The following is a 123,688-nucleotide window of genomic DNA, read 5'->3' as shown; positions in this document are numbered from 1 at the left end:
AAAACTCACAAGCATTATTTTGGCCAGTACTGTGTAAGCTTCGCAGAATACTGCTGACATTATTATAAAATCAAGGTCACGTTAAGTCATTTTAATATTCATTAAAAATTATTTGCAACAAAGTTAACACAAACTTATCTTTTTTCCATTATGAAATGTATGAAATTATCCTCTGTTAGGAGTTACAGGAAGGGATTCAACTCAGGGTTCAAGAATGTTATGATCACATGAGGTATTTGATATTTAAAGCCTCGGCAATCAATTACAATGATAATATTTTTAAATAAAGTAAAAAGTTTGGGAATAATCCTTGAAACCAGTGTCCATAAAATGTGAGGGCAATCTCCCTTCTGGATACAGAAGTCACAGCAGGAACCCATTGGCAATATATTAAATAATCTGACCACAAATGTCAGCCAGGATCAGAAGCAGACATGTTGGACAGCACTGCTATTCCCTCCTGATTAATTATGGATTAAAGTTCAAGCAGAAATATCAGCTGTGAAACATGATATGAGACACAATTTGAATCATTGGAGTAAAAAATGAAAGCATACTTGCAAATTAAGCAGGACTACAGCTGGGTCCTGATTGGAAATTAAGTATATTAGTTGGAGAAAGTGGGCTGAATTTCACATTTTTTTTGGTCAAGTGCCAGTTGTGTTGAGGTTTTTTGGAAAGTTTCTTGCCGCAAGGACTAGAGAGAATACATGCTGTATCTTACCGAACTCCCCTTGTTAATTACCTACCCCTCCCAATGGCATCTCATTCTCCTGATTCTTTCCCTAACTTACCACATGCCGTTCCAGGAACAATCTCCACTCAGCAAAGTTCCACCAAAGACTGGCATCCCTTGTGGCTGCGTCATATTTAAAAGGCCACACTACTCAAGGCACATGACTGACAGTCCCTCAAACATACAGTCCTCTTTTCTCAATTTAGTTACTGTTTAACCACCATAGCAGATAGCTTGCCTGCCCTTAGTTACATCCATTTAACGCCCTCTCTACATGGGCACTAACTACCCTGTTTTCAACCTGCCATCTCGTCATTGTCTAGTGGGGGAGCATCACATGTAGGCAAGCAATCAGGCAATTCTAAACAGGTGTTTTATTCCCAAAAACTAAAAGCAAACACAGGCAAAAATCAATAAAAGCTGCTGTTCACCTCATAATGTAAAACATATGCTGGCATCATGACCAATGACTGTTCCACAGTTTATGATGTTCTGCTGAATCCTGTTGTCATCTGCTAAGCGATGTCATGCATAAGTGCAAAAGGAGTGCCCCTTTTTTCCCTCATCCTCCTCCCTGAAAGACTGCTCTTATTCCCCCAGATCCTCAGCATCTATCATGTCGCCTCCAATTATGCAATGTACAGCATGTGAGGATGTGACTCCCCTCTAGATTGGTCTAAGTGGCAGAACTGCATCTTCAGGAACCTTACGTTCAGTTTCAACACTGCCCTGGTCACAGCATGCGCTCAATTTTGGCTGATAACCAATACATTACACCAAAAGCGAGAGCCTGTTCCACTTTGGCCCCTTTCCCATCTTGGATCAATATCATTATTCAACTTTTCAATGCAACCCTTATTGTAATACATAGAAGATGAACAATGTTTCTCTTGTGCCATTAGCACCCTGGGGAGGTTCATAAGCAATGGGATGCTTTAGCCAGCACACACCTTTTCTTAAGTCATTTTAACTAATTTCTGCATCACAATGCTAGATTTGCAAACACCAATGGGATAATGCAATTTATCTTTGGCCAGCATTTGATCACTAAGCATGCTCATTCCATGTCTGTTGTATATAGATAAAGAAATGAATGGAAATTAAATGCAACTGGAGTTTGCAAATGCATGCTTCATGTTTTCATGGCTCTATGTTGTTCTAGTATCTAGCAGATATGGATTACTTGCTTTCAACCATCAAACTGACACTGAGTCCAACCACCCTAGATATTGATCCACTGATTTTCCAGTTACGGTTAGCCAAGTGATGGTAGGGAATGCAGCTCATAGTGGACACAACCAGCATCGGGCTTCACTCCATCAACTGCTATACCTTCAGAACCTCCATGTCTCTTCCACCTTGCTTGATCCCAACAGCCCATGCTTCCCATGTGGAGACTCAATGCACTGAACTTTGACTCTAACTGTCCTTCTGCTTCCTGAACATTAACATAACATCCTAATGATGCCCACCATATGAATGTATTCATCATGTACTCATGCTTCTACAATGTCCTAGTGTTCAGCAGACATGGATCACATGCTTCCACCCATCCAACTGATCCTGACTATATCCACCATATTATTGACTCACAATCATGCTCACTGCCAATAAATCCATTTCTTCAGTCTAACATGCCCTCCAATACTGTTCCACCACTCTCCACACACCTTGAGTTTCCCTTTCACTATCCCTGTTCTCACCTTTAAACATATCTCAACTTACCCCTCAGTCTTGACTTCCTCACCACTTTTTGTGGCCCTGATCTACTTTCCGACATGTCTATTTGGTTGAATAAATGTTCTGTCTGTTTGACACACTGGCAGCTGGCACGTGCTGTGTAATTGATATCTCAGTGTGCTGTATATCAAAAAGCTCCTCTGTAAGACAGATCACTATTGACAAGCATGGAAAGCAGCCTGACTGTGTGTCTGTGTTAAACAGCACCTCAGTGCAGCAGTACTGATTGCCTCTGGCTTTAGCTGAAGAACCAGCATGTATGGTAAGGCATGGATGCTGTGAGCATGCAGATGGACACTAAATGAACGAGTGCTAAAAGGAAAAGCAATCAAGGACCGCAACTTCCCTTCCACAGTGGTCGAAAACGCCTTCGGCCGCATCTCTTGCATTTCTCGCAACTCATCCCTCACACCCCTTCCCCGCAATGACAACAAAAACAGAATCTCTCTCATCCTCACATACCACCCCACCACCCTCCGGATCCAATGCATCATCCTCTAACACTTCCACCACCTGCAATCTGACCCCACTACCTAGGAAAATTTTCCCTCCCCCCCCCTTACCTGCCTTCTGGAGGGACCATTCTCTCTGTGACTCCCTTGTCCTTGGGGACTGCTCTGCGGAACACCAATGCTCGATTCATGACAAATGACTGCACCTCCCAGTCACGGACCGCTTCAACGCCCCCTCCCACTTCTTGGATGACATGTCCATCCTGGACCTCGTCCAGTGCCACAATGATGCCACCCGAAGGCTGGAGGAACAGCACCTCATATTTCGCTTGGGTACCCTGTAGCGCAATGGTATCAATGTGGACTTCATGAGCTTCAAAGTCTCCCTGCCCCCAACCGTATACCAAAACCAGCCCAGATTTTTCCCCCCTCTCCCTAACCGGTCTGTCCTTTCTCCCACCGATCCACTCCTCCCACCTCAGCCACCACCTCCACCTACTACCTACCAGCCTCATCTCTGCCTCCTTGACCTGTCTGTCTTCCCTTGACTGATCAAACCCCACCCAACTCTCCACCTACACTCACCTTTAGTGGCTCCATTCTCACCTCTTTGACCTGTCTGTCTCCTCCCCACCTATCTGCTCCTTTATCCATCTTCAATCCGCCTCCGCCCCTCTCTATTTATTTCAGAATCCCCTTCCCCTCCCCCATTTCTGAAGAAGGGTCCAGACCCGAAACGTCAGCCTTCCTGCTCCTCTGATGCTGCTTGGCCTGCTGTGTCCATCCAGCTCTACACCTTGTTATCTCAGGTTCTCCAGTATCAGCAGTTCCTATTATCTCTCAGCCCTAAAGATGTAGCCTGGTTCAGTCTGTGAATTGGATCCCTATCCCTACTTGCAAAATGTTTCTGCTGCAGCCTTTCAGATTGTGTTGCTGGTGTACTTTGCAATGCAGGTGGGTGCTTCCTAAGCATTGCGTAAGTGGATTGAAAAGGTGCCATGAGGATCATGAGCAGCTGCTGCTTTGAAGTTGCCAGGTACCCACTCTGACTTCCATATTGAAAATTCTTGACGTCTAGCTTGTTAAAGTTGCATATGAATGAGCTGAGTTGCAATTCATCGCCGCTCAGTAAGAAACATGCTTCACTGCTCTGCAGATGCATAAAAGTGCAGCAGGTTTTGCCTGACTTTGGATAATTCTGCCACAAACCTTGCCACAGTCAACATTGCTCATGCTCTCTAATTAGGGGCGAAAACCTACAACAACACCAAAACCATCCAAAAAATGGGACAAAAGTTACAGAAATCTGAAGTAAACTGGAAACCTTCTGCAAATCTAGCAGAATCTGTGAAACTGTGAAAGCACAGTTAACATTTCAAGTCAAATAAGCCTCTCCTTCACGACATGTCGTAAAAGATATTCTCTGTAATTATCATCATGGAGGATCAGTCTCATCATTTCCTTTGATCACCTAACCTCAGAACAGACAGAACTTTGACACTCATCAAATCATCCATCCTTGGCTCCACACTCCACCCTCTTAATTAAATACAATCTATTGACAGTCAATTCTTACTCCATCCCACAAAATTTGATATTTCCACTGCCTTTGCCTGCCACATTCTGTAGTCATGGATAAGCTGTTAATTTCCTTTCCACCCATTCCGTCCTACAGCCTGGTCACTGTCACCAGATGTTCATAACATCTGAGCATATGAATTAGGAAGAGAAATAGGCCATTCTGCCCCTCAAACTACCACTATTCAATAAGATTATGGTGGATCTGTCAGTGCTTTGAATTCACGAATTCTCAGCTTCTCCCATAACCTTTAATTTCCTTGCCAAACAAGAATCTATCTACCTCTGCCTTAACAATGTTCAGCTCCAGCTTTTTGTTCGATTCTACACTGCATTTCTAACCAGTGCTGTTGCTGTCATTAAGGGTTACCTTGTGCTTCTGTAATTTAGCTCCCCTCCATCCTTCACTTAGCTCATCTGCATCTGGAACCTACATTTCATCATTTGTCATTTTCAAGTTGTGAGTGGAATTTGATGCCCTTGTCATGACGTGAAGTGTTGGTATGGGAACCATTTAATCAGGAGAAAGGGTGATGGGAATGGATTCCAAAATCTTCCCACCACTGCCCTGATTGCCTATAGCTGGAAGCCTTGTGGTTGGCTTTCCTCCCCCACCAACTGAAACTCTCAGTGGGCAAATACCACCACTATTGGTATTTGTGCCAAGGTGGTTGGATTGTAATATTGTCACTGAGCTAATGATCTGGGCCCATGTTTCAAATCCCACCATGACAGCTGGTGGAATTTAAATTCAATTCACAAATAAGTCTGAAATAAAAGCTACCCTCAGTAACAGTAACCATGAAATTATTGCCAGTTATCATTAAAAACGAACATCTGGTTCACTGAGATCTGCCAACTTTATCCCACGTGACCCCAGACCTAAATCAATGTAATTGATTCGTAACTGCCCTCTGAAGTAGCTGGTGGGTAATTAATGATGGGAAATGAACGATGACTTTGTCAGTGATGCCTAAGACCCATGAAAAAAAAATTAAGCTCAATCTAGTAGCTCGTGGGATTCAACTTGCAGAAAACCTGAAAGCAAACTGTGTCATGTTCTCTTGTGGGCTTCTCGGGGCAAGGTAGACTCTCTTCATCTAAAAGCACTCCATGAATGATGAAGGGAGCTGACATTGGGAAGGGGAGGTGAGGGATTGGGAGATGTTGACAATTCTCTGTCCTGTTGTCAACCTCCCTCCCCCTCTTGCTGTCAATCACCTGTTGCTGGATCCATGGCAATACTGCCAACCTTGGGTGAATGTAGTAACTGGCAGCAGCCACACCTTTCCTGGTGATACTATCGATCAATGACAAGCAGGACACCTCTAGTGGCTATCTCTTGGCTGGCAAGGCTTTGAACTCCATTTCTTGATCCCAGGGAAGGCCCATTGCAGACCTTCCCAAAAACAGGTGACACAGGATTCTTACTGGCTCTCAGTCATGGGTGAGATCTGTTGCCTCCATTAAATACTGCCTATTGACTCCAATGCTCCCTGATCTACTGACACCTGTAAACAGCTTATACAAAGCTCTGCTGCCCAAACAACATTTCCTATTGCTATTATCCCTGGCCTCACATGTCTTATATTTTAAATCTAATTGTCAACTCCATGACCCCAAACCCCCTGTACTACTCACATCTCTACAGCCTGACCTAAGTGCCCCATTCCCAGAATAGCTTCTTCTACATCGACCAACCAACCCACTCTTTGCTCTATGATTGTGACCTTTGATTTCTGTCATGTAAATTCCAATCTTCGGAAATCCCTTCCTATAACCCATTGCCTCTCTGCTTCTTCTAATACCTTTTTATAACAGAACAACTTTTTGACTAAGCTTTTGATCACTCCTCTTTTCCTCCTCAGTTTGGTTCTTTTAATCATTCTTGGGGTGTTTCACAAGGGCCCAACATTTATTACCATTCCTAATTGCCCTTGAAAAGATAGCAGTGAGCTGCCGCCTTGTATGTAGCCTAAAGGCTTGCAAGGCTGTTTTAAGGACATTCTTTCTTATGTTTCTGTAAAGTCTCTAGGATATTTGCTTTGCAACTCAACTGTTGAATAAGATAAATTACCTGCATTATCTAAGTCCTGTTATGAATAATGAATTAACTTCTATTAATACTAAGCATATCCAAATATTAACGGTAATCACTCCAAACATTAACAGGACGCACTAAGCGCACATATTAGTTTGAGAATTGTTTAACTTTTCAGACATTTATTGGCATGGAATAATAATTTTAGGGAAGTACATAATGACAAAATAAGACCATTTGCAGGACTTTTAACAGATTCTAAAGTAATTGAGAAATTTCCTATAATCTTGGAATGTAACAATAGGCACCAGATGCAGGTAAATTGAAAAGTCATTTTATATGTAAATGCACTTTATATAGTGTCATGGCAAAGAGAGTATAGGTGTTTCTGCCCCCAGTGTGACATCCTAGCTCCCAGCTCGGCCATACCCCACCCACCTGATCTCCCTATTCCTTGTTGGACCTTCCTGCTTCAATTGGCAGTGCTCCATGGGCACCACAACTGAATGGGCAGTGAGAGTAGCCCCTGCAGTTGAGTCAGCAATAAACACAGCTGAACATAAAACAGATACCAATAAATCCAATGAGGAATTCAAGGCAAGTGTATATACATGTTCAGACTGTGGAACTTGTAACAACAAGGAATGTGGTGTGACTTCACGCATCTAAAAGGAAGCCAGACAAATACATAGCCTTTGCATTTCTTTTACCTTTAACTTATTCTAGTATTTACTTTTGTATCTGCTTTTACAATATCTTTTCTAGTAATGTGAATTTTTTTTATATTTAATCACTGCAACAAAAAATTTCATGTGAATAGTCTTGCATTCAGATTTTCAAAATTTGCTCTGAAATGCTTGAGCATTATTAAGGACAGCATCCAACCAACTAGAATCAGTGCTTTCTGCAACTTTTCTCCAGTAGATCAGAGCATGGAGGGAGACTAGACATGTGAACTATCTATTGTACATCTCCCAACTTTGAATGGCAGTGCCCTCTGCTGAAAATCTGATACATAGAATGAATCTTTTCTTCCAGAGATGTATGGAAGCACCATTGGTCAATAGTAAAAATAGAGATTTTTGAAAAACTGAGATCTTGTGGAGAGAAACAGAATTAACAGGTTGATGACATTTCACCTTTTGAACTTACATCATTAAACTCAAAAGCTAAGAATGATATGGTGATGTAACAGAGAGGATTGTAGGTAGTGAACTAGTTTTATATATAATATAACAGACTTGCAAAATATATTTGACAAAGCACCTCATTACAAACATATATCAAAGTGATATTGATAACTTTGATACAAAATTGCCTGAAAGACAGGAGGCAGATATGGGTGATGAACACAGCTTCTTAGATGTTCCCCAGGGGGTGTTCTTCAGAGTTTTTCGTTTGATATACAATGGACATGTAGGGATTATAATTTGCAGTTTGTGGATGCCACAAGATTTGGCAACATTGTAAATAGTGGCATGACAGTAACAGACTTCAGGATGACAGAATGATGGCTGACAGATGGAAAATACAATTCAATGTTGACAGGTGTGAAGTGATACATTTTGAGAGAAGCACCATAGAAAGACTGTGATCTAAATGGTATAAATTTGCAGGAGTGTAAGAACAGACAAACCTGGAAGTGCATTTTATAATTCTTTGAAGGTTGCAGCTTGAGTTCATAAGGTGTTTAAATGTGAAAATGGACACTTGGCTTTATATATAGGGACAAAGAGCTGTTTAGCTCAGAATGATACCATTCACCAATGTCTGAATGATGTTTTCATGGAGCAATTCAGCCAGTGCCACTTCCCTGCTCTTTTCCCATCTTCCTACCTTTTATTCTCCTTCAAATATTTATCCATTTCCTGGTCAATGGCTACTATTGAATCTGTATCCACTTAGTGCATTCCACATCCTAAATTTCATTGCACTAAAAAGCAATTGTCACCTATAAGTCTTTTCCAATCCTGGAGATCTGTGCCTCCTTGGTTTTCAAACTGCAGCCATCAGAAACAAAAACAAAGTCGCTGGAATAGACCAGGTCTGGCAGCATCTGTGAAGAAAAAATAAGAGTTAATGTTTCGGATCTGGTGACCCTTTCTCAGAGTTGATGGTGGCTGGGAAAACATCTGTTTACATGCAGAAAGTAGGGAGGGAGGTTTGGGCCCTTGGATACTGGGGAGGGAGGAGGTAAAGGGGTAGGCGTTGTACCTTTGTCGGTTACAGGGTAAGGTGCTGTAGGGCTGAGGGGGATGTTGGGGGCGAAGGAGGTATGGACCAGGTTGTCCATACCTGAAGGTGGACAAGGGAGGGGAGGGGAGGGGAGAGGAATATGTGCCATCAGAAACAATTTTACTTCATTTACTCTATTTAAAACCTTCATGATTTTAACATCATTATCGAATGTCTTAAACCTTCCTTACTGTTGTACACCAACATCTTCGTAATTAAAGTCACACATTATTTGCCGTCCTAAGTACCTGTAGCGTCCTGCGTGATTTTAGATTTGGGCAGCACAAATCCTAAAGTTGAATATTTTAAGATAGTTTATTTAAGGTTATTAACAGGTAACAGTATAAATATATGATATATCAGCTAAATAGGCCGGAGAAATATTCAACCAATGACAACTAGGTTTCAGTTTACTTATATCAGAGGATGATTGGATGGTTGGCATGGCATGTATTAATCTCAGGAGCTTGTGATGACAGCATTCTGCTCTCTACTTAAAAGTGCTTAAAAATTCTTCCCTTGGCTCTTCCTCCGTATTTTCTTATTCATGGTCTATCTGAAGAAATCTGCTGGGCACTGCCACCTGAAAAGGACAGCTCTGACCCAAGTACTTGTTGGTAATAATTTACTTTTAGAGGCTGGTAGTTTATTTTGTATCAATTGCCTGTTTGAACCCTTCTATCAAATAACAGATACCCAAGATGTCAGGACAGTCGCCTCCCTCTCTGTGCATTTCTCAGCTTGAAGTCATTCTTAGCTCTTTGTAAACACTTGCTGAAATAAGCATAGGATGCCAGGTGGTTTCCTGCCTTCAGTTCAGGAACATAGTTATAGGGGTCATAGAGTCATAAAGATACAATGCACGGAAACAGACCGTTCAGTCCAACTCATCCATGCAGACCAGATATATATAATCTCGTCCCATTTTCCAGCATTTGGTCCATACCCCTCTAAATCCTTCCTATTCATACACCTATCCAGATGCCTTTTAAATGCTGTAATTGTACCAGGCTCCACCACTTCCTCTGGCAGCTCGTTCCATACACACACCACTCTCCGCATGAGAAAGGTACTCTTTAGTTTCCTTTTAAATCTTTCACCTCTCAGTTTAAACCTATGCCCTCTAGTTTTGGACTCCGCCACCCCATGAAAAGGGCCTTGTGTATGTACCCATGCCACTCATAATTTTATAAGCCACAATAAGGTCATTGCTCAGCTTCCGTAGTTCCAGGAAAAATAGCCCCTGCCTATTTAGTCCCCGCCCGATAGCTCAAACACTCCAACACTGGCAACATCCTTGTTAATGTTTTCTGAACCCTTTCAAATTTCACAACATCTTTTCTATAGCAGACAGATCAGAATTGCACACAGTATTCCAATAGTGGCCTAACCAGTGCTCACTGCATTCCAAGTGAACTAGCTATGCTAACCAATCTACCATGAGGAACCTTGTCGAATACCTTATTGAAGTCTATGTAGATCACATCCATCGCTCTGCCGTCATCAATCTTCTTTGTTACTTCTTCAAAAAAATCAACCAAGTTAGTAAGATATGATTTCCCATACACAAAACCATGTTGTCTACCCCTAATCAGTCCTTGCCTCTTCAAATATACATAAATCCTGTCCCTCAGGATTCCCTCCCTGGCTTTTCTTTACTACCTTTCTTAAACAGCGGCATAACATTAGCAAATCTCCAGTCTTCCAGCACCTCACCCGTAGCTATCCAATATACAATATCTCAGCAAGGGGCCTAGCAATTGCTTCCCTAGTTCTAGGTTACGTATAACGGGGTCCTGGGGATTTACTCACCTTTTATGCATTTTAACACCTAAACCAGTGCTGAGTGTGCAAGCATTGTGACATTTTTATTTTATGCTCTCTTGGCAGCTGCCTAGTTAAAATTGTTTTTGCCTTTTCAGATGAAGAAAATCAATGCTGTAGCAACTACTTTCTTTGTTCTACAGTATTATACAGAAAATACCAGTTTGTTAGGGTTCTAATTTCTTATAGATGAGATATTAACTTTCTAATTGTCTTCCTTCCTTTATTCATGGCATATGGGCATCATCAGCAAGAACAGTATTTTTTGTCCGTCCTTAAATACCTGTTGCAGCTGCTCAAAACTAAATTTGACAAAAATGGCCACCCCAGGCTTTTTAGCTGCATAAATGGGTGAAAAGATCTTTGGTTTGCTTTCAAGGAACTAGAGTCTTAACTCATCCATCTGATTTCCAGACTAGATTAAGTAAAGAGGCCTGAGCTCCACCAGCTATTCTTTCAAATGTTCATAATTAGTGTACACTTTTTTATTGGAGAAACATTCCAATCTCTTTAATCAGTTTATACTAATGATGCCAGGCCTCATGATATTTACTTAATAGCTTAGAAAACCTATAGATATCTAAATCTGTGACTGAATATATTTAATTTACATGAATTTCAAAAGGCATTCGATAATGTTCTGCCTGAATAGTATGTTATAAAATGATCCAAACTCATGCATTTAATGACAAATTAGCTAATTAACAGGGCGCAATGAAATGCATGGAATAATAATTAAACATTTTCTTTTAATCTGGGGCAATGGCTAAAGGGATAATGGGAACTGGAGAATCTGAGATAACGAAGTGTGGAGCTGGATGAACACAACAGGCCAAGCAGCATCTTAGGAGCACAAAAGCTGATGTTTCGGGCCTAGACCCTTCATCAGAAAAGGGAGAGGGTTCTGAAATAAATAGGGAGAGAGGGGACAGCGGATCAAAAGGTGGACAGAGGAGAAGATAGGTGCAGAGGAGCAGTTTCAAGGCCGAAGAGATTACAAGAGAGTAGCAGTGGGAGAGAGATCCCCTGAGGTTTGTCCAGAGGAAGGAGGGTAACTTCTTCAGGTTAGGCATCCCTGGAAGAGGCTTCACAGTGAGGTTAAAATTGTAATCAGCAAAAATGGGAACTGGAGGATTCTCACTATTAGCATTTCTAACATTACAAATGTAAACTATGCTGCTAAAACATTGCTTTGTCACGTTAACTAACATAAGCCAGAAATTTTTAAAGAATTCTAACAAACTTGGGGCAAAGGCATGTAAGTTGTATTTTAAAGTCACTAAACATTGGAACCAGAAATAAAAGACATTTGTAAATGATGCCTTTTAACTGAAGTTGAAAAGAGACAGATTTCATTGTGAATCCCTTCCCTTCATTGAAAATATCCTGCTGGTTTAAAGCTGCTCATTTGAGGGCACCAACCTTTTCACCATCAACCAAGACATTTCACTTTGACAGATTCTTCGAGGGGATTTTTTAAAATTCATTCATGGCATGTGGATGTCACAGGCTTTATTTGACCATCCCTGTCGTCCCCTAAAATGGTGGCATTGAACTTCCACTTTGAATTGCTGGGTTTTAAACTCTGGGGTCTGTTGCAATGGATTGCCTCACTTCTGGGTTTCCTCCATAGTGGAATGTATATGTGGTCGAGTTCAATGAATTTATTAATAGCCAGCTTCGTGGAGTGCTGTGCTTCCAGGAATTCTCATGCTTGTCTCTGCCTAGCCTGTCCCAGGATCTTGATGTTGTCCCAGTTGAAATCATGGTTCTCCTGGTCCATGTGGATTGAGATGAGTGAGTATTGGTTGTGTCTTTTTGTAGCCTGTTGTTGTTCATGTTCTCTTGTAGTTAGTTTCCTTCCTGTTTGTCCGATGTGGTGCTTCTCGCAGTCTCTGCAGGGGATCTTGTAGATGACATTGGTCCTGTCCATGGCATGGAGTGGGTCTTTAGTTCAGGTGAGCACTTGTCATAGGGTTGATGTGGGGTTGTGTGCCATTTTGATGCCCAGCAGTTGTAGAAGTCTTGTGGTGAGTCCTGATGTGTTCCTGATGTAGGAGGGTGTGATGAGTGTGTCGGGGCGTGTAGAATCTTTCTGACGTGGTGCCTGTAGGCATCTCCTGACTCAGTTCTTTGGATATCCATTATCCTTGAACACTTGGAAGAGGTATTCTTCCTCCTCTTGGCGTGGTTCCATGTTGCTGCAGTGTGCTGTTGCCCTTTTAAACAGTAATCACTATTTAACACTATTTAAACGGGCAACAACACACTGCGCAACATAGAACTACACCAAGAGGATGAAGAATACCTCTTCCAAGTATTCAAGGATAATGGATATCCAAAGAACTAGGTCAGGACATGCATACAGGCACCGCATCAGAAAGATTCTACACGCCCTGACACTCTCATCACACTCCCCTACATCAGGAACACGCCAGAACTCACCACAAGACTTCTATGGCCGCTGGGCATCAAAGTGGCACAAAAGCCCACATCAACCCTATGACAAGTGCTCATTCGAACTAAAGACCCACTCCCTGCCATGGACAAGGCCAATGTCATCTGCAAGATCCCCTGCAGAGACTGCGAGAAGCACTACAAACAGGTAAGAAACTAACAACAAGAGCACATGAACTCCAACAGGCTACAAAAAGACACAACCAATACTCATTCAGCTCAATCCACATGGGCAAGGAGAACCATGACTTCGACTGGGACAACACCAAGATCCTGGGACAGGCTAGGCAGAGACAAGCATGAGAATTCCTGGAAGCATGGCACTCCGCGAAGCAGGCTATTCATAAACACATTGAACTCGACCACATATACATTCCACTACGGGGAAACCCGCAAGTGAGGTAATCCATTGCAATGGACACCAGAGTTTAAAAGTCAGGTGGGAAAACACACCGATGCTTCATCAGAGGCTGCACTGAGGACGTTACCAAGCACAGTAATGAAACGTCTGTGGAACAACAAATTAGCTCAGCGAACCAACCAACCTCAATACTCAACCTGAGCTATGGATTTACTCCAAAACCTTGTTTATGAAGCCTCTTTCAGTGAGTTGTTTAGTTGACCACCACAATTTATGTCTGGATATAACAGGGCTTAACACTACCACTTGCTGCTTGCCATTTTGTAGTCCTCAACTGTAACTTTGCCAGGCTGACATCTCATTTTTAGGTACAGCCTGGTGCTGCTTCTGCACTCTTTATTGAACCAGGTCTGATCCCCTGGCTTGATGTTAATGATAGAGTTGAGGATATATCAGGCCCTGAGCTTTCAGGTTGTATTTGAATACAATTCTGCTGCTCGTGATAGCACAAACTATCTCATAGATTCCCAGTCTTGAGTTGCTAGTTCTGTTTGAAGTGTGTTCCATTTAGCATGGCTGTTGTAGAGATAAAGAAGAGTGTCCTCAATGTGAAGTTGAGTCTGTGCGTCTGTGCATTCTTATTGATACCATCGTAATACCCAGTTTACCGCTTCCATCATCTTTATGAGAAAATTATTCCATAGTTAGATGTATTCTGACTGATAATACCACAACATTGCTTTTGGGCTCCATTATCAAAAACTGATTGGGATCAAGATTAAAATCCCCATTGTTGCTTGGTTACCCCATAAATCTCATGACAAAATATGAAAGTCAGGAGTGCTGATTTTACTGAACTGGGTTATCTTACTTTTATCCTTTAACAGTGATGATCAATAAAGTTCTCCAAAATAAATAGGTGCAAATTTTAAAAACAAGACTGAGCACTTGACAGAGACTCCATTTTTGTAGAATGTAATCTCAACCATAGACAAACTCCCCAAACAGTTTCAATTATTGAGCAGGTAGATAAATAGTCCTGCTCCTCTTCCACAGGCATAGAGATGCCTAATTTAGAAAATGTGTATTTCAAGAGAAAACACCGAGGTAAATTGTTTGGTGATCATATCCCTGTACAGTGTAGATTAGATTGAGCATTTGATTGTACAGTGTTTCAAAATTTATTGGAGCTCATCCTGTGCTGTCACAATAAATTGTTACAGCCCTTGCTCCATAAACTTATAAGGGAAAGTGGAGTATTAATAGTCTCAATTAAACAGATTTAAGTTTTCCCAATTAAGAATCTCTGTCAGGAGGCTTGTGCAAGACTTTTTAATTCTTAGGTGGCGATAAAGTCCCCAGATTAAAGCCCAGTTCATTCTTGAACTAATCCTTGGAGCCACAGCTTTCTGCCCTTACTTTGGCATGCACATCCAGAGGAGGGGGGGGGCTCTGGGCTGTCACAGAATTATAATGCAATAAGGATGAAGTTCCAGCCAAGTTATCTTATTTAGATGGCATATGTTCAGTTTACAAGAGGTCGTGAATTTGATAATATTGATTGTATTCCTGATGTCTATTAAAAAACTTATTTAAACATGTGGGGTGTCACAGTGGCTAGCACTGCTGCCTCACAGCACCAGGATTGATTCCACACTTGGGTGACTGGCTGTGTGGAGTTTGCACATTCTCTCCGTGTGTGCGTGGGTTTCTGTCAGGTCCTCTGGTTTTCTCCAACAGTCCAAAGGATGTGCAGGCTAGGTGGATTGACCATGCTAAAATGCACATAGTGTACAGCGAGGTGTGGATTGGGTGGGTCATGAGGGGGAAGGGTCGGCGTGGGATGCTCTGAGGGTCAGTGTGGACTTGTTAGGTCAAAGGACCTGTTTTCACATTGTGAGGGATTCTACGATTCTAGGTGACAGTTAAATGGACTTAATCCAAACCTATACTCATTTTGAAAATTCACACTCTAGTTCGTCATTACTGGATCAGCTCAATGAAAGTTCATCTCATATTTTAAATTCTTTATGATTATAATGAAAATGTATCAAGCTCGCATAAATATATTCAGCCCCAACCTCCAAAACTACACACATGAAGTAGCATTTGATTCTTCATACGTATTTAAAATACCTTGTGACCAAATTAAAGTTTACTTTCAGGCCAGCAAATCAAATTATAAACAAAAGTACCATTCATAAGCCTGACTCTTCCTATGACTATCAGGTAATCCTAGTTTACTAACAGTTCAGAAGACTGGACGACAAAATGCTTTGCAGAAATTCAACAAATATCTTGAGACACCATCTTCTAAACCCACAACCACTTCCATCTGGAAGGACAAAAGCAGCATGGAAACACCTCCACCTGCAAGTTCCTCTCTAAACCACTCACCATTCTGACAGAAATATATCACCGTTCCTTCACTGGTGCTAGGTCTAACTCATGGAATTCCTTCTCTAAAGGTCATTGTGTCTCTATCAACAGCACATGGACCACAGCAGTTCGATAAGGCAGCTCACCACTGCCTTTCCAAAGCTAGCCAATACCACCCACAGTCTATAAGTGAATTAAAAAAAACACACAGGAGTCTTATCAATCCATTGAGTCTGTTTCAGTTTTTTTCAAAGAGAGAACCTGTCAGTCCTATGTCCTCCCACCTTAACCATCTTTCCCATTTTGTTTCTCTAAGTATTTATCCAATTTCCTTTTGCAGACTAATTCAAACATGTATCCTCCACACTCTCTAGAAGGAAGCATCTTCCAAATCCTAATCTCGCCATGTAATGGTTTCTCATGTCTGGTTCTTTTGTCAATTAATTTTATGGAGTTAAGTTAGACACATCTAATAATCACCACTTCAGCTGTTGGAGAAGGTTTCTATTCATTTTATCTAAACCATCAAATCCCTTCGGGCCCTAAGGAGAACAACTTCAATTTCTCTGTGGTCCTTCATCCCTGGAGCCAATACAGTAAACTTCTTCAGAACCTTATATACTGCCTTCTGATCCTCTGGTACCCAAATTAGAAACCATTATCACAGTTGGGTCAAAATGTTTATATAGGATCACTGTAACAGCACTTTCCAAAACATATGTACGACATCACCAAGAAGGCATCCTTGTCAACCGCATGGCCTGCTCCAAATCTCTGACTGTCCTGATTTGGAGACATATCATCATTTCATTATTTCTTGGTCATAGTCTTGAAGCTCCCTCTGTAACCAAAATGTACCTATATCAAATGGACTAAAAAGGTTAAAAAGGAGATGACCCAATATCTTCTCAAAAGCATTTAGGAACAGACAACAAATATTGGCCGTTGACAACATTCACATTCCTTAAAAAAAAGAAACACTCTCATTCCTACTTATTTAACATATAATTTCACTGCAGTTCATCATTGCCTAATATTCACTGCTGATCAGCATTTTTAGATGTTACTTTCAAGTCAAAAACCACAGTACTTTCAGGATTCCAGTCACATCTGGTAAAATCTTGATTTTGTGGCTCAGTACTGTTGTACAGTTATAGTTCAATGAGAGTTGATACAATTATTTTATTGTTGGTTCTTCTTTTTGTCTTTTTATTTAAATATGTTCCATTGGGTGGGTCAGGTTTCTAACATCTGTTGGTGGGGGGGGGGGGTGTGAAGGTATTTTTCATAATGAGAGACGAGGGCTAGTCTCTCATTAAGAAAATTAGAGGGTTGCAATGATGTAGTTTGTGAATATGAATAATCAGAAAATGATTTTAAGTCCTTAAACTATTTTGCAGTCAATTTTTTTTGCCATAAATTGGTCTCATTATTTCCTGGTAATTGTTTGTTGTCCCCTAATAATCTTAAAGTTGCATGATGTTATTTATCTTTTAGATATGTGCCATTCCTTGGCTACATGGTTTACAGATGACAAACTGTTGATGCTTGATACATTTTTCAGCTGCCTATTTCACAAGGAAATCTTACAAGCTCTAAGCATCTATGCAGTTAGAAACAAAATTAACATTTTTCAGATTCAAATCATTACTTTAATTGTCTTGCTTCATTCCTGCAGTTTGAATTGTTATTTGCATCCAGCACAAGTTAACTGCTTTGTTAATCCATTATTTGGCATACCTTGAATTTCTTCACAAGCAGTGACAACTAAGTTTCCATAGAGGCTACATTGTCATATTGCAGAATTCTTTCCTGTGAATGTCAGTGTATGCTGTTGTAGTCATGGCACAAATAACTATAAAAACAGACTTGATAATCCACTTGGAAAAGGGAAATTTCAATTACTATAATAGAACATAGAACATAGAACAGTACAGCACAGAACAGGCCCTTCAGCCCACAATGTTGTGCCGACCATTGATCCTCATGGATGCACCCTCAAATTTCTGTGACCATATGCATGTCCAGCAGTCTCTTAAATGACCCCAATGACCTTGCTTCCACAACTGCTGCTGGCAACGCATTCCATGCTCTCACAACTCTCTGCGTAAAGAACCCGCCTCTGACATCCCCTCTATACTTTCCACCAACCAGCTTAAAACTATGACCCCTCGTGCTAGCCATTTCTGCCCTGGGAAATAGTCTCTGGCTATCGACTCTATCTATGCCTCTCATTATCTTGTATACCTCAATTAGGTCCCCTCTCCTCCTCCTTTTCTCCAATGAAAAGAGACCGAGCTCAGTCAACCTCTCTTCATAAGATAAGCCCTCCAGTCCAGGCAGCATCCTGGTAAACCTCCTCTGAACCCTCTCCAAAGCATCCACATCTTTCCTATAATAGGGCGCCCAGAACTGGACGCAGTATTCCAAGTGCGGTCTAACCAAAGTTTTATAGAGCTGCAACAAGATCTCACGACTCTTAAACTCAATCCCCCTGTTAATGAAAGCCAAAACACCATATGCTTTCTTAACAACCCTGTCCACTTGGGTGGCCATTTTAAGGGATCTATGTATCTGCACACCAAGATCCCTCTGTTCCTCCACGCTGCCAAGAATCCTATCCTTAATCCTGTACTCAGCTTTCAAATTCGACCTTCCAAAATGCATCACCTCGCATTTATCCAGGTTGAACTCCATCTGCCACCTCTCAGCCCATCTCTGCATCCTGTCAATGTCCCGCTGCAGCCTACAACAGCCCTCTACACTGTCAACGACACCTCCGACCTTTGTGTCGTCTGCAAACTTGCTGACCCATCCTTCAATTCCCTCGTCCAAGTCATTAATAAAAATTACAAACAGTAGAGGCCCAAGGACAGAGCCCTGTGGAACCCCACTCACCACTGACTTCCAGGCAGAATATTTTCCTTCTACTACCACTCGCTGTCTTCTGTTGGCCAGCCAATTGTGTATAATGTATCAGAAATGATTGTACAGCTGGCATTTCATCATGTCAGATGATTATAAGCTTTAAGCAACTATGAGGTGTTTAAATACTCTCATTAAAAATTAAGAAGGAAAACACTGCAATGCTATTTCTCTCTTCACAGATACAGGAGTAATACTTCAGGATCAATGATCAATCATGACATATGAAAGGAAAAGTTGCTTTTTTTCAAAAAAATTATTCCATATGGAGATAGCACAGTGTGGAGCTGGAGGAACAAAGTAGGCCAGGCAGCATCAGAGGAGCAGGAAAGTTGACATTACTTTCCTGCTCCTCTGATTCTGCCCGGCCTGCTGCGTTCCTCCAGCTCCACACTGCGTTATCTCTGACTCCAGCATCTGCAGTTCTTACTATCTCTTATTCCATACAGAGCAGGTGTTTTAGTATTTTACAGGCTTCACCTGATTTTGCAAATTTACAGGACTTATATAAAAATACCAAACACATGCCTATGAACGCTGATAGATTGAATTTTAGAGCAATTTTGTTATTACTATCTTAAAATGATTTTGATTATGGCTTCGCATCTGATATGAAGTGGTTGTGTGCAGACAGACTCCTATTTGTGTCAAGTGTGTCTTTTTTAATAAAAAAACAGGAGGAAACTGGCCAAGATTTTGCTGGACCTGTGAGGGTTCAACTACTGATCTTTAAACAAAGTCCAATGAAAGAAATTTTCCCACCTGAACTGTTGGTCTGACTTCATGGGCCAAATTTTCTGCAGTTTCATTCCTCTGAATTCAACCTTGTTTTAATGTACTACCATTCAACTATCATCCTTTTGATTTCTAGATTCGATTTAACATTAAAAAGGACCAAATTTATGATTACGAAAGATGAAATGGTTTAAAGCTTTGAGAGCTTCTGGCACCACGTTGAGTAATTACTTCTCAAGATAGTGGGTTTTTGAACATGGGACAAGGTAGCCTGATTTTCTGATTTAACAAATATTCAAAAGGTAGTTTGAAAAGTGTAAACATGGCAACGAGTCACTGACTGGGTGAAAAGAAATAGAATAGGATCAGAGATAAGTGTTAGAAGCATTTCATGTGATTAAATATTATTTATTCAGACTAGGGAGGCAATGAGTGATATACAACTAACTGGCTACGGCTATAAACCATGGCACCGCATAGAGTAATGGGAGTAGTGGAAACCTTATTGAAACTGAACAGTGCAGTGAAACAGCAGTAAGAAAGTTAACCAAATCTTGACATGAAATGTTGGATTACTATTAGAACACTCTGGAGGAATTGTAACAAAATTTCACTAGACTGGTTCCTAATATGTCCCAAAGGATAGATTGAGCAAATTAGGGTTAGGTCTTTATTTCTTGGATTTTAGAACAATCAAAAGGTGAAGCAATTTAAATTGTTGCATGCTAGTACAAATAGAGCATGAGGAAATATTGCTACTATTTAGAGAATCTATAACTTGGAGTCTGCCTTTGGATAAATGGTTGGCTGTTTAAGACTGCTACAAAAAAATTTTGCATGCAGAGTTGTGAATCTTTAGAATTCACTACTTGAAAGAACCTTAGTTGCTCAGTTGTTGAGAATATTCAGAACAGGTGAAAGATATTGGAACATGAAAAGATGTGGGATAGTGTGGGCTGGTGGCATTTAGATAAGTTAGACATTGTCTTGTTGAGTCATAGATCTAGCTATTTCCTATAATGTTACAAGTTGAGCAAGAATATCAAAACAAAGAAAAAATGCCGGAAAACCCAATTGACCTAGTAGTCAGCTCAAGGCATCTGAATAATTAAGAGATGGCAAGGCCCATGTAATTCTTAACATTGAAGATGCAGAGAAAATTTTCAAGGTCTTCTATGGAATAAATAGAACAAGGCATCCAACGATAAATAACATTTCTATTGTCACCAGCCCATAAACGAGAGGAAATGGACTGAAAATTGGAAGAGGAACATTGCACACTCTAAATCTAGATTCTAGATTCATTCCTGGCATGAGCTGCTAATTGTACAAAGAAAGGTCGAATAGCTTAGGTGCATACCCATTGAAGTTTAGAAGACTGAAAAGTAATCTTTCCACTAGGCCCATTACTGTGTTCTGGACACCAACATTATATCTCAAATTGATGAATCTTTAAAGAAGGAAATCTGCTAACTTTAACTTCATGCAACTCCAGGCCCACAGTGTTGTGGTTAATTATTAACTACCTTTGGCCAACTGGGGATGGGCAATAAATATTGGGCTAGCCAGCAACACCCACATCGCATGAGCCAAAAATAAGAAATGTAAACGCTGCGCTTATTTGTGCCGTTTTCCTCTTCTTTCTCTTATTCCCTTGCATTTCAGATGGCAGGTATTCAGTATCCATGCATATATATGAAAGCAAACTACTGCAGATGCCGGAAATCTGAAACAATCAATTGATGAAAGATCACAACCTGCAATGTCAACAATTCTGTTGTTTCTGTCTTCACAAACGCTGTCACCTGCTGAATATTTCCTGCGTTTTGTTTATCCCTCTAGTCTCTATTTCTTTACTTGCCCTGTTACCCTGGCCTTGACAATACCTCAAAACATCATGTGTTTCTAAACTTGATCATTTAAGTATTAGTACAGACCTGCAATGTACTATTCCATCACACTGATTTGGAACTCTAATGCTCCAATTTATTATTTCCTACTTTTGATATACACTCATTCATTGTGCAGTCAGATAGACCATGGAGATGGCAAAAGCATGAATAAAGATTTTACTGGTTATAGTTAAGTCAAGAACAGAGTTGGTGGTACTCCAGGAAATGAAGGTATGTCGTTAAATCTGCTAACAAATTTGATGTAGGCTTGAAGTGAATGCATTGAATCAGATGCCCAACTTTTTACTACCTTACATACTCACAAGGACAACAGTGGCGTAAGCTGCAGCTGGGTATGACCGGCTCAAGGATACCAGGAGTAGTTAGTCAAAGTAGCCAATATCCAACAATCTAATAAAATAACTTTTGCTGACAGACAGAGTCAGGTCAACTCTAGTTTTCATCTTTATTTTTTCAGGAGACTCCATGTACAAAACCTGATGTGGAAATAACATTTTGCAGTTTGTTACAAAAATGTAAAATTTAGAGAATGATTCCAAAAAGAAATAAATTACTAAGGCTACATACACACACGCAATTGTTAGTGTCTATCATGCACCTATTCAATTGAAGTAGATTTAGAAACTCAGTAACTCCAAATAATGACCCTAAAATTCACAAATTCTTTTCAGTACAAGGTGCAGAAGCTGGTGGTTAGTCCTTGGCTCTGTTACAAGGATAATCATTAGAAATCATTTATAAATCAGTTCCTGTATAAAATTAGGTGTGTACAGTAGTTACATAGTGACACTACAATAACACTTTCACAAGACTAGAAATCTCACATGAGTTTACCAATCAATCTTACAGCAATGAATTTGGCTGTCAAAATCCTACAGGATCTTGTTTCGAATTTTTTTTTGCCTTACAATGATGATAATGTGTATATGTTGCATTTTATATTCAGAGACCCCAAATGTTGCAATAACACAAATAAACATATTGTGGTGAAATTTCTGCTAATCCAGGAGGCCAGCTTCTTAGTGCACAAACATTCTAATCCATTCAGATAAACAGAGTACAGAACTGTATATATAGCAGATTCTAGTTGTTTTGATGTTACAGACTGTAACACTTAAATAATTTACATCCGTAATCTGTCATCCTCTTCTGCCGGTAAATATCCACTGAAAATAAGAGCATTATTCTCAAGGAAATAGCAAGAAAGATTGAGATTATGGTTTAACAAATTAAAGCTGGTGTTTTCCATTAAAAATCCTGTTTATTTCCTTTCACGGGAAAGTTAGAAAGATTTAATAATGACCTCTTTCCCCATTGATTCACAAGGTGGAATGTCATAGGACTATCTTTGGCTATGGTACAGTGGTTTGAGTAGGTAGCACTCTTGAATTCTAAGAGGCTGAAAGACTATTGGGGACACGTAGGAATGGGAAATCAGATCAAGTATAATCTTACTGAATGGCAACAGGAAATCATTCGAAGAACAATGACAGGTATCAGAGACCGTCCAATGCATACGGTGTTTCTTCAGAGTGAAATACTCCTTTGGATTTCCAGCGCTCTAAGACATCCTGTGAATCTGAAGATAATTAATCATATGCAGTTCTTGCAAATTTTTAGCAGAACGAGGCATTTTTATCTCATGTCACATATGTCTCACTCTGTAGAACTTTATTTACTTGAAATGCACACAATAAATACCTATTAAATTAAGCTTTTGGACCGCAGTGTTTTCCCAGGAATTGTTCATCCAGCGTGCATTTGTTTTTTGTGGTTACATTTCAAGTGATAAGTAGAAGATTGATTTAATCAACGTGTTCAGAGGAATGCTACATGAAATTTGAGGTAGTTAACCCTATCACAGAGATGATGCACAAGGAAATGCATTTACCACCTGTTTTATAACAGAACAGACTCTCTTGGCTTACGTATTTAAAACTGATGAGCCTGTGTGTGCAAATGTTGTTCCAGTCATATTGTATTCCACTAGGTGGAAACAGAAGATGATTCAAAAATCCTTTAAGGCCATACCTGGGAGGCAATTTTTTTTTTCTACTCTTAAATTCAATCTGTACCTGTTTCAAATGACACTGTGCCCAGCTCCTACAGAGATCGCCTGGTCCCATGCACATTCAATGCATTCTAGTCAAATTGCGTAAAAAAAACGTAATGTTAACTTTGTAGGCCAGTTAACCAATTCACTTCTACTCCTTTGTCCACAGCATCTCCCTCCCCCCGCTTAGTTTGCCCTACATTTTCACTCCTTATGTGCAAGATAGGATTCTAAAACGTACTTAAGCTGCCATGTTCACTGCAATACTACTTTGCAACTGGCTAGATAGGAGAAGCATGAATTAATCAATATCAAACTAATTTCCATCACAAAAGACAGTATTTAGCTTTTATGTGTTGCATAATCAGTGGCCCAATTCAATCAAATTTTCAAGGAGTCACCTTTATACCTCAAGCTACTAGGTTGCCAGTCTTGTATGCTTGGCATTGCACTCTTGTGCAAATGATTCAGTAATTAAAAATTATTAAAGAAAACTGAACAAGGAGACAGAGAAAGATGTCCTGAAATGACACATCAATCGATACAGAAAAACCGTTTCTTGCACCAATCAACTTGTATGTAAATTAAAAGACACTGAAGTTAAACAATAGAAAACAAATGATGCTGTAAGATCAATTAGTAAATTCACTGCCATACAGAATTTAGCTTTGGGTAAAAATAAGCCAAACACATTTGTGATGCAACCAAATTTGTGTTTAGAAGGTTGCTCAGCACGGTCTGATATGTACATTGGACAAATACTGTACTCTGCTCCTGATTGGATAAAACATTCTTTACAAGACATCAATTAAAAAAATTGCTTAAAACAAGTTCTGTTAAAAAATAAAATAGAAGATTCAAAGGCCACAACTGTTAAAAAAAGTTTAAAAAAAGTAAATTATTTTTCAGAGTTCTGACAGCAAATATTTTTGTATAAAAATTCCTTAAGTGGGAGCGCAGTGCATCGCGGGCAATAGATGAGCCAGCAAGGCACATTTTGCATTGCACTACAAGAGGTAAAAATGTGAAGGAAACGGATACAGAGTCCTCAGTTAAAGAATGCAGTTTCTACTGGGCAGATCCCAGGATATTATACAAGATGAAAATATGGAGTATTGTACACGCCTGAACCTTTCAGAAATACATGCTACTGATTTAGTGTGCATGAGTGTTTAAAAGAAAATCACAATAAAATCAACCTAATGGTCATTCTTTGCTGTACAAATGTGCTCTAATGTCCCAAACACATCCTAAGTGTTACTTTATTCAAGCACTTCCCAAGCCCTCAAAGTGATGTAATTGAGATTATTTCCAATTTAGTGTTAGTTTTGGGGAAGGGGGTCAGTGGGTTGAAAGGGAATTTCTTCCCTATCTTTACATTACCTGCCTAAGGTAATACATCTACATAAACTCCACATATTGGATAAACACTATCTATTGTAACAATGCTTACACTGTGCAAGTCTATATTGGTGAGCCAAATCTTCCAAGCATATCATCTGGGAAAAGCTGGTTTTCTGGAACACTAAGACTGAAAAGATGGGACTTATCTACATCTTCATTTGCAGAACCGTTTGTTAGAAATGACCATCAACAGCCAGTGTCACCAGTCTCTTCAAATAAAGGCCCAAATCTCTAGAAACACACACACACAGAGCTTCCAAAGAACTTTCTCCAGAGGGCAAGATGGTCTACATACAAAGAACTGAGTCTCTAGAAACAAGTAGAAAGACAGTGCATTTCTCTCAATACAGAAAATGTTCAGTTTCTAGAGGTCCATTGCTATAATGCTGGTATCTGGGAGTAGGCTGATACAGTTCCCATCAATTAGGGTAAAAGAGGCAAGCACATGATAGGTGGAGTACCTTTTCTTGAAGATTTACGCCAGAAAATTTAGGTGTCCAGCATTTAGGAAAAGAAATCTAAACATGGTCAAAATATAAAACCCTTCCCCATCCAAAGTGCAGTTGGATTATCTGACTGATCTGCCATGTTTGTCCTTGCCATGAATCGTTTACACTGATGTCTCAGACTGAAGACGCAGCACAAACTTGTGAGATTTTGGATCAATGAACTCCTCAGAGAGTTTGATGAAAGGGATTTTTTTCACTACGACTATCAGGCTGAAGTCAAGACATTTCAGAGTGAAAACCAAGCCATCCTTCAGGCCATTAGTCACAGCCTCTTCGCTACTCAATGTCCACTGACTGGCCAACCACCTGTTCTTATCATACTGGAGGGTAGGTCCTGGGTTCAGATAACGCTCCAAAAAAGCCTATAAAAGAATAACATCACATGGGAGGGAAGGAGACAGTTTTAAAATAGATAAAGTAAAGCTTCATTACCCAATAAGCAATTACAGAAAATGTGAAATGATCAACAAGATGTGGAACATCTGAAAGATTTTTGACATAGTTCACAAAGTAAATTCCAATTAATTCCTTAGCTTTAGTAACTTTCCAGCTTTTAAAACTCGCATTCATACATAAATGTAGAAGTTCAAAAACAAACTTAAGAATTGAAAACTTATGGTTAGGAATTTAGTTTATTCCAGAATGTTAATTCTGGTAATATTTTAATGTAACCTGTTCCATACACAAAAATACATTGCTGAGTGCTGCTACCCTCAATGAGGACAAAAATTCTCCTATGTACAGCTATTTCAGTAAAGTGGATTATTTAAGTTGATGTAAATGTATAACTGGTAGCATTGCTGGTTAATCAGTAAATACCGCAAAGCAAAGAAGGATATTAGCTCCAGTAAAGTGAAATCTGTCTGGGTGGAAATAATGGGGGACACACGCACACAGCTCAAACCAGTGGTAATGTTAGAGAATACACCAAACAAGAAATTACAGGAGCAAGTAGTCACGATACAGCTGTAATTACAGGTGACTTTAATCTGCACATAGATCAGGCAAATCAAAATTAGTAATAAAATAGAGGAAGAATTCTTGGCATGTGTACAAGATGGTTTTCTGGATCTATATGCTGAGGGAGCAACTAGTGAAGAGGCTGTCCTAGACTTGCAGGCATTGTGGAATCAGAAAGGAATTGTCAGCAATTTGACCACAAGAGGGCCCTTGGGGAAAAATGGCTATTATGTAACAAAATTCTTCATTTAAACGGGGATGACACTTTTGATTCTGAAACTGGGGACGCTAATCTAAATAAAGAAAACTACAAAGGTATGGGGGCAGGCTTGCTATGCTAAGCTGTGTAACATTACTTTAAAGGGACAACAGTGCGTAGGTAATGCAAACATTTAAAGAACGCATGGAGGAATTACAACAATTGTTTATTTCTGCCTGGCACAAAAATAAAACAGGAAAGGTGGCCTAACCAATGCTAAGCAGAGAAATCAGGGATAATATCAGATCGAAGGAAGTAGCATACAAATTGGCTGAAGAAAACCAGAGCTGAGGATTGGAGCAGTTTAGGGGTCAGCAAAGGAGGACGAAGGGATTGATTAACAGGGGGGAAATAGGGTATGGTAATAAGCTTGCAAGGAAAGTTATGATGGAAACAAAAGTGGAAACTCAATTAAATACATTTTTTGGTTCTGTCTTTGCTTTGAGGACTCAAATAACCTAATGTTGGGAAAATGGTCTAAATGAAAGGAAGGAACTGAAGGGAATCAGTGTAAGTAGGGAAATTGATGGGATCAAAGGCTGCTAAATCCCTAGGGTCCGAAATGCTAACATCCCAGAACTTTTAAAGAAGTGGCCCCACAAATACCAGATGCATTGGTGTTCATCTTGCAAGTTGCAACAGACCTTGGAACAGTTCCCATGGAATGGAGTGCAGCAGCTAATGTAAACCCACTATTTTAAAAGGAGGAGGTAGAAAAAAAACAGGGAATTACAGAATAGCCAGCATGACATTGGTAGTAGAAAAAATGCTATAGTCAATTGTAAAAGATTTGATAACAGAGTACTTGGGAAAACAATGGCAGGATTGGACAGAGTCAGCATGGGTTTACAAAAGGGAAATCAAGCTTCACAAATCTATTGGATGAGGATGCAACTATTGGAGTTGATATGGAGGAGCCATGGATGCGGTTTACTTGGACTCTCAAGAGGTTCCATCTAAGAGTACTAACACAGAATGTGACCAACCAAGTTTGCACCGAATCTGCTCTAGTCTATTCCTTTAACTCTATTTACCATGGCTAATTCACCTAAACTACACATCCTTGGACACTACTGGCCAATTTAGTACTGTCAACTGCCCAACTTGTACATTTTTGGTCTGTGGGAGGAAGCTGGATCATCTGGAAAAAAACCCATGCAGAAACAGGGAGAATGCACAAATCTCCAAACAGTCTACCAAGGTTGGAATTGAATCCAGTCCCTGGTGCTGTCAGGCAGCAGTGTAATCACTTGAGCCACCGTACTACCCTTTGGTGGCAAAAACAGGAAGGCAGATTATTATCTGAATGGTAATATACTGAGAAGGGAGGAGTTGGAATGTGATCTGGGTGTCTCTGCACACCAATTGCTGAAAGTAAGCATACAGGTGCAACAGGCAGTGAAGATGCCAAATAGTTAGCCTTCACAGCAAGACAATACAAGTCCAAGTCCAGGAGCAGGGAAATCTTGCTGCAATTATATAAGGCTTTGGTGAGACTAAACCTGGAGCACTGTTCTCCATTTAAAATAACAGCTTTAGCAATTTACATTCTGGCAAAATTATTAATTCTGATGAGGATCTGCATTTAAAGCACATTTTTCTGGTGTGCAGACTTTTTTGGATCAGCTATTATTTACACTGGTACCTAGATTACAGATTATGAAGTACCTTTGGGGTCATGTTGTTGGTGACACAGAATGCCAGATGTTGCAGGATGCTTTCCATGGTATGGTAGTGCTGCTGTCTGGTGGTACGGAGATACTTTTGTAATGCTCTCGCCATTGAAGGGAAGATAGACTGTGCTGCATTCAGAGGATCCATCACCTCTCCAGGAGCTTTCTGCTGCTCATCATCCTGAAGCCGCCGAATGTGAGTAAAAGCCTCTTCAACTGCTACTACTAACCTGAAGAAACACAAGACAAAGAGAAAGCAGAAATGTTCAATTTTCTGAACTTTTCTGCTAAAATAGCTGTGCGTCCATGCTTTATTCCTTTGAGTGAAACGTTAACAGAATGAAAACTGTCACATGAGAAATTATGATATTAATATTACGTTCAGTCACCAGGCGGTTAAAATAGCTGCTATCAACTATGTAGTAGTCAGTATGATAATAATTAGGTTATGTACAAAGTAGTTTTTAGCTAAACGCACTGCATTGCAAGTAGAATGCTTTTGAACATTTTAGGCCATTTAATTAGGTTAATTTGAACATCAATCTGCTCTAAATCCTTCCACAACTGGCAATTATTTTTGAAAAATGTAGGTCATCTTGGTTACAATGTAACCAGAAGTAATGGATAAAAATGACCAAAATGATCCATTTGCCCTGAGGTGAATGGTACAAAATGTGTGGAGGGTAAAATTCCTTTTTCAGGAGGCTCAAAAAGCACTTGACTGAAAGGGTCACCAGACCAGAAACGTTAACTCTAATTTTTCTGCACAGATGCTGCCAGACCTGCTGAGCTTTTTCAGCAACTTCTGTTTTCGCTCTTGATGAAAAGCACCATCATTATCCCTTCCACCCAATACAGAAATCAGGTAAGTTTAATGGAGGCAGGGTGAAATCTACTACCTTTAGTTTCAACAGCCAGTGAAGTTTTCTCTAAAATGTCCCTTGAACAAAAATTGCATTGAGCGTGGTCAGAAGCTTCTTTCTGTTGAATGTTAAGAAACATGATTCCAAAGGCTGCTAGGTTTGTAAAACTGCATGAAACATACCAGCAAAGTTCAGCTGAGATGAGTTGCCAAGTTAGTTCTCTCTTTCCTTTGACAAACATAGTCTAATATGGTACCTGCATTCAAAACTAAAGGGCACCTTTGCCTACAATTTCACTTGAGCCAGAGAGTTGCAAAAGGGCATCATCACCCTGTTTGGATCTTTACACTATAAAGATATTATGCCTGCATCTTTGCATCAGACCAGGGCCAGAATTTTCTGTCGAGAAACTTGTGTAACTTGAAGGTAATAGATGCATGAAGAATTTCGCCACAAGTTGTGTGTTTCTACTATGGTCTATGCACAGGTGTACTCTTGTCCAATCTTACCTTTGAGATCCCCCCCAGACTGCTGAGTACAAGTTGTCATGCGCTTCTCATTTTAATTTCATCAACATTCAGCTAATTACATACTTTAGGCCACTGGGCGTGCCTTTTGGAAAACAAGAGATACTGATGAGTACCTGGTCAAGTATGTGCTCATGCACATTTCCTATTCTGTCCACCTGAGATCTGATGCAAATTTGTCTGCGTTGGGTCAGAAGGTCTTACTGTCCACACCATTACCACAATACCATTCATTCACATCAAATTAAAATTAACATTCCCTTTAAACTAAATCAAAATTCACTCTGTTCAATCCTCTGCTTCTCAAACAGGATAGCTCTACTCTTTTTAGTTACACAAAACAGAAATTTTTTAAAAAAAGTGTTCCTTACAGTATATTTCCAGATCTTTCCATGTGGAACAAGTCTACTTGTGACATATTTAGAAACTACCATTACCTTGCACGCCGCTTCCTCACCCTCCGATCATGTTCTGCTTCCTCATAGTACAACTCATTGTGACTTGAATCACGCCTTCTTGCTGCTGCGGCAATCATTGCACGAGACTGTCCAGCTGCATTGTTTCCAGGACCTAGAAGTAATTACATGGCAAGGGATAAAATAAATACTGTTTGTGAAGACCATCAACAAGTGATCAACTGATGGATATTGAGGCAACCTGTGTACCATATCTTTACCCAAGAAGTTTGAAGCGGTTGACAGAATGTCAGAACAACTGAATAAGTTGCAAGCTTCAATAAATTGCACAAGTATTGATAATTCATGATACATAACTCATCATTTTTAACATCATATTTTAGAAATCAGTTAAGGGTGGTAACATTGCGGTTGTAAACAAGTACGTGGGTTCTTTTGCTATTGGTTTCAATTTTAAAAGCAAAATGATTTGTCATGCCTGGCTTCAGCGGTATTATGGATGCACAATTTGGAGAATCTCATGAGCTGTTGTCCAAAGACATTTGGTGAAGAGTAATGGTGTATGAAAAATTAAACAGGTTAGCATATCAATGGGAGAGGAGTACAGCATCATTTCCCTGAAACAGACTGTGCTGGTAAACAGGTACACAAAGTTTGTGAATGCCACACATTCATTTTAAAGTCAGAAGCCACACAACACCAGGTTATAGTCCAATAGGTTTATTTGAAATCGCAAGCTTTCAGAGTATAGCTCCTGCATCAGGTGAAGTGAGAGAGAAGCACACAGACACAGAATTTATGGGCAGAGAGATCAAAAGATCATACAAATGGTGTGAGTGGAGTGTTGAAAACTAGGTCTACACAGATGATCCGAAGTGTTAATGAGTAAAGTGTCAAAAGCTGAATAACAAACAAAAGGATGGCCTTTAATCTGATTAAACGAGGCAGAGAGATAATTACAAAAATATTAAAATAAAGTGGTGCTAGAGACAAACCAAATGACTAGAATAACATGATAGGTATAAGAGTCGCATGCCAAGGGTCTAACAAAGTCATAATAATCCAAAACTATACAAACTAATTAAGTTTATCTATTTTGTATGGTTACAAAATAGGTCAGTAAAGACACAAAACAGTGAGGCTGGGGTCACATGTAGCACGACACGAACCCAAGATCACGGTTGAGGCAGCCTTCTTGTGTACGGAACTTGGCTATCAGTTTCTGCTTTATGATTCAGCGTTGTTGTGTATCTCGAAAGCAGCCACAGAGGATGCTTACCCGAAGATCGGAAGCTGAATGTCCTTGACCGCTGAAGTGTTCCCTGACTGGGAGGAAATATTCCCATCTGGTGATTGTCGCACGGTATCCATTCATCCATTGTCATGGTGTCTGCACGGTCTCGCCAATATACAATGCTGCAGGGTGTCCTTACCTGCCACATATGAGACAGGCAACACTGGCTGAATCACATGCTTCTCTGCCACATATGCAGTGGGTGGTATTCCTGCATATGATGGCAGTTACCATGTCAATGATCTGACATGGCTTGCAAAGGTTGCTGTGCAGGGTTGTGTGGTGTTGTGGACGATGTTCTCCTGAAGGCTGGGTAGCTCACTACGAACAATGGTCTCTTTAAGGTTTGGAAGTTGTTTGAAGGCGAGAAATGGAGGCACAGGGATGATCTTAGCAAGTTGCTAGTTGTCACTGATGACATGTTGAAGACTGAAGAACATGATGTAAATTCTCTGCTCTGTGGAAGTACTGGACAATGAAGGGTACTCTTATCAGTCGTATCCTGTATCCATCTTCAGAGGAGGTCATTATGGTTTTTTGCTGTGGCACATCAGAACTGGTGATCGATGAGTTGAGCATCGTATCCTGTTCTTATGAAGGTGTCTTGCAGCATCTTTGGTGTTTGTTGTGCTAGTCCTCACTCAAGCAGATCCTGTGTATTTGCAGGGCTTTTCCATAGGGGATGGCTTCTTTAATATATTTATGAAGTGCAACATCATGAGGTTATCCACGGGCTTATGGTAGAGTGAGTTACTGAGGTATCTGTCCTTGATGGAGATGTGTATGTCTGAGAATGAGACAGATTTTGAAGCGTGTTCCATGGTCAGTCTGATGGTATGATATAGCTTGTTGATATAACTATGCAGTTGTTTCAATGATTCCTAGCCAGAAATCCAAAAGGAAGAAAATGTCATCGATGAATCTGGTGTATAGTGCTGCTCAGAGGTCCTGTGTGGTGAAGAAGTCTTGCTCAAACTTTTTGTATGAACATGCTGGCATACTGCGGATCCATGGCTGTTCAGTGTGCCTGGCTAAAGAATTGATTGCTGAAGGTGATGACACTGTGGTCAAGGATTAAATGGATGAGTTGCAGGAAGATGTCTGGAAATTGGCAGTTGTTGGTATTGAGCACTGAGGCTGTTGCAGCAATGCCATTGTGAGCTTTTCTGGTGTAGAGTGCTGAAACGGCCATTGTGACGAGGAATGTTCCTGGTTTGGCCAGTCTGTGGGTGCTGAGCTTCTGTAAGAAATCTGTAGTGTTACAACAGAAGATGGGTCTCCAACACCACTGTATTTTTAATTTTTTTATTTTTTGTAATTTTCTCTCTGCCTCATTTAATTGAATTATAGATCATCCCTTCGCTTGTTATTCAGCTGTTGATGCTTTACACTACCATCTAATGCTTCAGATCACCTGCAGGGACTCTTATTATTCACACTCCACTCACATCATAAGTGCGATCATTTGATCTCTCTGACCATGAATTCTGTGCTCTGTGCGCTTCTCTTTCACTTTACCTGATGAAGGAGCTACGCTCTGAACGCGTGTGATTTCAAATAAACCTATTGAACTGCGACCTGGTGTCTTGCGACCACCCCAGTCCAACACCAGGACTCTCACACACACACACTCACACTCATTTTACCCCTGTTATGCTCGTAAAATAAAGTTTTTTTTTAGAAACAACTTTGTGTTCTCATTAATATAGAGAATTTCCACTCGTTGATATAACCAAGGACAATGTAACGAAGCACAACTCTACTGGAATTCCCTCCCTAATGGCATTGTGGTTCTTCCGACAGCAGTTTAAGGCGGCCCTCACTATGACCTTCTCAAGTACAACTGCGGAAGGGAATAAATACTGGTCAGCCAGGGACATCCATGTCCCACAAGTGAATAAAAAGTAAATATGTATCCACAAAAATTAAACTCTTTTTCTATGCCCCATTTATGAAAACTGAGAAATCTCTTCAAAGTTTCTGAACATAGCATAACAATATGAGGCATAAAGAATATTTAAATGAGGAAAATGAGAGATTGTTCGAGAAAAAATGTAAAGTTCAGAGAAAAATATCCGACTTGTTTCCTAATTTCACGCGAGTCAAACTTCAGCTTAACATAGAAATGCACCCAGAACTGGAAACTGAATAAGAAGAAATCTAATTTAATAATTTAAGGATTAGCTTATCTAATATGCCCCTCACTCATTTGAAGCTCTGAATCAGGGAGGGTCAATAAATGTTGGCCTATCCAAAGACACCCACATTCCATCAATGAGCAATTTTTAAAAATTCCAACTGCAGAAGAATTTTTTGGACTTTAAAAACTTAAATAAATAGTTTGATATTCAAATGAAAAATTTCTTGAGATAGTAGGAACTGCAAATGCTGGAGAATCTGAGATAACAAGGCATAGAGCTAGATGAACACAGCAGGCCAAGCAACAGAGGAGTAGGAAGGCTGACGTTTCAGGCCTAGACCCTTCTTTCATGGTCACCATTAGACTCTTAATTCCAGGTTTTTAAATTGGATTAAAATTCCACTACAGTAAAAATTCAAATGAGTCTTCAAAACATTAAGTGTTAATATTTCAGGAACAATGACCATTCTTCAAAACTGATTAGGGCTCGGAAAAGGTTGGTATATATGAAAGAGAAGGGGTGAGGGGAATGGGGGAAGAGTAAATGAGAGGTGGAGAAAGAGCCCAGAAAGTCAAATAGTTGGGCAGACAAAGAAATGGGTGAAGGTCATCCTGGGAGAATGAATAACTGCTAATAGGATTGTTAATGGTTGGCAACGGGTTGTTTGTGGTAGCAGCCTACGTGATGACAGGACATGGTATGTGGGAGTTGGGGTAAGGACATGGAAGAAGGTACTCAAGCCTTAAAATTACTGAACTCAATATTGAGTCCAAAAGGTTGAAGGGTTGCACTTTTTCCTCTTCCAACCATTTCCTAGCACAATCAGTTCCGAAGAACAGTCACTGAATCCAAAACATTCATTTTGCTCTCGCTCCACAGATTCTACCTGACCTGCTGAGTTTTTCCAGCAATTTCTGATTTGGTTTCTGATTTCTGCCATCTGCAGTTCTTTTTTTACTCCCCTAGAACATTACTTAGGTCTCTAGATTACTGGTCTAGCAATAAGATCACAACACCACGGCTAAACTTTGGAGAAGAATATCCAAACTCCTGCCCGTTTGGTTGCTGGCACAGGATTCCAATGGCATACATCTCAGAAATTGTACTAAACAAAATGCAACAGTTTGACCATCACCCACCACTTTGTTATTCACTTAAATATGGGATTTTTCTGCAATGTATCTTGAAAGCCATAAGACTGGACCTTTTTGGCAATATTTAAAAGTTCCACTGGGGTTGGGACTATAGCTGGGAAGATCGTTTTTATAGGCTCCATCCTGGTTGGAATTCTAACATTAATGCAAAGGAGGAAAGATGGTAATTATTTTTCCCATAACTGGTTCATCTCCACTGTTACAGGAGGTGCACCACGTTTCTAAAAATACATTTTGCACTAGATAAAGACTTGAGTTTATTAGCTTTGATGACAGTTCAAGGGATTTCTGCATTAGTGTTTTGAAGCTGTCCTCTGGTGTTTCCAAAGTTTTGAGGGTTTGCATGAAATTTCATTATTAATATACAGCATAATTCTCACCAAATAAAAACCAAAAGAACTGCGGATGCTGTAAATCAGGAAGAAAAACAAAGTTGCTGGAATAGCTCAGCATGTCTGGCAGCATTTGTGGAAGAGAAAACACAGTTAACATTTTGGGTCTGGTGACCCTTCCTCAGAATTGATGGCGGCTGGGAAAATGTCATAAATATATGCAGAAAATAGGGCGGTGGGTGGGGAGTGAGTAAACGATAGGACAGAGCCTAAACAGACAGAGAAAGACGGGTGACCAAGTAGTATCATAGGAGCAGGAAAGCTGACGTTTCGGGCCTAGACCCGCCTTGAGAAAAGGGGGGAGGGGGAGGAGGATCTGAAATAAACAGGAAGAGAGTGGGAGGCAGATAGAAGATGGATAGAGGAGAAGATAGGTGGAGAGGAGATAGACCGGTCAAAGAGGCGGGGATGGAGCCAGTAAAGGCAAGTGTAGGTGGGCAGGTAGGGAGGAAATAGGTCAGTCCAGGGAGGACGGACAGGTCGAGGGTGTGGGAGGATTACAGTAGGTAGGAAATGGGGGTGGGGTTTGAGGTGGGAGGAGGGGATAGGTGGAAGGACAGGTTAGGGAAGCGGGGACAAGCTGGGCTGGTTTCGAGTTGCAGTAGGGCGAGGGGAGATTTCAGAGCTTGTGAAGTCTACACTGATACCATAAGGCAGCAAGGTTCCCAAGCGGAATGAGTTGCTGTTCCTGCAACCTTCAGTAGCATTGTTGTGGCACTGCAAGAGGCCCAGGACGGACATGTCGTCTGTGGAACGGGAGGGGGAATTGAAATGGTTTGCGACTGGGAGGTGCAGTTGTTTAGCGCGAACCGAGTGTAGGTGTTCTGCAAAGCAGTCCCCAAGCCTCCGCTTGGTTTCCCCAATGAAGGAGGCTACAACAGGAACAGCATACGCAGTATAGCACACTAGCAGATGTGTAGGTGAACATCTGCTTGATGTGGAAAGTCTTCTTGGGGTCTGGGATGGGGGTGAGGTGTAGGGGCAGGTGTAGCACTTCCTACGGTTGCAGGGAAAAGTGCTGGGTGTGGTGGGGCTGGAGGCGAGAGTGGAGCGGACAAGGGAGTCACGGAGAGAGTGGTCCCTCCAGAAGGCAGATAAGGGTGGGGAGGGAAAAATGTCTTTGGTGGTGGGGTTGGATTGCAGATGGCGGAAGTGTCGAAGGACAATGTGTTGGATTTGGAATTGGTGGAGTAGTACATGGGGATTCTGTTCTTGTTTTTTTTTTAAATTGTGGGGAGGGGGTGTGAGGGATGAGTTGCAAGAAATGTGGGAGACACGGTTGACGGCATTCTCAACTACTTGGTCGGGGGGGGGGGTTGCGGTCCTTGGAAAAATGAGGACATCTGAGATGCATGGGAGTGGAATGCCTCATCCTGGGAGCAGATGCAGTGGAGGCGAAGGAATTGGGAATGGGGATGGCGTTTTTGCAGGAAGGTGAAATGTTAAAGGGTGAATATTTGTTTTGCTGACATGTAAGAAATTAGGTGCTAAACTGCACCGTGGGTGCCTCGGTCTTGCAGACAAAATGTGGTAATCTAATTATACTCCGCTCTCTGTAAATGTTGAACTAAGGCTAAAAAGATACGGAACTATCTAGAGCAGCAACTGAGAAGTGAGAAACTGTCTAGTTGCACACATTGTTTATGGGCGGCTGACCCTTGCTTCTAATGTTAGGTGATTAAGTCATGTACTATCACTGTTGCTAGGTATATGACTATGGGGAAGTTTAAAAAAAATTGTATCTTGCATACATGACTGACTGTGACGTAAAATCCTATACAAAAGGGAGAACGGTTCCCTTACTAGACAGCATTGCTTGACACAGCTCCGCAAGCCCTGAAGATTGTTAAGTGATCCTCCAAAATCTTGTACTTGCTTAAATAAACCGTGGCTGTTCACCGAAGTTGGCGTATTTCATTTGTATCAAGTGTGTAGGAATCTCCAAAAAGGGAACCCGACGAAGGTGGGTGGGAGGTGTATTCTGGGTAGCTGTGGGAGTCGGTGGGCTTGAAATGGTTATCGGCTTCTAGGTGGTTGCCAGAGCCTCCTCCTGCCCACCTTCCTGCAAAACTGCCATCCCCTATTCCCAATACCTTTGCCTCTTTGACCGGTCTGTCTCCCCTCCACCTAAATTCTCCTCTATCCATCTTCAATCCGCCTCCCCCTCCCCCTCTCTTCCTATTTATTTCAGAACCTCCTCCCCCTCCCCCATTTCTGAAGAGGGTCTAGGTCCGAAATGTCAGCCTTCCTGCTCCTCAGATGCTGCTTGGCCTGCTGTGTTCATCCAGCTCTATGCCTCGTTATCTCAGATTCTCCAGCATCTGCAGTTCCTACTATCTCTGAAAAACAGTTGGACAGACAAAGGAGTTACTAACAATCAGGCTGGGAGGGTGAATAGTTGTTAATGGGGACTGTTAGTGACGAACAATAGGGTGTGTGTAATGGCAGGCTTTTGAATTCAATATTGAGTCCGGAGGGCTGTAGGGTCCCCAAGTGGAAAGTGAGGTGTTGTTCCTCCAGCTTGCGCTGGGCTTCACTGGAACACTGTGGCAAGCTGGAGACAGATGTTGGCCAGGGAGCAAGGTGGTGCATCGAAGTGGCAGGCAACAGGTAGTTCAGGGTCTTTTCTGCTCCATCTCTGCCTCCGTCTAACTACACTGTCCCAGTGAAGCCCAGCGCAAGCAGGACGAACAACTCCTCATTTTCCACTTGGGGACCCTACAGCCCTCCGGACTCAATATTGAGTTCAATAATTTTAAGGCCTAAACTTTTGTAAGTCCCAGCCCCCACCCCACACACCAGGCCTTGTTACCAAATAGTCTGCCATTACACACCACCTGTGGTTAGTCACTAACAGTCCCCATTAACAACTATTCACCCTCCCAGCCTGATCGTTAGCAAGTCCTTTGTCTGTCCAACTGTCTTTCTCTCTCTTTGGGCTCTATTCTATCGTTTACTCCCTACCCCACCCCACCCATCTGCCTATTTTCTGCATATAAACTGACGTTTTCCCAGCCACCATTAGTTCTGAGGAAGGGTCACCGGACCCGAAACGTTAACTCTGTTTTCTCCTCCACAGATGCTGCCAGACCTGCTGAGCTTTTCCAGCAACTTTGTTTTTTAGATTAGATTAGATTCCCTACAGTGTGGACACAGGCCCTTCGGCCCAGCAAGTCCACGCCGCCCCTTGAAGCATCTGACCCAGACCCATCCCCCTATAACCCACACACCCCTGAACACTATGGGCAATTTAGCATGGCCGGTCCACCTAGCCTGCACATCTTTGGACTGTGGGAGGAAACCGGAGAACCTGGAGGAAACCCACGCAGACACGAGGAGAATGTGCAAACTCCACGCAGACAGTCGCCCGAGGCAGGCATCGAACCCGGGTCCCTGGCGCTGTGAGGCTGCAGTGCTAACCATTGAGCCACCGTGCCGCCCTACTTGCACAGTATAATTGTGTTTACTATATATTCATGTATTAAAAACCTTATTTATGGTCACTTAGCAAATCAGTTAAAACAACGCATAGGACAGATAGAAAATATTTGTTTTTGAGGGTCATGTTCTTGCTGGATTACATCAATATGAACTCACCATCCACACTGTAGACTTTCAGTCCAGCCATATGTTTGGCTGCACGAGATTTTGCAGCAGTCAAGAGTGCTGGGTTGTGGACAGTGAAATCCTTGTAGTAATTCTCCAGAATGACAAGGGCAGCTCGTTGGATGCTGAAAACAGAGGATAACATTTCTGAATATAAAAGAAATGGAACAGTGAAACAGCTCAATTAATTCTGCCTCAGACCTTACTTCTGACAATTCCACGATCAAGCTCCATGACTAAAAGTTTCTCGAAATGGATTTTCAACTTTCTTTGAAAAGTTTGTCCTTGATTATATTGTTTCAATGATGGAGCTATACGTGACAATTCAATTTAGTATCTCGTATAAGTAAACTTGCTCAATACCTCATATAAAACCCTTGGAAGGTTGTGAAAAAGCAATATCTGAGGAAATTGTGGAACCTAAAAAAAAAAGCCTCTCTCTGTAACTGAGTATGTAAACTTCATGTTTTGAAGCAAACTTTTAAGGTTCTCAGGAGCAAGCAGAGTTGAGGCATTACATAGTAGCTTAATACTTATTAGAACAGGAACCATTAAGCCCGCTCTTCTATCTATACGGCATCTAAGAGGCCAGAATAAAGTCTTTTGGAATGAACTCCAGCTTACATCCATATTTTGGGAGTCAATGCTTCAACTAGGCACTTGCTTTGTGCAAGTCTGAGTAAAATCCGAGTCGTAGAGTCCAACCTGGTTAAACAATATTTTCTATCATGAGTCCCAATGACAAGAGTTTTATCTCAAACAATTTCTAACCCAATTATTACTACTCGAGGATTCTGTTTCTTCTAGTGCCTTCTAATAAAGTCAATGTTTCATCCATCTCCATGGTCATAAGCACAGTAATGGCTAGTCGTATTAAAGACAGAGGTGAGATTAACAAATTAGAAATATTGTTATGCTGCCTTCGCTCATATACAGATCAAAGCCAAAGTCACAATTGGTGGTATGCTGCGTCTACTCCCAAGTAAGTGTTAACAAGTTGATTCGATCATCTCAAAATTATATTCATACAGTGCAGAAGAGACACCTAGGGCACTTTCATAATTTAAACAGTTTACAAAAGCTCACCTTTGAAAACTGTAAACAGCTGAAACTTAAGCAGCTTAAACTGGTTAAAGTGGAGCAAAGATATGCGGATGCACATGTGGTCAGAGCTAGCAAGCTATTTCCTGGGGAATAGAAGGCATGAGGAGGGTGGAGGAATTCAGACGGTGGAATTAAGCATGAAAGTGAAAACTTCAAAGTCAAAGCACTTGGGGGACTGTGAGCTCATCTAGGCTCAGCAAGAACAGAGCTGATAGATTAGCAAAGTTGCGTGCAGGCAGCAGAGGTTGGGATTGGGTGGAGAACATTGGAGAAACAATGTCTTTACGATAGATAACAATGTGTGGAGCTGGATGAACACACCAGGCGAAGCAGCATCTTAGGAGCACAAAAGCTGATGTTTCGGGCCTTGACCCTTCATCAGAAAAGGGGGATGGGGAGAGGATTCTGAAATAAATAGGGAGAGAGGGGGAGGCGGACCGAAGACGGAGAAAGGAGAACAGATTCAGGATTGAAAGCTCAGCTCGGAGTCATAAATGATGTAGAGTTTGCATGCCATCTGGTTACATATAAAGCAATAGTCAGGGAGGAGAGGAGAGTTTGTGGCAAGTATTTTCAGCCCTGGTCAGAATAGAAAACAATAGCTTCAATCTTCCCAACAGTAAACTGATAAAAATGGAGTTTCACACAGAACTGAATACTAGTCAAATTGTTTGACAACACAAAGGTAAGGCAGCAGAAGGCTGAAAAGAGATGGCAGCAATGGAGAGTTAGACAGCAATGCAGATACGATAGTTAGGCAAGACAGTAGGATTAGCCAAGGATAGAATTTAAGGAATTTGCATGGTGATGGCATTGAAATGGAGAGGGAGCTGCTTTCCGGAGGAGGTTATCAGAATAAGAACAGATAAATAGAAGGTAGAAGTGAATGACAGCAGGTCCACTGAACTGGACAATGGAGATGGAGTACTAAAGGAGGATGGTCTGGCTGGCTGTGTCAAATATCATAGAGATGAGAAGAGAGTACACCACAGACTATCACTAGTAACTTCATTTCGGTTGGTTTAATATTGTGGAAAAGGAACTATCCTAATGGCAGCAGTTAAAATTCAGAGGTGCAAGAAACGTGTACAGAGAATTAGGAGATCATTTATAATTCACACAATGCTCTCGTCAGGCTCAACAAATTGTAAAGATCACATCACTAACAAGGTTGAAAGACCCAAAATTGACATTCAAATGATTTTAACATTCCCTTAAATTTTGCTGATGACTGAATGGTCATTGAATGTGAGAAAAAGAAAGAAAGAACGAAAGAAAGAACGGAAGAATGAAAGAGAGAAAGAAAGAAAGAAAGAAGGAAAGAGAGAGAGAGAGAGAGAGAGAGAGAGAGAGAGGGAGAGAGACAGAAAGAAATATAAAGACTGTAAAAGTTACGTGAAGAAAGTAGTACTGACGAGGCTTACAAAAAGAATGGTGAGGTACAAGAGGTCTTTAGTCATCCATCAAATGGTGCCGCAGTAGCAGTTACAGCCTTCAGGAGAGACAGAAACAAAAGTGGTGAAATAAAATACACAGAGGCTTACCCTTTCTATTCCCTCCCCTCCCCGTGGGAACCATGACTCACAGATGTGCAGTATTAAAGGAAATTAGCTTGCAGGTTAACACTTGGCATGTCTAAAGAGATCATATGTACAACAGAATAATTTAGGAGAATAATCTAGGGATGAGGGGTACAGGGATCTCTGCAGTAAATGTTAAATAGTGGCTGAATGTGATTAGTCAGAGCTCATCGTTGTGATTAAAACTGTACAAAAGCAGGTAATTCATAAAAGCAATTAATGTTCAAATAAATATGGGATTATGGTCAAGTAATGCCATCTCACAAATATCACACTCCTATTTAAGGTCTTTTTGGCTATCTAAAATTGCATGATTATAAATGTATTCAATATTTTAAATGTCCAAATGGTTTCATCTCGTGCCCTAACATCAATTTGTCAATGGATGTAAGTAACCTGAGTGACTCAGTTGGGGAGTGTATTAGGAACCAAGACAAAGTTGCTGGAATAGCTCAGCAGGTCTGGCAGCATCTGTGGAGGAGAAAACAGAGTTAACATTTCAGGTCTGGAGTTCTGAGGAAGGGTCACTGGACCCAAAATGTTAACTCTGTTTTCTCCTCCACAGATGCTGCCAGACCTGCTGAGCTTTTCCAGCAACTCTGTTTTGGTTCCTGATTTACAGCATCTGCAGTACTTTTGGTTTGTTTTCGGGGAGTGTATTACTATGATACATCCAAATGTAGCTGAATTGCAATGCAAAAAATCTTCCAGCAGAGTCCCCCGGTGAGTCTTTTACTAATTGAAGCCTCATTAAGCACATAACACAATAGAATGAGTGCCTTCTTTGCTTATGATGATTTTCATACTGATCTTATGCCTGCAGCAGCCAAATTTAAAAATATTGATAATTCAACCAGCAATAAACATTAAAATGCATTACAGACATAGGTTTAAAAACAATATCAGAAAAAAAATTACATTTCAGCATTTAGAAAAGACAAAAAAAAACCAAAAGACTAGAAAGAATCTGTGCAGTGTTTAATTGAAGGTGGCTAAATAGCTAAAATGGTATCATCAGAAGACCACAGAAGTACAATGGGAGAAAACAAATAAATAGAAGATACAAGAGGGTGAATTGGAAAAGGAAGGATCATAAATTAGGCAGAGAGAGCAGGATCCAGTGACGTGGAAACGCACTGAAAAAGAAAAAAAGGTCAACACCAAGACCTCAGATCACACGGAGGCAGGGAGGCATGTCTTTGCTGATTACTTTAGAATACAGAGTTAAAACCACACAAAGGCAACTGTGTGAGGCTGCACGATAGAAGGATGAGCCAGTAGAGGATAAGGTGGGTTTCATATGTCAGGTGGTGCAAAAAATTTAATTTGGACCAAACAATATTTTCAGCTGTATAGGATGTTATTGTTTACGTGACTTTCACATAGAAGGTTTGATGATAAGCGCTGAAGTGAGACTAATAGAATCCAAACAGAGAATTGTAGGTAAGCTTGAAGCTGGATTCCATTCTAAAAATCTTACTGAAGAAACCCACTTTGTCCTGTGAATCACAAAAATCTTCCTAAAACTTTCTGGCTTTTAAAATCCCCAGTTTAGTCACATCAGATTTCTAGATTAACGCAACGCATTATAATATTGATAATGTCATGGCCTGCAGGCATTTTGGTCAAACAAAATATGAAAGGAGTTGAATTTTAAATGCTAATTGATTATTTTTCTGGTTTGTATCAAAGAAATCATGAAGACAAAAATAAGAATAAAAAATAAAAAAAAACACACCAGGCAAAAGTGGACAGACCAACCGCTACACTTTCCTCATGTTCAGTACACGGAATTCCTCATGGAATGCTTGGTGCCATTTGATAACATTTGTTACCATTGCAGGGACCAGAAGATAACAATACAGGTTTAACTTGCTTATCAACAATCAGAGGGACTCCTCTTCTAGCCATTTATTGATAACAGAAGATAACCGCTATGTTGGTTCTATCAGTCTTAAGATTTATTAAAATAGTTGAATCTTATGTTCCTCCAGTTCTGAGGAAGGGTCACTCAATCTGCAACACTAACTCTGACTTCACTCCACAGATGCTGCCAGACCTGCTAAGCTTTACCACCAATATCTATTTTGTCTCTGTTTATGTTAACGAAAATGGAATCACAGTATGTCCAGTTGTTCTTTTCAAGCCACAATGGTAAATTGGCTACTCAAACTGCCACATTTTAAAAAAACAACCTTTTACTCATGCTTGTAGTGCAAAACAATAAAGAAATTGGAATTGGGATGGAATTCCACCTGATCACAGGAAGAGAGAAGAATGCAGGACTTACTGATGTTACAACATCTAGCATGAAATAAGCTGCTTTACACCTGATAATTAACAATATCAGTATGAAGCACAAACAGTGCCCTACTTCCTCAATATTAACAGATCTGCACCCTCATAAGGTTGGCCCAGAACCAATTATTTTTTCCTCTTTAATGCCCCAACAGATCATTCGCTCCCTGCAGTAGATAGGGGATTTCCATTACAGCAGTATTGGGGATTTTCTCTTATCTGCAGGAGGTACATACTCTATCCCCTGTGGATAACAAGGACTTGGTATATAGCAAATTCCCTTAGTCAAGTTAGGAAGATTGAACTGAAAATTGTTTTTTGCTAACCATAGGGTTTTGTTTTAAATCTAGCAATGACTTAATATGATGCAGAACAAATTTGACAATAGCCTCAAGTATGAACCTTGAGGTTCTTTCACAGGTAATTAACACTCACGAGAGAACAATACAAACAGACATATGCAATGCGACCCAATCACTAAACTGAAATGATGCCACACTAGTGTAGAGATCTAAGCAAACTGTAAATAGAAGGAGCTACAGCACTTTCACTGAAGGGTGAACACTTCACACACTGGTGGCAGTTGTCTGAATTCTGACGAACTTCAACTTTTCCCTTCTTCTGACTGTTTACAAAGTCTGAGCAACAATTTTGTATCGGAAAGAAAATGGCAATAAGTTCAGCTATTTATATCGGAGCAGTACATTTCAAACAACCAAGAGTCAATCAATCCACATTGTGTTAATTTATATATACAAAACATCAGTGCATTAATTACAAAATCACACTCATTTTCTCATGGATATTTCAATTTCATCTTGAGCTGTAAACATTCTCATTGGAGTCATCTAAGATTGTTTGAAGACAATAACAGGAAAAATAAAACAACAAAAAAATTGATAACAGAAAATAAGTATGGCAAACAGTGCTGCTGTACGACACATACCTCAGTACACCTACACTGTAGAAATGAGATTCACCATCAGTTGATCGGGTCACTTTCACAGTGAACATGGGTTGCAGCTGACGCAATTCCAGAAGTACAATTGCCAGGTAGTGGATAAACAAGAGGGCATCTACCAGTGAAACTGCATACTGAACAATTCCTTGGTAATTTGTATCTCTTGAGTCCAGAATGCGTACTCCGTAGAAAAGCCAATAAGAAACCACAAACACGAATATTAGCACCATCAAGAGTGCCCGAAACACAAAAACACGTGGCATCTGTGCCTTTGGCTTGCGGAAGAAGAGCGCCCACGTTCCAATGAGAAGGATGAGAAGCTTGAAGGCAACTGAGATGAATAGCCCTTCACATACAGTACCACAAGGTTCAAGTACTTCACGCCAAAGAACTTGAGGCAGAACCATAAAGGCGATGGGAGTTAAGAAGACCAATACTCCAAGCACAGCTGCAATGGCTATTCCTAAGTGTCGGGTACAGTCTAGCCCAGTATCATCCACATCCTTGGTGATCCTTGCAATATCTTCCTGCGATATACTGTGTTCGGATGTCCCAGTGATGGCTGTTGTGGTTTCCCCCCAGTTATCATCCTGCGGGTAAAATGCAGTGATCAGAACTACACTTTACAAATTTTACTCAAATCAGAGACTAAGTGAAGTACAATGTCATTTTTTTAAAAAATAAAGTATCTTTAACACAGTCTTGGAGAGTTTTGATATATTTTCTGAATAAATACCAATACTGTGTTAATTCTCTATTAAATCAATCAGTAAGTTTAAAAAATCTTCAGCAACTTTCCATCTGGTATCAAATCTACATTTCGAAGCCCAGACACCCCAAAACATTCATGATCCGCTAAAATCAAACAGCTTCTGTTTTTTTTTTGCATCCATGCTACTGCAATACTTTTGAAGTTGTGATAAGAATTATTTGATAACTATTCATTTAAAGCTAACATCTTTGAGACCAAAATTATAGCTTCAGTGGTAGATATGATCAAAAATTACAGGAGAAATTCGAAACAGTTTATTTATTAGGCAAGTGTGCAAATCTCAGAACTTAATCACCTAGTTGGAGGATACATGTTCTAAATGGCTCCTTTCCCAAAACTAGAAGTCAGGAAATATTTCCGTATTGCCCTTACAATGACTAGGAGAAAATAATCCCCTAATTTGTTATTGAAAACCCCACTTTCCTTTTTGTATCCTGATTTTCTCATCAGTATGCAATTAGTCTTGACACTTTCACCATCGCACACATTCTTCAGATCATCTTGCCCAATGTTATCACTAATAGGTCAGTAATATTACTTAGTTTCAAAGAATGGGGCCCTGGGATTGCTGCTGAACAAAGGGACCTAGGGGGTGCAGCTGCATAGTTCCTTGAAAGTGGGGTTGCAGGTAGACAGGGGGCATTTGGCACACTTGCTTTCGTTGGTCAGTGTATTGAGTATAGGAGTTGGGATGTCATGTTGCAGGTGGACAGGACATTGGTAAGATCACTTTTAGAATACTGTGTGGTTCCTGGGCCCACGAGGTGAGGGGCCAGCAAGCCTCGCTCTTCGCCGTGGAGGCCTCCAGGATAATCTTCCAGTCCAGGGTCCGCTCCATGGAGCAGGACGAGACGTGCTCACGTTTCTTTCAGAAGGTGCACAAAGAGAGCTCTGTGCTTAGTGGGCTGAAGGAGGATGACGGCTCGGTGACGTCGTCTCGGCCCGACATTTTGAGGATCAGCAGATCCTTCTATGCCGGACTGTACGACACGAAGCCCACGGACAGTATGGCCTCCGAGTCGTTCCTGTCGTCTATCATGGAGGTCTTCGACGACGGCATGAGGGAGTGGCTGGACCGGCCGATATCTCATGCTTACATGAGGGACGTCCTCTCCAAATTGGGGTTCGGGGAGGGCATCCGCATTTGGATCCGGCTGCTCTACACCAACATCGTTAGTGCAGTCTCGATCAACGGGTGGGAATCGGACAGTTTTCCTGTCAGATCTGGAGTGAGGCAGGGCTGCCCGCTCTCTCCTGCCTTGTTCGTGTGCTGCGTGGAGCCCTTCACCGCATTCATCAGGAAGGACGTCAGCCTGAAGGGCGTGACTATCCCAGGCAGCGGAGGCCTTCAGGTCAAGACCTCCCTGTACATGGACGATGTCGCCGTCTTCTGCACAGATCGTCGGTTGGTGAGTAGACTATTGGACATCTGCGGCCAGTTTGAACTGGCCTCGGGTGCCAAAGTCAAGAAGGGTAAGAGCGAGGTCATGTTCTTCGGGAACTGGGATGACCGCTCCTTCATCCCCTTCACTGTCAGGCCAGACTACCTGAAGGAGCTGGGTGTTTGGTTTGGTGGAGCTGGGGCGTGCACTAAGACTTGGGAGGAGCGTATCACCAAACTGAAGCAGAAGCTGGGCAGGTGGCCGCTCCGGTCCCTCTCCATCGCGGGTAAGAACGTGGTTGTCAGGTGCGAGGGGCTTTCGGTACTATTGTATGTGGTGCAGACCTGGCCTATTTCCTGGACCTGCACCGCTGCGGTCACCCGGGCCATCTTCCACTTCATTTGGGGTTTGAGGATTGAGGATGGACCGGGTCCGCAGGGACTCCATGTACAAAGACCTGGAAAATGGGGGAAAAGGGCGTACCGAACACCACCCTCGCCCTGACGGCTACCTTTGTGTGCGGCTGCATCAAGCTGTGCGTAGATCCTCAGTACGCAAACACCAAGTGTCACTACTTACTGAGGTTCTACCTGTCCCCGGTGTTGCGAAGGATGGGCCTGGCCTCGTTGCCGCAGAACGCTCCGACTAGTTGGACCGTTCCGTACCACCTGTCCTTCGTGTATAAATTTTTGAAAGGAAACACCTTTGACCACAAGGCCGTCAAGCAGTGGTCAGCACGTAGTATCCTCGAGACCCTTCGGGAAAAGGAGAGGGTGGATCCCGTCGTGTGGTTCCCCACGCAGACTGCCAAAGTCGTTTGGCGATGAGGCATTCTGCCAGAACTTTCAAACAAGCACAAGGACATTGCTTGGCTGGCGCTGAGGGGCTCTGCCAGTGAGATCCTTTATGCATGCCTGGAATCTCTGCGCCACCGGACGCTGCCCTCGAGGCGGCTGCGGGGGGAAACGAGACTGTCGATCACCTCCTTCTGGAGTGTGCCTATGCGCAGGAGGTCTGGAGGGGGATGCAGTGGTATTTGTCGAGGTTCGTCCCGAGCAGCTCCGTGACGTGGGACTCCGTGCTCCACGGGCTGTTTCCCAGGATGCACACCGAGACCAACATCAGCTGCGCCTGGTGGACCATCAATGCGGTGAAAGACGCTCTTTGGTCTGCCCGCAACTTGCTGGTCTGCCAGCTGAAAGAACTGACCCCGACCAAATGTTGCAGAATGGCGCACTCCAAGGTCCAGGACTACGTGCCAAGGGACGCGCTAAAGCTTGGGGCAGCCGCTGCCAAGGTGCGGTGCGGAACGACCACGGTATGAAACCCCTCGTCCAGACTGGTAAAGAGGGCCCTATCTGGTAACTGGGCCCAGCTGGCGCCTTCCCCAACTGGTCAGGGGGCCAGCTGGGACTGTGCGGGTTGACGACTGCCGGGGTGTTTTCTTTCCTTTGTTTTTTTTCCCTTCTTTGTTTTTTTCCTTTAGTTGGTGTATGTACCCCCGGGCAACCTGGAGCGGCCTGCATGACTGGGTAGGTGTGCAAATATGTTTTATTTTTTGTACATCTTATGAATAAAGTATATTTTTTCAAATAAAAAAAGTGACAAAACATCTGAAAACTAACCTTCCAGCTCAGCGAGCAAACTCACATCCAGAACCTCCACCTGAGCTACAAGTCTTCTCAAAACTCGCTAACTGTGTACAATTCTAGTCACCCTTCAATAGGGAGGATGCTGTTAAACTTGAGAGGGTGCAGAAAAGACTTACAATGATTTGGCAGGGATTGGAAGGTTTGAATAATAGGAAGGGTCTCAATAGGCTGGGACTTTTTTCCCCTGGAGCATCAGACACTGAGGGGTGATCTTATAAGAGGTTTATAAAATCGTGAGGGGCATGGATTAGATCAACAGCCAAAGTCTTTTTTCCTAGGGCAGGGGAGTTCAAAACCAGAGGACACAGGGTTAAGGTGAGAAGGGAAAGATTTTAAAAAAGGACCAGAGGGGCAACTTTTTCATGCGGAGGGTGATTGTGTACAGAATGAGATGCCAGAGGAAATGGAGGCAGGTACAATTACAACATTGCTTTCGAGGGATATGGGCCAAATGCTGGAAAATGGGACGAGGTCAGATTGGGATGTCTGGTTCGCGCAGAAGAGTTGGGCCTAAGGATCTCTTTCCATGCTGTCTAACTCTATATTAATTTAAATAAAGCCTCCTGTTTAAGTAAGAATCCAAGACTGCTGCTGCAAACTCTTATAGAACTTCCCTGTCTATCTTTCCTCTGTGAATAGTTTTGTTCTTATGTTTAGACATTGTGCAAAACCCTGGAAAGATGAATATGGTGAACCTCAGCCCATTTAAAACTATTTAGATTCTGGCTAACATATTTAATAGAAAATTCTCTCTCTCTTACAACAAATGTATTCTGCCTTGCACATGCATCATCTGGTACTCTCTCTCCTGGGGCTTCAACAGCAAATACCTCAGTTCTCTGTAGAAAATGCCTTTAGACACAACTCAAATAATCCCATTAACTTCCCAGAAGTGCCCAAACTGTGAAGTGCAAAACTGAACACATTGATTATGATGTTTAGTGAACTGAGGTTGAACCGCCACAATGGGTATAACTCTGGGAAGAGCACAGTTTGACATGTTTGTTGTTGATAAGTGTTCCAGGATTACTTGGCTTTTTGTTACCTCTTCACTGAAAAAATTTACACAAGCCTATCGCCTAGTTTTTTTTTAAAAATCAAACATTGTGAAATTTACTGAACAAATACATACTTTACAAAAATGATCACAGCCATGAACTTTAGTGAATGCTTTCCCTTTCCAAACGAGCTCCAATAATGGCAAATATTATGACTGAACACCAAAATCCAAGTCAGAGACCAAAAAAAGTTGTCAGCAGAGAAGGCCGTGGGTGGAGCAAAAGTTACACAGACACATGATGCGAATACAAACCACTTGCCCAACACGTTTTACTTCAACCATTGATAAAAACTTGCATTTATATAATCCAGAAAATCCTTTAAGCCATTTTATAGTGGGTGATAAAAAAAACTGCAGACAGCTAAAGAACACAGGGATTTGACAGTCCTCATCCATGAATCACAAAACACTAGCAGTTCAGCAGGTAATACGAAAGACAAGTAGAATGTTGCCCTTTATTTCAGATGAAATGGAGTATAAAAATACATAGGTTTTGTTAAAACTATGCAAGACACTAGTCAATAAAGCTGGAACACTGAACAGTTTTGGGTTCCCTATCTAAGCAAAGGTCAACTGGCACTGGAGTCTGTCCAGAGTAGGATGATACCAGATATGGAGGGGTTGAGCCTGTACTCAATGGAATTTACAAGAAACAGGCCTGACCTTATTGAAACACACAAGATTGTTAAAGATCAGAGAACACAATCACCAATTCAGGGTTTGCATGTTTAAGACATAGATGAGGAGGAACTTCTCTGAGTGCTGTGAATCTGTGAAATTCTTTATCACAGAGAGCTGTTGATGGTTAGTCATTACATATGTCCAAGACTAAGATAGGCAGATGTTTAATCTGTAAGGGAATCAAGGGTTATGGGGTAAAGGTAAGGAAATGGAGCTGAAGAAAATCAAGTTGGCCACTGAATGACACAGCAGACTCAATGGGCTGAATGGCATACTTCATTCCTAAGACTTCTGATCTTAAAGGATTATTAGACTAGATAAAAGACAGGACATTGGGGCTTACAATTATGAGAGATAATCAAAAAGGATGGCTTTGCATTAGATTTTTAAATATAAAGAAATGCATATGCAGTGAGAGTGAATCAAGCTGAAGTGCTCTTGACTCTGCCACCAATAGTTGAATGAAACAGGAAGATGATTCACATAAGGCCATGAGATTGACGACCAAAGGAAATCAAAAGATTTCCAAGGGAGAGATAAGGAAATTGTGAACAAAAACTGGGGCAACATCATGTATATAAAAGCAGGGATGTATTTCTGAGGCACGATAAGGCTCTGATCTGGCCACATCTGGAATATTGCTTGCAGTTTTGGGTGCCATATCTCAGGAAAGATGTACTGGCCCTGGAACGGGTTAGAGCCGGTGCTCAAGAATGGTCTCTGGAATGAAAAGCTTAACTTATGAGGAACCTTTGAGGGCTCTGTGTCTATACTCAATGGAGTTTAGAAGGAGGAGGAGTAACCTAATTGAAACTCTCAGAATACTGAACGGCCTAGACACTGGATGTTGGGAAGATGTTTCCATTGGCAGGAGAGGCTAAGAGTCAACAGCAAGCTGTAGAGTAAAGGGAGGTCCTTGTAGAACAGAGATAAGGAGAAACTTCTTCAGCCAGAGAACGGTGAATCTACGGAATTCATTGCCACAAAAGGCTGTGGGGGCCCGGTCATTAAGTTTAAGGCAGCCATAGATAGATTCTTGACTTTCAAGGGAATCAAGGTTTATGGGGAGAAAGCAGGAGAATGGGGTTGAGAAACTTATCAGACATGATAGAATGGCAAAGCAAACCCAATTTTTGCTACGTCGTATGGTTTTATGTAGCAAAGAGCAAAATATTTAATGCGTATGGGACAATGACCAAGCATAGGCCATCAAGTACAGTGTCAATGGTTGGCCAAGACCTGGAGCAGGAAATTTATTTAGCATGGACAATTACATTTCAGTCAAGGAATTTGGACAAGAATTTGGACACAGCAAATATATTCAAGTATTAAAGTAAACAGGACATTGCAAAACTACAAAACATGGAAGCCCGAGAGCTCTGTATGCTATATATGTTAGAACGAGTTTAATGGTCGATACAGTCAAGCTATATTCTCTGGTTGGGAAAATTCAGAACAAGAGGATATAATTAGAGCTAGATCATTCAAGAGTTAAAATAAGAAGCAATTTACAAACAAATAATAGTGGATGACTGGAATTTTATTTCCCAAAAAGACTGTAGATGCTGGTCCAATTTAAATACTCAAGACTGAATTCAGCTTTTTTGTAAAAATCAGGTAATGATATTGATCAATCATGGGTAATTGAAGTTTTCCACAATACAACTATGTTTTAATTTAATTGGAAGTGTAGCTTCAAGGACTTAATGCCAACTCCTGTTTGTATGTCACAGGCACATAGACTAATTCTTCCTCAGCATGCTTGACAATGAATTTCACTGTCCAGCAAGTTTTAAGACTATCATGGCAAACATCATGGCACATCAGCACAAAATCTTTTCCCCTCTGTGTAAGCACTGGAGTACAACAGGCAAGGCCTACAAATATTGCTAACCTACAGCTGTTTTTCAAACCACGATAGCAGCTGCCTTCTTCATTTACTGCAGTTAATGTTGCAAAGGCTCACTAATTACGCTACCAGAGATGGAGTTATTAGACTTTGACCTCCTGACAGTGAAGGAACAGTATTACAGTTCCAAGTCAGAATGGTTTGAGGCCTGGTGGGAAATCTGCACGTGGTCTCATTCAGAGGCCTTAGTGCCGTTATTCTTCTTGGTGGCAGAGGTTGAGAGTGTGGAAGATACTGTCAGAGGTGCCTGAGTGAGTTTCTGTCAAAGAAGCCTCAGAGATTTGCTGTAATTACCTTGCAAATAGTACTCACTACTGTTTTTGTGTGTTGATGATGGAAGGAGTGAATGGTTAAAGTGATGCATGGGATGCTGGACTGTAAGAATATTACTGAAGTTGCACTTACTCAAGCAAGTGCAAAGCATTCCATCACATTTCCAATTTAAGATAATGAAATGTGAGGCTGGATGAACACAGCAGGCCCAGCAGCATCTCAGGAGTACAAAAGCTGACGTTTCGGGCCTAGACCTTTCATCAGAGCTCTCTCTGAGATGCTGCTGGGCCTGCTGTATTCATCCAGCCTCACATTTCATTATCTTGGATTCTCCAGCATCTGCAGTTCCCATTATCACATTTCTAATTTAGTTCTACTAGATCACAGACAGGCTTTGTAATCAAGATGTTACTCATTGCATTACTCCAAGCCTCTGACCTTCTCTGGTAGCCTGGCTAGCTGAGTTAAGTTTCTGATCATCCTCTACCATGTCATTGTTGCATAATTCATCTGTACTCATGCCACTAGTCAAAGGGAAATAGTTATAATTCTCCTTTTTGAAGATGATGTATGCCTGGCGCTAGCATGACATGAATTTTACTTCTGATTTCACCAGCCAAAGACAGAATGCTGCACAGGTTTTTTCCTGCAAGGGAACAAGTTATGCTATCATACTTGAAGAGTTGCAAATGGAATTAAACATTGCGCAATCAAACATGCTCACTTCTGACTTTGAAATGGCTGAAAATGGCTGGGTCAAAGACACTACTGAGATACTCATGAGGTAATTCCATGGATTGAGATGACTGGTCACTAACGATCATGATCATTTCCTTGTTCTAGGTATGACTCCAATGACTGAGTGCATCAATTTCCATTTGGTACATTTCAATTAATTTGACTTGACATCAAACATAGTCAACTCTCTGCTCTTGAATTCAGTTCTTTTTTTGTCCAAGTCTAGAAAAGATTATAATGTGGTTTGGAGCTGAGTGGCCCTGGCAGGACCCTAGCGGAGCAGTGAGCAGGTAGTTGTTGAACGAGGACCGAGCAACAGCACTATTTACAATCCCTTCATTACTTTGCTGATGACTGAAAATAGACCGATAGTACAGTAACTGTCTGGATTGGATCTGCACCGGTTTTGGTGGGCAGGACACATCCAGACAACTTTCCACATTACCATTACAACTCTGCTGGATCAGATCAACTAGTGATGCAGTTACATTTAGAATTACAGCCGGATGTTGTTAGGGCCCAGAGTCTTTTACAGTAATAGCTTAGCTCACAGTTTGCTCTAACAAACAGACAGAAACAAAAGGAAAAACAACAAACGAGACAACCTCAAGACAGCAAAACTGTGAGTTAGCTGGTGAAAAATAATTTTGTCTGTAGCTACCTAGTAAATCAAATGAAAGGGGACCGTATCAAATAAGCTTTAGAATGTTACAAATAAAAATACTAATCTTCAGTGGCTTTCTGAAGCCCGATTTCAGAGACTTCATTTATGAAATAAAATTATACCCCAATCTTAGAGCAGCAACATCCTATGGTCCAGTTTACATTTCTGAAATTGATAAATATGTCCAAGTGTTACCTGTACTGTTTCATCTCCACGAGTTGACTCATTACCAAGCAGAGGCTCTGCTGGTGGCGTTTGGATGGTAACAGATTTCTCAGACCGGCTACTGTCTTTGTTTCTGGATCTTTGCCGATCCCGGCTCCTTTCACTGAAAGAGGCAAAAATAGGGAATTTGGTCCCTGCTACAGAATTTATATTAGACTATGTCATGTCAAAGCTTACACCAGTGGTAACACAATTCTGCTATATTAAACAACATGTCCCCACTCTAAAATTTCAACTCACATCAGTTTTAGCTTAAATGATGGGATATTACGGTTACCTCCCATTTTGATGCAACAAGTAGGATTACAAAAGTGATCCTCCCTTGAGGATTCCTATAAGGTTGTGATAGAAACAATTTTAAGCAAGTGTTCGTTAAAAAGGATAGTACTCTGAATATTGTGAACCACGTGTAGGGTTAGATAAACTAACAGATGGTTAAAGGGATCGAGCCCATACAGAATATTGTTGAGGCAAAAGAAAAAAAATCAGAAAACATGCAACAAAAACACTGCAGTAAAATCATGCTGATAAAACTCAGTTTTAAAATATATTATAAATTCATGAAAGGAAAATGGAGTATTTCCCATCTACAGTAATACACAGGAAACAGTCCTCCAGCAATCAGCAGTGAGAGGTACTCAGAAATTCGAATCTCTACAATGTTGAAGCAGGCCATTTGGTCTATCAAGTCCACAATGAACTCTCCGGAGCACACCTTATCCACACCCACCCCTCTACCCCATCCCTGCAATTCTGCATTTGCCATGGCTAATCCACCTAACCTGCGGGAGGAAACCACAGCACCTGGAGAAAGCCTACACAGACACAGGGAGGTTGTGCAAACTCCAAACGGACAGCCGCCCAAGGCTGGAATTGAACTATGGTCCAGAGTGCTGTGAGGCAACAATGTTAACTACTGAGCCGCCATACAGCCCAGGTACAGAAGAGGGGTTGAAAACTGTGCTCTCTCCAAAGCCCCAGACTCAGCTTGCTCTTCCCCCACCTAACACACATTTAATTTTGGTCACATCTCATCTTAACTGAGCCCTCGATAATGGCAATTAACAGCACACATCCAAACTCATGGAATTAACAACCCAATGAGTTATCACACATGAAGTGCTTTTGTAAATCTGTCCAGATATGTCCAGTGCACAAAAAAACAGAATAAATCAAATCCAGCCAATAACTGCCCTATCAGTGTACGCTTAAGTCAAGTGATGGAATGTGTCATCGATGGTGCTATCAAATATCACTTACATAGCAATAACCTATGCGATGTTGCTCAAATTTAGATTTTGTCAGGGCCACCCAGATCAGTTCACAGGTATCTTTTCCCCACACATGAACAAAAAAACAATGAACTCCAGCAGTGGAATGAGAGTGACTATGCTTGACGTCAAGGAAGCAGTCGACCAGCTACGCAATCAAGAAGGCCTGACAAAACTGAAGTTAAATGAAAATCAAGGAGAACATTCTTCACTGGTCAGAGGTGTACTTAGCACAAAAGATAGCTGTAGACCATTCATGTCAACACCAGCATATCACTGTAGGACTTCCTCAGGGAATGTCAAAAGGTATAACTATCTTCAGGAGCATCAAAGGCATTCCTTCCATCATAAAGATTGAAATCGAAATCTCCACAAATGATTGCAAGTGTTAAGTAACACACCCAGCTCCTCAGGCACTGAAGTAGCTTGAGCCAGAATGTAACAAGACTTGGACAATAGTCAGACTTGGATTGATAAATGCCAAATATCATTCATGTCACACAGTGCCAGGTTGTAACAATGATAAATTCGAATCACTTTACTTTAATTTTCAAAAGAACAACCACTGCTGAATACCTCAAATCAACATCCGCGAGATTACTGTTGCCCAGATACCTAACTGGACAAAGGCGTAATATTGTGGGCATAAAAGCAGGTCCGAGGCTCAGAATTCTGAGGCGAGTAACTCAGCTCCAACACCCCTAGCAGTAATATCATCTGTACAGAGCAGCAGGAGCAGCACATTACAAAAAAGCAGCACGGTGTAAAGAAGACAAGTGAATTTTCTGCACACAGAAGGGGCCACAGTGCAGGAGTCCACAAAGATGCACAAGTTTATAAATTATGGACTGACTTTATTGGGCAATGGATTTGTGCAGGCTTCTTAAATATGGTAAACAACAATTAAAGTTTTCACCATAAGATTGAGATTTTCACACAGGATCTGAATATTACATTACAAATTTATGGTGGGTTTCAGTGAAAATCAAGGGGCAGAATAATTTAATCCTTGAACTGTGCCTTCCTCCGACTCTTTTACACATTAACTGACATTGGGCTACCTCTTAAAAACAATCCACACTGTTGTTATTACACTAAAACAGCTTGTCTTACTTTCAAAGAAACAGTACCTACCCATGTCTGTGAGAGCTCTTGGAGCGGCCTGAATAATAGGAATATCCAGAATATGTGGATTCTGTGTCCATTGTTACAGATTCTTTGCTGACTGGAAGACAGATTGATTTTGGATTATTATGGATTGCTAATAGCTTTCGTTCTGGCTTTCCAGGAGCCAATCAGTGGTTTGAGAGTCGTCTTGTTCAGGCCAGTTGGGACAGTTAGTAGTTTGGCAACATTGTTCTTTAACCGGTCTATCTTGAAAGCTAACCATGGGTTTCTCGTGAAGAAACATTAACCTGCAGAAAGAACAAATGTAAGCAAAATATTTTTCAAAAAACATGCCTCAAAATTCAATTCATCATGATTATTGCACAGTAGGTAACACTGACATATTTGGTAATTACATATCTTCTGCCAAGTCAGAAATTAGGAAGCATTACAATTACTTTTGTAAATTGAAGGTTTAAGCACGGCTGTTAAACAAAAACACATCCTTAGTTAAGTCTTACAGGGCACAGTAGGAAGTGTTATCTGAACACAAAGAAAACCAGAAAGCACAAAAAGAGATGTAGGTGTTCACTGGAATTCTAATCTGTTTTATGAGTCACCCTATTTTGTGATTAATACATTGTTAAAAATACCCAGTGTTTTTACATTCAGCTGGATTAACTGATCAGCTGAGAAACTAAGTCATAGACCATGGCAGCAGAGCCACATCCAATAAGGTTTTTAGCATTTTTAGCATCAAGAATAATTAGAATTCTCTAGGAGAACAATGAACAAGAGTTCCTCATGCACACGCAGAGCTTCTCTTTCGGTAATTAAAATCTAAATGTTTTGACACTATTCAGAGGAGAATTTAAAACATCTAAATTGACTCCACTTCAAGTTCAGGATGTGTTCTGGGTTCTGTGAAGCCAATGAGCACTTCTTAAGCTGGGTATGACACCACATTAGAGTTGCATTACATGCAGTGTCGAAACCAATTTGATTGAAGCTGAGAAGTTATATGACAACAGAAGCATTACTGCGAGTGGAAAGCAACTGCCAACAAGATTAAAACTACAATGAGAAATTACAGATTATGTGCTGCATTGTAATGTTACAGCAATCATATAAGATGTGGTTGGTGAAACAGCAAATGAATGCCAAGAAATAACATGTTCTATATTAAATTCTTAGCCTGAATTAAAGACAAGACTGTTATAACTAACTTCAATTGTACAAGCAGGAGAATAGTCAATAACATTAAATCGGTGCGTTTATTGCTCAGTTTGAATGATCAGAAGATTTTATTATCTTTGACAGAAACACCCTTTGACTAACTTGCAAATGCAAATATTCACAGTCAGCTGCTTCATAGAAAACAGGAAAAAATGCTAAGCATGAATATTAGAACATCACTACTGACATCTAAAGCTTATCAAGATTGGAACACATTTCATTAAAGCTGTCAGGTTGCCAGAGAAAACTTAAATATAACCTTGAAACTTCATTGTCATAGATGATGCAGACCTAAAATGATTCATACTACTTGTGAAATTGATTAGTAATAATATTTTGATCAAAGCGCAAACAGATTTATTCATACAGGCATTTCAACTTTAATGGCTGCCATAATAGTAATCAAACTGTTATTTGGTAGGACAGAATTTGAATATTGCTGAAAAGAGACACATCTTGTGAATGCTTTTTCTTTGTACTTATCAGGACAATTTGCAAGAAAACCTGTTCAATGGAAAGCCAACATTTATACTGCAATGGAGGAGTATACTAATTGGTTGGCAAGTGAAACTAGATTGAGATGTCGCCATGGAGAATACACCTATCAATGCTGATAGGCAGCTACCTGCTAGGATTTGATTAAAATATAGAACAGGCAGGGTGTCTTTGATTTGTCAGAATGAACCAGCAAACAGCTGCCACATATTTTGTTATGTGAAAGCATGCAAGTGCATGCACATATTCTGACTTTATGCAAAGAACTGAACACCAAATATTAATATACGTAGCTTCCAGTCCACAGAAGGTGTTACCCAACGCAAAAAAACTGAAAATTCTAAGCTGGGTGTCAGCATAATTTTTCATACACTCAGTGAATGCTGTCCAACTGCACAATCGTATCTAAGGTTAGACATTGCTACAAGTTTTGCATGGGTTGGCTGGTTAGATATTTTTCGTATCCTGTTTGTTAAAAAACAGCTGTAGTGGTACAGTATTTTATATGAATTACTAGCCTTTCAGACATAAAACCTACATACCTGGCATCATATGGGCACCCCAAAATTGCTCGTTTGTGAAGTTAGCAGAAGATCTTAATGGCTTGGGAGAAACATCCTATTAATGGCAAAATCCATGTGCAATGCCATGCACAGTACATAGCTTTACCTGTTACTAAGACTTCTGAGATACCTTACTCAATCTAGGTTAGAAATCACAAGAACCAGGTTATAGGCCAATAATTTATTTGAAATCACAAGCTTTCAGAGCACGGTTCCTCTGCCATGTGGAGTGAAGAGAAGCACACAGGCACATATTTTATAAGCAGAAAGATCAAAAGATCATACAAATGGTGTGAGCGAAGTGTCGACAGACTGAATAATAACTCTGCAGGTGATCAAAAGTGTCAGTGAAAGTAAAAAGTGTCAACAGCTGAATAGCAAGTGAAGGATGATCTGTATCGGATTGAGGCTCTGAAAGCTTGTGTTTTTAAATAAACCTTTCGGACTATAACCTAGCATTATGTAATTTCTGACCTTGTCCAGCCAGTCCAATACCAGCATCTCCACATCATGATTAATTCAGACAGAGATAATTACAAAAAATTAAAAATAAAAGGTGGTGCTGGAAACAAATCAAATGGCTGGAATAACAGATAGTAGGAACTGCTGATGCTGGAGAACCTGAGATAACACGGTGTGAAGCTGGATGAACACAACAGGCCAAGCAGCAGAGGAGCAGGAAAGCTCGATGTTTTGGGTCGGAACCCTTTTTCAGAATAACACAACAGATATAAGAGTCACATGCCAAGAGTATAACCAGAATAACAAGTAATCCAAAACTGCAGAAACTAATTAAAAGGTACCAGGATCATAAAAGTTATCAAGGTGATGGTGTCAAATCAGGACAGTATTCGAAGAATTTACAAACACAGAACAGGGTGGTGGGGTTACATGTAGCACAATATGAATCCAAGATCACGATTGAGGCCGTCTTCATGGGTACAGAATTTGGCTATCAGTTTCTGCTCAGTGATTCTGCGTTGTGTACCTCAAAGGCTACCTCGAGGATACTTACATGAAGATTGGAGGCGCAATATCCTTGATCGCTGAAGCATTCCCCAACTGGGACGGAACAATCCTGTCTGGCGATAGTCGCACTCATTCACTGTTGTAGCGTCTGCATAGTCTCACCAATATACCATGCCTCGGTGCATCCTTGCCTGCAGTGTATGAGGTAGACAACACTGGCCGAGTCACGAGTACATGTAATGTACACAGTGGGTGGTTTTCCACATGTATGAAGACAGTATCTATGTTGATGATCTGGCATGACTTGAAGAGGCTGCCGTGGCAGAGTGTGTAGTGTTACGGTCAAAGATGTCCTAAAGGCTGGGTAGTTTGGTGATTGCTTGAAGGTGAGACGTAGAGATGATCTTGGCAAGATGTTCGTTGATATCGATGAGATGTTGAAGGCTGCAAAGAATGTGGTGCAGTTTCTCTGCTCGGGCAAAGTACTGGATGACGATGGGAACTCTATCAGTCATGCTCTTGTTTGTCTTCTGAGGAGGTCATTGCAGTTTTGTTGCTATGGCACTTTGGAACTGGCGATTGATGAGTTGAGCATTATAACCTGTTCTTATGAGGGTGTCTTTCAGCATCTTCAGGTGTTTGTCATGTTCCTCATGTCTGAGCAGGTCCTGTGTAAATGCAGGGCTTGGTCAAGGGAATGCTTTCTTTAACATATTTAAGGTGACAGCTCAAAGTGGAGAGGATGTCCAAGAAGATCACGCATCTCTTCACTCCATCCAACGAGGAAGCAAGCTTTCAAAAGCTTGTGATTTCAAATAAACCTGTTGGACTCTAACCTGGTGTTGTGTGACCGCTGACCTCATCCATCCCAGTCCAACACTAACACCTCCACAGCATGTTTACCTAATCTAGACATATTGGGCAATTTTCAGGACCAACAGGTCAAGACCTCGGGGCCTTTTGATAGTTTAGGTCATATGCAGTTAGAATTTATCTGATCAGAGTAGTCAGTATTAAAATTGCATGACAACAAATATTAGATTGTCTGTCAGGCTCACAGCACGGCATACTTGCTTGCTCATATATGCACAGGACCCCAATCTTTGCAGACCAAAGAACATATACGTGCACAGCACACTTTATATTTTAAAAAAAATTCTGGTTCATTTCTCAGTGCAATATCCTGATCAAAGTCAACCTGACTGGTTTAAAACTTAAACAAAGTCTGTCTGTTACATGTCAAATCAGTACCAAATCGGTGCAATCTCCATGACAATGCCCCACCAGTCACAGTCCAGTTGCCAACCAATCAGCACTTTCCTCTCATGCATACAACTGTTGGTTTTACCCTTTGAATTGGTAAATGGCTTTCATTCTAATCAGACTCACTGTGAAGTCATTATCATTAATATCCATTTGCAAATGTCTTGATTACTTATTTATTGATCTGTGCGTATTAATATGTTGCGTTCTTTATTGGATTGTGTCACAGACATACTTGGTCTCATGAATTAAAATCAATGTTGTATTATAGACATCCTGCTACAAATTTTCTTTTCTGCTCAAAGAATAAATAGGCCATACTCAACAAATATATATCTGCAGACCACCAAAAATAATTAAAAATAACACCAGTCTCTTCAGTGAGTATGCTTTTTCCAGGCAATTTAATGTAATGTAATCTTACACAGAGTTGGAAATTGTTGCTACGTAAGATCCTGCTTAGAACTTGTTTGTGACCTAAAAGTGAACCTGGTAAAGTTAGACAGTGTCAACACAATGAAATAAGTGTTGATATGTAATTAAGAAAGAATTATTCACAAGTTTAGTACAAGAGCACTTCTCAGCAAATGGAGCACTTTGAACTGCAGTCACTATTGTAATGTTTACCATCAGGATTTGCAATAGCCAACATTACAAAAGATTTGCAAGGTAAATGCCTCGCTGTCTTTAAAGTCAAGGCAGCGTTTGATAAGAATGTGGCTTTGTCAAACTCTAGCCAAACTGGAGTCAATCAAATTCAGGGGAGTTTTCTCCATTGGTTGGAATCCTATCCACAGACAATGCAAATGGTTCTGGTTGTTAGAGGTCAACGGTTTCAGTTCAAAGACATCACTACAGTAATTCCCAAGGCTAGCTCTATACTATCCCCCTCATCATAACATCTGAAATTGGGGCTATTTCCTGATAACTGCACACTATCCAGTGGCATTTGTGATTGTTCTCTTACCAAATAGATCAGAATCCATTTGCATTAAGAACTGACAACATTCATGCTTGCACTGTCAAGTGGCAAGGAGCATTCACACCAAATATACATAAGCATTGACTGTCATCTCTAAAAATTTGTCCATAGGATGCTGGTGTTTATTGCACCACCCAAATTGCTTACGAGGAGGTGATGGTGAGCCTTTACAATGAACCTCTGCAGTCAAGCGGTGAAGGTGCACCTACAGTACTTTTACAAAGGGAGTTTCAGGAATTTGACCCAGGAATAGCAATACAATTCTGAGTCAAGGTTGTGTGCAGATTGATGGGGAATTTACATCAGCACTACTCATCCATTTCCAGTCAAGACAGATTAACTATCACATCTTTACATTCAATGGTATTAACATCATTAAATCTCCCGGGATTTAGTGACCAAAAACTGAATGGGACCATCTATACAAATTCTGCAGCAAGAAAGCAAATCACAGGCCAAACATTTTGTGGTGAGTAACCCACTCCTGACTCCTGCAGCCTGTCCACGAACTATAAGGCATGTCAGGGCCAGTGAATACTCTCCACTTACCTAGACAGATGCAACACTTAAGACTGACACCATCCAAGGCAAAACAGCCCACTTGACAGGGACCTCATCCACCACCCTAAAAATTCACTCATCATCACCAATGCACAGTGCATACCCTGTGGTAGAATCTATTATTTCTTGTTTTACACAGTTTGTGCTATAAATCAGAACACTATGAACATAATATTATTCACAGCATACTCAGTACCAAGGAGTTGCTGTATTTTGTGCTGCCAGCCTAGCAATAAGGGAATGGCTTGTGGTGTTTTTAATGGGACACTCAAAACAGTTCAATGGTCACTCTGAGCACTTCAAAGATTACAGGCAGTTGAAGAAGGGGACAGACATAAGAAGACTCCATGAAGGAAATAACTTTAGCTGGGCATTTGAAAGGCAACTGAAATGAATCACGTCTGTGCAGTAGAGGGCTAGATTTTGAGGCAAGGTTCGAAAAAAGTCTCGAAGGAATGTACTGACAACAGTTCAGTGCAACAAACGGTGAGGTTGAAAGCTTAGAGCAGTAATTAGTTGGTACAACTGAGCCAGATTAGAGTTTAGTTAAAAATTGCAGGGGCAATTGCTTGGCTAGATGTTTGCTCTCAGACAAAATTCCTGCTTTATGTGTGGAAGTGCAGCTTCTAAGAAACCAGGGAAGCCAGGAAAGGGTAGTGAGCCATCAGAATTTGGACAGGAACAGGAGATTGGAAATGGGGGCGTATTTGCAAGGACAGAGGAATCATGGGAATATTGCTTTTAGTTTGGTGGGGGAGTAGTGGGGGATGCTTAAAACTTGTTCCAAGGATATTGGCTTATCAGCAAGGCTAGCACTTATTGCACATTCCTAAAAACTATGAGCAGGTGATGGTGAGCAAAACATGAATAGCTGAGGCATTCTCAACAAAAGTTCATTAATTGAGCTCAGAATATTATTATCCTGGTTGATGTTACTATTGGACAAGTCAGATCTGAGAATGAGACCCGATTGAAAAGACACTGTTTGGTTTCGTTAAATAACATGGTAGTTAGTTACTGAAACATGTTTACACAAACTGTAGATTTACTTCAAGAGAATAATTACACCATCTTTTAAAAGTTAAAGCAATCTACTAAAGTCAGAATAATCTTAAATCTCACGCACACACAGACACAGCAAAACACCATTTTGAGATGCAAATCCAAAGAAAATACACCTCACCACAACCATTAAGTTTCTGCTTAATGGACTCCTTACAGCTTTTTGCCATGAACAGGGGGGACAATTGCAAGTCCTTTTTAAGACCAACATGAGCTTTGCATAAATCAGCGATCCTAAATCTTCTAATTTTTAATAGCTACAGATTTATATTCAAATTCTCCATGTTTGGAAGTTTTACAAAAAACATCCTTCTGCTGAAGTGACTTGTTTCCTGATATACCTCTATGAATAAAACACGCATACAATTCAACAAGGCTTGAGTTTGTATGAGAAAACTTGCTCAATTCAAAATTCTTAACTGAAAACACAGCTAATAGCCTTAAATATTTACCTACGTACTGTAAACCCAACAGTATAAACATCTTATTAATAGTCACCTACTTTCTGACAAAGAATTGATCCAGTCACTGTTCTGAAAGAACTGATTGTGTGTTTCTTCCTTGGAAAACTCTTCACTAAAGTAACCAACACACATTTGCTGCTCTTTTAAAATCCAACTTATGTAAAATTATATTTATAGAAATTAAACTTTCATTACAAGAGTCACAATTGACAGTCAGTGACAACAAACACTAACACTTTTGCACTGTAATTGCTTTTCATCTTACTAAATCTATCTGCAGTCACTATCACAGTAATCACACCACTCATGTCCACTAAGTGGACCTGCATTCGCCTAGCTTCATTCCTACCCATCTCCTGCAAGGGTCAAATGTGTTCACCTCCCAGATCCAACAGAATTTACTTTTGGCTCTCAACGTATTTGCCATTTGCTGCTGTCATCAGCGATATCCAAAAACATTTTAGGCCCTATAACTTCACTTCACAATGATCATTCCTCTCCCAATATGAAAACTGTTATTAAAGGGCAAGGTGACAGCTGTCAATCTGCATGTAGCAAGATCCTACTAGCACAGTGATACTGATGCAAGTAACTAAATAATCTAACGTAATGATGTTGATTGAGGGACAGACTGTAATCAACAGTACTTCACTCTTAATACCTATTTTAAATGTAATCTCTGTAGCACAACAGGAGTTAGACTGCCTAGACGTACAGAAATGTAATTCAGTACTAAATCAAGTTGTGTGAGACCCAATTGCTACTATTGCATATCAACAAATTCCCAAACTTCTTTAGAAAATGCATAGTTGAAACTGCTACAATGACAGTGCTTCACTAACTGTGCCACAATTTCACCAAATGACTTTTTTCCTGTTTAAATGTCAGTTTTTTAACAGATGAATTGAAGATTTGGTTTCTCCTCCCTAATTTTAGCAATTAATACTGAAATCTTCACCAATGGTCACAGCTTATTCTGCATCAGGCTACGCTGTCCGAATTGTTCAGATCTTCTGATTGCACTAGGTTGAATATTTCAACTTTGCACATCCACTTCTCTGAATGTTAAGTACAGCTGCTTATGCTAAGTGTTGATATAATCCTTTAAAGTAATTCAGCTCAACTAAGTATTGTTCCGAGCAGTATCTTGTCAGCCCTAAATAACTCCGTGCAGGCTGAGAACTTAGCAAGTTAGAAATAAGTCAGTATGTGCGAAATGGCCATTAATTATTAAAAAACTTAAAACTCAGCTGAGCTACTGTTATTACAAGGCTAATTGTGGTGTTTGTGAAATTACTGGTAATACCATTGACCAATTTAGACAATCAATACACAGAGAGATAAGGGAAGATGCAAGATCAGAAGCATTACTTGTCTACTACTTATACATGTGTGTCACAAACAAGTTGATTTAATTTTCATGCAAAATTAGCAATTCTTTCCCATCCACATTCTGAGGGCAAACTTTTACAAAAGTCATTGTATATTAAATACATTCACTGCAATGAGCATCTGAAAGAAATGCTGTGACTAATAAATCAATGACAAATGTTATTTCCATTCAAGTGCCACAACATTAGCAACAATCTCATTTAGCACATTCTCTTCAATCTCATCCATTCTAATTTGTAACTGGGGTAACTGAGGTGGGAGGGCCAGCCTGAATTCAATATAGTTTTTGTCAAAGATGCCTTCCGCATTGTTTATTTTTAGGACAATTTAGGACATTTTCCAATTATATAATGCATTAGTCTGGATTTATATTAGCAAAAAACACATTAAAAGATTTTGAGAAATTTTGACCAAAGTGTATTTTTGTTTCAAATACACATGATCCAAATCTGCAAATTCTGAAGTTGATCTTCAGCATCATGGTAATAGCCGTGTTAGAAGAAAGCCAATCAGCATACAGAGAACTGACTAGCAGTCGGATCTCTTGTATTGCGGCCTTTATTATTCAAACCCATACCCGGAATGGATTTGAAAAATCACAAGGCAATGTCAGTAGCATCAATATATATTCAACAAATTCCTGGTGAATACCCCAAAACTTTAGAAAAATAAATGAATAGATTTTAACCAAGCCTGAAATTTGACATTTGTATCATACAAAATAGCAAAGTTTGAGCTTTAAAGTAACAGACTTTGGCAAGAAAATAAACACATCAACTAAACATTTTAAAGGCCATGTTAAAAGAAAGTCACTTTTACACATTAGTATAAGGTATTATTCTTATATTGGTGCTAAGGCATTATAGTCCAAATGGAAAATTGTGTGAACCTAGACTACAGAAGTAACATTAGTAACTCTTCTATTCAGTATGATAGTAACCAAAAAGTATTTGGAATTTTTTCAATTTTTAATACAAAGTATTTCTGGAATGTCTGTCCTCAATAATACTAAATCTTAGGTCGAGCTATATCATATGTAACAAGATCCAATTTTCATTATAGCACACATTTTGACAATGTAGGCCTAGAGCAAAAAAAATTAATATTATAACTGAGCAAAAAGTATTCCTCCATCTTAGAAACCAAAATGTTAAAACCAGTTGGTCATAACTCCAATACTAAATAATTATGGAGATTTATGTTTCTCACACTGTTGTTCAGGAAGAGTATTGTAAGCACAGCAAAGGTGTTCTCAATGACCAGGGTGTGGGGTGCGGGGTGTGTGCGTGTGTCCAGAACGAGGAGTCACCGTTAAGATACAACAGATGAAGAGAAATTTCTTCACCCAGTATTGTCAACCTGTAGAATTCTCTGCCGTTGAAAACAGTTGAAGTCAAAACAGAACGTTTTCAAGAATTAGTTACAGTTATTAGGACAAAAGGGATCAAAGGGTATCCGAAAAACACAAGCAAGAATAGGGAACTGAGTTGGGTGAGCAACATGATCATACTGAATGGCGGAGCAGGCCAAATGGCCCATTCCTGCTGTTGTCCATAATTTAACATTAATTCTCATGGGGTATCTTTACAGCTACAATTACAGTAACTTAGAATGATCTATGAGGAGTTTCAAATACAGTGAAATTAAACTGGATCATCCAGTTTAAGCATATAGACTGCAAATCAAAGTGCTACTTGGATTGAACTAAGTCCACTATAATGTGTGTTATAATAATTGCAAATTAACTAGGCATTCTAATGACAACTACAATTAGCATCCAATGGAGAAAATCAGACATGACAAAAGACAATGCAAAGAGAAATAAAATAGAAACTATTTATCTAACTAAGTATCAGAACAATTTGAGACAGCCAATAAGAAAAACTGTAGACTGCAAGATAAATTGTTCTCTCAAATAAATGAGTACGCACACTGGTTTGGCACTAAGAAAATATAGGCCCATTCATAACGGCAGCATCCAACCATATCCAATCTCTAATATATTCCAAGTGACTGCATTCTTAAATAATTAGTTAATGCTCCTTTATGATATTTCACACTTTTGCTTTCACAACAATCTATTCCAAAAGTTCATGACTCTCCATTAAAAATAGGGACACAATACTGAGAAGAAGTAAGCCAAATGGCCCTTAGGGCTGCTCCACTGTTCAGCATGATAATGGCTGATCTGGCTACAACCTGGACATAATTTTGATTTCCTTGTTCAGAAAAAACGAACTTTAACTCAGCCTTAATAAGGCTGATAAACTTAGCAGAGGGAAAATAATTCCAAACTTTCAGAGAAAACAAAATTCTCACCTCCAGCTAAAAAGGGAGATCTCATCATTAAATAACATCTCCTTGATATAATCTCCCACATGAAGCAAATATCTCCTGGATATCCACCCTATCCAGTCTCAAGATCTTATGTTTTAATAAGATCACCTCTCATTCCTCTGAATTCCAATGGGTATGCACCAAATCTGTTCTTCATATGATTAGCATCTCATCCCAGGAATAAGTCTAGAGTCTGGATCTACAGTATGTAATTTCTCCAAATGAGTCAATTTTCTTTGATTGGAGGACTACAGGCAACAGAAACAATATTTTGTTATATTATTTGTAATAGATACCTCGTATTATCTATCCCCTTGAGTACTTTGACAAGTTTCCCTCATTCTTTTCTTCAACAGAAACAATCACAAGCTCCTCACGATCTTTTTCAATACCCAGATGCCTTAAACTGGGTAGAGGTAAACTGGGCATATTTCTTGATTTGAGTACTGATGGCCGCAGAAAAAAATACCTTGTTACACAATTTACTATTGGGGGTCAGTTAGCTCAGTTGGCTGGATTGTCGGTTTGAAATGCAGACCGATGCCACAGCATTGGTTTCATTCCTATATCAGCCAAGGTTACCATGAATGTTTATCAACCTTTCGCCTTGCCTGAGGCACAGTGACCCTCAGGTTAAACCACCAGACGCTTCACTGCAGTGTTCAGTTTTAGTAAAGTTTCCACCATTACTCTCTGCAGTATAATGAACTGCAGCTCACCTGATGATTAGTTATGCCACGACTTCCCTGCCTAGTCTGAATAAATCATAGCATTTATGGTGAATAACTATCTGCCAAGAATGGGCTGACTTTCCATTCTCTTTGCGACCAGTCAGGGACTCCTGGTCATGATAACACTTACAGTCAAAACCATCTATTGATTTTTCTGGTTTAATACTACCTCAGAAATTCACCTCTTGTTCCATACCATACTATCTTGAGTAATTATTCATTTAACCTGGTGTCCAAAGCTCTCAAAAAGCTTTGAAGTCATTTTACCTCGTAAATTTGAACCTCTAATAATCAAATCAAATCCAGAAATCCAAAGAATGATACATGAATCGCAGTACATTAACATAAAGCAGGATTCAGAGATATGGAAATTTAGACATTTTACCCACTCAAATCAGGCTAACAATTCAAGGGGAAAGATCTGTTCATTGGACATTTTATGTCAGTTGCACCTATAACACTCAAGATTAATGCATGAATTCTTTTTAGTACAACAAAATCTTGGCCAGTTTCCTCCTATTTAGAAATATAAAATGGCAATAGAATTCAATGTATTACTAGTTTTAGGCATCTGTTTGCGCTTTTTACGATATGAACCTTGCACAATTGCAGAAACAATTTCTTAAGCTTCAGGTGAAATCTTATACGTACAAAAATATTGGTGAGTAAAATACACTGCTTTCCCATCGACACAAAATGAATGGTCATTGACTGGACATAGTAACACTTTTAACCGAGATGTTTGTGGATATCTTGAATTCACTACTTGAAAAGGATGGTGCAAGTCGGAACCCTCAAAGCATTTAAATGAAAACCTAAAATGCCGTAGCACATAGGCTATGAACCATGTTCTGAAAAGTGGCATTAGAATTGATGGGTATTTGATGACCATTGAGGACATGATAGGCCTCTTTTTGTGCTGTAAAACCTCTATGATTCTAGTATCCATGGACAAAATTTGAATTGCAGCATTTTAAAGTTTTATTTTTATAAATAGAAGGAATTTAGCTATCATCCAAAACCCTCAAAAGTGAATCTCCAGCAGATTACAATCATCTAACACAAGATGAAGTGCCAACTGCACTCTGGTATGTTACAACTTAAACTGTGTTCATTTCTATGTAGATTTTCAAGTCTGTTTTGTCAATTTTTGTGCTGTGACCACTACTGCAAACTTAATGTCCCTGGCATTCACAGAGGAGATTCTACAACATGACTACTGCACATCCCAAGGAAAAACAGTCATTATTACTTATGAGGAAGCTCAAGACATGTTAAATATTAGATAAAGCAGTTACCTCATACTAGGCTCAAATAATCTCAAACCACAGGATTGAAACAGGATGTTCACAATCATCATTTGAACCATAAAATGTTACCCTCATCCATCATTTTTAATTAATACATAGATACTTCAGAGCTTGTGGGATTTCTTTACGAAATATACAGCTGGACAGTTCATCAAGCATCAATCTATCATCCTGTGAACCACGCAGCTGATGAATGGCACTCACATTAAAAAAATAAATATCATGCAACTGTTAAGATTTTCAGGGGTTAACGAACAATTATCAGGAAATAATGTCAAGTTATGGCATATAAAAAGTGGCTGCAAAATAATTTAAGGACTGAAATCATTTTCAAACGTAAAACCTCACCAGCTCAAATTCACCAGCTATATCATTGCAAGCTTCTAATTTTCTTAATGAGAGACTAGGACTAGTGAGAGTTATGAAAAATATCTTCACTCCCCAACAGATGCTAGAAAACGTGACACACCCAATGGAATATATTTAAATGCAAAAGCAAAAGGAGGAAACAGCAATAATCGAATGGACTCATTAAATTATAACAGTACAGTATGCAGCAAAAACCGAAACACAAAATCAAGATTTCACCAGATGACTGCGAAGTCAGACACTCAACTGTACTTATGCTGGAAATTTACCTTGTGAAATTAAACCTATCACCACACCACCACAGTATTAATTTTACTGAAATAATAAACAGTTACAAACAAAATTCAGGCTTTTGGAAATGGGGATGGGGAAAGAGATGAACTCAGTATTTTAAAATGGCAAGTGATTTCATCTTAACCTAAATAATATGCAAATTGTAATGCCACGCTGGGAGGTTGGGGAATTTATTTTCAGGTGACTAGAAGGCTGAACGCAGGCACTAACAACTGAAAATTCATTAGATGACTCCAACAACGTTTTCCTTTCCTCTGGGGAAATACCTAGCCCCGAGTTTGGTGATTCCAGACAGTGAGAGGTGATAAAGAATTCAGCATGAAGAATGAAAAAACAGAGAAATGTTTTCAAACGAAGCATATGCTAGCTCAATTTCAAGACAAATTCCAGTTGTGATCTAATTCACTGTTCCGGACATGAGCTATATAAAGTCTAATACATTGTACAGAAATATATAGCAAAATTAAAAAAAACAAATTAACTTTACATGGCTGATTTTTAGTCAAAAATAAAACCACTTTTGTAATAAAAGTTGTAATGTTTCATGCTTGCACAGCTGGGATGATCCAATTTTGATATTGTCCCAGGTACATATTTTAAATAAATCCTGGAAATCTTACTGTGGTTTCTGTTTCGAAAGAAATACATTTAAACAACTGGCTAGTGGTGAATGCTAGGGAATGATTAACTGCAGTGAAACTGCACTTCAAGTAACTAGGAATAAGAATGTTTTACTATTCTTTCGGTGATGTAAAAGTTGCTGATAAAGCTAACATTTGTTGTCCATTTCAAACTGTCCTCAAGATGGACATGCCACCTGCTAGAATCTCGACAGTCCAACTGGAGTACTTTCACTTTGGCCATCAAGGGAGTTTCAAGATTATGACCCAGTAACAATGAAATGTTGACATGTTTCCAAATCAAGATAGCGGAAGACTTCGAGAACATGAGGGTGTTGGTGATGCCTTCTTGCTGATGCAGTACATATGGTTGGAAAGTTCTGTTGAAGGAGCCAGGTGAGTTGTTGCATGAACCTTAATGATAGTACACATTACTGCTACTGTGCGTAAGTGAATGAGATAGAGATATTTCGGCTATAAACAGTGTAAACAAAGCATGCTGCTTTGTCTTGAATAGTGTTGGGCCTAAGTGCTGTTGGGAATGCTCTCATCCAGGAAAACAAACAGTGTTGAAGATTGAGAGCAGACTGATCAGTCAACATTTAATCTGTCTTGCACTTCGTGGACTAGGTTCACTTTGCCATTGTCAGTGATGTAACTGCACTGGAACAGCTTGACCAGGGGCACACCCACTTCTGAAGCATGGTTTTAGGACTACAGCTGGAATGTTAACACAAGACATCATTGAAACCATGTCCAGTGCATTTAGCTATTTCTTGATATTATGTGGAGTGAATCGAATTGGCTGAGACTGAGAAACAGGACACCTTTCAGATGATCATCCATTCAAAACTTCTGGCTGAAAGTTAATGCAATTATGGCCTTGACTCTAATGTGCTATATTCCATTATCCCCAGAGAATCTAATAGAATGGAGTGAGGAGATACTACAGGGTGGGGAAGGTTGGTATGGCATGTTCAGGTTAAAAAAAAAAGTTGGGTGTACAAATAAACTGTAACAACGGGTCTACCATGACAGTCCTATGGCCAAGGTGGCTAAGAGGTTTTCTTTGTAAATAGAGGCTATTCTTTATAAAGAGAAATATAGAATATTAAAGCATATAATTTTTGTTGACCGTACATAGACATTCTAACCCAACTATGATAATGGTTTCTAATTTGGGTATCAGAAGGATCAGAAGACATATAAAGGTTCCGAACAAATTTACGGTAATGGCTCCAGGGATGAAGGACTACAGAGAAGTTAAAGTTGTTCTCCTTAGGGGATTTGATGGAGATGTATAAAATTAAAGGGTTCAGATGGAATAAATGAAAACATTTTCCAACAGCTGAAGGGGTGATAATCAGATATCTTCAACTTACCTTCATAAAATTAACTGACAAAAGAACCAGACAAGATAAACGTTTACATAAAGATGTTGGGATTAGGAAGATGCTTCCTCCCTGTATCCTGGAAGATACAGATTCGAATTAGGTTGTGAAAGAAAACTGAATAAATACTTAAGAGAAACAAAATGGGAAAGATGGTTAAGGTGGGAAGATGCAGGAGTGAAATGGTGTCTCTTTGAAAGAACTGGAGAAGACTCAATGGATTGAGAAGCCTCTTCTGCTTTTTGTGCACTATGGTTATTACTGGCTGGCCAATATTTTTAAACCTTCCTTAACTGACCTTGAAAAAGGTGGTGGTGAGCTGCTTTCTTCAACTACCATAGTCCGTGTGATGTCAGTAGACACACAATGGCCTTAGAGAAGGAATGCCAGGATTTAGACCCAGCACTAGGTGAAGGAATGGTGATATATTTCTCAGCCAGAATGGTGGGTGGTTTAGAGGGAAACTTGCAGGTGGTGGTGTTTCCGTATATCTGCTGCCCTTGTCCTTCCGTATGGAAGCGGTTGTGGGTTGAGAAGATGCTGTCTCAGGATATTTGGTGAATTTCTGCAGAACATTTTGTCATCCAGTCTTCTGAACAGTTAGTAAACTATGATCACCTGATAGTCACAGGAAGAGTCAGGGTTATCAGTGGTAATTGTTTATAAATTGATTTGCTGGCCTGAAAGTAAACTTTAATTCAGTCACAAGGCATTGTAAATATGTATGAACAATCAAATGTTGCTTCATGTGTAGTTTTGGAGGCTGGGACTGAATGTATTTGTATGTGAGCTTGTTAGGTTCTTTTTGATCAGAATACATAAAATTGAAAAAACTGGTTGTTGGAGTATTTGAGGAATTTTTTTTCTTTTATTCAGCTGAGTGTTTGATTTCTTTATTTTTAATGCTTATAAGTTTACATTTTTTCTCTTTCTGCATGCTCTGTATTAAATCTATGGGTGAGGAAAGGTAGTTTATCTTTATATACAAGGTGCTATTGAGAACTACTACTTTTTAGTCTTCATGTCACTGAGGGCATTCAAGAAACATGGAGTGATGACTAGTAGATTTGTAGAAGTGATTACACAGCAGGATCAGTCAGACAGATGGTTGACTGTCAGTAAGAGGTAGTTCAGAAGTCTACTGCAGCGATTCCTCTCTCAAACAGACATTCCGTTTTGGGCACTGTTGAAAGAGAGTCTCTCAGAGGAAAATGGAAGTGATTGTCAGATCTCAGACACTAAGAACGAACGTTATGTTAAATGGAGTTTGACAAGATTTAAAAGAATAATTGTTATAGGGAACTCTCCCATTGGGGCACAGACAGGAGATTCTGCAGCAGTGAGCATGAATCTTGAATGGTATGTTGTTTTCCGGTGCCAGGGTTATAACATGAAGCGTATTGTCAAAGGAGAGAAGAGAAACTAGAAGGTATTGTACACGTTGGTAGTACTGAGAGAAAGGGTGAAGGTTTTGCAGCGTGAATATATGAGGTTAGGTAGAAGGTTAAAAAACAGAATATCAAAAGCAGTGATCTCTGCTTTACTTCTGCTGCCAGGTTCTAATAAGGGAAATACAGAAGAGATAAATCAATGGCTTAAGAGGCGCTGCAAATGTGCAGGAATTCAGTTTCTTGGATCAATGGAATCTCTCCTGGGCCAAAAAAAGACCTGGAAGGGGGTGCCTATCCTGGCATGGAGATTTGCCAGTTCTACATCAGGAGCCAGTAAACTTTTAGAAAGATAGGGTGGGGGCTTCCTAAGTAACAGTGAAAATAGAAAGAGGAGAATGATCCCAAACCAGGAAAGAGCAAGTTAATTAGAAAAGTCAGACGAATGAAGTAACTCCGAAGAATTAAACCACAATTATTTCAATGCAAGTGGTCTCACAGGTGAGGCTCATGAACTCAGGGCATTTCTGGGAACATGAGACTGGGACGTTGTAGCTAGTACAGAAATTTGATAAGGCACCCCACGGTAGGCTTATTCAGAAAGTAAGGAGGCATGAGATTCAGGGAAATTTAGCTGTCTGGATTGGCAATAGAAAACAGAAGGTAGTAACCTGTTCTGGGACCTCTGCTCTGTGATCTTTATAGTTGACTTGGATGAGGAATTGGAAGGGTGGGTTAGCAAGCTTGCTGAAGACACGAAGGTCGGTGGACTTGTGGATACTGAGGAGGGCTATTGTAGGTTGCAACAGGACACCAAAAGGATATAGAGCTGGGCAAAGAAATAGTAGATAGAACTCAACCTGGAAACGTGTGAAGTGATTCATTTTGAAAGGTCAACTTTGAATGCAGAAGACAGGGTTAATGGCAAGATTCTTGGCAGTGTGGAGGAACAGAGGGATCTTGGGGTCCCTGTCCACAAATCCCTCAAAAGGTGCCACCCAAGTTGATAGGGTTGTTAAGGCAGTGCATGGTGTGTTGGCTTTCATTGGCAGGAGATTGGGTTTAAGAGCCACAAGGTTAAGCTGCAGATGTATAAAACCTTGGTTAGACTACACTTGGAATATCGTGTTCAACTCTGGTCACCTCATTATAGGCAAGATGTGGAAGCTTTACAGGGTGCAGAGGATTAAACCAGGATGCTGCCTGGACTGAAGGGCAGGTCTTATGAGGAAAAGTTGAAGGAGCTACAGTGTTTCTTACTGGAGCAAAGAGGGGTGCCAGGTGACTTGTTAAAAGTATGCAAGATGATGAGGGGCATAGACAGAGTGGATAGCCTGAGGATTTTTCCCAGGGTGGAAATGACTATTACGAGGGGGCATAATGATGACTGGAGGAAGACATCTGAGATGTCAGAGAGTGGTGGTTGTGTGGAATACACTGCCATTGGTGGTAGCAGAGTCAGGTACTTGAAGGACATTTAAGTGACCCTTGGATAGGCACATGGATTATAGTAAAATGAAGGGTATGCAGGCTAGTTTTGATCTTAGAGTAGGTGAATAGGTGGCACAACATCGCGGGTCAAAAGAACAATACTATGTTCTAAACTTGGTTGAGGGAAGGCCAGAACTGGTAGCTCAATATTCTGGTTTTTAGATGTTATAGGAAGGATAGAAAGACATGCCAAATGTGGGGGGAGAGAATGGCATTTTTGATTAAGGAAAACATTACCACTGTAATGACAGAATATTTCTTTGGGATAATTTAGTGAAAATATATGGGTTGAAATTAGAAATAAAGAAAGGGTGACCACCTTCATGATTGTACCATAGGCTCCACCCCCAAAAGTCAGTGGGACATTGAGAAGCAAGTATATGGACAGACCTCAAATGCTTGTAAGAATAATTAGGTTGTAATAGTAGGCAAGTTTAATTTTCCAAACGTGGACTGGACAGCCAGTGTTAAAGGTATGGATTGTGAAGAATTTGCTCAATGTGTTCAACTAAATGTTCTATCAATGTGTAAGTGTGCATAATAGAGAAAGAGCAAAACTTGATATTCTCAAGAAAAAAATACAAGAGAAATGACTGAAATGTTTGTAGGGACATTTTGGGACTAGTGGTTGTAATATTATTAGTTTTAAATAGTTACAAGGAAGGATAAGTCTTCCATAAAAGTTAAAATTCTTAATTAGAATAAGGCAAATTTTGAGGGTAGGAGAGGAGAACTTTCAAAAGTTGATTGGAGTAGACTGCTTATAGGTAAAGGGACATCTAACAGGTGGGAGGCCTTCAAAAGTGTGATAAAGAGTGTTCAGAGGCATTATGTTCCTGCTGGAGTGAAAGGCAAGGCTAATAAGATTAGGGAACAATACATGAATAAAGAGATCGAGATTCTAGTTAAGTAAGTTTGCAGATGATACCAACATTGGCAGTATTGTGGACGTTGAAGGTAGTTATCCAAGATTACAAAGAGATCTTGATCAATTGGATCAATAGGCTGAGGAGTGGCAGAGGGAATTTACTTTGGATAAATATAAAGGTATTGCATTTTGGTAATACAAACAAGGACAGAACTTACACAATTAATGGCAGGGCCCTGGGTGGTGTTGAAGAACAGACAGACTCAGGGGTTCAGGTACATAACTTGTTGAAATTTGCTTCACAGGCAGACAGGGTGGTTAAGAAGGCATTTAACATGAGTCTTCATTGCTCAGGTCTTCTAGTACAAGAGTTACAGCATCATACTGAGCAGGTACAGAGTGCTGGTGAGGCTCTTCTGGAGTACTGTACAGTTCTGATCACCTTGTCAAAGCAGTATATTATTAAACTGGAGAGGGTTCTGAAAGGATCCGCCAGGTTGCCGGGAATGGAAGCTTTGAGGTATAAAAAGACTGGAAAGATTGGGACTCCTTTCATGGAGGACTGGAGGTTCAGGGTGACATTATTGGGGTTTATAAAATCATTATGGGCACAGATAAGGTGAATGACAAGAATCCTTTCCCTAGTGTGGGGGAATTCAAAGCTAAGAGGCACATTTTTAAGGTGAGAGGAGGAAAATTTAAAAAGGACATGAAGGGCAATTTTTTTTTAAAAAGCAGAGTGGTTCGTTTGTGTAATGAACTACCAGAGAAAGTGGCGAATGCAGGCACAGTTACAACATTTAAAAAGACATCTGGATAAGTTCATGAATAGAAAATGTTCTGAGGGACATGGACTAAGACCAAGCAGGTTGACTGGTGTAGTCTGGGAATATCAGTCAGCATGGACTAGTTAGAATGAAGGGTCAGTTTCCATGCTGTATGACTGTGTCTTCTCAATGGTGTACAGTCATTAAGGAATCTGGAGGCCAGCCACCCCAAAACTCCTCGCCTACAACCTGCTGCCTCGACACAATCTTATCTACAAGTTTGTTCTAGTTAAGCTTCTGGTCATTAACAACCCTCATCTCAAAGTTACTTCTAGGCAGCATAGATGCACAGCCTTCAGGAGTGTCATGCAGGAAGCAAATTCCCCAGAGGAAAAATAATTTCTATTAAAAGTTATGTGTCTTGCTGCTAAAAGCCCATGCAGTGCAAAGGTTAACCACCTGCAGCAAAATGCGGTTCAAAGGAACACGTGCCCGCGATGGCATGAACATCGATGTTGCCACTGAATGTGATGCTGAAATTGTTAGGTTGTTTCTGGTTGTCTCAACCTTTCAAGAAACAAATTGTTATTTGACACCCATCAGCCCAAGCCTGATTGTGGTCCAGGTCTACCTGCACATGGACAAAGAGTCTTTCATAATGTAAAGAGTTTTGAGTAATACAATACTGCATTCATCAGTGAATATGTCCACTTTTGATCTTGTGATAGAGAGGTTCCTGATGCAGCAACAGAAAGCGATTAAGCCTAGACACTCTCCTGAGCGACTTGCTCTCAAGACACACTTATCGTGCTTCCACCTCTAAACCAGGGAGGCCTGGCTTCAAGCACCACCTGCTTTAGGGGTGTATCATAATATCTCTGAACAGGTTGATTAAAAGTCTTGCTCTAGGAACGTCTGCAAAGAGCTGAGACTATGCTGATCATCCTCCAAGAATGACAAACATCTTTTGTGCTCAGTATGATTCCAGTCATTGGAGATTTTCTTCCCTTGGATCGCCTGGACTTCAATTTTACTAGAGTTTCCCGATGCCACATTTGGACAAATTCTGCCATGACTGCAGGGCCAGTTACTCTCATTTCACTTTCTGGAATTCAGTACATTTCCATGTTTGGGAAAAGCCCGCAATGAGATCTGCAGTCCAGTGCTCATGGTGGAAACTAAACAGAACATCAGTGAACAGACTATTGGTGAATAAGTGCTGAAGATTGAGAGTAGACTAATCAGTTGTCAATTAGATAGATTTAATTTGCTTTGCATTTCACAGACAATTCATCCCTAGGCAATTGTTCACTTTGCCAGTGAAGTAACTGAATTGGAACAGCTTGACTAGGGGCACATCTGGTTCTGCATCATGCTTTTAGGACTACAACTGGAATGTTGTCACACTGTCAATGCCACGTGCAGTGCATTTAGCCATTTCTTGTCATCACGTTGAGTGAATCGAATTGGCCAAAAACTGGCATCTGAGAAAGTGGACACCTCTCAGATGGTCATCCATTTCTGGCTGAGAATGGTTGCAATTATTTCAGCCTTAGCGTTTGTTCTAATATGCTATATTCCACTAACCTTGAAGATGGAGCTATTTTTACAGCCTCCTCTACCAGTTAGTCGTTTGATTGTCGAGTGCATTTCAGAACTGGAGGTCAAAGGACGATGAGTTTTGACTTGATCCAGTGGTTGCGGGATTGCTTAGGTGACTACAGCATGCAAACAAACCAAAAGAACTGTGGATGCTGTAAGTCAGGAACAAAACAAGAAGTTGCTGGAAAAGCTCAGCAGGTCTGGCAGCATCCGTGAAGGAGAAAACAGAGCTAATGTTTCAGGTCCAGTGACGCTTCCTCAGAGTTCTGACCGGGCCTGAAACATTAACTCTGTTTTCTCCATCACAGATGCTGCCAAACTGATCTCCGTTGTCACTTTGCTGGGATCATGATGAGGGGGGACGGACAGAGGGGCATGAGAGACTGGGTGAAAAGTTTGGTCAAAGAACTTGCCTGCTCTATTGCAAGATGGATAATTTTTTTATATTTTAGCAGAAGAATGGAATATTTAATTGCATTAAGGGTCATGAGTTTTAGCTCCTTTGAAATCACTCCACAACTTCAGCGTTACCACTGAGTGAAGTTCAGGCAATACAAAATTCAGAAACCCAAAAATCAGTAATTAACCAAACCATATTAGAATCATCGAATACAGAAGGCAGAAGTGTTTGTGCCAACACTTACTGAGAAAGTAATAAAAGTCATTTCTTTCCTGTTTTTTCCAGATGGACTCAGAGTCCATGTCTCTTCTCCAAGTCCATTCCACTGAGGGGCATCATCTAGTCTACGTCTCACTCCCCAGTTTCAGCGAGAGGCATCTCCCGCTCTGTCCCCCAGAGAAGCAGTATCCTCCGGTTTGTCTCCCGTCCCAGAGGAGCATCCTCCGGTCGGCCCCCGCCAGCTCCCCCTGTGGGAAAACTCCCAGTCCTTTCTCCCCTCATCAGATACCGCCGTTCCCGATAATCTACCTTTCGGCCGCATGTTGAGGTCGTTAAACTTGCCCCCCGCCCCATCTCACACGAATGTTTTGCAGGACCGTAGACGAGCCCCAGGTGGTTTGACGGGGCGGATGCCCAAGGCCGACTCCCACGCTTGGGGTGTGTGTTCCTCAGGCCTAGATACGGGGAAGCTGGCGGATTGCTGTGCCCACTGCATCCCCAGCCGCCTTTGGGCCGGACACCGGGCGGGGAAGGACGGCCACCTAACCGTTTCTGCCGCCCGCGCGCGGCGTCTAGGCCGCGGGATCACAGCCTCATCGCTAGGCCGCAATGCCGCCTGCCTGCTGCATCTTCTTCCCGCCGCCCCCCCCCCCGTAACAGTCCCAATTCCGGGTGGAAGACTCCGTGAAATGGCGCTGCGACTCCCGGACCTGGCAATCAGGGAAACGCGAAAAAGAAAAGGCTGCAGCGCTGTAACCGTACACACTAACCTGGGCCAGCCCTCCTCTGGAAACAGTCTCGCTCCCCAGCAGCAACCACAAAACGGCCCGATTGTGTAGTCGGGAGGAGGTGGGGAAGGAGAGAGGGGGGATATCGACATCGAGAAGGAAACAAATCGGAGAGACTGGGGTGTGGGGGGAGGGGACGGAATCACTCCCGTAAAAACACGGACCCCTTCGGCCGCCGTAGGCCGCAGCACGCAGGCGCAGGACGCGTGTCCGGGCCTGGGCGGACCTGCCTCCTGACACGTGAGCAGCCTCAGTGGGTGGGGCGATGTGTTTGAAGTCTCGGTGATCGCCCTGTTCCAGGCAACGGCCACCAACGGCTTGTCGCCCCCTGCCCCTTTTAAAGTGTGAACGGGAGTGGGACTGCAGCCGATCGACTGCTCTGTAGATCTTGATTCAAGGCTATATCTTGGTAACCGGCCTCAATAATGTGTTATTTTAAACTGTTTTTTTTCGGCCGGCTGTGGGCTTTGCTGCCCGCTCCAACGTTAATTTTCCTCATTTGTGGCCAGCCTTGAGAAGGCGATGGAAGTGATTTATCGGCTTCCCTAGCGATAACCGCAGTTTAGGATGGGAGCGTCTAAAGGTGAAGTTAAGGGTGGTGGGGGTGGCTGTGAGAATAAGGGCAAGGTGATAAATGTGGGTGACTTTTTATCTCCGTACAAATTCCGCAAATTAGGTTAGTAAAAGGTCGCCAGGGCGACGAGTAATTTGGGTAACATTTGAGTAACATCTCGAGATGTTATGCTCTTGAACCAAACTCGCAAATAAATTGCTGGGGAAGCTCAGGAGGACAGGCAGCGACGTGCAGAGAAAACCGGATTACAGTTTTGAGTCCATTAACCCATTTTCGGAAGTCTAAATGTCTTCCCGGCACAAATGCCGGCAGACCTCCTGAGGTTTTCCAGTAATTTCTGTTTTAGTGTTTAGTCTCTAGCATCCACAGCACTTTGTGTTATGTTGATGTTCTAGACCTAACTCGACAACAGGCCCCATACCAGGTTGGGTAATATGCAATGAAACAAAGTTAATGGGTTCGCAGTGAAGGCAGAATGAGGATGCCATAATCATAGTGCAATCAAATGTCACTTTCAGGTTGTGGAAGAAAAATGTGTATCTAACAAGGCTTTTAATGTTACAAAAGAGTGCACAAAGGTAGAGCTGACTGGAAAAACTGGTTAGCTTGACGTTTCGGGTCGGGACCCTTCTTCAGTTTTTGGAGGGAGGAGGGTAGCTTCTTTCAGGAAGGCATCCTTAGAAGAGGTTTCACAGTGAGGTTAAAACTGTTAGAGATAGCAGGAACTGCCGATGCTGAAAAATCTGAGATAACACTGTGTGAAGCTGGATGAACACAGCAGGCCAAGCATCATCAGAGAAGCAGGAAAGCTTGACATTCTTCTAAGGATGCCTTCCTTAAAGAAGCTACCCTCCTCCCTCCGAAAACTGAAGAAGGGTCCTGACCCAAAATGTCAAGTTTTCCTGATCCTCTGATGCTGCTTGGCCTGCTGTGTTCATCCAGCTTCACATCGTGGTATCTCAGATTCTCCAGCATCGGCAGTTCCTACTATCTCTGGAAAAATTGGTTATTTCAGTTTGAGGGATGGATCAGTAATGCAAGTTGCACAGACTTATATTTCAAGTATTCAAGAAACATTCCAGTGAAAAAGAAAAACTCAGGGAATGCTGTTCCTCAGTGGCTAACAAAAAATTGTAAAGATGGTGCAAAACTGAGGGGAAAAAAATCAAATTATTCTGCAAAGGTGATTGGCAGCTTGGAATATTGGAAATAATGTAAAGAATGACTAAAAGGCTAATGAGTGGGAACTTGGATTATGAGAGCGATCTAGTCAGAAATATGAAAACAGTAATTGTGCGGGGGTCATCAGTCTAAGAATGTCTAACTTACCAATGCTTTTACAGTAAGCTTTTTATTAATCACGGGACCAGGAGTGTGCAAATTGATCAAATATAATCACAAGGCCTAGACAATCAAAGGAAAATGACAAACTATGTAATTAAAACATAAGGAGCATATGGATCACTGCTATACTTACAGAATGAATAATAATAAATAACAATGCAACTTTGCCTTAAATAAAGTCGAGAGCCTTCTCACTCAGACCTTCAACTGATTACTTGAACATCATGTTAGATCATGGTATTTGAGCAGAAATTGACTCAAAATTGAATCAACTGTTGATATTTCATCTGGCCGTTTGATTGAACTGCAAGATCATCCAGAACAGAAGTACAACTACATATTTGGATACAAAACTGGCTTGAAGGTAAAAGACAGAGAGGATGTTGGCGGAGGTTGCTTTTCACTCTAGAGGCCTGTGACTTGCAGTGAGTCACCAGGATTGATGCTGGATCCACTGCTTTTTGTCATTTATATAAATGATTTGGATGGGAACATAAGATGTATAGTTAAAGTTTGCAGATGACACCAAACTTGAAGGTGTAGTGGACAGTGAAGAAGGTTGTCTCTGAGTACAATAGGATCTTGATTAGATGGGTCAACGGGCTGAGGAGTGGCAGGTGGAGTTTAATTTAGATAAATAAGAGATGCTTCGTATTGGATAGACAAATTGAAAGGGCAAAATTGTAGTAGATGGACTTCAATGTAAGCAAGCATGAAGCTAGACATTTTGGACTGAAAAGGGATAGATCAGGGTACTTCTAGATACTTCTATAATGTTAAATACAGTGAATGGCCAAAGAGATGTGGGGTTTTGGGTACGTAGTTTTTAAAATGTTACAAACAGCAAGTGACAGTGAGATCATGCTTTCTGATCATGGGCTGTACTACAAATGGGGAAAAAAAAGCCTCTCAGTGACTACCCTGTCAAGCCCCTAAGAATCTTAAATGTTTCAGAAGGTCACCTCTCATTCTTCTCAAATCCAATGAGTGCAGGCCCGACTACTCAATATCCCCTCATAAGAAAACACTTCAATGCCTGGGAACAACCTAGTGAGCCTTTTCTGAACAGCCTCCAATGCCAGTATATCTTACCCTAGATCAAGGGACCAGAACTAATTATTGTACTTTAGTTATGGACTAAGTAGTGCCTTGCACGGTTTTAACAAGACTTCTGTAATTTTTTTTACTCCCTTCCATGTGAAATAAAGGCCAGTGTCTCTGTTCGCATTCCAGATTACTGCCATTCAACCTGTCAAGCCTGCCCCACCATTTAGTATGATCATAGCTGACTGAACAGTGTTGAGCCTTTGACCCACCCTGTTCCCATTATTCTGTACGCCATTGGTAATCAGAAATCTAACAATGTAAATGTTAAACAGACTTGAAAGATGTCTTCCATACCCCTTCAGGGTGGAGAATTACAAAGGTTCACAACCTTCTGCGTAAAAACATTTCTCATCTCAGACTTAAGTGGCAATTCTAGAAGCATCTTACATTCATCTCTCCTATCTTTCCCTTAAGAGTACTTCGTAAGTTTAAAATAAATTATCTCTCATTTTTCAAACTCTAAATACAAGTCCAGTTTGCCCAATGTTTCTTTATATGACAGTTCTATCATCCAAGAACTGGCAAGTTTGGTAAACTTTTGCTGCAGTCCCACTCTGGCAAGAATGTCTTTCTTGAGCTGAGGAGACCAAAGTGCATGAAGTACTCCACGTGCAATCTAACAAGGTTCTTGGATGACTGAAGCAAAACTTCACATCCCTTCAAGGACTGCAGCATCCCCCCACTTCAGTGGTTGCAAATGCTCTCAACTGCATGTTTTGCTTTTCCCGCACCTCTGCCCTCACAACCCCTCCCCGCAACAAAAACAAAGACAAATCCCCCTTGTCCTCACGTATCACCTCACTAACCTCTGGATTCAACGCATCATTCTCCTCCACTTCTGCCACCTGCAATCTGACTCCACAACAAAGGATATATTTCCCTGCCCAGCCCTATCTGCCTTCCTTAGGGACTGCTCTCTCTGCTACTCCTTCATCCACTCCACACTGCCCACTAGCCCCACCACTCCCTGTTCACATCCCCTGTTCTCTAATCCTCTGGCAACAAAGGCTGGCATTCCTAATAGTTTGCTGCATCTGCATATTAGTCTTCAATGACTTATTGACAAAGACACCTAGGTCTCTTTGCACATATACACTTTCCAACCTCTCAGCATTTAAGAAATATTCTGCAGTTCTGTTTCTCTTACCAAAATAGACAACCTCACATTTTTCCACATTGTATCTGCTATGTTGTTGTCCAGTCACTAATCCTGTCCACGATGGTGTACTGAACTTGATGCCAAATTAAACTAATCCCTTTATCCTGTGGTTGGTTCATATCCTTCCATTCCTTGCATTTTCATATTCTTATTTAAAAATCCCTTAAATGCTCCTGTGGTATCTGCCACTATCCCTTGCAGTGCGTTCCAGACTCCCACCAGCATCTGTCAACCCTGTCTATGCTGGGGGAGGCAATGGCCTAATAATATTATCACTGGATTGTTAATCCTGAGACCCAGATAATGTTCTGGGGACCTGGGTTTAAATCCTGCCAAAGCAGATGGTGGAATTTGAATCCAATAAATATCTGGAATTAAGAATCTAATGATGACTGTGAACCCATTGTCAATTATTGAGAAAAACCCATCTGGTTCTCTATTGTCCTTTAGGGAAGGAAACTGCCATCCTTACCTGGTCTGGCCTACATGTGACTCCAGACCCACAGCAATGTGGTTGACTCTTAACCGCCCTCTGGGCAATTGGGGATGGGCAATAAATGCTGCATAGCCAGTGATGCCCTGATCCCGCGAATGAATAAAGAAAAAAAGTGCATCTCATAATTTTATTGGCTTCTAATAAGTCTCCCCTCAGCATCTACCGTTCCAGAGAAAACAACCGGAGTTTTTCTAGCCACTCCTGTGAGTTCATACCCTGTAATCCACAAAGCAACCTGGTAAACCTCTTGTGGACCCTCTCCAAAGCCTCCACACCCTGTAATGTGATGACCAGAATTGAATGCAATGCACCAAATGTGGCCTAACTAAAATCTTATAAAGCTGCAACATGCCTGACTTTCCAGAAACTTTGTTTTTGTTCCTGAATTATGGCATCCACAGTTCTTTTGGTTTTTGTTGTACTCGCTTCCCTGACCAATAAAGGCAAGCATGCTAAATACCTTCTTTACGACCCTATCTACTTGTGTGGCCACTTTCAGGAAGTTATGGATTTGAACCCTAAGATCCCTCTGTACATCATTGCTGTTCAACGTCCTGCCGTTAACTGTACACTTTTCCTTAACATTTGATCTCCAAAAGTGCCATACCTCACACTTACCTGGTGTTAGCTCCACCCGTTATTTCTTTGCCCATATCTGCAACTGATCTATATCTATTCTTTGACAACCGTCTACACTATCCACCAATCTTTGTATCATCAGCAAACTTACTAACCCATTCATCTCCATTTTCATCCATATCATTTATATATACCACAAGCATCAGAGGTCCCAATATGGATCCCTGCGGAGCACCTAGTCATGCTAGGCATGTCTTTTGTGGGCAAGCCAATTCTGAATCCACACGGCCAAGTCGCTGTGGATTTTCTACATCTTAATCTTCTGGATGAACCTACAACAAGGCACCTTGTCGAAAGCCTTGCTAAAATCCATGTAAACAACATCCACTGCTTTACCTTCATTGATAACCTTCATCACCTCCTCAAAAAAACTCAATCAAGTTAAAAAGGCATGACCTGTCCTGCACAAAGCCATGCTGACTCTCCCTAATCAGGCTATGCTTTTACAAATGCGTGTAGATCCTATCCCTAAGAAGAGTCTCCAATAGCTTCCCAATTCCTGTTTAACTTTGTATCATCTGCAAATTTTGAAATAATACATTCTAAGTCATTTATATGTAATATAACATATATAGCTGGTTCCCAATTACTGATCCTTGCCATACCCTAGTAGCCACAGCCTACATATATGAAATTGACCTATTTATTCCTTTTGTCTATTGGCCATTGTCTATTTTGTCTATTAACCTGTGCTGGTACATTACTTTCTACACTTTGTGCTTTAATTTTTCTAACCAGTCTTCTGAAAATTTAAGTAATGTCCATCAGCTCTTTTTGACAGTTATGTTAGGAATATCTTCAAGAAAATGCCAACAAGTTAATTAAACACAATTTCTCATTCTCTAATTCATGCTGATTATCCCCATTCAGATCATTATCAACCAGGTGCCTAACCCATCCTTTAAGATAGATTCTAGCATTGTCTATAGTTCTACTTTCTCTCTTTCTCACTTCATAAATAGGATGACATTTTCTAACTTCTATTTGGCACGAATCATTCCAGATTGTGTAGAAATTTGGAAACTAATCACAAATGCATTAAATATCCCCATAGCAATCTCCTTCACTACTCTGAATATAAACCATCAGGTCCTGGGGATGTGGGGAGGATGTTTCACCTTGTGGGGCAACGTAGAACAAGATATCAAAGTTTTAGGCTAAGTTTTAAAACAGATGAAGAAAAATTATGTCTATGAAAAGGTTGTGAATTTGTGGAATTAATTACCTAGAATATAGTAGAAGCCAGGGCATTAAATAAATTTGAGGAGGAGATAGATTAGTAGTGGGTCAAAAGATTATGGGGCATGGGCCGGGAAGTGGAGGTGAGGCCAAGACGAAATATGCCAAGATTGTATTAAATGGCAAAGTAGATCAGAGGGGCTGAATTTGCCTACTGCTGAACTACGAGCAGCTCCAAGCAGTAATCATATATGTTTTGTCTGTGTGTTCCTCTGTTTCATAGATGCACACCAGTGACTTTGCTACTGGCCAAGTTCTGAAGCCCGGAGCTCATTCTTATGCAGCCGGTGACACATCCTACAGCTACATTTGTTTGGCACACATGGTATTGCATATCTTTACAAATACTACAGGATGTACTCTCCACTTGTCTCTTCTGACCTGCCATCCTTTAACTTTAAAAACTATTTGTTACCCTTAGAATGAGTATGGCCATATGAAACTTAACAAGCTCTGGAAAAAAAGGAAAGAAAAACTTCAGTCTTAAATGCAAATTAAATACCAACTTTCATTTTAAACACTGGAAATATCAAACTCATTCACCAATCAGCTGCTTATCCAGTGCTTGTGACATCATACATTGGTCTCAATTTACTGGTATGCCAGATGTTAGGTCTTGCATGTTTGGAAGGTGCTGTTGATGAAGGCTTGATTAGTTGATGTAGTGAATCTTGTAGATGGTTTGCAATTCCGCCATTGTGTGTGGTGGAGGATGAAATAAATATTTACTGTGGTGGACGGGGTGCCAATCATTTGGGCAGCATTTTTATTGGATGCTGTTGTCCTTACATAATGTTAGAGCTGTACTAATCCAGAAAGTGTGAAGTATTCCATCATATGCCTTACTTATGCCTTATAGATTGTAGACAGATTTGGGGAGTTAGATGGTAAATCAAATAATACAGAAGTCTCAGCCTTTGACCTCTTGTAGCCACAGTATTTTTATGGCTAGTGCAGTTCAGTTTCTGGTCAATGATAACCTCTAGGATGTCAATGATAAAGGATAGGTTTAGCACAAACGATGTTAGTGATACAACAGGAGACATTAATAAACATGCAAAATTAGTGTTTAATTGGCAAATGAATATCTATGAGTGGTGTGTGACGTGCATTTTCGCATGAAGAATAAGGAGGTCACTTACTGCTTTGATATTGCATTTCAAAATACGTTTGAGAAGCAAAGTAATTGAATACAGAGACATAAATCCCGAAGTGCTTAGCCATTTTTATTTAAGAAAGTGGGCAAACAAAGCACTGGGATTTGGTTTTATAGAGAGAGAATTGAAAAACAGGGATATCATGTTAAATTTGTGTTGCACCTTGGATCAACCACCTGTGCAAAGTTCTTTTCTCTAGATTATGAAAATATTAAGTGAATACATAGTTCACATGTCATCCTTAAAAATTGTTTTTGCATCTTTACCAAAACTGAGAATTTGTAACCATTAGGAAACTCTAAACAATGTGGGCCTCTTTAGAAAGGGGAAATTGAAGAGTGACCAGTGAGACATATTTAAAACTAGAAAGGCACTCAATAGGATAGACGTAGAGAAGATGTTTCTATTTGTAAGGAAGTTAAAAGCTGCTGGCTGCCAAGTATATTAGTAGCTAATATATCCAATAATGAAATTTGACAAACTTTACCTAAGGCAGTGGTAAGAATGTGAACACTATCATAAGCAGTAGTGGAGCTAGTTAACGTAGACACATCCAAGTGGAGCGAGATGAGCACATGAGGGAGAAAGGAATAAAAGGTTATGATGATTGGGTTTAAATGAAGAAAGTTGGGAGGAAGGTAGGAGGGAGCGTAAAGACTTGCATAGACTGATGGGGTCAATGGTCAATGGGACTTTGCCAATTTGTGTAAAAATGTGTACATACTTACTTATCATAAAATGTTTCAGCCATTCTCATCCCTTCATATAGGATTATGGACATGCTGCCTTTCTTGTTTCCCAATGGTTATGTGCTACTGCCTCAGGTTTACAATCTCAGCCTGTGAGAAAGAAAGAAGGAAGCGAGTATGTGTTCGGTTAATGTGTTTGCCAGGAATGGATACCTGGTTATTCTCATGGCTAGACAGGTGGCATTGCCCACAATAGCTATCTCCCTTTGGCTTCAACAAAGTTGGCTAGAAGGTTTCCTGCCCCTGGTGGATAGATTTTCATCTTTCCTCCTTTCCATTTCCTACATGAAGATCTCTAATGCAGTGTGAGAAAATCTACATGTAAACTTTGTCATATTATGCTATTATTTGAATGTTCTTCATGGTTGGTATATTTATAAGAATGCTTCATAGTTGATCTGTTGTTTAAGTGGTGCTGATAGCATTAGCTCATGCTCACCTTTCATAATTTTGCTCCTCCCACACAGCATTATAGCTGTCCAACAATGTGCTTACTGTTGGCAGCATGCAAAAATCATTCAAATTAACGCTGGAACAACTACATCCTCAATGAGTGGAATTAACCTGTAATTCATACATCACATTAAATATTCACTCCCTGAAGCATCAATGTACAGTGACTGCAGTATGTACTATCTGAAAGATGCATTATAGTAATTTGATAAGCCTCATTTTAGATCACCCATAAACCCACAAACTCTATCACCTGTATGGACAAGGGAAGCAGATACATTGTAAAACCATCACTTGCAAGTTCCCCTCCAAGCTACAAACCATGCTGAAATGGAACAGTGCAGCTGTTCCTTCACTGTTGATGGGTCAAAAGCATGGAGCTGTTAGTATATCCACACCAGTTGGACTGCAGAGGTTCAACAAGGCAGCTCATTTTCTGAAGAGCAATTAGGAATGGCCAACAGATGCTGTCCTTACCATTGGTGCTCACATGTGTAAACAGAAAAACATAGAGCTTGGTGATTGTATGCATTGAAAACAGTACTCATTACAATAGTAACCAATGTCTCAACTTAAACCGTGGAATAGAATGTTGGATTGGGAATGAAAGAAGGTATAAATTGGACTGTGTTTATTTTGCATATTGTTTAAACTTATTACATTGTGTTTTCAAGCTTCTATGCGGTGGATTTTAATGGGAGATGGTCAGGGGAGGGATTGGATTACCTGCCTTCTGAACATTACTCATGCAGCAACCCAAAACCTTATCATCTTTCAGTGATATTATGCAGGGGACATCTTTATTTGTTACAGCATGGAATTTTTGCACCCACCTGGAAGTAAGAGAGTTGCTGGCCAATGTGATTAGCTGTGAGATGCAGAAGGGATAGAACCTGTGCTACATGTAAATCAGAGATTTTGGGTGGTCATAGCTGGCAGACGTAAAGGTCAGGAATGGGTGTTGGGATTTGGGTTTTAAAGGCCTAGTGTGATGGATGCAAAAGAGTGTATACACTTGAAGTGGGAGCACCTCTGATGGGCACAGATCCCTCTTGCTAAGGGGGTTCCCCTAATTTGTCCGACAACAGCCTGCACATGTAGGGTTACCTGTCTTCATAAAGCCTTCTCTGATGCACACATGACAGTACAGAGGTTGAGGTTCTTCTTGGTATTAGTTGGTCATTTGAGGGCCTCAATAAGCCCAATGATTTACAGGCTGTCTGCCATTGCCTGCCCACCAAAATATGGGAGACAGGTTGGGGGGCAGTAGTCAGGCCATTTTTTAAAAATCTCTTACTCTATTTTACCTATTTTCCTTATCTACCAGCAGTGATGTTTTTCTTGTCTTGCCACAATACTTTTTCTCACTGGCGTTTCATTTCCTTGTTTCCACCTGGAAGCTGCATTATTTCATACTGAGGGTGGAGATCACGGCCTCCCTTTGTCTCCCTATGCTGACAGCTCAAGGTGAAGGAGAACAATTTGGTGGATCCAGTATGGACATGCAGTCCAATCTGTCTGTATTCCAGTTGGCTACTCAGATGATTCGTTCACAAGGATAAAGTCCCAAGAGATTCTCCCCATTTTTAAAAATTCAGGCAGATTGTTTCATTTGGATTTTTTTGCTTGTTATCACTTTACTTTCCTGTTTTAATTGCAGCCACTTATTCCATTACTCCCAGCATCATAAAAACAACTTTTTGACCACCTTCCATGATGAGAATAAATTAAAAACTAAGCAAAAATATCAACAATTGAAGATTTTTAAAACATAGCAGCTCTCAGCCAGCACAAAATTATGAGAAAATAAACAGATTGTTAGATGCTTGCGTTTTACTGCATTCCAAAACCAGGCTTTAAACCTCACTTCCTTCCAAGCCCTTCCATTCAAGGCTACAAATGAGCCCCTGTTACCTTATGATATAAGCTCCTGCTCCTTACCAGTCTTAACTGTGAGCATCAGCAAGTTTGCATTAGGTATAATACCCATCCTAAATTTCCCATAGTCTCCATGGATGTACAGACTAAGTGGATTAGCCATGGGAAATGCAGGGTTACAGGAATAAGGCAAAGGAGTGGGTCTGGGTGGGTTGCTGTTTGGAGGGGCAGTGTGGACTGGATTGCCAGAATGGCCTGCTTCTGCACTGTAGGGATTCTATGATTTTATGACTCCATGATTTTATATGAAATGCTTCCTTCAACTGGAAACATTGGAAAAGCTGACCCTTTAAGGTAAGAAGGTGGAGAATTCACTGAGAAATTGCGTGTAGAATTTACTTATCAGTATTGTAAGTGATCAGATATTTTTCCTTTGTTGACAATAAATTAGAATGCTTGAGTCAACAAGGAGTAGCCGAGGTGTGTGTTCAACTGATTGCCCACTTGTTTAAATTGTTTTAGGCCAACAGAATCTGCCAGGAAATTTGGGCTGAGCAGAACCTAGATGTAAATTGTACTAGGGCACGTGATTACTTGTTTAGCAATCACCTGGGCATAGAGGAGGTGCAGCCATGTGGGCAGCACTCACAGCAATGCATTGCAGTTAGACAAGGGTCAGGACACAAAAAAAGGCACAGCTATCAGCAGAGACCTTTCCCAAATCATCCAATTGATTGGGACAGTTCTCACCTGCTCTCACCTAAATTCAAATTATCATTTTCATTAGTTTCTCATCCTGTATTGTGGGTGTTTCCTACCTATCCCTACCTATGCCCCTCGCCCATTTCTCATCTACGTTGTGTCCCTCAGCAACACCATCTGAAAGGAAAATATTTGTTTCCATAAGCACACTGAAACATGCAGTTTTCCCTCATCATGCCTCTCCTGACTCTTCTGCTGCTGTTAAATTGTCAGACTGTTTACCAACACACAGTACTGAATAAGAAGAAATTTCCTCCAGATGAATATTGGGAACACTGAAGTCATTGTTTTCAGCTCCCACTCCAAGCTTCATTTCCTAGCTGCCAATTCTATTCCATTCCCTGACAACTGTCTGAATCAAAATGAGTCAATTTGTAAACTTGATGTTATATTCTCTACTGAAAGCCATCCTTGACCTTTAACTTCAACTGCATTTCCTCTTCTAGGTACCTTTTCCCTGCAGTTCCAACCTGCAGTTGCTCAGCTCTGTCCAGGAGTCCAACTACAATCCCTGGTAAAATCCTTGAAGCATTACAGGCAACAGCTATGATGAATGGTGAGCTATGAACCCCTGATCATCAGATCTTGGGGTGGAACTTCCTCCCCCAGGATCTTAAACCCTGGAAAGGTCTGATGCTAGTCAGTTAAATGCCCAATGGACACTTAATTTCATTGAACCTACCCAATGGACTGCAGTTAATGGTAGGGCCCTGGGGCGTGTTGTCGAATAGAGAGAGCTAGGGGTGCAGGTACATAGTTCCTTGAAAGTGGCATCATAGTTGGACAGGATAGTGCGGAAAGTGTTTGACATGCTTGCCTTAATTGGTTAAAGCATTGAGTATAGGAATTAGGATGTCATGTTGCGACCGTACAGACATTGGCCAGGCCACATTTGGAGTACTGGATATAATTCTTGTTGCCATGCTACAGGAAAGATGTTATTAAACTGAAAAGATGCAAAAAAGATTTACAAGGGTGTTTACTGAGACTGGATGGTTCAAGTTATAAGGAGGGGCTGGATAGACTGGGTCTTTTTTTCCCAAGAGTGTAGGAGGCTGAGGGGTGACATAATTGAGGTTTATAAAATCATGAGGGTCTTAGATAAGGTGAATAGCTGGGGTCTTTTCCCCAGGGCAGGTGAATCCAAAACTAGAGACCTTAGGTTTAAGGTAAGAGGAAAATGATTTATAACGGACCTGAGGGACAACCTTTTCATGCAGAGTGGTGCGTTTATGGATGAGCTGTAAGAGTAAATGGTAGAGGCAGGTACAGCTACAACATTTAAAGATCATTTTGGCATGCACGTGGACAGGAAAGGTTTAGAGGAATATTGGCCTTTTGCAGGGAACTGGGATTAATTCAGTTTAGGAAACCTGGTTGGCATGGATGAGTTGGGCAGAAGAGTCTGTTTCCATGCTGTATGACTGCATGACATGAGTCTCCAACTGGTTCTCCAAATAATGGGTGAGATGTTATCACTGCATTAAGTTTATCCCAAAACGTCTCATGCCTGTTCTGTCTGACCTACATTGGCATCTCATCAAGCAATGTTGTGATTTTAGAATGCTCAGCATTCTCATGCATGCCTCTCCCTATCTCTGAAATCTCTTGCTGACTCCAAACCCTCTGGAATATCTAGTCTGTTTTAATTTTTGGCTTTGTCATTATTCCATATTTTAATTCCTCCACCTGTTGGTGGACATCCCTTTAGCTGCCTAGGCTGTAAGGGGGAACGCCCTCCCCACATCTCTTTTGCCCTTTTAACATACCTTCCTCCTTTAGGACAACTTTAAAACCTTCTGTGACCAACGTTTGGTGACTCTTGGTGTCATATATCTTATTAATCTCTTGTGAAGCGCCTTGAGGTATTTTCTATTCATATAAGCTGATGTCCTTTTCAAACAAAATCAAAGCTCCATAGATCTATTGAAAAAGTGGTGTTGTGGAAGATGAATTGCAGCAGATGGTTGAGGACATCTGTACTCTTCTGAATGAATACCTCAAATCCCAAGGAACAGGTAGATGGTCATGGCTCATTGCAGGGAAGACAAGTGCAATTCTTGATTTCAATGTCACCAGCTACTTTCAATCATCAGTTGGAGACACATCGGATTCCTCAATTGGCTGTCTATACTTGAGAATGCAGGTGACAGATGTACTCCATGCAAGTATATCTTTTACACTGATGACTAATCAGCTCCAGCAGGCTGTCAGTTCTGCCTTATTTGCTGGATTTCTCCAGGTGCAGGGTGTTGCACACAGCATCCAAGTGGCCATTAAGACACTGTTGCAACAAATGGGAGCATTCAGAAAAGTTTTCCACTCCTTCAATGTACAACTCATCTGCAATCACTATAAACATTTCACCCAATGTACACGATGTTCCCTGGAAGCTGGCATGTCTCATTTAATTTTCTGCTATCTTGGGTGCCTCAACAGTTCACAACACAAAGTTATTGCATCCAAGTTAACAAAGCATATCATTTGAACCTATGATGCTGATAAATCTTTAATCAGTTAGAAGGCTTTAACTGATTAATATGAATATGCAAGACACATCAGATCTTCGACATGAATACTACCATCACACGTCGGAAAACCACTCACCACGTGCACGGCAGATATTCATGTGACTCAGCCAATGTTGTCAATCTCACATGCCCCAAGACAATGATGCCCCAAGGCATGGAACATTGGCAAAACCATATAGATGCTACAACAACAGATGAATGGATGTTGCGCAACAATCAGTGGACAGGAATGTTCCCTCCCAGTGGGGGAACACATAAGCAGTCATGACATTTGGCTTCGGATCTTCAATTAAACGTCCTCCGAGGTGGACTTTGAGATAGAACATGGAACAGTACAGCACAGTACAGGTCCTTCAGCCCATGATGTTGTGCTGAATGTTTACCCTAATCCTAAGCACTATCAAACCTCCACCCCTACCTTATACTATCATCCATATGCCTATCTAATAGCTGTTTAAATGCCCCTATTGAGGCCGACTCCACTATCCTCTCTGGCAATGCTTTCCATGCTTCGACCACTCTCTGAGTAAAGAACCTACGTCTGATGTCTCCCCTGTATCTACCTCCACTCACTTGAAAACTATGCCCCCTCGTAACAGTTACCTCCACCCTAGGAAAATGTCTCTGGCTGTCTACTCTATATCTTTGATCACTTTGTACGCCTCTATCAAGTCACCTCTCATCCTTCGACATTCTAAAGAGAAAAGCCCTAGCTGTCTCAACCTTCCCTCCTTTGACCTTCCCTCCATTCCAGGCAACAGCCTGGTAAATCTCCTCTGCACCTTTTCCAACGCTTCCACATCTTTCTTGTAATGAGGCGACCAGAACTGGACACAATACTTCAGATGTGGTTGAACCAGGCTTTTGTTTATCTGGAGCATAACTTCATGTCTCTGGAACTTTCAATGAAAGCTAACACACCATACACCTTCTTAGCAACTGTATCCACCAGGATGGCAGCTCTCAGTGAACTGTGGACATGAACCCCAAGATCCCTCTGCTGCTCCACACTGCCAAGAATCTTTCCGTTAGCCCTGTATTCCGCTTTCAAGTTTGTCCTTCCAAAATGAATCACCTCACACTTTTCAGGGTTAAACTTCATCTGTCACTTCTCAGCTCAGCTCTGCATGCTATCTGTGTCCCTTTGTACCTAGAACAGCCCTCCACACTGTCCACAACGCGACCCAGCTTCGTATTGTCCGTGAACTTTCTAATCTACCCTTCCACTCCTTCATCCAAATCGTTTACAAAAATCACTATTAGAAGAGGTCCTAGAACAGATCCTTGTGGTACACCACTCGTAACTGAGCACCATGTTGAATATTTTCCATCCACTACCACCCTTTGTCTTCTAAGGGTCAGCCAATTCTGAATCCAATCTGCCATATTTCTCCCTATCCCATGCCTCCTTACCTTCTGCATGAGCCTACCATGGGGAATCTTATCAAATGACTTACTTAAACCCATGTATACCACATCCACTGCTCTACCTTCATCCATATGTTTGGCCACCTCTGCAAAGAATTCAATAAGATTTGTGAGGCATGATCCACCCCTCACAAATCCATGCTGACTATTACGAATCAAACTGTGCCTTTCCAAATGATTATAAATCCTATCTCTCAGAGCACATTCCAATAATTTTTCCCACCACATGAGACTAACTGGCCTGTAATTTCCGGATTATCCTGATTCCCTTTTTTGAACAAGGGAATGACGTTTGTCTCTCTCCAATTTTCCGGCACTAAACCCATGGACAGTGAGGACAAAAAGATCATTGCAAAGGCCCTGTGATGTCTTCCCTTGCTTTCCAGAGAGTCCTCAGATAAATCCCATCAGGCCAGGGGTACTTATCTATCTTCAACTTCCTCAAAATTCCTAGCATGTCTTCCTTACTAATACCAACCTCCTCTAGCCTACCAGCCCGTTTCACACTGTTCTCCTCTACAACTAGGTCCCTCTCAGTTGTGAATACTGAAGAAAAGTATTCATTAAGGATCTCTCCTAACTCTTCAGGCTCTGTGGACAAATTCCCTTGACAATCCTTGATCGGCCCTACCGTTTCTCTGGTCATTCTCTTATTCCTCATGTACATGTAAAAAGCCTTGGAGTTTTCCTTGATCCTTCATGCCCCCTTCTGAGAAAGGCTCTCCTAAGACCTTTCTTCAGCTCCTTTCTTGGTAACTTGTATCCCTATCTAGCCTTTTTCGTTCCCTGTTTCTTAAATCTTATATAAACATCCTTCTTCCTCTTAACCAGCGGTTCGATCTCTCTTGAGAACCAAAGCTCCCTCACTTGACAGCATCTTCCCTGCCTGCTAGGGATAAACATATCGAGCACACGTAGTATGCATTCCTTAAACAATCTCCACAATTTAATAGTGCTCTTCCATGACAGCATCTGTTCCCATTTTATGTTACCCAGTACTTGCCTAAAAGAATTATAATTACCTTTCCTCCAATTATAAACCTTTCCCTGCTGTATGTACCTATCCTTTTCCATGACTATTGTAAAAGTAACAGAGTTATGATCGCTAATGCCAAAATGTTCTCCTACCAACAGGTCTAACACTTGGCCCAGTTCATTGCCATACACCAAATCCAAAGTGGCCTCTCCTCATGTCGGTCTGTCTACACACTGTGTCAGGAATCCTTCCTGAACACACTGGACAAAATCCGCTCCATCTAAACTTTACAACTAAAGTGTTTCCAATCAATATTTGGAAAATTGAAGTCACCCATGACTACAACCCTGTGATTTCTGCACCTTTCCAGTATCTGCCTCCCAATCCACTCCTCTACTTCTCTGCAACTATTAGGGGGTCTTTTAAAAAAAAACCCAATAAAGTGAACGCTCCTTTCTTGTTCCAGACCTCAATCCAAACTGACTCTGTAGACATATCATTCTCAAACTGCCTTTCAGTAGCTGCCAAACTAGCCCTGACTAGCAATGCCGCTCCCCTGCCTCTTTTTCCACCCTCCCTATTTCTTTTAAAACATCTAAACCCCAGAAGCTCCAACAACCATTCCTGCCCCTTAGTTACCCAAGTTTCTGTAATGGCCAAAACATCGTAGTTTCAAGTACTGACCCATGCTCTAAGTTCATCCGCCTTATTTCTGATACTTCTAGCATTGAAGTATACACACCTCGAACCATCTCTGTGTCCACAATTATGTTCCATCGACCCCATTTCTTTATAAGCAACCTCACCCTCTGTTGTGTCTGTTGGAAGGCTGAATACATCATCCTCCCAGTTACAAATCCAGTTCCCCACCCCCTGCCAGTTTAGTTTAAACCATCCCGTATAGCTCAAGCAAACCTCCCTGCCAGGATATTTGTGCCCTTCTGGTTGAGATGCATCCCGTCCTTACTGTACAGGTCCCACCTTCCCCAGAATGTGCTCCAATTATCCACATAATGGAAACCTTCCCTCCTTCACCAGCCCCTGTAGTCACGTGTTTAGCTGCACTCTCTCCCTGTTTCTTACTTTGTTATCAAGTGGCACTGGTAGTAATCCAAAGATAACTACTCTGTTTCTCGTGGACTTCAGCTTCCAAACTAAATCCCGGCATTCGCTTTTCACATTCTCTGCCCTCTTTCTACCTATGTCATTGGTACCGATGTGTACCATGACACCCTTCCCCTTAAGGATCTTGAAGGCACGATCCGAGATATCAGACCCTGGCACCCAGGAGGCAACGTACCATAGGCAGCAACGCAGAGTTGCTGAGCAGAGGCTGATAGCCAAGTTCAGTACCCATGCGGAGGGCCTCAACCGGGATCTTGGGCTCATGTTGCACTACAGCTGATTCCACCACACCATACACTCTCACACATGCCTACATATGCACACACTCACTCACACAAACACACTCACACTGTCTCTCTCCCATACACACACACATCCCCACACTCTCATGCACACACACTCATTCTCTCTCTCTCTCCCCCTCCTCACTCTCACTGTCTCTCACATACACACACACATGGTATGGGGTGAATTTCTATTTGCTGATACATGTTATTTTGTTTGAAAAGCACACAATTTATAGACAGTAAGTCAATATGGCATTTTATAAATTTCTACTTTAAAAATAAGACCAGTCTGACTCCAAACTAAAACACAAACAGATTTGAAACAAGATCTCAAACCTAACATGCATTGTCTGATCTAAAATGCCACCTCTTCTTTACAGATAAAACCTTTAGCTCTCTCAGGACCGTGACTTGAAAGGAATTTGGGGATTTACATATACATATTAATCAATTAAAACCTTCTAACTGATTAAAGATTTAACAGCATCTTAGGTTTGTTTAGTACATCCTCATCAATCGTATGAACCTTTGATCTTTTACTTATAAATTTTGTATCTGATACTACCTCTGCCATTTGAAGGCATGGCTTTTGATGAACCACAACAGATACAGAGAAATAGTACAACTGCTGCGGTTCTACCATTGAGAAAATCATTGATCTTCGAAAGATGCAGCTCTATTGATTTGATTGCCCTGGGGGAGTTCTCCATTGCAAACCTTCAAGGGTATTGTGCATATTGATGGTTTGCTGCATTGTGTACAGCACAGCAATGCAGTGAGGACAGAAACTAGACACAAAAATAGGAGATCTGGCCTTTCTCAGAGGAAAAAGAAGAGGATGATTACTTAGTGTCAGCAGCCCAGGCTGAGGTATCTACCAGGAGCCAACAGACTGACCTGCACAGCAAGAACAGTCAGGACACATTCATCCATGTCAAGTTTTCATACCTACTCTGTTTGACACCACAACCTAGTTCCGTCAGGACTCCCTCAAAACAATCAGTTCACCTGGCATAACATTTCCTGCTGCTTACACCAGGCCCAGGGCTACATTTAATCTATGGCATTAGCTTACCTACACTCCTGTGTGATCTGGATCAGATGTATTCACGGATTTGAATTTAACCATACTATCATCATTTAACCATATTATACTTAGGACCTTGTCAGCCAATCCTTCAATCAAGTTAAAAGCAAAACAACTTTGACAAACATTCAAAAAGCAAACCACATGAATCCCTTAGTGACACAAGCGATCCATGAAATTTTTTCCATGAACTTCCATGTGATGTTCTTCTCTCGTTGATGCTAAGCTGGGGCAGCGTTCTCCTTCTCTGCAATGGCAAAGGAGATGCTTATGACTGCTGGCAGGAGGGGTCAGCAAAAGACTTCCCAACCTGTATCTGTGCAAAGACAGCCTAGGTCTTAAGGACAGAAAATAGCATATCTGTCTCAGAAACTGTAGGGAGGAACCCCAATGCTAGTTGGCCTGCCTGTCCCAGACCCTTCAGAGCAAAGTTGTGTTTATGAGCTATGCAAGAGCAAGTAGCAAAATGCAATTTCTCCATACACCTGTGGAGTCATCTTTACAGCACACCTTACAAAGCTGCTAAACAGGACAGTCAAATTATGATGGCCACTTCACTGTTCCATTCATTGGTCTGGTTTATGTGAGTCTGTACGAAGATGGCCACTCTTTCAGTGTTGGTCTGAGAGATAGTGGCACTCATGGCATAACATAATGCTCCATCTTTTACTCAAGGTCATGCAGAACCTCAGGAATCTCTGCAACTTGTCTGTAATGAAACAAGTGGGGTTTTCCCAACAATCGGCAATGGATTCATGGTCATCATTAAATTCTTAATTCCAGATATTCATTGAATTCAAATTCCACCATCTGCCCTGGCAGGATTTGAACTCAGATCTCCAGAAAATTATCTGAGTCTCTGGATTAATAGTTCAGCAATAATACCACTAGGCCATTGTCTCCCCCTACATATGAAGCAAACAAAAAACAGAGAATGCTAGAGAAATTCAACTGGTCTAGCAGTATCTGTGAAGCGAAAACAGAGTTAAAGTTTTAAGAACTGTGATTTCTCTTCAGAACTCGAAGCAGCTAGGAAATTAATGCTGATGAGAGGGGTGGGAGGAAAAGAAGTGAGCAGACAGGTGGAGAGGGAGCCCAGAGAAACTTATTTATTCACAAGGGAAGGAGCACAGCCTTTACTGATATATGTGATAATGGGAACTGCAGATGCTGAGAATCCAAGATAATGAAATGTGAGGCTGGATGAACACAGCAGGCCCAGCAGCATCTCAGGAGCACAAAAGCTGACGTTTCGGGCCTAGAGAAGGGTCTAGGCCCGAAACGTCAGCTTTTGCGCTCCTGAGATGCTGCTGGGCCTGCTGTGTTCATCCAGCCTCACATTTCATTATCTTCTTTCCTGATATATACCCACATATTTCTGGTATCATTTTTTCCTAAGTTTTTTTTTATATCCTCTCCAGCATTTCATATATCTTTATAACACGCTGATCAGAACTGCACACACTGCTCTTAATTAATGTAACCAACATTTCATACATGTTTAGCATACCATAACTACTTTTCAATTCTGTCCCTCTACAAATAAAGCACAGTGTTTCATTTCAAGATAATGGGAACTGCAGATGCTGGAGAATCCAAGATAACAAAGTGTGAAGCTGGATGAACACAGCAGGCCAAGCAGCGTCTCAGGAGCACCTGAGATGCTGCTTGGCCTGCTGTGTTCATCCAGCTTCACATTTTCTTATCACAGTGTTTCATTTTTTTTTATGGCTTTGCTAATCTGTACATAACATATGATGATTGTTATGTTATGACTCCACAACTTATGATGATGATTTGTACTTTAAGATCCTTTTGTTCCTTTACCCCAAGTAAACTTGGTATAGGTCCAAGCTCCCGTGTATTTGCTACTCTTGTCCATTTAGGTAGAAGAGGCTGTGACAGTTTGGAAGATGCTGTTGGCAGAACCTTAATGAGTTACTGGAAAGCAACTTGTAGATGGTAAACCCTGCTGTCATCACATGTCTCTGGTGAAGGGAGTGAATGTTGAAGATGGATTGGGTGTCATTCAGGCGTACTGCAATGTTTTGTAAGGTATTGAACATCTTGACTGTGGTTGCAGTTTCAGCATCCAGGCAAGTGGACAGTACTCCATCATACTCCTGAGTTGTGTCTGATAGATGGTGGACAGGTGTTGGGAAGACTGAAGATGAGTTGTTTGCTACAGACTTTCTACATTGCTCTGCTGTAGTAGTCAAGGAACTCACGCACTTCTTTGTCACTCAAGTTATAATCATCCACTCAGCCTTCTAATCCTCTGTAACATTTTTGTTTAAATCACGTCTCAGATATACTATATGTTCATTTTGAAAATTGCCAGTGTACATCTAACCCTGTGGCTACCTGGAAGGCTTCCATGGTATGAAGGATCAGGAGAGAAGTGACCTTTACTGTTATTGGAATGGAAAGGTCTTCACAATTGGATGTCACAGTTTAGTCACACCTGAGGCTGCTCTTGGACCAACTTTGTCATAAATAAATACTTACTTTAATTATTGTAAACTCGCTGTAGGGTGGGTATTGTGGGTCATTTGTCTTCTGGCCTTTAAAACTCTTATCCTTGTTTTCAAATCACTCCAGGTTTTGTCTCTTGCTATCTCTGCCCCTTGCCTGGTGGCTGTCCCTTCGGTTGCCTAAGTTGCAAGCTCTGGAATTTCCTCAACCTTTCTACCTTTTCCGTCTCCTTTGAGACACTTCTCAAAACTTCTCAAAGCTTTTTGTCATCTGACCTAATATCACCTTATGTGACTCGGTGTCAATTTCTGTTGCTATAAAGCATTTTGGGGTATTTTATTACATTAAAGGTGCTATATAAATATGAATATAAGTAGTTATTATTGCTGTTACTGTTTTTTGTTCCGCTGGGCTGCACTGGGAACTAACTACAATAATCCATGATCTCAGGCAGTGTGTAGTGCATTTCCTCATTGCTATGGCTGATGTTCTAGAAGATGGCCTGGAATAAATTCAGGTTTTTAAATATGTCTGCAGTTGTACAAAGCTATATGGGTTTGTCATTAATAACTCTTAATGGGACTGTAACAATTTTTCCCCCAACTTTTGGACAAACCTTTTTTTGAGATTTTGGAAGAATCTGACCAAATAAAAATAGAAATTGGTCTTTTAGTTCTCTCTAATCTTACTCCACCTTTCTTAATTTAATCAGTACATTAGGAGATTATGAAACAGCAAAAAGCTGACTTACTTATCTCATTTAGTGAGCAAGTGCAAAACATGTACTTATGGCATTATTACAAAGAACGTAAATTCAACTCTAATGCTAGGCCATAAATTACTTTTAACATAAAGTTCTGATTTATTAGCCAAATTTGAAGGGACTGAGAAGGAAAGTAGACCTCTTTTCTAAAGCATATGGTAAATTAGAAAGGTGACAACGTTTTTATATCCAGGACCTTTTGGAATAAACTTTTATGAAAATATTTCCTTAGATCTGTGAAAAGTAGGGGAGAGCGAAAAGGTTTGAGTGAGACTATAAAACATCATTTTCATATTAAATTTGCACAAAGTAATCTCAACAGGTTACTGAGATCTAAACAGTTTTTGGAGATAGATTTTAAAGGATTCTAACCAATATATTAAATATTTTTGGATGATCCTGTCTGATATAAACATTAAGGAAACATTGAGTCAAATATAATGATCACAAAGAGTGGACCCGGTTAGAAACCACTTTAACAATGGAACTGCGTTTATACTTTACAGATAAAAATAACCAATGAGTGCTAACACTCCTATCTGGAAGATCTGTTTGTGGTAGGATCTCGAGTGGTCTGTGCACATAGAGTACACGTCTTGTTCACACTCTGTAGACAGTGGGATGCATTGGATTAATAAAATATTTAACATTTCAGACAAGTAAAGTTGGTTTATGATTGATAGCCAAGTCATATTGCATGTATTTAACATAGGTTCCATTCTAGAACCATAGAATAGTGATAGTATAGAAAATAGTCGTTTAGCCTGTCATGTGTTTGTTGGCCCTCTGATGGAGCAACTTAACCTTATGTTACTTCTTTATCATTTCCTCATAGCCCTGCAAGCTTTTCCTTATGAAGTAATGATTTTAATCCCTTTGAAAATCTCAGCTGACCATGCCTCCCACACGGAGCCAGTTCATTCCAGGTCCTAAACACTCAATGTGTGAAACAGGTTTTCCTCAAATTATACTTGCAATGACAAGGTATATACACTATGGGCTAAGTGCTGGAAAATGGAATTAGAATAGTTGTGCAGTTGTTTTCGAACAGTGCAGACTCAATGTGTCAAAGGGTTTTACTGTGCTGTAGACATCTATGACTCTAAGACTCATTGTTTCTTTGTCCAGTTACCTTAAACTTGTTACCTCTGGTCTTTAGACTTTCCACCAATGGGAACAGTTTCTCTTTATTTATTCTGTCTACACCCCTCAAGAATTTGGATACCTCAATCAAATCTCCTCTTAACCTTCTATTTTCTAAGTATAACAGTTACCACTTCCTCATTCCTGGAACCATTTTGTGGATCTTTTCTGTGCCATCTCGAATGTCTTCTCAGCCTTCCTAAGGTTTGATACTGGTGACTTGACTTAATATTCCAGTTAACACCAAATTAGTGTTTAACATGATTTTCTGCCTTTGTATTTTGTGCCCAATTGATAAAGTCCTGATTGATGAATGCTCTGTTAATCGTTCTCTCAAACTGCTTGTTTCTTCCAATGTTTTATGCACCTATATACCCAGGTCCCTCTGCTGATACATCCCATTTAGAATTATAGCCCCAATTAGGACACAAAATCCCAGTTAAAGATTTCTTGTCACCACATCAAAAGGGGTACTTTTTTTTCTATTTATTTGTGGGAAGTGGGTGTTGTTGGCTGGTCAGCATTTCTTGCCCATCTCTAGTTGTTCTTGAAAAGGTGGTGGTGAGCTGCCTTCTTGAACCGCTGCAGCCTTCCTGCTGTGGGTTGACCCACAATGCTATTAGACAGGGAATTCCAGGATTTTGACCCAGTGACAGTGAAGGAATGGCAAAATATTTCCAACTAAGAATGGTGAGTGATTTGAAGGGGAACTTGGAGCTGGTGGTGTTCCCTTATGTCTGATGCCCTTTTCTTTCCAGAAGGAAATGTTTGTGGGTTTGGAAGGTGCTGTCTGAGGATCTTTGGTGAATTTCTACAGTGCATCTTGTAGACAGTACACACAGCTGCAACTTTTCTCTTCTAAGAGGTAGTTTGTTTTATATTAATTCAGAGGATGTGGGCATCACTGGCTGGACCAGTACTTATTGTTCATCCCTAATTGCCCAGAGGGCAGTTGAGAGTCAAACACATTGCTGTTGGTCTGGAGTCACATATAGTCAGACAAGGTAAGGATGGCAGATTTCCTTCCCTAATGGACATTAGTGAACGAGACAGCATTTATTTCCCTCAAGATAATTGGCAATGGTTTCATGATCATCATTAGATTCTTACTTCTAGATTGTTATTGAATTCAAATTCCAAAACCTGGATTCAAACGCAGGACCAAAACATTTCTTTAGTCTCTGGATTAATAGTCCAGTGATAATACCACTAAGCCATTGCCTACTCTGATTAGCCATATGAATCCACAAAGTTCAGACTGGCTGTCAGCAAATATAACGAGTGCACTATGGATCCTATGCTCTCAGGATACCGAAGGCCACCTTCAATGGAGGCATCTGATGCCTTACATGACTAGCATGCATAGTGTCTGGCCTGACCCCACTCTCAACCTGTGAAAATGAGAAATGCAATGCCTGGTAGCTGGATTTCAACATCACTGGCACCACAGAAAGGCAGTCTGTTACAGAGAAAACTTGCACCTCCATCTCATTTGTCGCCCAGTGAGGTTTGGATTTGTTTACAGTACCTTTCCCTTCATAGGAATGTGCCATTAATGCACTTAAACTATTCCTTCTTTAAAGAAATCCATTGATCAAAGAAGTTTCAATCTGCTGGTTTTTGGTTCCAGTTGACCTCGGTCAGATCATTCTCATTTCCTCTGAAGTTGCCTTTCTCCCAGTTAATTATTCTTATACTGGATTGCTTCTTGGCCTTTTCCATAACTAAGCTAAATCTTAGTCTGAAAGTATCTCTGCCTGTTACATGATCCCTACTGGTACTGATCCATTGTGCTGACCTGATTGCAAAGAATCATATGCAGCAGTTCCTCCCTTCCTATTGGACTGGTAACATATATGTAGAAAATTCTCTGGAACACATTCTCAAGAAGGTTTTTGAGAAGATTTGTAGCTTGGGTTGTTGATGCGGTTGTTGACTTGCTCGCCAAGCTGGTAAGTTTCTTTGCAAACGTTTCATCACTGTATTAGGTATCATCATCAGTGCGCCTCTGGTGAAACATTGGTGTTCTGCCTTGCTTGATATTTATGTGCCTTGGTTTGCTGGGGTAGGTGGCATCACTTCCGGATTTGTTTCTTAGTGGTAGATAAATGGGGTCCAGTTCCGCATGTTTGTTAATGGAGTTCCAGTTTGAGTGCCAGGTCTCCAGAAACTCTCATGCACGTCTTTGCTTGGCTTGTTCTTGGATGGCTGCGTTGTCCCAGTCGTAGCCATCCTAGGACAAGCCAAGCAAAAGCACACATGAGAATTCCATTAACAGACATGTTGAACTGGACCCCATAGTCCAACCACTAAGAAACACATTCGGAAGTGATGTCACCCACCTCAGCAAATGGAGACACATAAAAAGCAAATGGGGCAGAATACCAATGCTTCACTGGAGGCACACTGATTATGTTACCTAGTATGGTGATGAAATGTTTGCGAACAAACTTACCTGCTCAGTGAGCAAGTCAACAATCATGTTCTCAAGAAATTTTTCTTCTTTGCCTCTCTTTGAAAAAATGTTTTGTAATCCATTTTTTCCTTAGCATCTCATAATTTATTATTTGATGCACAATAATGGGGTTGACTGATTCGTGAATCTCTTGCAAGTTGTAAGAACTATTTTCTTATAATCACATGTTTCCATCTATCATTGACATAAGGCTGCTTCATTTAGATTAGTGATTTAAATAGCTTTTAAGAATATATGCTTATATTTTCACGTCTTATGCCTTTGTCATTCATTTACTGAAAAATGTCCTTTAAAGTTCAACAAAAGATCAATATATAAAAGATAAAGTCTGGAACAGGAAAAATATCATGTAGAAATGAAAGGTATTAATGGTTGGGGTGTAATCCTTCCTCAGAACATAATCTTACCTCAAAATAAAAATAACAGAGGTCCAATGGATGAGTTATTGCAAAGTTATTACCAACATTTTGTTCTATATTTTTTCTTCAAAATATATGACTCATTAGAAAATGCATTTACTGACAATGTATTTTTGTGCAAGGAGATTAAAAGACACCAATTAGTCATGCAGTAATGATCCTAGAATACTTTCTATTTCTTGCTTCTTTAATTTCCTCCTTATTCATTTTCTCACATTCAACTACCCCAGCTTGTATTAATGTATTTTTTTAGAATTTGCTGCAAATGTCCTGCTCCCTAAAGTGTCCACCTTCCACTCTTGAACCCTGTCTAACTCTCATCATTGTCAATCTTTTTTTTCTCTCTAAGGTTTTAGAACATACCATTGCGACCCAACACCTTTCCCAAATTCTATTTTTCCTAGTATGAAACATTTCAGTCTGGCTTCTGCCTTACCTATAATCCACCATTTGGATCACTTATCAATAATATTCTGAATGATTGTGCCAACAATAAATTATTCATCTTTGTTCTCCTCAATCTGAACCCAAGCGACAGTGGCTGAGTCTTCAATCAACTCTACCAAACATGGAGCACTGGAACTCCTACTGCATGACAACGTGTCCAATTTTAACAGCAATGGGCAGCCATGGGAATGGGTGGGGTTTAAAAGCACAGAAATTAACAGTTCATCTTGCCCAATTTACCAATCTCTATACTTTCATCTCCTGAAAGGAGGTAAAGAACAAAAGAGTGGAAGTAATGGAATGTATTGAATAGATTGGGATGGACAACATCTGTTAGGTGACAAAGAAGGTAAAGTATGATATTACATGAGGTTGTATGTCAGTGGTAGATGAACAGATAAGGATGGCGACAAGTGTACAGGCAGAGGGATGGAATCTACAAGGTAAGTTGGAGTAAGAAATGATGTGTTGGTGTAGGTTAAAAAGACAAAATGCACAGGATGTGGATGAATGCACTTACATTATGGAAGCTGTACATTATGGAATTGGATCCTTCAGTCCAACTTGCCCATGCTGGTCAGATATCCTAAATTAATCTAGTCCCATTTGCCAGCATTTGACCCATGTCCCTCTGAACCCTTCCTATTCATATACTCATCAGTTGCCTTTCAAATGTGGTAATTGTACCAGCCTAAACTGTTTCCTCTGGCAGCTCATTCCATTTACATACACCGTCTGCATGAAAAAAGTTGTCCTTTAGGTCCCTTTTAAATCTTTCTCCTGTCACCTTAAACTTATGCCCTCTAGTTTTGGACTCTGCTACCCTGGGAAAAAAAACATTGGCTATTCACCCTATCTGTACCTTAAATGATTTTATAAACCTCTAAAAGGCCATCCTTCATCCTCCAATGCTCCAGGGAAAACAACCTCAGTCTATTCAGCCTCTCCCTATAGTTCAAACCCTCAAACCCTGGCAAAATTCTTGTAAATCTTTTCTGAACACTTTCAAGTTTCACCACATCCTTCCGATAGCAGGGAGACCAGAATTGCACACATTATTCCAAAAGTGGATAAACCAATGTCCTGTACAGCTGCAACATTACCTCCTAACTCCTATACTCAATGCACTGAACAATAAAGGCAAGCAAACCAAATGCCTTCTTCACTATACTGTCTACCTGTGACTGCACTTTCAGGAAACTATAAACCTGTGCTCCAAGGTCTCTGTGTTCAGCAACGCTCCTCAGCATCTTACCATTAAGTGTTTAAGTCCAGTGCTGATTTGCCTTTCCAAAATACGACACCTCACAGTTGTTTAAATTAAACTGCATCTGCCACTCCACAGCCTACTAGTCCATCTGATCAAGGTCCCATTGCAGTTTGACATAACCTTCTTAGCTGTTCACCATACCTCCAACTTTGGTGTCTTCTTCAAACTTGCTAACTATCCCTCCCATGTTCATTTCCAATTCATTTATCTTAATGACAAAAAGCAATGGAGCCAACATTGATCCTTGTGGCTCACCACTGTCACAGGCCTCCAGTCTGAAAAGCAACTCTCCACCACCACCCTGTATCTCCTACTGATATACAATTATTGTACTTTCCTGCCCTGGTTAAGTCATTAAATGGAATCTAGGATTAAATCCAAGAGCATGGTGCCACACTTCAGCTGACTTCTTAGACAACCTCTAGCCACACCTTCTTTGATTCACCAGCAGTTGTCTTCCTTCTTTCAGCACTGAAGGCTTTCTCCCCACTGGGCCTTACAGCATTTCATTCTGGAGGCATCGCTAGAGTGAAATTTGGCCTTTAAGTGTCTGGATTCCATTACTTTATCTGTGTTCTGACTCAAAATTCCATCTAAATGCTATTTAGAATGTCCCTTTAAATACTGGAATTGAAATTGACTCCTGTGGGGCATCACCTCCTCGTGTTCATTGGTTAAATTGTCATAATATGGTAATGTAGTGATTTGGCAGAAAGGCCATAAAATATGCAGTACATTTACTTGTGGTTTTTCCAATGGCTACTGGATCACACCATTCCCAGATTGTCAGCAAATTAAAATCCAATTTTATAGACCTGTTCATCTATAAAAGTGTCTTTAAAGTAAATCTCAGTCTTCCTCAAGTATGGTGGTCACTGCCAAAATTTAAAACAAATGTGAACATATTTCTGACAGGGAGAGGTGGTGAATAAGTATATAAAGGATGCATTGATTTGGCCATTATAAATGCCAGCGGCAAGTCAGTGATTAACAAGACCCGGCAGAAGATCTGGGAGAAGTTGTGTTATTTCAGGAATAATTCAGGTGTAAGGCACAAATATTATTAAAAAATAATAGCACATGGTAAATTTGAACATGAAGCAAAACAATAATTAATAAAATTATTCATAAATTATTATTATTTTGGTAAATGTCTTTAAGAATGAACTAGTAATGTAGTTGAAATTGAAATTGTGGAATATTCAAATATTTTAAACCTCACATGACAGAACAAAAAAATTCATCATGTGGCAATTATGCTTTCCTAAACATATTTGTGCACAGAAAACCAGAAATTTTTTGTCTCCTCGTATATCTGATTGTTTCTGCCCTACATACAGATTATTTCAGATGTTAGTGATTTTCTGGCGCAGTGACAGTCTGCTATATAATCTGGCATTGAAGATATCGGAAGACCAGTGACATTAAGTTACAAAAACTAAGACATAGCAGCAGAAGTAGGCCATTCAGCCTGTTGTGTCTGCTCTGCCATTCAATGAGATCATGACTTTACACATCACTTTCCAGTTTTTCCATGTAAACCTTGATTCCCATATTGATTAAATTTTGTCTATCTCAGCCTTGAAAAACTTAATAACATAGCCATGACAGTATTGTGTGGTAGAGAATTCCACAAATTCACCACCCTCTGCAAGTCACAGAGGCATATAACTTGGAATTAAGTTAGTCCCACCTGCCTGCACTTGGCCCATATCCCTCTCAACTTCCTCCATCTTAAATCTATGGCTCCCGTATTCTGAAATTATATCCTCTGGTCCTTGATTGTACCATGAAGGAGAAACAACTTCTTCGCATCTAATCTGTCAAGGCTCCTAAGAACCTTGTTTCAATAAGGCTGCTTGTCATTGTTTTATGTGAAACATAGCTCAGTAGGCAAATTGATGGTGAATGTACCAGTTGCTATTATAAATGATTTGATCACAAAGTTTGTATTTCAAGAGCAATGAATGCTGGCAGCTCCCCTAAGGACGGGTACCAGAATATTTTTGGTGGATATTCAATCTGTCTGATAAGCCTGACGCTACCATTAAACTACTTATAACAGGCTGGCCTGATGGTAAACATTAATCACACTTAAAAGAGTGGCAAATGTTAAATTCCACTGCCACACCAGTGTTGATAAATTCATGTAGCAAACTGCATCGACATGCTCAAATCTAAGAACAAATATCTGTTGACAATATGGAGTTAGCAGGAAAACTTGGAAAGGCTGACACTATGAGGCAGAGCAACAGTCAACATGAAGGAGTCAATTCTAAATATCCTCTACCCTATTTCAGCAGGGTGATTGGCTATTTGTGGCTAATCTGTTTGGAGGGAAATAATTCTGGCCATATCCTTGACTCTACTACTTTTTGCAATACAGAAGAGGTTTAGCAAATGCACAAAGCTGCCAAAGTAGTTTATCTGTTTGCATGATACTTCCTTACAGCCTCCTCTTGTATGTGGCCTTGCTATCTTCATTACTTTATTATTCTATGACTCCACTATAAGAAAATGGGCTCACAAATTTGGATGTAATTACATTTAAAATAATTTAATGCTACCCTTACATCACACATTCTTCATTCTTCCAATTCTGACCTTTTATATATTCCCTACTCTCTCTCTGTCTCGAGCTAACTGCTGGTGGAATGACCTTTAACCACACAGTTTTCTTCTCTGATGCCCTCTGCCTAAACTCTTCGGTCTGTGTATTTCCCGTATCAACTGTAAATGCTTTCTTAAACTAACCTTTTCATCAAGTCTTCAAAAGAGTCTTTTAATCTCAAATTCCTGTCCGCTGTCCCCCAGCTTAATGTCCATTTCTTTTACGTACTGGCTGGTTTTCCTTTTTTCCTTCATGAAGCTTCTTGGGGCATTTTTATAATATCCAAAGTAGTATTAAATGCAAATTGTGGTAATATGGCTTGAATATTTCCTGAAAATTAGCTCAAACGCTGTAAGTGATGTTTGCTCACTGAATAAATCTTCTAAAAAAAAACTTCGCTAAATGTACTCCAGCCTCCAAAGTTAACAATGGCAAGTCAACAGGAAGAAATTAATAAGATGAACAATGAACTGTGTCAACTGCTTTTAGTGTGAGAAAGGAAAATTAATCAGTTGGAGAGGAAAGGGCCACAGATTATTTCTGATTTGCACACAAAATCTTCCGTTACTGCATTGTCAGGGACTCCAGGGTGAGCCAGCCATTCTCAACACCTGAGATTTATTTGCTCAAGTAAAGATAATATAGCAATAGAGGCACAAAGAAAGCAAAGCTGCTCACTTTCAGACAGGCAGAAAAGAGAGTCATTCATTTATGCATCCACAGTGTCACATCTGCGATTTTTCTGAAACATGGGTCTTTAGGCGTACCTTTGCCTGACTAACTCAGAGATGCAGCTGCTGTAACTTTGCATGCCTAAACTCTATTTTTGGCAGAGATTTGTGCGGAAAAATTAGGTTAGAGTTTCTCTTTTGGTAAAACAAAATGTCTGTATGACATCAGCAAATTTGCTGTTTAACATCAGTCATTTTATTGATTTGCTGTAAAATATACAGGATCAGGAAGCAGCCTGAATATGTGTAAAATATTCTTTTAAAGGAAGCAACAAAATGAAACAAACCATTGGCATTTACATGAAGTCAGGTTTGCTTTAACAAAAACAGAAATTATTGGAGAAACTCACTAGATCTGGCAGCATCTGTGGAGAGAAAGCAGAATTAATGTTTCGAATCTGGTGACCCTTCTTCAGAATTAGACACAGTCTAGACATTTAAACAAAAGAAGAAATTGATGGAGAAACTGAGCAGATCTGGCAGCATCTGTGAAGAGGTTAACATTTCGAGTCTATTGAGCCATCTCAGAACCGATCACTGGACTGTTAACTCTGCTTTCTCTCCACAGATGCTGCCAGACCTGCTGAGTTTCTCCAGCAATTTCTGATTTTGGTTTAGATTTCTAGCACCCACAGGTTTTATATTATGAATTTAGAATGAATTTGGGGAAATCACTATCTCTGATTAATATAGTGAAAAAAGTTTAGTAATGAAGAAATGCATAGAATTTCAGCGAGTGACACTTACGTCCCTGAGAGATGGACATGGGACAGATAACCAGGGAAGTGAGTGATGTCTGAATGAGCCAAGAACCTTGTCTTTCAATGGGAAAGAGTGTGCAAGCAGGGAAGGACATCATGTCAATATTCAGCGTGTGATGTTATAGTAGGAATACTGCTTTTTTTTCTGAAGGAGGGTCCAGCCCTGAAATGCCAGCTTTCCGGCTCCTCTGATGCTGTCTGGCCTGCTGTGTTCATCCAGCTCTACACCTTGTTATCTCAGACTCTGGCATCGGCAGCTCCTACTATCTCTGCTTTTAAGTAAGTTGTTACAGGTATTTGAGTTCACCATAACTGTTTGCTGTTGATAGTGCCATAATGAAATTCCATTAATGAAATTAGTCAACATTAGCCATTTCGAGATGTGGAACAAGCACACATATGGATGCATTGAAATAATGAACCAAATTATATATTTCATAGTGGTATTAGCAGGGTGGTTAAGCAGCATTGAGTTTTAAATTCTGTCCTGTATCTTCTTCCCTCAGTATTTTTATTCATTAGGTGTTTTTCTTATTCTACTTCCCTCACTCTTCCAAACCCTGTGTAGAAAAGCAGTAAGGATGGAACTATCTTAACATTCATAACTGTGGCAAAATGACAATGAAACTAATGTCAGTTGTAGAGAAAATCCCATCTGGTTCACTAATGTCCTTCAGGGAAGGACACTTTTGTCCTTATACGGGCTGGAGTATACGTGACTCCAGACTCACTGCAATATGGTTACTCTTAGTGGGCCTCTGGGGTGTTAATGCTGGCAATGAATGTTGGACTAGGCAACATCACCCTTATCCTGTGAACAAATAATAAAAATAACCCTGCAGTTAAAGGATAGATATATTAATTTTAGTAATTTTAGTCAGTTCTCTGGCACTGAGCCTGACACTGTGGCAAAGAAGGGAAGGGGGCAGAATAGAAAAGTACTCGTGGTAGGGGACTCGATAGTTAGGGGAATCGTCAGGAGATTTTGTGGTCAGGATCGGGATTCCCGGAAGGTATGTTGCCTCCCTGGTGCCAGGGTCCGGGACGTCTCCGATCGGGTGTATAAGGTTCTAAAAGGGGAGGGCGAACAGCCAGAAATCGTGTTACATATTGGCACTAATGATATAGCCAGAAATAGGATTGAGGATATAAAAAGTGATTTCAGGGAGTTAGGATGGAAGCTGCAAAGCAGGACGAACAGAGTAGTGTTCTCTAGTTTACTACCGGTGCCACGAGATAGCGAGGCGAGGAACAGGGAGCGGGCGCAGCTGAACACGTGGCTATGCTGCTGGTGTAGGAGAAAGGGCTTCAGATATGTAGATAATTGGGATGCCTTCTGGGGAAGGTGGGACCTGTACAAGAAGGACGGGTTACATCTGAACTGGAAGGGGACCAATGTCCTGGGTGGAAGGTTTGCTCGAGTAGTTCGAGAGGATTTAAACTAGTATGGCAGGGGGGTGGGAACCTGAGCTGTATACCGGAGGTGAGAGTTGATGCAGGTGAGGCAATAGCAAGAGGTAGACCAGCTAGTGGGAAGGAACCAAGGGATCGGTTAAAGTGTGTTTGCTTTAACACAAGGAGTATCAGGAATAAAAGTGATGAACTTAGAGCATGGATCAGTACCTGGTGCTATGATGTTGTGGCCATAACAGAGACATGGGTTTCTCAGGGGCAGGAATGGTTGCTGGATGTTCCAGGGTTTAGAGCATTTAAAAAGAATAGGGAGGGGGGAAAAAGAGGAGGGGGTGTAGCACTACTAATCAGAGAGGGTATCACAGCTACAGAAGCTTCCATTGTCGAGGAAGATCTGCCTACCGAGTCAGTGTGGGTGGAAATTAGGAACAGCAACCTCATTAGGGGTTTACTACAGGCCCCCCAATAGCAGCAGGGAGATTGAAGAAAGCATAGGTCGGCAGATTTTGGAAAAGTGTGGACGTAGTAGGGTTGTTGTAATGGGTGACTTTAACTTTCCCAATATTGATTGGAACCTCCTTCGAGCAGAAGATTTGAATGGAGCTGTTTTTGTAAGGTGTGTTCAGGAGGGTTTCCTAACTCAGTATGTTGACAGGCCGACGAGGGGAGAGGCCATTCTAGACTTGGTGCTCGGAAACGAGCCGGGGCAGGAATCATATCTTGTGGTGGGAGAACATTTTGGTGATAGTGACCATAAGTGCCTCACATTCTACATAGCTATGGAGAAGGAGAGGATTAGGCAAAATGGAAGGATATTTAATTGAAGAGGAAACTATGATGCGATTAGACATGAGTTAGGAAGTATGGACTGGGAGCAATTGTTCCATGGTAAAGGCACTATAGACATGTGGAGACTGTTTAAGGAACAGTTGTTGCGAGTGATGAATAAATATGACCCTCTGAGACAGGCAAGAAGGGGTAAGATAAAGGAACCTTGGATGACGAGAGCGGTGGAGCTTCTCGTCAAAAGGAAGAAGGTAGCTTACATAAGGTGGAGGAAGCTAGGGTCAAGCTCAGCTCTAGAGGATTACCGGCAGGCGAGGAAAGAGCTCAAAAATGGTCTGAGGAGAGCCAGGAGGGGGCACGAGAAAGGCTTGGCAGAACGGATTAGGGAGAACACAAAGGTATTTTACACTTACGTGAGGAATAAGAGAATGGTCAAAGAAAGAGTAGGGCCGATCAGGGATAGCATAGGGAACTTGTGTGTGGAGTCTGAGGAGGTAGAGGAAGCCCTAAATGAGTTTTTTGCTTCTGTCTTTACGAAAGAAACGAACTTTGTAGTGAATGAAACCTTTGAAGAGCAGGTGTGCATGCTAGAATGGATTGAGAAGCTGATGTGCTGAAAATTTTGTCAAACATTAAGATTGACAAGTCGCCAGGCCCGGACCAGATTTTTCCTCGGCTGCTTTGGGAAACGAGAAATGCAATTGCTTCGCCACTTGCGAAGATCTTTGCATCCTTGCTCTCCACTGGAGTTGTACCTGAGGACTGGAGAGAGGCAAATGTAATTCCTCTCTTCAAGAAAGGAAATAGGGAAATCCCCGGCAATTACAGACCAGTAAGTCTCACGTCTGTTGTCTGCAAGGTGTTAGAAAGGATTCTGAGGGATAGGATTTATGACCATCTGGAAGAGCATGGCTTGATTAAATGCAGTCAACACGGCTTTGTGAGGGGCGGGTCATGCCTCACAAACCTTATCGAGTTCTTTGAGGATGTGACCAGAAAAGTTGATGAGGGTCGAGCTGTGGATGTGGTGTATCTGGACTTCAGCAAGGCATTTGATAAGGTTCCCCATGGTAGGCTCATTCAGAAGGTCAGGAGGAATGGGATACAGGGGAACTTAGCTGTCTGGATACAGAATTGGCTGGCCAACAGAAGACAGTGAGTGGTAGTAGAAGGAAAATATTCTGCCTGGAAGTCAGTGGTGAGTGGTGTTCCACAGGGCTTTGTCCTTGGGCAAAGTTCGTTTGTAATTTTTATTAATGACTTGGACGAGGGGATTGAAGGATGGGTCAGCAAATTTGCAGACGACACGAAGGTTGGAGGTGTCGTTGACAGTATAGAGGGCTGTTGTAGGCTGCAGCGGGACATTGACAGGATGCAGAGATGGGCTGAGAGGTGGCAGATGGAGTTCAACCTGGATAAATGTGAGGTGATGCATTTTGGAAGGTCGAATTTGAAAGCTGAGTACAGGATTAAGGATAGGATTCTTGGCAGTGTGGAGGAACAGAGGGATCTTGGTGTGCAGATACGTAGATCCCTTAAAATGGCCACTCAAGTGGACAGGGTTGTTAAGAAAGCATATGGTGTTTTGGCTTTCATTAACAGGGGGATTGAGTTTAAGAGTCGTGAGATCTTGTTGCAGCTCTATAAAACTTTGGTTAGACCGCACTTGGAATACTGCGTCCAGTTCTGGTCGCCGTATTATAGGAAAGATGTGGATGCTTTGGAGAGGGTTCAGAGGAGGTTTACCAGGATGCTGCCTGGACTGGAGGGCTTATCTTATGAAGAGAGGTTGACAGAGCTTGGACTCTTTTTATGGGCGAAAAGGAGGAGGAGAGGGGACCTAACTGAGGTATACAAGATAATGAGAGGCATAGATAGAGTTGATAGCCAGAGACTACTTCCCAGGGCAGAAAAGGCTAACACGAGGGGTCATAGTTTTAAGCTGGTTGGAGGAAAGTATAGAGGGGATGTCAGAGGCGGGTTCTTTACACAGAGAGTTGTGAGAGCATGGAATGGGTTGCCAGCAGCAGTTGTGGAAGCAGGGTCATTGGGGACATTTAAGAGACTGCTGGACATGCATATGGTCACAGAAATTTGAGGATGCATACATGAGGATCAATGGTCGGCACAATATCGTGGGCTGAAGGGCCTGTTCTGTGCTGTACTGTTCTATGTTCTAATGGAATTTCATTTTCATAATAGATTCTAAGATTGTTTCGTATACAGTCATAGAGTTATACAGCATGCAAACATACCCTTCAGACCCACTGATCTGCACCAACCAGATATCCTAAACTAATCTAGTCCCATTTGTTAGCATTTGGTCCATATCCTTCTAAAGCCTACGTATTCATGTACCAATCCAGATGCCTTTAAATGTTGTAATTGTACCCACCTCCATTATCTTCTCTGGCAGCTCTTCTTTAACTTGCTGCTGAACTGGAATGAAAGAAGACAGGTAGAATGTCAGCATGATTGACAGATTCAAAACAAGCAGATCATTGTAATGAGGCATGAGAGGAGGAAAATAATCTACAGGATGAACTCCTGTCAATTGCAGAAGGTTTGTTGGATTGGATAATAGTGTTTCTCAGTTTGCTGGACAAGACAGTCTCTCTGTTTAGTAAATGTTTACTAAATAAAAAGCTTTTGGGAACTGAAAACCTTGCCAGAAAATATAGCTTAATATTTGATACTGTTTGTTTGGAATCTAATAGATAAGGGTCACTAATTGTTGTACTTTTAAAAGTGGATTGCTCTAATAATGTGGATGCCAGTTTACAAGAATGTCATTGTTACACATATGTGCCTAATTTGCATTAGAAATATATGCATAAACCAATTAGAAATCAATATACTGACATTTATTTACTGGAATTAAAAAAAGGCAAGGTTTATTTTTGACAGTGAAGATGGTATATCCAGAACAGATATATATTCAATAATTTATTTGGACAAACTGATAACATTTTCTTCTTTTGAATCATGAAGGTATACTTTCAAATATCAAACCAGAATTTAAGCACATTCTCTAAGCTGACCATCCAACACTGTATTAGGAGGCAATAGATTATTAGAAATATGATATTAACAAAGGCTACAACTGCCTATTCATCTCAATACAAAAATAATGTCAATAACCAGAGGTAAACAGAGAATTTTCCTGGTACCTTGACCAACATTACAGGGTGGCACAGTGGTTCAGTGGCTAGCACTGCTGCCTCATAGCGCCAGGGACCCGGGTTTGATTCCACCCTCGGGTGACTGTCTGTGTGGAGTTTGCACATTCTCCTCGTGTCTGCATGGGTTTTCTCTGGGTACTCCAGTTTTCACCCACAGTCCAAAAATGTGCAGGTTAGGTGGATTGGCCATGCTAAATTGCCCTTAGTGTTTGGGGATGTGTAGCTTAGGTGGGTTATGAGGGGATGGGTCTGGGTGGGATGCTTCAAGTGTCAGTGTGCACTTGTTGGGCTGAAGGGCCTGTTTCCGCATTGTGGGGATTCTTTGGAAAACAAATGTTGCCCACAACAGGCTTACTAATCATATAGCTTCTTTCACATTTGTGGTTACCTACAACTACACTTCTCAAAGCAAGAACTGATTATTTTTCATAAAGGTGATTCACTGGTTTTGATTCTTTGAGCTATTCAAAATTTTATATAACTGAAAATTGATTCTCCTGCTACTTGACTGATAAGTATTTTGCATTGTCAAACTATTGCCAGCAGGTGGGGTAGTGTCAGAGAGGATGATCTATGAGTCCACCATTCAGCGACAGGAAAAGACGCAGCTGCTGTTCAACTGAAAGGATAATCGATGAGAGGGAGTATGATCTCAATTTTTATTCAATTAGTGAGAAAGATTGCATAACTTACAAGAATGATCGGCACCAGTACGTTGTACTATTCGTTTATCATGAATTAAGTTAACATTAATATACTTGCCATTCTCTTTGGTCCTATTTTTCACTAGTATGTTATTTAAACAGCAGGAAATTGTACCAGTGATGGAACATTGAGAATACACTTACCCAAATACAGGTGACTCACATAGGCCAATTATACATGTAAGGGAACACTGTCAATGTATTACCTCAAATGTGATATTCCCGCATTAATGAACATTTTTCAAATTTACTGAGAAAAAGGGCAAAACATGCTTGAGAAAATGACACACAGAATAGAACCAGTTATTCACCAATTTAAATGAGCATCTTATAATATATTTTGACTGTGCTTAATTTGAGTAAACTGCAATTAAATAACATTTGTCACTACTAATTTCTCAATGTCACAAAATAATAATACCCTTCTGTGAATTTCATGCAGGTTGCCTGACAACCTCTAATTAACATTTCTGGCGCAAAGTGTTTTAACCAGAATATAACCTTTGCAAACAAATAAAACTTCCTATTTCTGTCTCATAGACTTTTTTTAAAATGCCATCTAAATATTAGGGCAAATGATTAGCTAAAGAAACAGCAAACATCAAATACTGCATTCAGAGTTCCAACATTTTACATTGCCAGTTTTGAAAACATATATAGTCTTTATGAGAAGAGCTTTATTGTGGTAAGAAAATATTTAGATACCCAATATCTTTCTCCGTCTTTCGTCAAATATTCCAAAGGCAAACATGTACTTGGAAACTGAGGGGGCGATGCTTTTGTCAATGGCAGTCTAAAACTGGCACAAAAGAAGGGTTGACATTCCCTATGATACCCCTCCTTTCTTATTTTAAAGTAAAACTGCTTCAATGATGACCTGACGTAATGCAATGCACTGATATGAATATATTGTTTCTCCAGTACACATGGAGAAAGATCATTAACTGCTTTAATTGATTTTCTGTGATTCTGTGAAAAGCTTTACTTGTTTACATGTTAAAACAGATTTTGGTGAATTAAAATATGCCCACTGTTAATCACATAATGCAGGTTGACTACAATTCCTGGAATATTCCAACCGGGAAAGACCCTAGACAACCCTCCTGGAATTTCACGCACCTGCATTGCATGGACATTCCAGTCACACCAACACAAAAGGCTAGGAGACAGCATGTCCCCCAGCTGGTTCTGAACGATGTGAGCTACTGGATCTCTTACAAACAAATGTTTGGTTGACCAGGACTATAAAAGTGTTATCTCATTATATTTGGAGAGGTGCTAAGAGTCCCTTTTATCTCCTATGGTGAGTACCAGACACCCGGCATGAAGGATAGAAACCAATTATCACATTGATACTGACTCAAATGACCAAACCTCATTTCAGTCAATGGAGAGTTTAACTGCCATCTCTGGACACCATTGCTTCATTCTAGTAAGGACCTACTTACTGTTAACGTCAGTCTAAGATTCTATGGCCCATTAATATCCCAGTCAGACCTCAGGCTGAGCTAAGCCTGCCCTCCAGTTTGAGCCAGTTCGAAATGTAGTTTCAAGAAGAAATCTAATATTCACCCGAAAAGTGGGCTAGTATAATATTGCAATGCCTCATCAACTTCAAAAGGAATTTTGAAGCTTCAACCAGTGCCATCCACCTGAATATGAGCTCTCTTGAAAAAAGTAGCTCTTGCTGGCCACCAACTGGAGTCAAACAAGAGCCACAGAAATCAGTGTTCAGATGTTTGATTTAAAACTCATTCTTAACTACAACCTCTTTATTTTTCTTTTTTTTGTTTCTTGTTTGATAGTGTATGAATGTATGTGCCATTGTCATTCTGGGTTTGGTTAGATGAGTGAAACTTATCTTTGTTGTAAACCCTGAAGAGAGTTTACTGAAAGTGATTTTTAAATAGGACCTCATAAATAGAGAGTTTTGGAGACAACACACCACAGCCTGTTTCAAAAAGGAAACAAAATAAGAAAATAAAATAGAAAGCATCTCTGCTTATATACAGAAGAGGAGGAAAATAAAATAATTCAGTTCACTTCTCTACCCCATCCGTTATACTACTTCTATGACTCCCCGAGCACCAGTATTCTGTATTGTCTGTCATGCAGTTGTAATATATAGACTATTAGTGGATAATTCCATCAGCTAAAATAGTCAGGATGTACTTTCAATAAAGTATACCTTGAATAAGACTTGTAACTTAAATAACCTACAACAAAGATTATGTTTCCAAAAGCTTCTGACATGATTAACAGTAGACATGCCTGGGACATTTACCTGTAGAGCTTCACACTTGTTGAACTATCAGGATTAGATTATATTAGATTCCCTACAGTGTGGAAACAGGCCCTTCAGCCCAACAAGTCCACACCGCCCCTTGAAGCATCCCACCCAGACCCATTCCCCTATAACCCACACACCCCTGAACACTACAGGTAATTTAGCATGGCCGATCCACCTAGCCTGCACATCTTTGGACTGTAGAAGGAAACCGGAACACCCGGAGGAAACCCACACAGACACGGGGAGAATGTGCAAACTCCACACAGACAGTCACCTGAGGCTGGAATCGAACCTGGGTCCCTGGCGCTGTGAGGCTGCAGTGCTAACCACCGAGCCACCGTACCGCCCGTGCAGGAAAAGCCAGTGACAAAGAAAATTTACCAAAACCCATTATGCTAAAGAATGCTTAAGACACCCCTTCCTGTTTCAATGGCATCTTGACAGGTTTGTCAATGGGAGACAGACATTCCTTCAATATCATGAATTGTCCCCATTGTGCACCAATCATTGACTATCACATGTTCAGTGCATTGAGTTTAGGAGTTAGGAGGTCATCTGCAGCTGTACCGGACATTGGTTCAGCCACTTTTGGAATACCGCGTTCAGTTGTAGTCTCCATGCCATAGGAAAGATGTTGTTAAACTTGAAAGGGGCCAGAAAAGTTTTATAAGGATATTACCAGGGTTGGAGGGTTTGGGCTATAGGGAGAGGCTGAATAAACTGGGACTGTTTTCCCTGGAGCATTGACGGTTGAAGGATGACCTTACAGACATTTATAAAATCATGTAAGATATGGATAGGGTGAATAACCAAGGTTTTTCCCAGGGTAGGGGAGTCCAAAACTAAAGGGTATAGATTTAAGGTGAGAGGGGAAAGATTCTTTTAAGGACTAAAGGAGCAATATTTTCACAAAGAGAGTATTGAATGTGTGGTCAGAGATAATGGGAACTGCAGATGCTGGAGAATCCAAGATAATAAAATGTGAGGCTGGATGAACACAGCAGGCCCAGCAGCATCTGTGGAGCACTCTGATGAAGGGTCTAGGCCCGAAACGTCAGCTTTTGTGCTCCTGAGATGCTGCTTGGCCTGCTGTGTTCATCCAGCCTCACACTTTGTTATTATTGAATGTGGGGAATGAGTTGCCAGAGGAAGTGTTGGAGGCAGGTGCAATTACAATATTTGAAAGGCATCTGGATGGATACATGTACAGGAGGGTTTGAGATGGATATGGCCAAATGCTGGCAAATGGGACTAGATCAATTTGGAATATCTGGTTGGCATGTATGAGTTGGACATCTCTCTTACTTTACAGTCTCTTAAGTATTTTTTGATATGCAGTCATTGTAATATTTTTAACTTAATGCCTACTTCCTGAATTATAACAACTTACCACTTAGATGCAATGTATTGTCTGTCCTGTCCATAAGTTCCTTATTAGTTATGGGAACAAGTAATAGCCAAAGGAGGGAGAATAGTGCACCATTTTCAGAATTTTACAGATGTTCATCATGTAGTGGTGATCAGTGTAGAATTGAGGCTCTATATCAGGGATAATGGGAACTGCAGATGCTGGAGAATCCAAGATAATAAAGTGTGAGGCTGGATGAACACAGCAAGCCAAGCACTATCTCAGGAGCACAAAAGCTGATGTTTCGGGCCTAGACCCTCTGATGAAGGGTCTAGACCCGAAACGTCAGCTTTTGTGCTCCTGAGATACTGCTTGGCCTGCTGTGTTCATCCAGCTTCACACTTTATTGCCTTGAGGCTCAATAGTTTGTTTGTGCCACCATGTATGTTGCAACCTCCAGAGCTTCTGTTACAGGATCTGTTTGCTCTGTTGGAGTGATTTTCTAATAGCAGATATATCTTTATAGCTCAGCCATGCTATAGATGCTACCTTTTTTCTCCTGTGGCAGTTCCTTGGTTTTGATCATTATTTTCATTGAATCAATCTTGCTGGTTTTTTTTATGTTCCCAAGATATCATTAGCATCTTCTAAAACTGCTGGTGATGGTTCAACATTCTGCTTCAACGTTAGCACTTGGATTTTCCTCAGAGTACAGCTGTTTCTTTTACCTGAGCCTGAATTGTTTGCAGTGCTCTTTAGATGTCAGTTTCTGTCACATCTAACTTTCTTCAACCTGAATTCCCCAATTGGGCAATCAGAGATGATGACATGGAAATTGATTTTTGACCAGTGACTTTTCCCTTGTGTCTCACTGAGCACCTGAGCTTCAAAGTCTCATTGACTGTTTTTCACAAGAAACTAACGGCTATGGACTAACCATTAGCTTAGGGAAGACAAAGATACTGCAAAAACCACCACCAGATTCTGACCATATCCTATCTATTAGAATTATCAATAACACCACACTGTTAACTGCAAGGAACTTGGAAGCACAATTTCCAGAATTGTCTATGCGGCAGTGTGATGGCAAATAGAATTGCTGTTTAAACAAAAGAATGTGGAGAAAACAAGGCATCAAACTTACAAGCAAATTTGTGTACTAATCTACCCTTCTTGAAGCGTGTTTCTTGAAGCTAGTCCACAATCATTCAGGCAAAACCAATTATTATGGATTGAACACTGTTTCTGAATCATTGAAAAGTATCCCTAGCCAGTCCTGTTTTCTCAACTCTCAAATGGCCAGTATTCCAGAGTGGACAAGGAAATGATATCAAAGTGGTTCTAAAGTTCTCTTTGAAGTATTGTCGCATTGACCTTAATCTCTGAGAGGTGCTTTCTACCAATCATACAAAATGGCAACAAATGTTCATCAAACTGCATCATGCTTTGAATCCAAGTGCCTTAATGATAAGACAGAGTGGTGGCAGAGAAGGAAAGGAAACAAATCCTGAATTCTGGATCCTCTGAACTGATAGAACCGCTGCTGCATGTGCTGAAAGATCTGTCAGTTTTTAATTGGCCTGTTCAGTCACATGAAGATCCATAACAAGAATGCATGATCCTGAGTAGGCATCATCCTTGAATTGAGAGACAGACAACATTGGTGACTATGTGCTTTCCTCTATGGTTGTCAGGCATGAACTACCTTCTGTAGATATATTGAACTGTTGGCCAAGTTCCATATGTGATGCATTCAGAACATCATGGACATCAAATAAAAAGACAAGGTCCTGAACACTGAGACAATTCAAAGGTTAGAAATATTTGGAATTGAAGCACTCATCATCAAAGCCTAACTCAAGTGGAATGGATAAGTTGTATGCATGACTGATGATAAAATCCTAAGGTGGTCATGTATTTGCAAATTAAACTTGAACACCACCTAGAAGTAGGCAGAGGTTAAGGTTCAAGCACTCCTTGAAAATGAACCTCAAAAATGTAAAACAAAAACA

General features: G+C 40.8%; 1 protein-coding gene across 1 annotated transcript; it reads right to left on the bottom strand.

Moving 5' to 3' along the window:
• Positions 1-21,797: 21,797 nt before the first annotated feature.
• LOC125456988 (vang-like protein 1) lies at positions 21,798-80,064 on the bottom strand. Its single transcript, XM_048540658.2, has 8 exons — positions 79,849-80,064; positions 56,332-56,612; positions 53,897-54,029; positions 44,556-45,160; positions 38,619-38,752; positions 30,062-30,194; positions 28,230-28,464; positions 21,798-25,704 (listed from the first exon to the last, which is right to left on the bottom strand). The coding sequence occupies exons 2-8, from the start codon at positions 56,400-56,402 to the stop codon at positions 25,444-25,446; spliced, it is 1,572 nt and encodes a 523-aa protein (XP_048396615.1). The 5' UTR covers positions 56,403-56,612; positions 79,849-80,064; the 3' UTR covers positions 21,798-25,443.
• Between the last annotated feature and the right edge of the window lie 43,624 nt (positions 80,065-123,688).

The sequence above is a fragment of the Stegostoma tigrinum genome, chromosome 12 (assembly GCF_030684315.1).
Source record: "Stegostoma tigrinum isolate sSteTig4 chromosome 12, sSteTig4.hap1, whole genome shotgun sequence".
NCBI classification, from domain to species: Eukaryota; Metazoa; Chordata; class Chondrichthyes; order Orectolobiformes; family Stegostomatidae; genus Stegostoma; species Stegostoma tigrinum.
Note: the sequence above shows the minus strand (reverse complement) of the source record. Positions and strands in the feature narration are given on the sequence as shown.

Coding starts and splice junctions, on each gene's coding strand:
- LOC125456988 (XM_048540658.2), bottom strand. CDS start 56,402: ATGGACACAGAATCCACATATTCTGGATATTCCTATTATTCAGGCCGC. Junction 54,030..56,331: donor AAGAGCTCTCACAGACATGG/GTAGGTACTGTT, acceptor TGCCTCTTTCAG/TGAAAGGAGCCGGGATCGGC. Junction 30,195..38,618: donor GAAAGTCTACAGTGTGGATG/GTGAGTTCATAT, acceptor AATTACTTCTAG/GTCCTGGAAACAATGCAGCT.